This window comes from Asparagus officinalis, chromosome 4 (genome assembly GCF_001876935.1).
Source record: "Asparagus officinalis chromosome 4, Aspof.V1, whole genome shotgun sequence".
NCBI lineage: Eukaryota > Viridiplantae > Streptophyta > Magnoliopsida > Asparagales > Asparagaceae > Asparagus > Asparagus officinalis.
This window is the reverse complement of record NC_033797.1, coordinates 120469690-120580773: the sequence shown is the minus strand read 5'-3', so window position 1 is coordinate 120580773 and position 111084 is coordinate 120469690. Positions and strand designations below refer to the sequence as shown.

Here is a 111084-nt window from a genome sequence, read left to right as displayed (position 1 = left end):
GCGCCACGACATCTCCCGTTTAGCAGCCTGACGCCTAAGCTCAGTCAACGAGCGGTGTCGAGGAATCTTCGGCAAATATAGGAAACCACCGCCATTTTTATGAAGCCACTGCTCGGCGTCAATAAACACTGCATCCGGATCTTTGGCAGAGTCGCCAAATAAAAAGTCGGTCTTCCTGAGAGGCTGAATAGAACTGGCATCCTTCACGAAAGGCGCATCTGTAATCAACTGTCGAAGAGCTCGATGTCCACCTTCCTTCACCACTTGGGCAACCTCTATCGACGTGCCCGAAGCAAACTGGGGAGTAACTGGAATAGGAGAAAAATCGTCGGAAGTCGAATAATACTCGCCACAACGCCCGTACACTGCGTGCCCGTACACCGCATGAGATGAAAATGCTCCGGAAGAATACTCCACTGAAAACAAACAAGTTAAACATTTGTCAGTCTCAATTATAAAAGGAAGTTGAACTCATCCTACGAATGGGTAAGATAGAGTCACTGCCTTATAAAGGGTGAGACGATTTGGCCACATTATGCACTTATAAGGTAGGATATATCAAAAAACATATCCCTGCCTTATAAAGCACAATGCAGCGTCAAAACACCCCCTTTATTGATTTTGAGATATGGTTTTTGACCAAGCAAAACCCATCTCTAAAGCGTCGATCCCCACCAAGGAGAATCAAGGCTCTTCCCGATTGCCTCGCCAAGGAGAACAAAATGGGGATAAAAAAGACCAATTTGTAAATTTCCAAGAAAAAAATGGACTAATTTGTAAATTTCCAAAAAATAGCTCACCAGCATAAGAGGGAGGCGCGCCATCAGCCGACGCGATAGAGGATTGACCTCTCGCAATACGAGACATAGAGACCAGCAAAAAAAATTAAGGGATCAGATCCAGGAAAAAGTTCCTCTTTTTTGCAATTCTCCCCCCCTGAAAGGTGAGCTCGAGGCGCCAAATCTTAATCCTAGCCCTCGCATGCGATCCCACAAATTCATAAATTGAATTAAGGATGAAATATGCTAAAATTGCGGAGGATTTACCCGAGGGAAAGCTTGAAGATCCGACAAAAATCAAATCTTGAAAGAGGCTCAGACCACGTGCTCGAGGGGCCTGAGAGGAATTTCTATATAAAGATTTTTGAGGGATTCTTCAGTCAAAGATCCAAAGGAAGACTAGATCTAATGCAACTATGAAGTTTTGAGGGAGAACGGATGCTCGAGGGAAGAGAAATCCAAAAATAGGGGAGAGAGGGGGGCCGGCCCTAGAGGAGAAAAAAAAGAACCCCTTTTATAATGTGAACCAGCCTTGAACCAGACCGACCAGGTTGAACCAGACTAGACCAGTCCAAATCGGTTCAAAAGAGGCTGAACCAGGCCAAACCGGTCTGAACCAGGCCAAACCAGACTGAACCAGACCAGACCAGTCTGAACCAGTCTGAACCAGTCCTGAACCAGCTTTGAACCAGGTTGAACCTGTCCTGAACCAGGTTGAACCAGTTTGAACCAGATTCGAACCAGAATTCAAATTGAAGCTGAATCGAGCATCGAAACCACTTCAAATCAACCGAGGGTTCAGTCCTTGGTTTATTCTTGCCTCTCCCACATATTCGGAAGGATCAGAAGATTTTTTGAGCCTAATTACTGCCTTTTTTGGCTCATTATCAAGCCGGTTCAGCTCATTATCAGGCGAGTTCAGCTCATTCGGGCATAGGAATTACTCCAATAAGGTATATGAGTATAAATTGTTCCCTATTTTTGGTTGAGAAGTTCCTGGAGAATATTTTTCTAAATATTCTTAAGGATAACTCAACAACACTACGCCGGACAACGCGTCGCAAATAAAAACTCAACGTCAACATTCGAGAGTCAGTTCTATGTTGAACCAACAAACATGAGCTAAAGATCATAAAATCAGGAATCGACTTCAAATTCAAAATTTCGACAACGGTCAGACAATAAATGCAGCACCGAAAACCTTACAGACATTCGACAAAGCACCGAATAGCCTGAAGGATTGAAGGAATCAAGAATAGAAGCCACTCCAAATATCCCGAAGGATGGGACAATCATATCCAAAGTATTCCAGACTCTTCTATAAAAGAACGAGACTGAAATACTTGGGAGGGGGTATCTATAGGCGTATAAAACTGCCTATAGGTCCCTTAACACAGCTCGACAACGCCGATTCGACGAACCGACCATCGGGCGACGTATGCAGACACGAACCCCGAGTCTCCTTTCCGGCCGAAGATAGAATATAAAATTCTTCCTCTTCAGCACCGGCCCAGTTCTGTGCGCGGGCACAGTTCAGAGAGCCTATAAATTGGTTCATTTGTAAAAGGTTGGAACTTTAAGAGCCGAAACTCTGCCGAATTGAGAATTGAGCTTGGAGTTTTGAAGACTTGAGGACTTGAACATTCAGATCTGGTTCTTGGCGAGCATCCACGTCACAAAAGATAGGAGTTCGAGAGAGAGAGAGAGAGAGAGAGATCAGATCTGAGATCTACACGAGATCATACTCCGGATCAAAGCTTGGCCTTTGATCCCGAGAACTAAAGGCTATTATTTCCTTGGTGAAATAGTACCCCCCGGCTGCGAGACAATACCCGTCAAATCGTGTAGATCCGACCGGATCTAGATCGCGCGGTGGTCCACGGATTAACCCCGGCGTTGGCAAAGAACCCACACAAGCGAGCGACCACAAAACAGGAGCTCGTGATTCGTTTGAAAGGATAGTTGTAATCTTTTTCTTTTTCTTTGATTTCATTGTAACCGGATCTAAAAAAGACCGAATCTTTTGTAACCAAAAAGCAATTACTTGAGATAACAATGAATTTAATGAAGGCAATTTTCACCGCGAACATTCGCCTACTGGAAGTCGCAGATGGAGGACTATCTGTACCAAAAGGACTTGTATCGCCCGTTGATGGGCAAGGAAAAGGGAAAGAAGAAAGAGGAGTCAGATGGTGATTGGGAGGTACTGGATAGGAAGGCTCTAGGGCAAATCCGGTTGTCGCTCTCCAAATTAGTAGCCCACAATATTCTTAAGGAGAAGACGACGGTGGGGCTTATGGAAGCGCTCGCGAAGATGTACGAGCAACCATCGGCAGCAAACAAGGTGCATCTAGTCAAAACTCTTTTCAACCTCAAGATGGCAGAAGGACGGTCCTTCACGATGCACCTCAGCGTGTTCAACACGATTGTTGATCAACTTATCTCTGTGGACATCACGTTTCGATGACGAAGTGCATGCCCTTCTACTACAATCGCAGTTGCCGAATAGTTGGGCAGGTTGTGTGACGGCAATCAGCAATTCGGCGGGGAAAGAGAAGTTGAAGCTGAATGAGGTTGTTAGCATGATTCTATCCGAGGAGGTTAGAAGGAAATCGTCTGAATCAGAAGGTTCGGGTTCAGCCCTAAGTTTCGAGCAGAGAGGCAGAAGCCAGAAGAAAGGGAACCAAAACAGGAATCGGTGGAAATCAGTGAAGAAGAGGCCGAACTCGAAGGTTAGGTCCATCAAAGGGAAGTGTTGGAACTGCGGCCAGGAGGGCCATATGTCTTCGGTCTGTAAAGCACCAAAGAAGGATGCGAGTGAGCAGGAGGCTTATATCGTGCAGGATGCCTTGATCCTTGCTATGGATAGCGATTCTGATTCTTTGGTCATCGACTCAGGAGCTTCTTTCCACGCCACTGCTAATAGGTTTGGGAAAGTATATTTGGGGGATAATGAACCTTGTAATATTGTTGGAAAGGGCGACGTTCAGATACAGATAAAGGGCTCTAAGTGGAATTTGAAGAACGTGAGACACGTGCCGAAGCTGAAGAGGAATCTTGTTTTGATGGGACAGCTTGGAGCAGAAGGCTACGTTTCGACATTCACCAGGGATTCGTGGAGAATCTCCAATGGTACTATGGTTGTTGCCCGAGGCAATAAAACAGGAACTCTCTACCTCACTTCACATGCGAGTGACACCCTCGCAATTGTAGCTGGCAAGGAGAGTACAGATCTGTGGCACAATAGGCTGGGACACATAAGTGAGAAGGGGATGAAAATTCTACATTCACAAGGAAAGCTAGCCGGGATCGACACCGTGGAAGTCGGGGTTTGTGAAGACTGCATCTTTGGGAAGCAGAAGAGGGTTAGTTTCCAGAAGGGTGGAAGGCCACCTAAGGCTCAGAAGCTAGAGTTGATTCATACAGATGTATGGAGCCCAGCCAGTGTGTCTTCTTTTGGCGGTTCGAGATACTACGTCACCTTCATCGACGATCACTCGAGGAAGGTGTGGGTTTACTTCATGAAGCACAAGTCAGAGGTGTTCGAGATCTTCAAGAAGTGGAAGGCCATGGTCGAGAACGAGACAGATCTGAAGGTGAAGTGCTTGAGATCAGATAATGGTGGAGAATACGAGCTGGAGGAGTTCAAGAGGTTCTGTGCTACGAATGGGATTCGCTTAGAGAGGACTACTCCAGGGACGCCGCAGCAGAACGGCATTGCAGAGAGGATGAACAGGACCTTGACAGAGCGTGCGCGGAGCATGCGATTACATGCAGGTCTGCCTAAGATATTTTGGGCGGATGCGGTGCATACGGCAGCATACCTTATTAATCACGGGCCATCAGTTCCATTAGATTTTGGGATTCCAGAGGAGGTTTGGAGTGGAAAGAAGATAAATCTCTCACACTTGCGGGTATTTGGTTGCGTGGCTTATGTTCATATCAGTGACCATGTCAGGGACAAGCTAGAAGCTAAGTCACAGAAGTGCATATTCATTGGATACGGCATTGATGAGTTCGGGTATCGCCTTTGGGATGAAAAAAACAGGAAGATCATCAGGAGCCGGGATGTGATATTCAATGAGGAGGTGATGTACAAGGACAGGGACAATGCCAAGGATAGCCAAAGCAGTGGGAGCAGCACTACGGATACAGGTGGATCCGAGTACATGGATTTGGAGGAACTTCCAGATGGGGGCGACGATGTCAGTTCTGACCGTAGAACGGAGGAGACTACAGGTGCAGAAGCTACTACCCAGGGCGTGGAGCTTAGGAGGTCATCCAGGGTACCCAAACCAAATCCCAAATACCTCTCGTCACTTGATTATCTACTCTTAACAGATAGCGGAGAGCCGGAGTGTTATGAAGAGGCAGTGCAAGTGAGAGAATCTCAGCAGTGGGAGCATGCAATGCAGGAGGAGATGGATTCTCTACTCGCTAATGAGACATGGGAGTTAGCCCAGCTACCTACACAGAAGAAAGCCTTACACAATAAATGGGTCTACCAGGTCAAGCAGGAGAGTGATGGAAGCAAGAGATTCAAGGCCAGATTAGTTGTGAAGGGATTTCAACAGCGAGAAGGAGTAGACTACACGGAGATATTTTCCCCTGTTGTGAAACTCACAACCATCAGAGTGGTGTTGAGTTTGGTAGCTACAGAGGACCTCTTCCTTGAGCAGTTAGAAGAAATCTACATGAAGCAGCCTGTTGGCTTTATTGAAGAAGGAAAGGAAGAGATGGTGTGCAAGCTCAAGAAGAGCTTATATGGTTTGAAACAGGCTCCGAGACAGTGGTATAAGAAGTTTGATAACTTCATGCAGAATAATGGCTACAGAAGATGCAATTCGGATCATTACTGTTATTTCAAAAGGTTCGAGTTCAGCTTCATTATTTTGTTATTATATGTTGATGACATGTTGGTAGCAGGATCGTGTTTAGAAGAGATAAACAGTTTGAAGAGACAGATAGCAAAGGAATTTGCAATGAAGGATCTGGGTGCAGCGAAGCAGATTCTAGGGATGCGAATCAGTAGGGATGAAGCTGAAGGGACATTGAGATTGAGCCAAGCTGAATACATTGAGAAGGTATTTCAGAGGTTCAACATGCAGAATGCTAAAGTTGTTAGCACACCCCTTGAAAGTCGGTTCAAGCTATCTGAGGAGCAATCGCCTAAGACAGATGCAGATAGAGAGCATATGAGCAGGGTGCCATATTCTTCAGCCATTGGGGGTCTCATGTACGCGATGGTTTGCACGAGGCCGGACATCGCCCATGCAGTGGGAGTTGTGAGCAGATTTGCAAGCAATCCAGGGAAGCAGTATTGGGAGGCCGTGAAGTGGATAATGCGGTACTTGAGAGGGACAACAAACAAACCACTATGTTTCAGGAGGAAGGAATTGGTACTGCAAGGATACGTGGATGCGGACTTCGTCGGTGATCATGATACGAGGCGAAGCATCACGGGGTATGTTTATACCTTAGCGTCGATAGCAGTGAGCTGGGTCTCACGTCTGCAGAAGATTGTGACTTTATCAACAACCAAGGCTGAGTATGTCGCGGTGACTGAAGCAAGCAAGGAGATGATCTGGTTGAACGGGTGCTTGGAAGAGTTGGATCTGAAGCAAGGGAGAGGAGTTCTTTATTGTGATAGCCAGAGCGCTATACATCTTGCCAAGAATCCAGTATATCATGCCAGAACGAAGCACATCGATGTCAAATACCATTTTATACGCTCGCTGATCGAGGACGGAAAGTTACATTTAATGAAGATTTTAGGGAGTCAAAATCCGATGGACATGTTGACGAAGGCAGTCACCATTGAGAAACTGGAGTTGTGCACAACTTCAGTTGGCCTTCACGAGTAGAAGACGAAGGCGGAGCCACACTATGAGGATCGGTGAGATCGCCGGGATATTGTTGATTGAAAGAAGAATTTTTTCGGGGAAAAGATACATGCGAAGAAGGGGAGAGTTCGGGGAACTCATTGCAGGCACTTTGGTCTCCAAGTGGGAGATTGTTAGTCTAAGGTGTAGACCCAAAGTTCGAGACAAGAGCTGGAACAAAAAAGACAGAAAAACACGCAGACAGATCTGCGGTCGACCGGGTCGGTCGACCGCGAACGTGCACAGGAGACTGGGAGGGCCTGGATCAGGTCGCGGTCGACCAGGCCGGTCGACCGCCAAAACCCTGTAAGTATTTTGGTCTCGGGTTTTGATTGCGGTCGACCGCGCCGGTCGACCGCCAAACTCTCTGGAATCTGATCGGTCGACCGGGCCGGTCGACCGCGAGTATTTTTGGCAGTTTCCTGTTCCTTTTGGGATTCTATTTCAACCAGGATTCTATATATACCCCCAAACGATTTTAGGGTTTAAAACAACATCAAAAAGAGAGCTTTTTGACTGCAAAGAGAGAGAGAATCTCAGAGAGATTAATCCCTTGTTTGAGAGCTTGTATTTTCTTCTTCAATTAATAAAGAGATTGTGTGGTGTGGCTCCCGAGGACGTAGGCACGTTGCCGAACCTCGTTAAATCTGTGTGTTCGTCTCTTTTACTCTTTTTGCAAGTTAGATCTTTGTTTGTGGTATTTTTTTTTTCCTACTTTCCTACTTTCAACACAAGGTCCGGAAGGGCAATGGTTCGATTGATTGTTTCGAATCCCCAACAGTACATTGGTTCATGGAATTTACCTTCAATGAGTTCGTCCACTGTGATGGTGAATTGAGAGGAGAAGCGGTCGACGAGGGAGTCCAGTAAGTCAGAGATGTGGGATTGGAGTTGAGAGGGGATGAAGTCGTTTAGAATGGTTCGAAGGAAGGAGGAGGCTGCTAATTGAGATATGTATATATGAACATCAAAAGGAAGTTGCTTTGAGATTTTGCCTCGCTTTGTTTTGTTTATGTTGACGTGTGATTTACATTGACAAGTAAAGGCTATATACTAAATCTCTTATCTATTTTGCTCATCCTAGTAAAAGTGTGTTAGAAGGTTCTCTTCGAATAAATGACTCAAAGGAAACTTTTTAGTTATGATAAGAGGACATATGGAGAAGGTGAACATTAGGGTGATGTTTCATGTCATGTCCCGGGCCCGTGGGCCCGTTGGCGCGTGCAAGCCGTGAGACCCACCGAGAGTAACTCAATGTTGGCTAAAGTCCATTGTCAAAATACTAGAACTAATTGTTCTTGGGCCTTGGGTTTCTCTATTTAAGCCACTAACATTTTTTCATACTAGTCCATGTGGGACTAAAGTGGGGGTGTCGCAATCACCTCACCTTATAAAGATGACGTCCTCGTCATCACGATATGATAATTGACACATCCCAGTATCACTTCCAGACGATGTGGACTCTAGAGGTGGCTATTACGGGCTCTAGAGGTGGCTCCCATTGCATCCATATGGTGTAGTACTTAGCCTCGTATAGCACTTAGCTCTACACTTCCAGCTGGCAACTGCTTTGATACCATTTGTCACGCTCTGGGCCCGTGGGCTCGTTGGCGCGTTCAAGCCGTGGGACCCACCGAGAACAACTCGATGTTGGCTAAAGTCCACTAAGAAAATGCTAGCACTCAATGCCGAGAGCTCGCTGCAACGGAGTCTACCGTCTCAATAAACACTTCGCTTATGGACATATCAATCTAAGATTATTTTAAAATTTTTGTTTTAACATTATTTGATTTGATTTTGATTTAGGGTTTGTTGGGTATCTTGACCCTAAGATATGATTGTTTTGATGATAACAAATATTACATGTTGTGTATATTATGTGCTAATATTTATTTTGTAGTATCAGAGGTAAATCAACAATGATACTCAAAGAGATACTCAAAACATAAGATGAGTTCAAGGCAATATGAAGCAAAGAAGAAGTTATGCTTAAATGTCAAAATGTAATTTTTCACATTTTCTTTGCTTAGAAATTTGTACAAGCCTTGATCACTCACACACATACACACATAGTGTTTAGAACACACTAACACATGCTTAGTGTGTGGTTAGCTATAGAAATCCCCTAAGTTAATCATTAGAGGTTATAGATATTGAATGAGTCTTAAAACATATCAAATATCTTATATCTATACATTAGTAGTCGACTAATAGCCTTAGTAGTCGACTACTCAAGCCTTAGACAAAGTATAGACTTTCTGTCTTTACAGAGTAGTCGACTAATGACCATAGTAGTCGACTACTAAGAAAAATCCTGACTTCATAGAGTATGTTTGAACTCAGTGTAGTCGACTACTAAGAGTTATAGTCGACTACAGAGATAGTTTTTCTGACATTTCAAGTTTGAATTTGTTACTGTTTATAGCTGTTTTTATTCGTTTATTTGGGTTAAAAACTTATCTTTTCAAGGGCTATAAATAGGTTCTATGTTCAGAAATTGTCATCCATCATTTGCACTTGTAAGATTCATATATTGTGCAAATTAACTCTCAAGTTTCCAGTTTTCAGTTCTAAGTTTTAGAAAAAGAGAGTTTTAAGATATTGTCTTTGTTCCCATCATTCTTAGAGATTGTTTAAGCAATATTCATAGAGTCAAAACGATTCATAAGCCCATGTTACACATTCATATCCACATTAAGACTTATAGGATTGGATTTGTATTCTTGCTACAAGGAAGGTTTCTCTCGGTTTTCAGAGGGTTGATCTCTTGGTCTAGAGATCGGTGTGCAATTGGCATGATCTTGTCAATTATGATTGTAATTTGCATGGTCTTGCAAATTGGTCAGTTTTGCTTTTGATTTTGTAAGGTTTTAAAATTATAGTGAAAATCTCAAGCGGGATTTGCTTAGAGACTGGATGTACACCGAGGAGGTGAAACCAGTATACATGCTTGTGTTTGTGACGTTTATTTTATGAGATTGTTGTCATTATTTCTTACAATTTATAACACATCTTGCAAACTCTTTAAATAACACTAATCAACGCTCTCTAGTGTTTAGTGTATGCTTCCACAGATTCTACTCTTTAATAAGAGAGCGCAACCCCACAATTATCATAAGCGCATGATCCTACACTTGGTATCAGAGCAAGGTAAAAGATGGCATCAACAAGTTCAACAAATACATCACAATTCAAAGAGGGACATTCCACACAGCGACCACCTCTCTTTGACGGCGCAAACTATAACTATTGGAAGTGTCGGATGAAGATCTACCTCCAATCTCTTGACGGCGCAAACTATAACTATAACTATAACTATTGTAGAGACTGAATTTACAAAGCCAACGACACCATACACCGAATGGGCGGTAGTACAAAGAGCAAATTTCAATCTGGACTCAAAAGCCATGAATGCGCTATTTTGTACCTTGGACAAGGATGAGTTCAATCGAGTGTCAACCTCTACATCAACACATCATATTTGGCATACATTAGAGGTAACACACGAAGGTACAAATAAAGTTAAAGAATCTAAAATCTATGTTCTTGTGCACAGGTTTGAGTTATTCAAAATGAAAGAAACTTCAAGATAGAATTGAATTGATCATAAGATTCACCGACATCACCAACTCTCTAATCAATATTGGAAAAGAATACACACAATTGCAGATGGTGAGAAAAGTTCTTCGTGCACTTACACCGGAATGGGAGAAAAAAATGACCGCAATTGAAGAAGCCAATAATCTCTCAACACTCACTCTAGAAGACCTTGTTGGGAATTTAATGGTATATAAAAGTACAATTTCAAGATAGAAGGAAGAGAACAACCAGAGAAGAAAGTCATTGCTTTAAATGCATCTACCAACAACGAAGAATCAGATGAAGATGGTGAAGACATTGACTATCTCTCAAGAAACTTCAAAAAATTCCTTATACAAAGTAAGTATAAAAAGATTAAAGATACTAACAATAATTTTATTTATTATGAATGTAATAAATCAGGACACATAAAGAAGGATTGTGCTATTCTAAAGTCAAAATCAAAGTCTACAAACTTTAACAAGTTACAAAATAAGAAGAAAAAGGCTTTGGTAATGACTCTTCCGAAGAAGAAGAATAACAAAAAAAGGAATCTGCTCCGCTCACATGTGCTTCATGGCACAAGAAGATGATATGCAATAATCTTGATAATGAAAATTTATTAGAAGCATTCAATGAACTCTATGTTAAATTGAGGATTTAAGGTCTAATTATAAGATTTTGAAAAATGAAAATGAAAGATTAAACTTAGAATTAGTGACTTCAAATTCTTCACAAGTTGAAAAATTGAATGAACTAGATAATAATTTATTTTCTGAAAATAAATTATTGACTAATGATAATATTTATCTAAAATCTGAATGTGATAAATTGACAATTCGTATTTGAGATTTAGATAAAGAAATTGGTTCACTTAGAGTTAAATATGAAGAATTATCTTTAAATGTTAACAAATTTAACAAAGGAAAAGAAGACTTAACTAATTTATTATATTTTCAAAAATCTTCTAATCAAAAGTTTGGATTAGGATATGTTCATAAGAAAAATAAATATGTTAATAGGACACATTATATATAATGTCATAAAGTATCTTTACATAAGAAATCTATGTTCATTTGGGTACCTAAAGATATTTGCTTACATGATAGAAATGTGTATATTTCAAATTTTAAGAAAAACATATGTAATTCTGTTAATTATATTTATGTTAACAAGGGGAAACCAAATTCTAATTGGATTCCTAAGGGATAATCCTAAGGATCTAATATAAAAAGGGTATCAAAGTGCTTAATGTTTTTATTAAGGTACCCGAGAAAAAAAATTTAACTAGAATTATATTTATTTCTTTTTGCTAATAACAAAGGGGGAGTTATATAGAAAATTTTAAAATTTTTTTACTAATGCTTTGATGTAGGGGGAGTAAAAGATTTTAACTAATGATTTCATGCAGGGGGATTAAATTTTTTATATATATTAACACAATGTATTTGTCATCATCAGAAAGGGGGAGAATGTTGGGAAACTTGACCCCAAGATAGGTTTCTTTTTATGATAAAAAATATTATATGTTATGTGTATTATGTGCTAACGTTTGTTTTGCAGTATCAGAGCAAAATCAATAATGATATTCAAAGAGATACTCAAGACATACGATGAGTTCAAGGCAACATGAAGCAAAGAAGAAGATATACGTAATTGTCAAAATGTAATTTTATATTTTCTTTGCTTAGAAATTTGTACAAGCCTTGATCACTCACACACATACACACACATAGTGTTTAGAACACACTAACACATGCTTAGTATGTGGTTAACAATAGAAATCTCCTATGTTAACCACTAAAGGTTATAGATATTGAATGAGTCTTAAAACATATCAGATATCTCATATCTATACCTTATATATATATATATATATATTAACAATATATATTTGTCATCATGAAAAAGGAGAAGAATGTTAGGTATCTTGACCCTAAGTTATGATTGTTTTGATGATAACAAATATTACATGTTGTGTGTATTATGTGCTAACATTTGTTTTGCAGTATCAGAGCTGAATCAACAATGATATTCAAAGAGATACTCAAGACATAAGATGAGTTCAAGGCAATATGAAGCAAAGAAGAAGTTATGCTTAAATGTCAAAATGTAATTTTTCACATTTTCTTTGCTTAGAAATTTGTACAAGCCTTGATCACTCACACACATACACACATAGTATTTAGAACACACTAACACATATTTAGTGTGTGGTTAACTATAAAAATCCCCTAAGTTAACCATTAGAGGTTATAGATATTGAATGAGTCTTAAAACATATCCAATATCTCATATCTATACCTTAGTAGTCAACTAATAGCCTTAGTAGTCGACTACTCAAACCTTAGACAAAATATAGACTTTCTGTCTTTACAGAGTAGTCGACTAATGACCAAAGTAGTCGACTACTAAGAAAAATCCTGACTTCACAGAGTCTGTTTAAATTTAGTGTAGTCGACTACTAAGAGTTATAGTCGACTACAGAAACAGTTTTCTGACATTTCAAGTTTGAATTTGTGACTGTTTATAGCCATTTTTATCCGTTTATTTGGGTTAAAAACTTGTTTTTTCAAGGGCTATAAATAGGTTCTATGTTCAGAAATTGTCATCCATCATTTGCAGTTGTAAGATTCATATATTGTGCAAATTAACTCTCAAGTTTCCAGTTTTTAGTTCTAAGTTTCAGAAAAAGAAAGTTTCAAGATATTGCCTTTGTTCCCATCATTCTTAGAGATTGTTTAGACAATATTCAGAGTCAAAAAGATTCATAAATCACTGGTACACGTTCACATCCACATCAAGGCTTGGATTGGATTTGTATTCTTGCTACAAGGAAGGTTTCTCTTGGTTTTGAGAGGGTTGATCTCTTGGTCTAGAGATCGGTGTGCAATTGGCATGGTCTTGTCAATTGGGGTTGCAATTTGTATGGTCTTACAAATTGGTCTGGTTTGCTTTTGATTTTGTAAGGTTTCAAAATCATAGTGAAAATCTCAAGCGGGATTTGCTTGGGGACTGGATGTACACCGGGGAGGCGGAGCCAATATACATGCTTGTGTTTGTGATGTTCATTTTCTGAGATTGTTGTCATTCTTTCTTGCAATTTATAACACATCTTGCAAATTCTTTATATAACACTAATCAACACTCTCTAGTGTTTAGTGTATGCTTCCGCAGATTCTAGTCTTTAATAGGAGAGCGTAACCCTACAATTATCATAAGCGCACGATTCTACAGGGTTTTCCATTAGATCGATTTAAAGTAAAACAAGAGACATGCTAAAAATGTGTATCCCTAGTTTTCATAGTTTCAGATCCGAGAATGTCTCGTGTGGAGCTGAGAGCTTCTGCACATCCTCTCTACTGCAGTTAAGAGATAAAATTCAAGACACACCCATGGATGCTATAAATGTGATATGCAGAAGCAAGATAATGAAAGTATCATATTTGTGCGCAGATCACCAATAGTACGTATAATTCATAAAGCACACTCAATAAGATTGGGTATTGATACTAGTTTCCAACAGGATCGATTTCATATTGAAACCTAAGAGACGCATATGTACAGTATTCTCCCTGAACCCCAATCTCACACCGCTCCATTTTTTTCAGGCGAAGTTTCTGCCAGAAGCTTTCCTAAATTGAATAGATCTTCACCAGGCAGAAGCGGAGAACAAAAACTTGGAGACAAAGACAACCTCCAGCTCATATATCAGGTTCGGTATCTTAAGAACGGCTAAAAGGGCCGACCTGAAACTCCCCCATCAAAATTTTAAAGATATTTTCGCGTATTAAGAAACTCACAATGCTCAAAGTCTACTTGTTCTTATGCATGCATAACTAAATATAGGGCACTTGGCCACTTTACGACGCCTGCCCGAACATGCGCAGACTCCTACATCAATTAGAGACTCAATTCCATCAGGAAGCGGGATATGAAACAAAGACTAGCATGGTAAAGCAGTTACCACTATTGTGTTACCCACTAAATGTAAATTGGATAGAAATGATACCTTAGCCCGAATCCTGCAGCCTCTTTATCGGAATGTAGCAAACTTCCCATTACATGTCAGAATTTGTTATTGCGAGGAGATAATAAAAGTAAATTTAGCAAGTGATCCAAATGGTCTGGTGAATTGGATGAAGAAACATTGCCTCGACAATCTTCAGAACTTAAGCCGCCCAAATGGTAAAATCCACATTGATTCTATGACTTGCAGATGTGAACACATCTGACAACAGTCCAAAATCCAGACACAAGGACACGACTTATATGAACATTCCTTTTGAATGAATATGAATTTGACCCCTAAATATACGCACAATAAAGTTATCCAAAAGATGAAAGTGCCTAATAGTAGTTATATGAGCCATAAAACAGTCGGCTTTTGTTTAGAAGGGCAAATAACATACTTCATCTATATCTGTTTTACTATACATTTATACATGAAGGCCGCAGATGAACTTGTGTCTCGTGTGTTGGATGCTAATTTCTTTTAGGGTAAGTATCTTGAAAAATTCTTCAATGACCCAAAATATGGGACCAATAGAGGGGACACCTCACTTGTCCCCCCAATTGGTCCCATATTTTGGGTCCCTGTAGCAAAGCTCAAGTATGCACTAATACATTATTGACATGTCTTATGTGAGACCTTAATAATAAAGTATCTCAGCAACGCGTCTCGCTAAAAATGAAATCTCAACACCGAAAGCTACAGGCTTACCACCTGCTTCTAACTGGCGATCATGAATTTTGTACTAACAAAGTGTCCAACATGTATCGGAAACACGGATTCCCAACTTTTGTTCTACAAAGGCAACTTCGAATTTGTGATATAAGACTAAATACTTCTTACAAATTGTCGAAAGGAAACTTTCAACCTCTCACCCAAAAAAATATCAAATTCTTTCATATTTTAAGGAAGGTAGGATGTCTAAAATTCATATCATAAATCAAACCATAAAATCATGTTGAACCTTATTTGACTATTAATGCTTTACGTCGTCTACATGAAGAACAAATCAATAATTACAGCAGGAGAAACATCGACAATGGAAGCTTCAGAGCAAACTTTATTTCAGTATATACATAAGTATATAATTTATATGTATATCCTACTACAGTAGGGTAATAATCCATGTACCAGTTGTGCTCTTATGCTCATATATTACATAGAATACACTAGCAACCAAGTATAACGACAAACCGCTACATACCATGATTTCAAAAGATTTAGCAACCATTCTCAGCTCGGACGCTATTAGCTTCAGCCTTTACAGCGAGCCAGTGACAATCGTCAAATTGGCATCGAGCTCTTCCTTGAAGATATTCGGGAACATCAACAGGCTTCACAAAGAACGGAGTCCACGTAGGTGTTCCATCCTCATACGAATTGTGTGTGAGACGTCGAATATCAGAACCATCAATCTTTATAGTGAATATCTCCCCATAAGGCTGATAATGATGAGGATTGGATATCGGCTCAGCTGAAACCGCAGCATAATCCGATGTAAACACCAAACTCTTCGAGTCGGGACTAAACCAAGGATGGTTTGTCCTTCCTCCATCTCCACTATGAACTACTCTCCTCAATCCTGTTCCGTTTGGATGCACCACGTAAACTGAAAAAGAACCGCTTCCAGGGTTATCCCGATCTGATGCGAACGCGATTAACTCGCCATCAGGAGACCAGTTGCACATTGTATCAGTCCACGGGCCCTCGGTCAGACGATGAATTTCTTTGCTCTCCCCTTCGACCGCATCCATGATGTACAGATTCTTATGCCCAGATCGCCCGGATCTGAACACAACCCATTTTCCATCCGGCGAAGGAGAAGGAAAGGCATTGTTTTCCCCTCCTGAAGTAAGTTTCTTGACCACTGGCTCTGAATTCTCGCCATCCTCATCCTCGATAGTAATCGAGATAATGTCAACTTTCGTTCTCTCACTCGAAAACTCAGGACCATGGCTACTATAAATCACCCCTCTCCTCTTCCAGTCCCAAGCAGTCGGGAACGCATTTCCGTCAAACACCTTCAGGGGTTCTCCGGATCCATCAGAATTCACAACATACAATCCCGGCAACCCAACATAAGCAATTTTCTTACCGTCATGAGAGAACGAAGGGAACGACCCATCGATCCTAATCAGTGAGAAAGCTTCTGGGCTTGGGCTCCTAATATTCTCCAACAGCAACGCCGGGCTCCCATTTTCACCATCTCTACACCTATGATACCCAATCCTACTCCCATCCGGCGATATAAACGGATTATAGTGGTGTTTGTAGGGCGAAATAGGCCTAGTTACCTCAACGTAAGAAACCCCGCCGCGTAAATCCACGATTTCAATATGCGACTCCGAGCCCCCTCTTCCTCGTGTGGCCACCGCACGACGCCCAGATCCCAGCACTAGCCGGGGACAGTGATAAGCATGGAACCGCCGCGGCGTGATCCTCTCCACCGTGCAAACGCCGGAGGGAGAGCTCCCCGCCAAAATTCGAATCAAAGCCCTAATAGACACTCCACATCCGTCGTCGCCTCTGTCGGGTGAAAGTAGAGCACATTCCTCACTCACCCCAGCAAAAGCGCCAGCCTCCGTGCCCCCGACAAGTTGGCCCCTCCCCGACCGTCCGCTGTCTTAACACGTAGACGTCTGGTGTTGAGCCCTTGAACCTTTCGGCCGACCAGCCGGCTGTCGCCCAGCGATGCGACCGCGTCCAGTGCCCGAGGGGAGACGGAGGGGCTGAAGTCGGCGGCCGCCCCGGGGGGGCGTGACCGAGGTGGTGCGGGCTGCGGGGAGAGCGGGGTGGAGTAGACGGCGGCGGAGCTCTGTCGCGGGGGAGGGGGAGGGGTGTCGTGGGGTGGAGACAGTAAGGAGAGGCGTCGCCGGAGAGGGAGGGCGGTCCTGAGGGGAAAGGGGGGTGGGGTCCGCGGTCCGGAGAGGGAGAAGGTGAAGCTGGCGGGGAGGGGGAGTCGGGAGAGTATGGAGAGGTTAGAGGTTGAGACGCCGTGCGCTCGCTGGGTGAAGATGAGGGTGGAAGCTCTGAGGCGAAGTGGCGTTGTAGTTGACGGAGACGCCGTCGGTGAGCTGAGCTCCCGACTGGGGAGTTAGGGGGAGGAGAGGGGGAGCGAGGGCACGGAGAAGATGTCGAAGGGTAGCGGCTGCGGCGCGAGGGTTGTGAAGCGATGGTGCCCTGTGGGCCGCGGTGGATCAGATGACGGAGGAGAAGGAGATGGAGGGGAGGAGAGAGAGAGAGAGGAAGGAGGAGGAGGAGATGGGTGAAATTCATCATGGTGCTTATCTCAGCTCACTCTCTGTGAGCCCCAAAGTTTTTATGTTTCTAGGGGGAGGATGGCGACGGCGATGGACGCTGGCATCGCGACCAAATTTTTATTATATTTTATTTATTTATTTATTTTTGAGGATAAAGGAAGGATTAGGGATTTAAAGGGGTTTTATTGTACTGGCATATGAAGTTTTTTTTTTCTTCTTTTCTTCTTCTTTTTCTACCCCTTAAAATCAATTTTTAGTATCCGGAACCCACAGTGCTGAAGTTCAAATTAAATGCAGGGGCAGCAGCATTTCGATTGATATTTAGATTGAGCTTTGCCCCAAGGATCCAAAATATGGGAGCAACAGGAGGGACAAGTGAGGAGTCCCCCTCCTATTGCATTAATGAGCTGGTCAGCTCATTATGCAATAGGAGGGGGACACCCCACATGTCCCCCCTGTTGGTCCTAAATTTTTTGTCCCTGTAGCAAAGCTCATTTAGATTTGGGTTAAAGGACAAATTTTGAAAACAAACCCCTTTGCAAAAATATTCCCAAAAAAAGACCCGTTTTGAAAATATTTACAAAAGACGACCCAGTTTCAGCCCTGAGGCTGAAACTGGATCGTTTTTTGTGAAAAATGTTCACAAACTTCACGGGAGTTGAACTCCCGTGAAGTTTTGTTATGAAAAAAACTTCACGGGAGTTCAACTCCCGTGAAGTTTGGGAATATTTTTTACAAAAAAACGATCTAGTTTCAACAAAGTAGGTCGTTTTTTGAAAATAAAGTGAAAAACTAGGTCGTTTTTTGAAAATAAAGTGAAAACAGATCTTTTTTTGAGAATATTTTTGCAAAGGGGTCTGTTTTCAAAATTTATTCTTGGGTTAAATAACCGAACCCCTCGCCACCACTTTGGACGATTACGAAAAAGTCCCCTTAAATTTCAAAATATCAGACCCATTTAACTTTGCTATTTTACTAGTAAACTCTCTAATTAATTAAGGGGGTTTTCTAATAAAATCGTAAAGTTAAGGAAGGTTTTTCTTATAACCCCTGAGCTTAAGTGGGAGTTTCTGATGTTTTCAAAGTTTGGGGGGGTAATCTGATAATCATCCAAAGCTAAGGCGGTTTTTATGATATTTAGCCTTAGATTTGTCACATGGAATATTTGGTTTTAGAATAATGAAAGCATTTCTGTTCTGTTGACATTTTACACTTTTGTGAAGACTTAATTTTGTTGGTGTCATTTTAGGCTGTGGTGTAGATGTTCTAAGACTATCTCCAGCAGGAGTCGAAATTTTAACCTTCTCTCTCCTGTCACATCACTTTATTCCCCCTCCACATAATTCAACAATCTTTATTTTCTATCATCTCTACAGCAGGAGTTTTTTTAAAAGATTTTTACTTTATTTGGGACCCACTAACCCCATCACTCCAACATATATACCCCACCTTATTTATTCATTTCTTTTTCTTATTTCATATATATTACTACTACTACTATTATTATTACTAATATAACTCATTTATTTATAATTATAATTTTTTAATATTTACATAAATAATATATATTATTAATTGATATAAGGTGTTGAAAACTCAGATTTTTTTTGGTGTCCAAATTACACAAGACTAATCTCTATTTATAGAGGTGAAAAAATAAAAATTATAAATTAATTCCTAGTATTTATCTCCCAAAATATCATTTAAAAATTAGGAGTAAAACAAAAAACTCCAACCAATCAAGCCTTGACACATGGCTTGATACATGAGCTCAATTAATTTCACCCCCCAAAAGCCGGAGATGAAATTTTACCCATCCGAAACCGATTTTCCATTTCACCCCCCAAAAGCCCACCTGCTGGAGCAAAAAACCCCCCCAAAACCCACCTGCTGGAGATAGTCTAACTCAAAGGCCACGTTTGTTTTTTGTCCGGGGACTAGGGCTACTGTAATTCGTGGAAGTACCGTTTGGCAAAGGGTTAAGTGAGGGGTTAAGGAGACTTAACCCCTTCTTAACCTGTCAAACACAACAAATCTATATAAGGGTTAAAGTGAGTTAACCCTCCATAATTTGTCAAACATAAAAAATATAGAAGGGTTAAAGTTAACCCCTCTAGAGGGGTTAAAATGAGTTAACCCCTCAAAATGAGGGGTTTACTAATACTCCTATTTAGATGGAATAAGAGTTAACCCTTCTAATTATAAAAAAAATAGTCAAAATCATTGTTATTCCCAAACACTAAAACTGATCATAAAGGCTAAAATAAAACTTATTTAACGGGTTAATAATTTAGTCCTTCGGATTATCAAATGGGCTAAGTACATTAATCATTCTCTTTAACCCCTCTTCATTAACCCTTTGCCAAACGGGGCCGGAGAGTATAGTCTTGAGACTGTGTTAATCTGAGAATATTTTAGTTTAGTTTTTTCACATAGACCAGCATTCAGATTAACTTAAAACAGCCCAAACCGTTATTTGTTTTTAGGGGAATTATGACGTGGGGATTACTATCATGCCTACAGCTTCGGTGTTCCATAAAGATTTGTTGGAGCACCAGTGGCATATCTGTAAATAATTTCCTTAAAAATAGCTCTCACATTTTTAGGTGGATAGATTTGGCGGTTAGGAGGTGTTCCACACCTAAAATTGTAATTAACTATAGGTAAAAAGGTTATTTTAGTAGATTTGGCGGTTAGGAGGTGTTCCACACCTAAAATTGTAATTAACTATAGGTAAAAAGGTTATTTTAGAAAATACAATTTAGAAGAAAAACAGAATTTATGATTAGTTAGAATTCTCCAATTCACGTTATAACTTTTTACCGCCTTATCAAGTCACGCCGCACTTTCCTGTAGAAAATTTTTTTTTGGAGAAGATGCCGCTCACGCCGCTCCGCACTCGATCGCCGTCTCCAAAAAATCTCGTGAAGGCCATGAAAGGTAAGTCTTTTTCATTTTTAAAAAATGTTAATTATATAATATGATCTATTGTCTTTAGTGTTGGGACAAACGAATATTAGGCGCCTGACATAAAGACTTACCTAAAATAATATGATGTAAAACTTACCTTTCATGGCGTCTTTTAATGTTAATTATATAATATGATGTAGTCGCTTTAGTTACTAAATTAAAAACATAATTTCCATGTTTATAAGCTAATTAAAAGACGGCTACAATTTTTACTACAGAAGTTCTTACAGCTTGCATGCATGCACTTTCTCTATCACACATGAACATATGGCCATGGTGCAAAATTAAAGACTTTTAGTTTCAGTTCATAGTCCAAAGAGTCATAAATTCCATCATCTAATACTTAAAAATTATATGATGCTGAACTAGTAAATTGATGTGATCTACCATATGGAATTGTCTGTGATACAGCTATAAACTTTTATTGACTTCTTTGAAAGAAAAAAAAATAAAGTCACAATCACATATATTTAAGCGATTTATTTAGGAGTTATAATTTTATTTTTCTTGTACTTATTTTTTATATTTAATTGAAATGCAGAAAATGTGAGAGAGGAGTCTATTGGTATTTATTGCAATCCAACAAAAATGTTCAATATCGTAAGTGGCTTAACAAATGTACAAAAACAAGCGATAGTGGATATGGGTTTGGGAGGTATTTTACATATTCCTGATATAAGAATGCGTCGTTGCCTTTGTTATTGGTTAATGATTAAGGTAAATATAGAAACACGTATAATTAAAATAAGAGATTACGAGGTGTCACTATCAGAAAAGGATGTCGTTTACTTGATGGGATTACGTGCTGAAGGTGATATTGTTATGCTTTGCAATGAAAGTGTTGACCCGGAAATTTTGAAATATTATGTTGAACCATTCACGAAGAAAATTACAATCCGACACCTTATAAATTGTATTGGTTCATCTGATGGAGCAGACGATCATTTTAAGAGATCTTTTGTGCTTCTATTACTGGGACTTGTGCTAACTCCTATAAATGATAAGGATTATATACCCCAATATTATCTAAACATTCTGGTTGATGTCAAAAAAATCTCTTCATACAATTGGGCTAGATTCACTCTTGACTTTTTATTTTCAAGCATTACAAGTCAGAGGAAAAAAATGCGAAGTACATAAATGGGTGTATGCTTCTGTTACAGGTAAATTCTTTAATTTAAGTGAGCTAATATTTTTGTTTTTACTATTTTATCTTATAATAACTATATATGCTTGTCATTTATATTAGCTGTGGTATTATGAGCACTTCAGATTTCCGGGTAATGACTTTGATTACAATGCTAAAAGTCTTCCAATAATGGCACATTGGACTGAGAAGCGATGTGCATCAAGAGAGAACTATGAAAATTTATTTGGTCGTGCTGATAACAAAATGTATCATGAATTACAAAAAAAAGGTAGATAATTAGTTTGGTTATTGGATTATTTTATATTATTAAAACCAAATGTGCATTATTAATGTTCTTTCTTACAGCTAGTAGTAGTATTTGATTTAGCGATGCCTTACATGCAACAAGAAACAACTCAGGCTTCAGAAGGACAACATACAACAACATCCAATCAAAAGGTATGTGAGGTTTAACTATTGATTCTTTATTTAGATTTAATCTAGCTTAGTACCCACTTAATCTTCCTATTATATTTAATTTTATCTTTGTAAATATGTTTTTAGGAACATTATGCTACTTTTGAAAATAAATTCAATGGTCAAGCTGGTCAAAGATTGAGGCCAAATCATGGAGAAGAAAAAAAAGAGGCGAAGGAGGAGAAGGAAAGAGACGAAGAGGACGAGGAAAAAGATGAGGTTTCAGATGAAACATTTGATGACATTGACAAACATATGCTATCATTTCGTATGGCTTCAATTGAACGGAGTGTGCATTGCTTAGAAAATAATATAAAAAAATTATGCTTGAAATTACACAAGCTATCTTCGAGATGAGAGATGATGTTTCCACGCTCAAATCCGACATCAGAGAAAGCAAATTATATTCAAAGGTTAAAATTTTGGTTATGCATTATATTACTTGTAAACTTCTTTTTTACACATATCCTAACTTAATTTTTTATCACCTCTGTTTCTAGAATCATATGCAGAGAATTGAAGAAAAATTATGCAATATTTGCATTAGTCTTAAAGGAGAATCATTTGAAAAAGAAAGGAGAAATCCACTTAGCCATGGTAGTAACGTCGGAGCAAATATTGTTCATGTAGATTTAAATATGGAACTTCTTAATATGGATTCAGAGTGGATGAATGGTGAGACTTATGTGTCACCTCATCATGAGCAAAGGGAAAGCAGCAAGAAGCCTCAAACTACATTAGAAAATATGAAACCATTAAGAAGTGTACAGAAAAAAATGTCATTTGCACAAAAAAAATCAAAGGAAGTTGAGGATACTATCAACATGTGCCAACGTAATAAACATTCACATGAAGAGAAAATCATATCTGCTTTTCAGGGAGCAGAAAAGGAAGATCCTGACTTACTACCTCCAGGACTTACACAAGATGAAGTTATTGCTATAACTTATTACAAGGCATGTGTAAGTAAAGGAGATAAAAGTAAGTCTTTTGTTCAAATAGGTGATATCATTCTCACTGGAGAATATTTGAAGCCTTTGCTTGCAAGTGGAAACTTTGGAACTGATGCATGGTTATCAAATGAGGTACTTATTCTTTATTCTATTCAAAATCAAATGCATTTGTGGTAATCATAAAGTTATTCTTTGCATTGTGACTTTGGTTTGGTGAATGTAAATAGTAACTTGGTGAATTAAAATTATATTTTAAACCAATAAATGGTATGAAAGGCATGGCATATTTGTTTGTTCGATAAGTACTGTCAAATAATAAAACATCACCAAAAGCTTCATAGTCAACTCTTGATTGAGAATCAGCCCAAAACAAATGTGTAAGATGGCCTTCATCGTCAGTTTTATTCAAATAGAAAAAATCTACATCTTTCCTTTTTCTTTGTTCCATCATATTCAATACAGTTTGTGCATCTCCATGTTCTATTATTCTTCGTGATATTTTACCCCACTTATTATAAATATCTTTTCTAATAAAACCAACCTTCTCATAACCTCCGTCTCTATACTCCATAAAATCCATAATTTTATTTTTAGGAATGTCACATTGTGCTAGCATATGAATTTCTTCCATTTGTACATCATCAACTCTTCGTTGAGAGCGAAGAAAGGGAACTTCATCTGGGCCTACAAGCTCATGATTATGCATATCCCTTAAACTATAAACAAACCATCTCCGTGTTTCATTATCAAAAAAAAATCTCAAGACATGCATTACAATTGCATCTGGATAATGACCTTCTATCTGTTCTATCCATATGCTTAGTTTCACGAATTCCTTCTTTAAAACAAACAAATTTGCGATAATAAAGATTGCCATTTTTATCATATCTCACTTTATCCCTTCGAATGCTAAAACCCTTCAAATTGGCATATGAATTATAAAACTCATACCATTCATTTTCAGTGGTATAGGAATTCAGAATTATGTCCTCGTATTCCATTAAGGATGGGCCTCGGGGTTCACCTGACATGCATATTATTTAATAAGACATTAGTAAAAAAAATTAGTCATACAACAAAATATTAACCATATTAAATATTGTTCACTGATGGAAAACAATGTTCTAAAAACAAGGTTCTGAAATCATCTTCTAGAATTTATTAACATATATAAATAAATAAATTTCTAATCAACCAAAATTTAACAACAAATTTCATGCTAAATAACATTAACAGGTGCTTTCTTGATCTTGTATAAGTTCGGAGTTCCTCCATATCACTATGATTTCAGTTTTTATTCATCTAGCTTTTACTATTTCAATTGGTTAACTTTATTCATTAGCCTGAAATTAATGTTTGCTAGCATCTTTCTTAGGGGTAATTGCACATAGGTCCCCTGTAGTGTTATTGTTTTGAACTTACTATCCGTGTAGTTTCCTTGTTTGAGATTAGACCTTAAGTTAAATATTTTTGACACCTTTACCTTCAGATAGACCCACTAATTCAGTTAGAGGCGATATCTACCAAAAATTGTCTAAGGGTTCAAAAAAAAATTAACTCCGCAGTTTCTCTGCGACAATGAAACTACAAGGGTTCTAGGTGCAAAACAACAAGAGTCTATGCGCAGTTAATTAACTCCTAGTTTTTATCTACCTAATTTGTATCACAATTGGTCAACTATTATTCTGAAGTTAAAGTGCTTTTACTTATTAATTTGATTGATAGCAATAGACTAACTTCTTAAGAATATTTCTTAACCTTGGGATAAAAGAATTCTTGAAGTCTTGATTCTAGTTTTTGAACATGGATGATGTTTATATTTGAATAAGTCAGCAGTTTAGTTTAAGGAGGCAACTAATCGGCGTAATGAATTTACTGTAATTGCTTATTTTATATTATGTCAGCCATTGCCTTTAACATCATACTGTTGGAGTTCAAGTCTTGAATGCAAAGTACTAAACTAATTCTTCAAAGAAACTTTCAGGTTAAAGGTTCTTGCAAGCAACATTGTTAATTGTTGGATGTCAGCATGATATACGTTTTTATAGTTTTAGCAAAAAATTCCAAAGTGGCCGGTCAACCTAGCTCACACCTAGCAAGATTTACTTTACTTTCTTAATCTGTTATAATTTGGCAAAACATAGATTATTCTCTCAAGATTTACTTTACTTTCTTAATCTGTTATAATTTGGCAAAACATAGATTATTCTCTTATTTATCATTACTGTGCACAGAAATTGTCATTAAATTTTTTATTCTCTTATTTATCATTACTGTGCACAGAAATTGTCATTAAATTTTCATCATAATTCACTTAACGAACATTTTGCAAGAACACAATATCTATCTCTATCATCCTTGCTGTAATATTGTCGGCGCTTTTATATTGTGATGCAGACCAAATGGGAAATTTCCACTATGAAGTTAATAAATAACATTGACCAATTTTTATCAACAACAATTAGAAACTTGCATAAAGTTTGAATTTTACCCCAAATAAACCCTAAGTGCGCATACAAGATCAAACCAACAAAATAGACAGTTTTAGTATTGAAAAAGAATGTTCCTAATTTCAAATCAGCACCATTACGAGATTAGCAAACAACATGTTATCAATTTTCCCACAATCAGAGAAAAAGTTAGGGTTATAATGAGTGATTACATATCTTGATCCTGTTCGAACTCGTCGTGGCTAAGGAAGAGACTCCTCTCAGGGAGCGAAGAAAGAAAATAATTTCTCTATGCAAGGCAGAGTGAACACGAGTGTCAATGGCAGAAAAAAAAAATTTGAGAGGGAGAGATTGACGATGAGAAAGGGAAGAAGCAACGGAAGCTTTCAGGATATAAAGCAATTAGATAAGAATTTGAAAAGACTAAAATACCCCTTTCTTATCTTAACTGATTTTTATTTTTGTCAATTTAAAAATTTGAAAAAAGGGTTATTTTCGGAGCACCAAAGCAAACCTCTTACTATCATAACTAAAATGATCTTTTCGCTTTCTAATCTGTGAACGTGGGGGACAGGGGGTCCCACCCACGTTTCCGCTGCGCTCCTAAGCCCACGACGCACGCAGGCCGCCTATCGCTGTCTCGCCCACGTCGAGCTCGTAGGCTCGTACGTGCCGTCCCGCGCCGAACTCGAGATCGTGCACAGCTTCGTGCACGAATTTTTTCTCCCGCGTGCTAGCTTTTTCCCGCCTGCGAGAGCCCGCCTAAATTTCAGAGTTGCCCCCATGTTCTCTCCTATAAATAGAGAAGGGGTGGAGGAGTTCTTTGGTGTGGGGAAGTGTGGTAAATACAATTGAATATTGTGTGGAGTTTCTTTTGAGAGAAAAGAAAGAGTGAGTGAGAGAGAATTTGTAAGAATTTGGTATTCTCCTCATAGTGAAACCCCCCTCCCGTGGACGTAGGCTAGTTTGCCGAACCACGTAAAAATTTCGTGTTTGTATTTGTCTTATCTGTGAGTTGCCATAGCTTGTAGGTTCTCTCGAGATTTCAGTCCTTGAACTGATGAGAGGAAGAGTGTATATTTCACTTTGATGAAATATATCACTTTCGATTCTTGTTTCCTTTGAGAAATAAGAATTTCATTATCTATTCTCGTTTCCTTTGAGAAACAAGAATTTAGAGGTTGACTTGTGCTTTTGTGACAACGAAAGTCAGGGCTATCTCTCAGGTGATATCGCTTCCGCTGCGGCGGGCGGGACTCCGCCCCAACAATTAGTATCAGAGCCCTTATTCAGACTGGAGGTGGTAAAATTTCTGATCTGAGGTGGTGGTTGAATATTGTGTGGTAAAACACAAAGAAATTGTTTAAAAAAAATCCTGAGAGAAGCGGATTGACATAATACAAGCGGAAAATGGCTTCTACAAGTAAAACAAGTAAAGTTGGAAAATACGAGATTGAAAAATTTAATGGGAAAAATAATTTTTCTTATTGGAGGATGCAGATGAAAAATTCACTGATTTCGCAAAAATTGCACAAAGCTTTGACTGGAAGAGAGAAGCACAAAAATATGTCTGATGAGGATTGGGAGGAGCTGGATCTGGAAGCACGGGCGTCGATTATCCTTTGCCTTGAAAGGGATGTAGCTTTTTTGGTGGACGGGGAGGAAACGGCTGCGGGCGTGTGGTTAAAGTTGGAAAGTACCTCATGACGAAGAGTCTAACGAACCGGATCTATTTAAAATCCAAATTGTATACTTGCAAGATGGACGAGGGCTCGTCAATCCGGGAGTACATCAACAAGTTCGATAGGATCATATCGGACTTGAAAGACATTGAGGTGACAGTGGAAGGCGAGGATCAGGCGCTTCTACTACTTCTATCTCTGCCGAAGTCTTATGAGAATCTGGTGTAAACACTGATGCTTGTGGGTGACAGTTTATCGATGGATGAGACTAGAACGGCGCTTCTAGCGGATGATCTTTGAAAAATTGCAACTAGTGATATGGCTACTGATGGTAGCAAAGAACAAGCGCAGGGACTGTTTGCCAGAGGAAGAGGCAATGAGCGAGGAAAAGGCAAGGGAGGAAAGTCTAGATCGAAATCGAGACCTCTTGCGGGACGAGCGTGTTTCAAATACGGTGAAGTTGGACATTTCAAGGTCGACTGTCCAAACAAGAGAGTAGGTGGGAAGAACAACAACAACAAGACTAAAAGACGAGAAGGCAAGGAAGAGGTGAGCTACGCTTCAGAGGATGGGAGCGATAAGAAATGTTATGTCGTTACGGATGGCGAGGATACCTCCGGGAAGTGGATTCTTGATTCTGGTTGCTCTTACCACATGTGTCCAAACAGGAAGTGGTTTACTACCTACAGGAGCATTAATGGTGGAACCATATTGATGGGGAACAACCATGCTTGTAAAACGGTGGGGCTAGGTGATATTAAAATCAAGATGCATGATGGAGTGGTTCGAACCTTGACGGACGTACGACACGTTCCCGGCTTGCGGAAGAATCTTATCTCAGTCGGAGCTTTGGACTCCAGGGGTTGCAAGATTGTTACAGAGAACGGAGTGAAGAGGGTTGTTCGGGGTTCCTTAACAGTGATGAAGGGTGTTCGTCACGGTAATCTATATACTCTCTCGGGTACGACGGTGACGGGAGATGCAGCAGTTGGAGCTGAAGGAAGTGGTGGAGACCCATGTGAGCACACACGGTTATGGCATAGGCGGCTTGGGCACATGTCAGAGAAGGGTCTGGATCTGCTTGGTAAAGAGGGTTTGCTGAAGAATCTGAAGAAGCCTTGCATGGATTTTTGCGAGGACTGTGTGTATGGAAAGGCGCACAGGGTTCAATTTCTGAGGAGCAAGCACAAGAGCAGAGGGATACTAGATTATGTGCACACGGATGTTTGGGGTCCGGCTTCGACAACTTCCAAGGATGGTTCCAGATATTTTGTCTCATTCATAGATGATCATTCAAGATATGCTTGGGTTTATTTCCTGAAGCATAAGAATGAGGTATTTGAGACATTCAAAAAGTGGAAGGCGATGGTTGAGAACAGTACGGGAAAGAAATTGAAGACGCTGAGATCTGACAACGGTACAGAGTACACAGACGGTGCCTTCAAGGAGTTCTGTGATCAGGAGGGTATTGCTAGACACTGGACAGTTAGATCTACACCACAACAAAATGGGGTCGCGGAAAGACTGAACCGAACACTGTGGGAGAAAGCAGTGAGTATGCGATCATATGCTGGTTTGGGCAAAGAATGGTGGGCAGAGTCGATTGCTACAGCTTGTTATATTGTGAATCGATCTCCACATTCGACATTGGACGGTGATACACCCTATCGGGTGTGGTCAGGGGAACATGCAAATTATGAGAGACTCTGAATTTTTGGGTGTACCGCCTACTATCACGTCAACAAGGGAAAGCTTGACGCGAGGGCCAAGAAGGTAATTTTCTTGGGGTATGCAAAGGGAGGTTCTAGTCATGTTCAAGTAGGAAATCAGGTAGATGATGAGCTTGAGCAGGAGGAGGTTCAGTAGGAGAATACACAGGCACTACAACAACAGCAGCTCGAGGATAGCTTGGTTTCTACTAGGCCAAGGCGAGCATACAAGCAGGTACAGAAGCTGGGGGCTGATCAACCCCTGAAGCACTATGGGCATGTTAATTTGGTTGAGTACGCACTCTCGGTGGAGGAAGATGAGCCGGTCTCCTTCCAGGAAGCTATTCGAGACAAGCATAGTGAGAGTTGGTTGGCTGCGATGGAGGAGGAGATGGAATCTCTCCGGAAGAACCAAACATGGGAGGTGGTCCCATTGTCCGTAGGAAGAAAAGCTATTGGTTGTAAGTGGATGTATAAGAGAAAGGAAGATCCTTCAGAGCTCGGTGGAACGAGGTATAAGGCGAGGCTAGTGGCCAAGGGGTTTTCACAAAGAGAAGGTGTGGATTACAATGAGATATTTTCTCCGGTGGTGAAACACACCTCTATTCGGGTGCTATTGAGTATTGTTGCTCATGGTGATCTTGAGCTGGAACAACTCGATGTCAAGACGGCCTTCTTGCACGGAGAATTGGATGAAGAGATCTACATGCATCAACCTGAGGGTTACAAGGTTGAGGATAAGGAGAATCATGTATGTCGCTTAAGGAAATCACTTTACGGATTGAAGCAATCTTCACGACAGTGGTACAAGCGATTTGACTCCTTCATGCTGAAGCATGGGTTTTCCCGAAGCGACTATGATTGTTGTGTTTACATTCGGAAGCTTCGTGGAGGTGATTATATCTATCTCCTTTTATATGTGGATGACATGCTTATTGCATCGAAGAACAAGGTGGAGATAGATAAGCTGAAATCTCAACTCAGCAAAGAGTTCGAGATGAAGGACATGGGCGCTGCAAAGAAAATACTGGGTATGGAGATTAGAAGAGAGCGGGCGAATCGGCGATTGTTCTTGAGTCAGAAGGGCTACATAGAGCGGGTGATCGCGAGGTTCGGGATGCAAAGTGCAAAGTCGGTGGTGACTCCATTGGCTCCACACTTCAGGCTTTCAGGTAAACAATCTCCCACTACAGCGAAAGATAAGGCACACATGGAGCGTGTTCCTTATGCTAGTGCAGTTGGCAGTTTGATGTACGCCATGGTGTGTACACGCCCTGATATTTCACAAGCGGTTAGTGTGGTCAGCAGATTCATGGCAAATCCGGGAAAGGCGCACTGGGAAGCAGTGAAATGGGTCCTGAGGTACTTGAAAGGTACCACGGATACGGGTCTATGTTTTAGTGGAGATACATGTCAGGTCGACGGGTATGTGGACTCAGATTATGCGGGCGATCTAGATAGACGGCGATCTACTACTGGTTATGTATTCAGAATACATCGGCGATCTACTACTGGTTATGTATTCAAGATACATGGAGCTCCAGTTAGTTGGCGATCGATGTTGCAGGCTACAGTGGTACTTTCTACAACAGAGGCCGAGTACATGGCTATGGCGGAGGGAGTGAAGGAAGCATTGTGGCTGTGGGGTCTTCTAGACGATTTGGGGGTTGAGCAGGAGAGCGTGAACTTGTGGTGTGACAGTCAGAGTGCGATTCACTTGGCGAAAAATCAAGTTTACCATGCTCGTACTAAGCATATCGACGTCAGGTATCATTTTGTGCGGGATGTCATAGAGGAAGGCGATATTTCTCTCATGAAGGTGCATACGAATGAGAATCCCGCGGACATGTTAACCAAGGTGGTCACAGGTAGCAAGTTTAAGCATTGCTTGGACTTGCTTCATATCAGCCCGTGTTGAGTTGCCCAAGAGGGCATGGCCCTGCGGGGCGGTGATGGAGGTGAGGTGGAGACTATGTTGGAGAATAGTAGCAGAACTACGATTAGCTTGATCCCGGTGGAGGGTACGTAGGCAGTCGCGGTATAGTGACGCAGCTGGTTTGGCCTGATTTGGCCTGGATATCTCTCTGGTGAAGTTCGTAGGGGTTCTTTTGGTGTTTTCGTTCAAAATTTGAGGTTTATCAAATGATGAACGAGGTGGAGAATTGTGAACGTGGGGGACAGGGGGTCCCACCCATGTTTCCGCTGCGCTCCTAAGCCCACGACGCGCGCAGGTCGCCTATCGCTATCTCGCCCACGTCGAGCTCGTAGGCTCGTACGTGCCGTCCCGCGCCGAACTCGAGATCGTGCACAGCTTCGTGCGCGAATTTTTTCTCCCGCGTGCCAGCTTTTTCCCGCCTGCGAGAGCCCGCCTAAATTTCAGAGTTGCCCCCATGTTCTCTCCTATAAATAGAGAAGGGGTGGAGGAGTTCTTTGGTGTGGGGAAGTGTGGGAAATACAATTGAATATTGTGTGGAGTTTCTTTTGAGAGAAAAGAAAGAGTGAGTGAGAGAGAATTTGTAAGAATTTGGTATTCTCCTCATAGTGAAACCCCCCTCCCGTGGACGTAGGCTAGTTTGTCGAACCACGTAAAAATTTCGTGTTTGTATTTGTCTTATCTGTGAGTTGCCATAGCTTGTAGGTTCCCTCGAGATTTCAGTCCTTGAACTGATGAGAGGAAGAGTGTATATTTCACTTTGATGAAATATATCACTTTCGATTCTTATTTCCTTTGAGAAATAAGAATTTCATTATCTATTCTCGTTTCCTTTGAGAAACAAGAATTTAGAGGTTGACTTGTGCTTTTGTGACAACGAAAGCTAGGGCTATCTCTCAGGTGATATCGCTTCCGCGGCGGCGGGCGGGACTCCGCCCCAACATAATCAATTAACAATATTGTATTAGTCCATCTGTAAATGGTCCATCGAATTATGTTTGATAATTATAATGCTATGATAACTGTAAACGATCCATCTAATTAGACTTTGGCAGCAAGTACTTTTCTAACTTTTTAACAGCTAATATTTATTGCATTGCTCTTAAACATTGTAAAGCAATAATAAGCTTGTCTAGGTTACGTTTTAGGGAAACTATCTTCATGTGAACTTGAAGTATGAACATGCATCATGCACGTACCATAATTGCAGGATTAGTAGCAATTTAGAGGACAAATAATCCGAAATTCAAGAAGAATTGGATGCTTCTTAAGTTTCGAAACGTAAGTTTCGAAATACAACATATTGATATAATCTAAACCCCTTTTATGAACCAGGCAGGTTTTGAATAATAATCATGATTGACACAAGTCTATACAAATCAGCCTTAATGAGATAAAGCAACAGAAAAGAACACAATCTAAACAAACAAACAAACCAAAAAAAAAAAAAAAAAAAATAAAAAAAAGAATCAATATAACCACTAGTCTAGAAGTTATCAAGTGAGTAGATCTTCATACAAATTAACCTTTGAGAGTAAGAGACTAGGAGAGAAGAAATCAGTCTCGTGGAAAAAAGAGCGCTCTTTTCTTTTTCTTTTTCTTTTTCTTTTTCCTTTTTTTTTTGTGTGGTGTCTGCGGCATGAAATTCTTTCGCTGTCAGCAAAATAAAAAAAAGTATGGGGAAAAGTAAAACAAAGCCGATAGGTTTTCATATCAACAACCGTACTGTATCCGTCTCTTCAACATCCGAACCGTATCTATTTCAAGTTTCTCGGGATATGGTTATTTTCCCCTTACCAAAGAAAAACTATATTCATATCTGTATCCGTTTTTAAAAAGCGAATACGGATATATGACAAGTGTCATATCCAAACCATATGTGATCAATTTGCACCCCTATTACTAACTCAAACTCTAGGTAAGCTCGTAATTGACATAATTTTGAGTAGGATTTAATTTAAGTTAGGACATCTCTGCTAATACAATTTTACTCCAAGAAAACAGAAATTTGGACAGTTGGTAGTTAATCTTCTGGAAGCAGTTCCAAAATTAACAACTTATACCATTAAATAAGTGGAGCGTAAGTATCTACTAAAGAAATATTTTTTTAAAAAATCTGGAGGAAAAGCTATTCACAAAGAAGGTCCTGACTCCTGCATCAGCCACCTAGCTCAAGACATATCTAAGGTCTACAGCCATAGCTAAAAATAACATTTCTTCTTAATCCACAGCCAAATCAAAAATGAAACTCGTTAAAAAGTTTGCAGAAAATATTCCTTTACACGCATTTCCATTTGCAACTAATTACAAGACATGCATTTGAATGTTTCATCTGTTCATTGACATCCTGAGGAAGGGCTGAACCATTGGTACCTAATACAGGGGTATGAATTGAAAGTCTGCTGCTTGATGTGGGCATTACGCATACTGGGAACAATATACGCCCTATATGCAACATAGGTAACAACATCAGCACAAGCAGTGAAACTACCAAAAGATGAAGCATACTATAATCTCAGGTTTGATCATCGACCGACGAGACCTGAACAACAATCAAAAACCCCCTCCCGTGGACGTAGGCTAGTTTGCCGAACCACGTAAAAATCTCGTGTTTGTATTTGTCTTATCTGTGAGTTGCCATAGCTTGTAGGTTCCCTCGAGATTTCAGTCCTTGAACTGATGAGAGGAAGAGTGTATATTTCACTTTGATGAAATATATCACTTTCGATTCTTATTTCCTTTGAGAAATAAGAATTTCATTATCTATTCTCGTTTCCTTTGAGAAACAAGAATTTAGAGGTTGACTTGTGCTTTTGTGACAACGAAAGCTAGGGCTATCTCTCAGGTGATATCGCTTCCGCGGCGGCGGGCGGGACTCCGCCCCAACATAATCAATTAACAATATTGTATTAGTCCATCTGTAAATGGTCCATCGAATTATGTTTGATAATTATAATGCTATGATAACTGTAAACGATCCATCTAATTAGACTTTGGCAGCAAGTACTTTTCTAACTTTTTAACAGCTAATATTTATTGCATTGCTCTTAAACATTGTAAAGCAATAATAAGCTTGTCTAGGTTACGTTTTAGGGAAACTATCTTCATGTGAACTTGAAGTATGAACATGCATCATGCACGTACCATAATTGCAGGATTAGTAGCAATTTAGAGGACAAATAATCCGAAATTCAAGAAGAATTGGATGCTTCTTAAGTTTCGAAACGTAAGTTTCGAAATACAACATATTGATATAATCTAAACCCCTTTTATGAACCAGGCAGGTTTTGAATAATAATCATGATTGACACAAGTCTATACAAATCAGCCTTAATGAGATAAAGCAACAGAAAAGAACACAATCTAAACAAACAAACAAACCAAAAAAAAAAAAAAAAAACAAACAAACAAAAAAAAAAAAAAAAAAGAATCAATATAACCACTAGTCTAGAAGTTATCAAGTGAGTAGATCTTCATACAAATTAACCTTTGAGAGTAAGAGACTAGGAGAGAAGAAATCAGTCTCGTGGAAAAAAGAGCGCTCTTTTCTTTTTCTTTTTCTTTTTCTTTTTCCTTTTTTTTTTGTGTGGTGTCTGCGGCATGAAATTCTTTCGCTGTCAGCAAAATAAAAAAAAGTATGGGGAAAAGTAAAACAAAGCCGATAGGTTTTCATATCAACAACCGTACTGTATCCGTCTCTTCAACATCCGAACCGTATCTATTTCAAGTTTCTCGGGATATGGTTATTTTCCCCTTACCAAAGAAAAACTATATTCATATCTGTATCCGTTTTTAAAAAGCGAATACGGATATATGACAAGTGTCATATCCAAACCATATGTGATCAATTTGCACCCCTATTACTAACTCAAACTCTAGGTAAGCTCGTAATTGACATAATTTTGAGTAGGATTTAATTTAAGTTAGGACATCTCTGCTAATACAATTTTACTCCAAGAAAACAGAAATTTGGACAGTTGGTAGTTAATCTTCTGGAAGCAGTTCCAAAATTAACAACTTATACCATTAAATAAGTGGAGCGTAAGTATCTACTAAAGAAATATTTTTTTAAAAAATCTGGAGGAAAAGCTATTCACAAAGAAGGTCCTGACTCCTGCATCAGCCACCTAGCTCAAGACATATCTAAGGTCTACAGCCATAGCTAAAAATAACATTTCTTCTTAATCCACAGCCAAATCAAAAATGAAACTCGTTAAAAAGTTTGCAGAAAATATTCCTTTACACGCATTTCCATTTGCAACTAATTACAAGACATGCATTTGAATGTTTCATCTGTTCATTGACATCCTGAGGAAGGGCTGAACCATTGGTACCTAATACAGGGGTATGAATTGAAAGTCTGCTGCTTGATGTGGGCATTACGCATACTGGGAACAATATACGCCCTATATGCAACATAGGTAACAACATCAGCACAAGCAGTGAAACTACCAAAAGATGAAGCATACTATAATCTCAGGTTTGATCATCGACCGACGAGACCTGAACAACAATCAATCAGATATGGTTGATGAACTAATTAAAATCATCCTGATAGTCTGCAAATAGCTCTAGTAGCTGTTCATCTGTCCATTGATTAGCTGAAACGCTTGAAATCATCTTTTTAGGTTCCTTCATCCTCGTATCTGACTCTGTATCCATATTTGCACTTGCATCTGCTACGATGCTAGTTTTGACATTTGAGGTAGAAATCATGTTCTTGTTAGTATCTACTCTTTGATCAGGTATGAAAACCACATCCGCGACAGTGTTCGTCTCAAGATCTGGCTTCTCAACTACATTTGTGGTAGGACTTGTTTTATTGAGCTTAGCAGCAATCATTGTGGAAATATTAGTCGTGAAATTGGACTGGGAAGCTATAATGGGATTTTTTGTAGTAATATTATATGGTGAACTCTCGGTAGAACCTCTCTTTCTACGATCCAGTATCCTCTCGTTGTCTATTTCTCTGCTGAGTTCATTACCAGGAATATTCTCTTCACTATTCCTCGTTGAAATCTGCTTCTCCACTTGATTTTGTCCAAATTCCATTTGTTTGCCTGATGTGAAAAGTAAAATATATTGGTGATAATGGGGAAGTTGTTAAGTGTGTGGAGTTGCAAAAGAAAGTTGAATAAAGATGATACCAGAGGCCTCATATCTGGGTTCAGATGATGGCATCATTTGTTTATGTGGGGGACCACAATCCTTGCTGATGAGCTGTTCAAAAAAGGAGCTATGTCAATGATGAAGCTCATAAAAGTAAATTAGAAGCCAAACAAATTTCAGTACTTTATTCTGCCATATGAAATAAAAAGGCTAATATACTAGGAAGCAAGTATAAACTCACTGGCCTAAGCAAGAAGCTACTTTGCTGGCCTGCAACTTATAGGCAGTATTATCGCTAGCATGGCGAAAGCATTACACTTGCTAATAGTTGTATCCCATCTACCTTTAAAGAACCATGGAATACTCATTATATTTGATGAGCAGTGATCAATACTATATTTTAAGACTCGCTATCTATTGATAATCTTTTTTCTTTGACTATGTTGTACTTTCCTCACTGTATTTTCTGCAAATGCAGTTGTACAAATTTGATCAATTGACATAGTTTCCCTTTGTTAATTCCCAAAAAATAATTTATTATTGCTGATAACATTTTTATTATAGCCTTTCGATCAATTTGAGAATCATTAATTAGAAATCTGCTAAGAGGGAGTTAATTGTTGTTGGTAAGGCTTGTTACTTAGAACATGGAAGTCACCGTTATGCAAAGCTTCAAGATAAACTAGCACATCTAATATTAAGAAATATGAAGTTAGCATTTTTGCATGTTTCCTACAAACTGCAGTGGAAACAGAGGCGCAGGTCCACTTTTGATTGGAGATGATTTGTTTGGGTATTCGGAAGGTGGTATGCCAACCAAGACAAAGATAATTTGGAGTTGGAGAAGATATGGTTGAAAAAGTAGGCTTAGTGTTTTCTTGGAATCACTCTTTGGCATCACACCAATACCCAGTGTTATCAAAGGCATGCGCCTCAATGCACCTCATTCGCCCTGCAATGCAAGGCAGTGGCGAAGCGTCCCCGTGTCTGAGGCGATAGCGCTTTTTTGTGCCTGCAAGTGCCCTGTGCGAAAGCACTTCGCATGGGTGCACGCAAGTCACAACCTACATTTTTTGTTCTTTATTATTTCAATCATATCTTTGTACTCGACAACCCATATTCCAAAAGAAAAAAATAAACTCAATAAGACATTTTAGAAGCCCGATCGAAGCTTGTTTATTATTTCATTTTTCATTGATCTTATTCTTGATTTGACTTTTGATTTGGAAACTATAAATGTTGCTACTATGCTGGTTGTCTTAGCATTACGAAGTAAGACGTTATTTTGTGTTTGGTAGTAGATATTATTTACCTTGACATATTTTTTTCTGTGAAAATTCATCATTATGTTCTTTCATGCTTGATTACCTATCTTGAAATTTTATGTGTGCGGTGTGCACCTAGCTTCACTTTGGCGCGCACATTGCATTACACATTGCGCATGTGCATGTAAATTGACTTTGCCCTTGCATTGCATTGCGCATAGCGTATTGATAACACTGCCAATACCAATTGTAGTTTGGTATCAATCCTGAATCAATTACTTCATGCTAATGTAGGTCTCATGCTGAAAATATATAGCTCCAAACCAAAAATTGCAACAGAATCTGAAAAATCATAATTTTTTGTAGAGACATCTTCAATCTTTATTTAAGAAAAACTAATTTTTTTCAGACGTGCAAAACTTGATTACCAAAAAATAGCTTAGTAAGAAAGTGTTCTAATAATACCAAAATAAAAAGCATAAAAGGCCAATTTAGTCTCGTTCTAAGGCCTCATTCTAAAAGGGTAAATGGCTAATAACTCCATTACAAATTAAGTCCTTTTTTAACATCCGTTAGAAATTGGGTGTTAACTTTTCGTTTATGACCATTGTACTCTTAATGACATGGCAATAGAGGTCTCTATACTTTAACATAAATTTAAGATGTTGTGTAATCTCGAAAATGAAATTTATGTTGTGTACTCTCGAAAATGAAAGTAACCAAAGAGGAGTATCGGAAAATCTTACCTCTTCTGAAATATCGATTCAAAGGCCAGTTAGCGAAGGGAGGAAAGTGAAAAAAATATATTTGAACCTAGCTAGAAGGGGAAAATAAATTAAAGTTTTAAATTTTCCTCATACCTCAACGTTGGTCCTCTATATTTCTCTTGCGAAATATGCCAAGTTAGATGCAAGAAACGTTGTGGGGGTGTACAGTTAAAAAAAGTGAGTGCAGAATGAAAAAGAATTCATCTAAAGAATAAATCCCTCCTAGGTTGCTGTCAATTGATAACCAAAAAGGATGACACAAGCTAGAAGTTCAGGAAGTAGTTCCCCGCTATTGAATTTTAGAGTAATTCAAATTAGTTACTAGTCTTTTAATTCTCCTATAAATTGCTCTATAGACGATGGGCTTGATTTCAAATATGATATTAAACTGTTACAAGTATTTCAATACTGATATATACAGTAGATCATGTCATTGTAATATGTCAGATAATTGTTCATTAGTATCTAGCTCACATGTGTTTGTAAGAAGTCAATATAGTCTAACTGGATCTGCAAAACATCAACTGATTAAAACATTGAAGCTCCCAAAATAAGTTACCCTATCACAAAAATGAAAAAAAAATATCACAAAAATAAAAATAAATAAGTGTTAAAATTTAACATTGTGCCATTGTATTGTAGTTCATTGAGTTCAGAATAAGCCTTCAAGCTCTAGACTTTTATTGAAAGACAAAATTCGCATGTTCTATCCAAGTTTTTCAAACTAACCTGAACCTTGAAAATGAACCCACTAATACTATTAACCACCGACAAGAATAAGTCACAAGTACAAACACATAAATATTCTAAAAAGATGTTCTAATGTGGAAGGCTAATGGATATGCACCAGAATGCTCTTAATAAAGAACAGAATGCTCTTAATAAAGAATAGGGTTAATTACAAAAAACCCATGAAGTTTTAGGGAGTTACAATAAAAGCCATCAACTTTTTTTATTGCACTAAACCCCCATGAACTTTTGGGGAGTTGCACATAACCCCATGAACTATTTTTTCACTAAATTTCACATGAAAATCTCTCAGTTTAATCTTTAAATTAGTTCCATCAATTCTAACATCTCATGTGGCAAGCATGTACCAGATAAAAAAAGATGAAAATAATTCCTTAGTCCCAAAAAATTACCTATTTTTTCCCTTTTAATAACAGGGTGTTTTTTTGGGACTAAGAAGGAATTTTTCATCTTTTTCTTTGTCCTGTGCCTATCAGTGACATGTTCGAGTTGATGGTGCTCTGTTACCCGGGAACTTCTATCTTGAAGCTGTCCCTATATTCGACACGCACTTGTACCTGTACTCATCCCAAACTCCTTGGACACCCCTTGCGTATATGCATACATTTATTCGGACATGCGCTCAATTAAACAAAACATGTTCCAATTTAGAACACTAACATTTTCCGGATGTAGATCCTACACTAATCCAATTCTTAAAACTCATTGGTTCCAAACTATGATTTTAATGGTTGTTTGGGTGTTTAGTTCAAAAAACAAGCATTTTTACAATTTACAATCTACACAATAAAAGAAACATAAAAGCATTAGAGGAATTTTAGTTCTTATAACACATGAATAAAAAAATATTGATCTCATGTGAATTATTAATTTCAATGTATAATATGTGCATACAATATTTATATAGTCGTGTCCTCATATCCTAACTTTTGCAAATTTTCCGTGTACCATACCGGTCCCAATACCCATACCCATTCAATATAGATGAGGCTAATATGTAGATTAAAAGAAAAAAATTTCAGGTAAGATTTAGTGAAATCAAACAGTTCATGAGGGTAATGTGCAACTCCCCAAAAGTTCATGGGGCTTTATTCTGATAAAAAAACTTGATGGGGGTTTACTGCAACTCCCAAAAAGTTCATGTGGTTTTCTCTAATTAACACAAAAGAATATATAGTAGGATTTAAAGTGCTAAACTATGTAGCTTATAGTCTGGAATCTATATATACTCTCTACCTAAAGAAAGTCAAATAGTGAGAACCATAAACCATGATCAATATTTATACAAATAATCATAGACACTATTAACTTATTTTAACAAGAATTAAGGTTAACTACTATAACGCGTCTTCACTTCTAAAATGATAAGTTTAAGAATTCATAACGATCTCAATCGAGAAAAGATTTTCTGATTCGGCTACTCCTTGAATATTTCCTTGTATGCAGCAATAACTCAAGTTCACTAGAAGGAAGCATATTGATAAGCATGATAATCAATCATGGAAGGCACAAATTGAATAATAAATAAGAAATTTATGCTATAAAAGTTATATTACACTATATTAACAGTGCACAATGTAACCTAGTTGAGCTCATGTTAATAAGGATTTTATTTTCTTTATGAAGAATGCAGGAGTAGGTGTAATGAGAGGGACTACACTAGCCGAAAGCATGATTTTTCTTCCGTGAGCCCAAAATACAACCATCATGCATTAATAAAAAAACCTTCAAGTATGACAACATGTAATAAAGTTTCATATATATATGTAACTAAGTGAAAGAATAATCTAAAATAAAAGTTGTTACAATAAAGCATTTTCATTAATACTGAAATAGTTTTAACAGATGCACCTATCATTTAATCAATATGCTTCAATTTCTAAAAGTTTCAATTAGAAAATGTGACAATTGTAGCTTGTTTCATAACCACAAACTATAATTTTGAGGTCATGCCAAATTAAAAATACACTATAGATTGTACCATTAAACTTATTTCAAACAATAATAAAAGGAGATGAAACAAATCCTTTTAACTATGTATCACATTTATAAAATAATTGTATGAAACAAATCCTTTTAACTATGTATCACATTTATAAAATAATTGTAGGAGTACATGAACATAGAAAATTCATTTCACATAGCTACTTCTTAATAAAAACTTCATGAAATTGAAAGAAAATCATTTCACAATTCCATCACAAAGTGTAAAACGCATGAAAATATAAATGATCACAATTCTAATATTAAATGCAAAACTACATGGAGATTGAAATATCTTTTTTCTATTCTACTTGAAATGCAAAGAAAGTTATATGAAAATATGATGCAAGTATATGCAGGGTGTTTCCATATTAATCCCTCAAATTTTTTTAAGTAACTTGAAATTAGTACCTCTGGTAGAAGCTTGTTGAACTTGAGGGAGTATTCCGTCAACTTTAACATTTTTTAGTGCAATAATATTTATACCCATATGCATTCAAACCTAAATACAAAATAACCTTGACGAGAGCACAAATTGGGGAAGATTATGCAACGGTAGATCTAAATCCAGTAGTGTCAAACTAGATTTTGGTGGATTTTGATGCTTATTCAATTGATTTGGTAATTCAGTAATTACCCGTCCATGGTTAACCAGCCTACCACTTTTAACAATTTGGATGTCAAATGTAACAAAGGGACTAATTTCAAAACTCATCAAAGATTTAGGAGATAAATTTCAAAATATGAAGAGCTGGGGGACTACTTTCAAATATGAAAGATTTGTGAGACTAATTACAATTATGAAAGATTGGAGGAACTAAATGGAAAGAAACCTATAGTACATAATCACATAGATACTAGCATAGTTTGTAAAAAGCCAAGGGGGTCATGGCCACCCCCAGTCCCCTTGGCTCCATCACTAATGCACGAGGTTTTGTGTAATAGTTAATCTATAATTGAAGCTTTTTTGTTGGTTTCTCTCCTTTGGTTTGGGTTGTCTCATTTAAGAGTTAACTTATAATTGAAGGTTGGTGTATTGGTCATTTGAGGAGCCAAAGGTTTTATTTTAAGGAGCAGTAGGGTTTCTGCTTAAAGGAACAAAAAAAAATTGCTAAAGAAACAGAAGTTTTTTAAGGAGCGGGAGAACTAACAGTAGAAAACAATAGGTTTAGAGTAGAATTGTCCTTATAATTTGTATGAAATAGATCTTTTAACCGATAGTTAAAACAGGACTAATTTATCAACTAACAAATGGTACAAGGACTAAGTTGAGAAAAAGAAAGTGTAGGGACCAATCTGAGAATGAGGCCCCAACACTGGGTCTAAATTGGCCTTTTAGCCTTTAGAAATTTCCTAAAAATTAGATTCTAAAAAGATTTCTAAATCAATTTAAATTCATAATTGATAATTTATGCTTTATAGGTAAGGCTGTGAACGTGAGGGAGGGGCCCACCACACCACGTGAATAAAAGGACTGCATGAGAATTCGTTTCTATGAAAACGAACAACCCAAGGCCCACCCGATTACATCAAGTATATATATCTCTTCAATCCTTCCTAGGGTTGGTAGCAAGTACGAAAAGGGGAAAGGCAACGGATGTGCAGGAATTTTTTCGGCTGGATTTTTTTTCTTTGAGGAAAACCCTAGATCTGAAATCTGGGCTCTGATACCACTTGTTGCGCGCAGCGGAAATTTCGGCAGCACTTCGGCAACACAACAAGAGAGTCAGATCGAAACAAGAATTCTTATTGCGACCTGACTCTCTTGTTGTGCTGCCGAAGTGCTGCCGAAATTTCCGCTGCGCGCAACAAGTGGTATCAGAGCCCAGATTTCAGATCTAGGGTTTTTTGGTAGAGGAAGATTTTGTATGAAGTTTAGTTCTTGGAGTTCTCGGCTTCGGTGGAGATAGCATTAGGAGTTGCCGTTGGAGATTTCGCTTTCCTCGTGTGGATAGGAGATCTATTTGGAATCCGATCTAGGGTTCAGTTGGGTGGTTCCTAAATCTATCAAATTTGTTCTTTCTCTACAATTTGGAGTTAGTTCGCAATAGAAGAAGAAGGTAAAAGCAGCAAATCGATGGCGAGTACAATACAAGTTGGTTTTCAGAACACTAAGATTAGTGTTGTGAAGTATGACGGTAAAATCAACTTTGGTTTGTGGATGAGCGACGTACAGGATGCGCTCAATGCTCAGAATCTGGAAGAGACCATCATGGTCCACGAGAGACCACCTAAATATGAAAATGAATAGGAACGCTTGTGGGGTGATCAGGTCCTGTTTGGAACAGGAGCTGAAATATGATGTGATTGGGGTGACGTCTGCAATGAAGATGTGGAAAATTCTCAACAACAAGTATCTCACAAAGAGTGTTGAGAACAGGTTGCACTTGCTGCGAAGACTCTTCAGATTTCAGATGTCCAGAGGCACCTCGCTAGCGGCTCATGTGAACAACTACACTAAGTTGTTGTCGGACTTGGCGAATGTTGATGAGAAGATATCGGATAAGTACAAGGCGATTATTTTGTTGGGCTCCTTACCGGATGAGGAGTATGATACCTTCGTGCTCACTTTGTTGAACGGGAGATCTTCTATCAGCTATAGTGAAGTGACTAACGCTTTGACGAATTACGATTTGAGGAGGAAGGACAAGGAGACTTCCCGCGCTAGTACTTCAGGAGAGGCCTTGTCGACGAGAGGTAGAAGCCCATATCCGAAAGATGGTAATAGAGGAAGGTCAAAGTCTAGAGGTCGTCACCAATTAGCAAAGAACCAATGTGCATTCTGCAAGGAGCAGGGACATTGGAAGAGAGACTGCCCGAAGCTCAAGGAGAAAGAGAATGGCAAGAAAAAGGGCCCGAAGGCCAATGAGGTGAACATTGCGAAAGGCGATGATTCCGATGATTCGTGCTTTTCTCTACTGATTACTCCGGAGGTGAACCATGTGGATGCATCAGATTGGATGCTTGATTCCGGCGCTACCTTTCATGTGACCCCTAGGCGAGACTGGTTTGCATCTTTTGAGAAAGTCGACGGGGGCGTTGTTGTCATGGGAAATGATCAATCCTGTGGCGTTTGTGGGATAGGTACCGTACGGATTAGGATGCACGATGGAGTAGTCCGTGAGTTGAATGAGGTGAGATTTGTTCCTCAACTAAAAAAAATCTTATCTCAGTTGGAGCTTTGGAGGCGAATGGATTCAAGGTGACTTTCGAAAACGCTGTAGCGAAAGTTACTAAGGGATCATTGGTGGTGATGAAATGAGTCCGCAATCGGAATTTGTATTATCTGAAGGGAAGCACCGAGATTGGCCAGGTTGCTTCGGCTATTTCAGAAGCGGACATGAACAGACTTTGGCACTTTAGGTTGGGGCACACAGGTGAAAAGTCACTGCAGGCATTGTGCAAGCAGGGGCTATTGAAGGGAGCCAAGAGTGGGAAGATTGAGTTCTGTGAGCACTGTGTTCTTGACAAGAAGACGAAGGTGAAGTTCGGGACTGTCATTCATCAGACGAGGGGCATCCTAGATTACGTGCACACAGACGTTTGGGGTCCCACCAAGACTGCATCACTTGGTGGTCGACATTGGTTCGTCACTTTTGTAGATGACTATTCTAGGCGTTATTGGGTGTACACCATGACGAAGAAGAGTGAAGTCCTAGATTTATTTGTGGAGTGGAAAAAGAGATTGGAACTGCAGACTGGGAGAAAGATCAAGACGTTGCGATCCGACAACGGTGGTGAGTATACTTCTGACCCCTTTCAGCAGCTATGTCGAGACGAGGGCATAGAGAGATACTTCACAGTTAGTCATACACCGCAGCAAAATGGGGTGGCAGAGAGGTTGAATCGATCTTTACTGGAGAAGATCCGATGCTTATTGTCGCAGAGTGGTTTGGAGAATATCTTTTGGGCTGAGACACTTACATATGCGAGTCACCTCATTAATAGGCTGCATTCATCTGCGATTGAGGGGAAGACCCCTATGGAGATGTGGTCGGGAAAGCCAGCACATGATTATGACCAGCTCAAGGTATTCGGGTGCCCTGCATATTATCATGTTAGAACTGATAAATTAGAACCTCGAGCTAGGAAGGCCATATTTGTAGGATTCAAACGTGGTGTCAAGGGATACAAGCTTTGGGATCCAGTGGATAAGAAGATTGTGCTGAGTAGGGATGTCACATTCGATGAGGCTTCTATCTTGAAGCTTCCCAGCTCTCATCAGGTGGAGAGCGACCCGACGGAGGAGATATCGCAGGTAGTGGAGATCGATGCAGGTCCATATTGTCCAGATGGTATAGTATCCATGCAGGTGCCGACTGAGGTGACGCCAGGCGAGCACGACGGTGACATGGTATAGTATCCATGCAGGTGCCGACTGAGGTGACGCCAGGCGAGCACGACGGTGACACGGAGGATACAAGTACAAATATGCAGGATCAAGAACCGACGGCTCAGGTTCAGAATTCGATTGCGGCTCGGAGACAGAGGAGAAACATACAGATGCCAGCACGGTATGCCGACACAGTTGCGTATGCACTTCCGGTAGAGAGTATCGATGAGTTAGTGCCTACTACATTCAGAGAGGCTGAGCAGAGTTCGGAGGCTGATTTATGGCATGTGGCTATGCAGGAGGAGATGAAATCTCTTCATAAGAACGATACATGGGAGCTTGTTGAGCTTCCAAATGGGCGGAAGGCAATTGGTTGCAAGTGGGTATACACGAAGAAGGAGGGCATTGAGGGCACTCCATTGAGGTTCAAAGCTAGGTTGGTTGCGAAGGGCTATGCACAGGAGGAAGGTATTGACTATAATGAGGTTTTCTCTCCGGTGGTGAAGCACTCTTCGATTCGGATTCTGCTAGCTTTGGTGGCACAGTATGGTTTGGAGTTAGATCAGTTGGATGTGAAGACGTCAGTTCTTCATGGTGATCTTGATGAAGAAATATATATGACTCAGCCATTGGGATTCCGAGCTGCAGGGAAAGATAAGTTGGTTTGCAGATTAAAGAAATCGCTATACGGTTTGAAACAGTCTCCTCGACAGTGGTATAGAAGATTTGATGGTTTTATGATTGGTCATTCGTACACTTGGAGCCAGTTTGATCCTTGCGTATATTTTCGCAAGTTGAAAGAAGGTGCGTACATTTATTTGTTGCTCTATGTCGATGACATGTTAGTTGCCTCTACTTCTAGGTCGGCTATAGATGAGTTAAAAGTTCAACTTTCAAATGAGTTTGAGATGAAGGACTTGGGTGAGGCCAAACGCATTTTGGGAATGGAGATCGGCAGAGACAAGAAGAAGGACAGAATTTGTTTGACACAGGTGGCTTATTTGAAGAAGGTTCTACAGCTATTCCATGTTAACATGGATACGAAGCCAGTTAGTGTACCATTAGGAGCCCATTTAAAACTTTCAGCTGATCTTTCACCGAAGTCAGTTGAAGATCGAGAGTTGATGTCGAAGACTCCATATGCGAGTGCGGTTGGGAGCTTGATGTACGCGATGGTATGTACGAGGTCAGATTTGTCACAGGCAGTAAGCATGGTATCGAGATACATGCACGATCTAGGAGTGGGTCATTGGGACGCCGTGAAATGGATTTTGAGGTACATTCGAGGTACGCTCAATGTTGGTTTGGTTTATGAGCGGGACACTACAGGTGGGCAGCTGTGCATTGGTTATGTTGATTCGGATTATGCCGGGGATTTGGATAAGCGCCGGTCTACTACGGGGTATGTGTTTACTTTGACCCGTGCGCCGGTGTGTTGGAGATGCACCTTACAGTCGACGGTGGCTTTGTCTACGACGGAGGCAGAGTATATGGCAGTTACGGAGGCTGTGAAGGAGGCTATTTGGCTTCGAGGACTTTTGGAGGAACTTGGTATATCGCAGAGGTCCGTCACTATTCATTGTGATAGCATGAGTGCTATCTATTTGGCGAAGAATCAGGTTTTTCATGCGCGGACGAAGCACATTGACGTTCGTTATCACTTCGTTCGGGATGTTCTTGAAGATGGTGATGTGGAGATTGTGAAAGTCCACACGAAGGATAATCCGGCGGATATGCTCATTAAGGTGGTTCCGAGCAACAAGTTTGATCATTGTCGAAACTTGTTGTATATTCGTGATTGTTGAGGCCGTTGGCGGCCATTTGGGTGAACTACGTTCGGCTTGATTCCTTGGGCAAGAAGATACGTAGGCAGTCTTTGAGATGCAGCCGGTTTGGATTAGTTGATGGGGGTGAGATTGTTTGGACTCTCGTTCGGGTTCTCGACTTGTTGTGGATTGCGTTCGTACTGATCACAACAAGTGGGACATTTGGTTACTTTGGTGTCGGCTCAGTTTTGGGAAAACTTCACCGAGGTGGAGAATTATGAACGTGAGGGAGGGGCCCACCACACCACGTGAATAAAAGGACTGCATGAGAATTCGTTTCTATGAAAACGAACAACCCAAGGCCCACCCGATTACATCAAGTATATATATCTCTTCAATCCTTCCTAGGGTTGGTAGCAAGTACGAAAAGGGGAAAGGCAACGGATGTGCAGGAATTTTTTCGGCTGGATTTTTTTTCTTTGAGGCTGCGGCATAAAATCACAGCAGGAGAAAAGCAGAGATTTTTTTTTTAGGGTTTTGTGCATCCTTTGTTGAGAGAGATAATTGTGTGAGAGGTTTGAGAGTTTGTGTGAGGGTTTAGATTGAGTGATTGTAAACCCTAGTTGTGTTCTCTCCCTCTATTAGTAGATCTCCCCCCTCCTTGCCCCGTGGACGTAGGCAATTTACCGAACCACGTAAAAATTGGTTGTATCGCTTTTGTGTGATTTGTAATAGCTTTTTAGGTTCCCTCGACGCGCAGTCTTAGAGCTGACGAGAGGAAAAGCAAATATCCCACTTTGATGGGATATTAGGCTTCAGATTCTTGTTCCCTTTGAGAAACAAGAATTCTTATTGCGACCTGACTCTCTTGTTGTGCTGCCGAAGTGCTGCCGAAATTTCCGCTGCGCGCAACAAAGGCTACAAAAACATTCTACTAAAATCAAAATTTTAATACTAAACAAATTTTATCTATCGTTTTGTTTCCTTCATTTGTTCCTTTGTGATTTTTCAAGAAACGTTGACCTACATCAAATCCTCACTGGTTAGAGAAAACTCAAGCTCAGTTTTGAAATAGGATATACTGAAACACTTTGAATCACTATAATGGATTGAAGTAGACTGAAGTTTAGCATTCATTGAAAAGAAACATCACTAAAGATAAACATGCATGAAAGATATTAAAATATGGACAAATGAGAGTATCAATGTAGTGGTGGTGAATCTTTCCTACTCTGATAAATGAAGGTGAACGCGCGGTTTGGGCTTTGGGATAGTGGCGCTACAACAAATAAGAACAAGAAAATTTAGAGATAGGAAGAGAAGATAGTGAGAGACGATTAGAGAAGGTCTTTTTTGAATCAATTCTTTTCCATCATAGCAATCCCCATTAGAGTACTGCCTACAAGGACTTCACGGTAATGAAGGTCGCACGCATCAAAGGTTGAAGTTTCACACCTAAGACACAGTATAAACAATCATAATATTGTTAGGTAAATTGCATTTATCCTCAAGGTTTCTAGAAGTGGAATGTATCTCCCATAAAGATCTTATCCCACTCAATGTTTTCCAATTGCAACTATGCCCCTGGAGGCTTCGTTCTGTTAACATTTCCTTAAAAAGGCTTGTGCTAGTATTTAACAACAAAATTGTCACTGAATGCTCCATTTCTTCTATGGGGTTTTTCGATATTGGTCCCTTAAATCATAGTGAATTTGATATTAGTCCCTCAAATTTTCATATTTTGATATCAATCCCTCAATTACACTTTAGTTGTTGATATTAGCACTTCCGTTAAGATCATGGTTAAGAATGATGACATGTGGTTAGGTTAGTGCTAACCCTAGGTGAGTATTCTCTAACCAGTGAGGATTTGATGTAGGTCAACGTTTCTTGAAAAATTTGTCCAAAGCCAAATTAGACCCTACATAACTAACCCCTCTCTCTAGCCTCTCTCTCATTCTCTCTTGCTTTGTCTCTCCCAGTTTCTCCACCTCCCATCCCCCAAATCCCCTCTGCCCCTTCCCCCAATTCCTCCAAAGCCAAAATCTTCTCCAGGAATTCATAGGGTTAGAGTAGCTTGAATGCTAGATATGGACTACCTAATTTCCTCCGTCCCTTTTGGCTCCATCCGCTGCTTCATCCGTCGACCAATTAAACGCCAACGATATATGGTTATTAGGAAGCCGGATATGATCTCGGTGGATGAAAGAATGAATTATGGGAAAGGTGAGGACGAGGTGATTTGTGCTTAGAGATTGGGTTTTGAGTTGAATATTGTGAGATGTTTTAGCTACTTTTAGACTTGTGTGATTGCTATCTTGCTTGAGAAGGATGTGAAAATGGGTAATTTGGGTTTGGTTGAGAAAGATATCATCTTGATGGGGATTCCTTGATGGGTTTTTTGCTGCAACTCCAGTAGAGAAGAGCTTGAATTTGATGATAAAAGGGAATGTGAGCGTCTCCAAAGAGGAGACTATGCGAAGAGGTTGATGGATGGGGAAATGGTTGTCTCTGTTAGAGGAGTTGCCATTGATTGGATTGCCAACTTTGGTTTCTATTTTATTTTTCTATTTCTTTAATATCTATTGTTTGATTAGATAAAGACTAAGTTGGCTTCTTGCTAAAGGTTGTGCCATTAATTGGATATGGACTTGGGGTTTTATCTTTTTCTTTGATTAAAATTTGTCTTAATCTGCTTGCATATTAATTTGGATGCTTTCAATCTTTTTCTTCACCAGTACTTTCCAATTGAGCAAAATCTCCCCCTTTCCCATAATTGTTTAAAATCAAAGGGATGTGATGAGGACATTGCACAGCCTCCACTTCGCACATACTTTCGTCGCAATATTATCAGCATGAATTTTATTTAAAATGAATTTTGTTTAAAATCTTACGGCTCAATATTATAAGCATGAATTTTGAAACGACGTGCGTGTATTCAGGAGATCAATATTATCAGCATGAATTTTGTTTAAAATGAATTTTGCACATACTTTTCCATAATTGTTTAAAATGAATTTTGAAAATACGTGCACATAGTTTTCCATAATTCTTTAAAATGAATTTTGCACATACTTTTCCATAATTGTTTAAAATGAATTTTGCACATACTTTTCCATAATTGTTTAAAATGAATTTTGAAACGACGTGCGTGTATTCAGGAGATCAATGTTATCAGCATGAATTTTGAAACGACGTACGTGTATTCATTTTGTTTAAAATAAATTTTGCACATACTTTTCCATAATTGTTTAAAATCTTACGGCTCAATATTATCAACATGAATTTTGTTGTCGATATAATTATCACAAGTTAAATAATTGATGTTCTAAGTTATAACAAACCGTGGGATAGAGTATTGAACATTACAAATTGGTCTCCTTGTTGATTTCTCATTTTCTATCGTATTCCACATTATCATTTAGCATCATGTTAGGTGTTAGAATTGATTTTGCATTTTGATAGATTGCATCTAGGCGAAAATTAGTTGGCTGCATCGTTATTATTAGGACATCTAGGTTGCATTTAGAAACTAATCTGTTGCATGCGCACCCATAGTGGAACACAATATTCTCCCCCAGATTCTAATTCCAAGATGGATCCCAACCTTGCAAGCCTCACAAAAGCCATAGAAGCCTTAACTGCGCGATTCGATATTGTTGAACAAGATTTGAGAGAGACGAGGGAACGTTTAGATCGAGTGACGGATAGTCCCCATGAACGTGATGAAGAAGACGGATCTCGAAACAGACATTATCCCCATCAACCTCATGAATACATAAGTCCTCACGCCAACCGTTTTGGAAATCGCCCGCCTAGAGACAATTCACCCTTTGACCCAGATGAGATGCATCTGAAGTACGTTAAACTAGAGGCACCCACTTTCGAAGGCCAGTTGGATTCTCAGGTTTTTATCGATTGGATGTCGGACATGGACCACTATTTCGGTTGGTATAAAATGTCCGATGAGAGACGAATTCGATTTGCCAAAATAAAACTTGTGGGTCATGCAAGACAATATTGGGCTAACGTTGAGAAGCTGATGACTCTTAGGAGGCAAGAGCCCATACAGACTTGGGATGAGATGAAATTGAAACTCCAAGAGAAATATTTGCCTGTATCGTATAAGCAACGCTTGCTCGATCAATGACAGCGCTTGACGCAAGGCAATCGACCAGTATCGGAGTACATCAACAAATTTGATGAATTTCTGGTTAGGTGTGGTGAGAGTGAATCTGACATTGTAGTCTTGTCTAGATTTCGCTCAGGACTTAGGGAAGATCTTAGGCGCGAACTCTTCGTGCGAGACATCTCCACTTTAGAACAAGCCTATCAGCTTATCCAAGATTTAGATCGATCGCAAGGTTCTCCTTTCACTAAACGCACAGACTATGGGAATACCATCAATAAGGGCTCCACTGTTAAGTCCCCACTTAATCAACCACAGTCTCAATCCCGAACTGGACCTAGTACCTCCACGCAGAAGCCAGATGATAAAGGCAAGGGAGTTTACAGCGAGTCACCTAGATCAGCTCAATCTACTCGATGTTTTAGGTGTCAAGGATTTGGTCATATTGCTGCTCGGTGTCCTAGTAAGACAAGAACTTTAATTGTTGAGACCCGATCGGACAGTGACCAGGATGACTTAGAAGAGATTGTCCACGACCCTGATGAAGATGTTTGGGAGGATGAACCTGCCAATGCTATCGTAGGATGTATTTTGAGCATGCTAACACCCTCGATCAACAAAGTGGACGAAATTTCCCGCCGACTTAGTGTTGTGAGGTGCGCATTAGCTCAACCTAGGGATAGTGATGACTGGCGTAAAACTACAATTTTTCACACAACCACAAAGATCAATGATAAAAACTGTCGAGTCATAATTAACAGTGGGAGTTGTGTTAACGCCGTCGCCTCTAACATGGTGACTGTACTTGGATTGAAACTTGTTCTCCATCCTCAACCATATAAAGTATCTTGGGTGAATACTGCATCCATTGAGGTTAAAGAACGATGTCTTGTCCCGATCTAATTTGCTACTTATTTGGACAAGATTTGGTGTGACATTGTTATCATGGATGTTGGGCACATCATTTTAGGTAGACCCTGGATATATGATCTAGATGTCACTATCTATGGACGATCAAACACCTATTCATTCGTCCATGATGGGAAGAGGATCAAATTAGTTCCATCGCGACCTCCCCCCCCCCCTATCTGCTCCTAAACGTACCGATTCTTCCAACAACCAAAGAGGACTAAATTTGATCAGCTCCAAGTCTCTGGACAAGGAGGTCGCTAAAGGGTCTACCGTTGTTGCCCTTGTTGCTAGGGAGATTACCGAAAACTCCCAATAGCAAATTCCTTCTGCAGTAACTCCAATATTAAAGAAATTTGCAGATGTTTTCCCGGAAGAACTCCCAAACTCTTTACCCCCGATGCGCAACATCCAACACGCTATAGATTTTGCTCCAGGATCTAATCTTCCCAACTTGCCTCATTACAGAATGAATCCAACCGAACATGCCAAACTCAAGAGGCAAGTTGAAGAACTGTTGACTAAAGGGTTCATTAAAGAGAGCTTGAGTCCGTGCGCTGTGCCGGCATTACTAACCCCTAAGAAAGACGGTTCATGGAGAATGTGTGTTGATAGTCAAGCAATCAACAAAATCACCGTGAAATATCGGTTTACATGAATGGATTTCATATTAACATACTTACTTTTTACATGAATGGATTTCATATTAACATACTTACTTTTTACATCAATATAGCAATTGTATAATTTTTCAAACCTAAGAGCAAGCTCATCAAAAGTAATAACATCATCATTGTCAAGCTCACATACCTCACTAGGGTTATCACCTAGTGGTAGTGTACATGGAGATGAGGCTTCTTTAGAACTCAAAGCGGGATTTTCCAACGCTTGTTGAATAGCCTTCAAGTCCTCTTGATGTGCTTCAATAAATTTCCATAAGGTGTAAGCATCTGGGTTGCATAACTTTTTCTATCTACTAGTTTCCCAACATCCATATAGAAAAAACTAATTTCAATCCTTTTTGAACAAACAAACTAATGATGATGGTGTATAGTTTCTTCTTTTCTTCTTCTCCTTTTTTTCCCCTGGAACAATAGTTCCGTAAAAAAACAAAAAAGATGAACTTGATCAGATAGATAACATGGATCTAATTTATTTCTAGGAATAATGAATTGCGAACAAAGAGCTGAAACATCACTTAAGGGTGGCAGTAATGATGAATAAGGCCATGAAAACAGATAAATTAGAGAATCTGAATGGAAAACACATGACATCCAGTGCCGATGATTGAACGTCTGATCATGGAGAAAGAGGAAAGGAAACGTGGGTGGTGGACATAATTAGTGCATAATTTGCTTGGTTGAGGCGGGATAGGGGTTATGGAGAAGTACATAAGATGTAAGTACATACAAGTAATCGACGGGAACTGGCTGATGACAAAGATATAATGTAGACGACTCAAAATACTTGCAAGTTGCAACAATGCACAATTGCCAGAGTTACGGTTAAACCTATGTCGATTTCTCATTGATAAACTCTACAAGTTTTACCTTTTCCAAACCTTTCATGTAAGTTATATCACTCTACAATGTTTACGCATTGATTCCCTATCCATAATAAAGCAATAGTAACAGTTTATGATTATTAACATCGTAAGTAAAGTACAGAATCAAATGACCTGAGTACATTTAACATAGATATGTAATTGCGTTACAAAAATACCTTTATTACAAATATAACATTAACGTAAAACAGCTTGGCACTTATATTAGTTGAGAAAATTGGCACCTTAAAAGAGCTTAAGCAATGGAAAAAATAATACTATATAAGTGTACAACACCAAAAGCTGATGTAAAAGTTGTTAACAAGAACCAAGAGTTTATCTAAGCAGTACAATATAAATGTAAAAGTTTTAGGTGAGCTTACTCAAGGTCTCCACGTTGAACACCGCAAAGAACAATAAATTACAGATACCGCAACAGTTAATGCTTAGAGGCAACGATTATGCAAATTTCAAGAAGTGAACAATCCCATTACTCCAAGGCTAACAGTCATTGGATATCACAGTTGATTCACATACCTTCACCATGTTGTTTGCTGTGACATTGATATAACATGCCAAACGACCTGGACAGAAAACAGCTACCTGAAAGCATTCCAATGGGTGTTAGCTCAATGATGCATTGATGCCATGATCTCAAAAGATATATTATATATCATAAAAAAAATTAATATTAAATAGTAAAGTTCAGCATCCATTGTGATCTAAGACCTGCTTCAGAATGAGAACACATCCAACTGATATATCGCCACCAAGGTTACTCTCAAGTAAGACGTTTCGATGGATAGAAGCTCCAATGATTCCTGTAGGATCCTAAAAGCGAGCATCATATCCATAAAGTCCAATTAACAAATTTAACATAAACCCCAAGTTTCACAAGTAGAGAAACAGTACCTTCAGGGTTATGAACAGATCACCGAGCCCATTTGGGACACAAGACTTGACGATGCCAGCCACCTGAGTACCAATTCAGTGAGATGCAATCAGATTAAATCAGATCCAGGATATTTTTAGCCAAAATAACCAAAGCTTTGGACCATTTTCACGACAAAACTTGAGCCGTGATAACAACCTTTGCATTGCTAGTTGTACACTTATGTGCCTGATTCATTTGTTCTACATTTGGGTAACTATAGTAATATTCTTTATAATAGCATCAACATGATTAAGCATGACAATGATTTCCAACCTCACATGATAAATGACAAAATTGGAGTCATAATTAGGTCAATTAAGTTCTCATCTAGAGGACAACATTACATGCCATTTTGATAACATCAAATATTCAAGCTTTTGACTAGATTTTCAGTAGTATTCCCTAGCCAAATTTGAACCTAAGAGAAGATGTTAGGAACTTTCTTTAGTATTTACCAAGACCAATGTGCTAGAAATGACTATGAACTGGCTACAAAATAAACTTAACAAAGTTACCACAATAACCAGAATACTTGCAAAAACTCTTATGTATTAGTACTAACATTAGCATTAGACCATAATGAACAAATGCAACGGACAATTTCAATAATTCATAGTAGTTATTATTTACATCAGAATCAACATGTAAATTTCTCACAAATATGAAATATTGTTACCCCTTAAACAGAGAACTCTATCCTGATACCTCACCTACTTATCTCCAACCATAATTTGAATAAAGAAGTTTTCAAATTTTACTCACTATTAACCAGCATGCTCAAGATGGCGACCAAAAACTAGCTAAAATTTAGCAGAGAAAAGGTAATCGGCTACAATTTACCACCAGATATTGGGCAATCTCAGCATGCTTTGTACCTATTAACATTAGCATTCAACCATTTTGTATAATACTAAATAACCGGTTTAAATAACTAAAATTTCACCTTAAAAAAATCCTGTTCTAATATGTATAAAAAAATAAAAAACAAAAAATAAAAACCAAAAGGCCATGCCACAGATTTCAAAACATTAATGATTTACTTGACCTGCGGTATTCGAACAGCTGCACGAGCATTATTCCTATCCTTGATCAAACTGATCGGCCACATCAGCTCAAATTCCCCACCTAATCCATCAAACGAAACCTTAACCACCCCAAAGCAAACAAAAGACACCTGAAATAAAAAAGACGTAAACATATGGAATGAAATGAAATCAGACAGGGATTCACCAAGAAACGCAGCAGCAGAAAGCCAAGGACTGAGCTTAAAGTCTCCATCTTGCTCCTCTTCTTCAACCCTCAATCTCCCTCGCGAATTGAGAAGACTGCAAGCGCCGGCGACGGCGGCCGAAGCTTTCCGGTGCATCGCCGCTTGAACAGCGCCGGCGGGGCCGGGGATCGGTCTGTGGGCAGCGTTTTTAGGGTTAGGGTTAGGGTTAGGGTTTTGGGAGCAGGGTTGGAGAGGGGGGAGAGAGAGGGAGAGGGGAGGCAGGGTAGAGTTGTAACTATTGGGGTCTTTGGAGGGTATTTTGGGATTTGAGAGGAGCGAAGGGAGGTCGGAGTCGTCGATGTCGATTTCGTCTTCCCAATGGAAGTCCTCCATTTCTTCGGTTCCCCAGTTGGGGGGCGCCGTACGGCTTATTCGGGGCTTGCTAGGCGGGAAATTTTTTTGGGGTGAATTTCGCGAATCAATTTGAGCTCAGGGGGGCGTGTTTAAAACTACTGAACTTTTTAAGTTTCACAAAGACCCTCTGCATTTTTTAAGAGTTTTATGAAACTTCTTGAATATTCGGAGTTCATCCTTTAATAGAGTTTATTCTGAGGGGAGATGAAAAATTAGGAAATTGGAGAATTTTTTTTGGCGGACAAGTGAAAACTGCCGGTCTTTCGGCTGCCTGAGGAGAACATAAAATGTTGAAATTAACGGGGTCAAATATGGTAGCAAATTGGGATAAGTTTGGAATCTTTTGCAGAATTTATAGAGTTCAAAATATTTTAAAGTTAATGGAGAGTTTCCTAAAATCTACGCTTCTCTCTTTCTTGATTGTGGAAAGGTGTGTCTTTGGGTGGAGGGTGCTCGAAAAACCAATGTTATTGCAATGTCTGATATGGCTGGTTAGGTGTAGCTGGAATATTATATTGTTCCAACTACATCCAAATTTCTAAGGTCTTGTTTGGCCAGATGTTGCATCGTTAAAAGATTGCTCTTAACAACAAAATCCAACCAAATAAATATTTTTAATTTGGATGTAGTTAGAACAATATGAGCTCTATTGATGCTGAGAAGCAAGTTATAGGATTGAGTCTGTAGGATTGGACTCAATGATGAGGGCTCAGTGTTCTCCTTTGATGTCTAATGGCGAGCATTCTCTGATGTCGAACTGAGATACAAAAACAAAGTTTTCAGATTGATGATGGTTGGTTGTCTACCGACGCCCCTCTGATACCTAAGTTAGACTCTTGATAATGAAGTAGTCAAAGCAATAAGTAAATCTAGGTTCGAGCTTTAATGGAGAAAGATCATAGATTGAAGGTTAGTGTTGCTGAGCCTTGCAATTATATGAGGTATTTCCTACCTTAGGAGGGGTATCTATACTAATTTCTTAGGACATGTTAACCTCTACACGTATCACCATCCTGATGACTGAGGTTGTTATGGTAGTTACTTGGCATGGCGGTACCTCGTTATCATAGAATGGTATAGCTGATGTATGTGAAGATCTAGTAAATTATTGAAGTTGGCAACTAAAGAGATCTAGTATTTGATCAATATTCTCCTCACATGATATGTAGGGGATATGACATGATCCAATTCAATTATCTTCAATTAGATAGACCGTTATAAAACTAGGCCAGCTTGGGGTGTAGGAATAGTAACAAACTGATGAGTCCGGCCAATAGGGGGTAGCAAGAGCTTTGCTACAGGGACCCAAAATATGGGACCAATAGGGGGGACAAGTGAGGTGTCCCCATCCTATTGGATAATGAGTTAGCCATCATTAATGATGGCCAACTCATTATCCAATAGGAGGAGGACACCTCACTTGTCCCCCCTATTGGTCCCATATTTTGGGTCATTGAGGAATTTTTCTTTCCTAAAATCTACGCTTCTCTCTTTCTTGATTGTGGAAAGGTGTGACTTTGGGTGGAGGGTGCTCGAAAAACCAATGTTATTGCAATGTCCGGGCATGAATATGTGCAATCTTCTCGAGAAATCACTGAGCACATTGTCTTTCACTCCCATCCTTGCCGTCCACTGTGGCTTCACACGAAAACACAAGATCAAATGGGCTCGGCGGTAAAAATCCATAACAAGTCTCAAACGGTGACTTTCCGGAAGATCCATGAATTGCCCGATTAAAAGCAAACTGCAAATATGGTAAACTCTCATCCCAAGTCTTTGGATGCCTGGAATTATACCCCCGCAATATATGCACCATAGTCCGGTTGACTACCTCCGTTTGTCCGTCTGTTTGTGGATGAAAGGCCGTGCTCTTCTTCAATTTAGTGTCCATCAAATTCCACAAAGAATCCTAAAAATGCACGAGAAACCGGCTATCCCGATCCGAAATAATCGAGCTCGGCAACCCAAAGTGCTTCCACACATGCTCAAAGAATAATTGTGCTGCACCCGCTCCCGTCACGGTCTTCTTACAAGGAATCAATATCACCATCTTGTTGAACCGGTCCACCACAACGTACAAATAGTCATGCCCGCGCTTCGTAGTCGGCAACCCTCCTAGAAAATCCATAGAAATGCTCTCCCACGGCCTAGAAGGAACCGGTAATGGTAGGTACAATCCCCTCTTTCTGTTAGAAGGCTTCGAAATACAGCATAACTTACACCCTCCAACATACTTGGTCACATCATCAAGCATCCGTGGCCAAAACACATGTCGCCGTAGATTGAGAAGCGTTTTCTGAATGCCAAAATGCCCTTGCACACGCGAGGTATGCGCTTCCCGAATCCACTGCAACCTATCACCATCTTCCGGAATGCATAGTGATATCCCACGATACAACAAGCCATCTTCTCCAAGTGCATACTCCCCCCTTCGACCAGCCTTCACCTGCTCAAACACACTACTGAAGTCCCTACTAGATGCATACAGCTGTACATACTCCAAAGGAACCAAGGGCTGAATACGCGTCGCCACCAATAAAGACCTTATCGGCGGACGAGATAACATATCGGCCAACTTGTTCGTCGCCCCCTTCTTGTACCTAATAATGATGTTGAAAGCCATCAAATAGGACATCCACTTCATGTGTCGTGCCTGCTGTAGCTTTGTCTGGGCATGTAAGAACTCCAACGGCTTATGATCCGAATGCACGACCACCTCCTTCCCTAACAAGTACACCCTCCAATGCTTAATTGCTTGATATAGTGCATAGAACTCCTTGTCGTAGGTTGGGTAGTTCGCAATAGCACCCAAAAACTTCTCAGAATGGTATTCCATCGGTTTCCCATCCTGAATCAACACCGCGCCCATCGCATAATTAGACGCGTCGGTCTCTACCTCGAAAGTCCGCTGCAAATTTGGCAACGCCAACACCGGTGCCTCCGAGATCTTCTTTTTTAGCAACTGAAAAGCCTCCTCATGCGTCCTTCCCCACTCAAACTGAACTTTAGCCTTTGTGAGGCCATGTAACGGTGCCGCATAAGTCGAAAAATGTCGAATGAACTTGCGCAAATACTGGCAAGCCCCCATGAAGCTCCTCACCTCAGTCACTGTCTTCGGCGTCGGCCACTTTGTGATCACCTCCACCTTGCCTGGATCTATCCTCCGCTGGCCCTTCCCTACGATGAAGCCGAGATACACCAACTCGTCCTTCCCGAACTCGCACTTTTTCCCGTTGAGCTTCAGCTGTCCATCGTGCAACACTTCAAATACCTTCTCAACATGAACGAGATGCTCCTCCCAAGTCCTGCTGTACACCAAGATATCATCAAGGTAAACTATCACAAAATCCTCTATAAAGGGTCGCAACAAATCATTCATAAGCCTCATAAAGGTAGCCGGAGCATTGCACAATCCAAACGGCATCACCAACCACTCGAACAGGCCTTGCTTGGTCTTGAACGCAGTCTTCCAAATTTCTTCCTCCCGAATCCTCACCTGATGGTAACCAGACTTCAAATCCAGCTTCGTGAAAAACCTCGCTCCCTCCAACTGGTCCATAAGATCATCGATCCGCGGTAATGGGTAGCGATTCTTGATGGTAATCTTGTTGAGTGCCCGATAATCTACGCACATGCGCCAGCCTCCATCCTTTTTGGGCACCAACAACACTGGTGATCCACAAGGCGAACAACTCGGCACAATCACTCCCGTCTCCAAGAGCTCCTGAACTTGCTTCTTGATCTCCTCGGACTCTAGTACTGATGTGCGGTATAGGCCTATGTTAGGTAAGGAACTCTCCCCGGTCAACATAATCTCATGCTCTATACCTCGACGTGGTGGTAGTCCTGTGATTTCCAAAAACAAGTCCGTATACTTGACCTTCAACCTGTCAAGATCTCCCTCCTGGAGCTTGCTCAAGGTGGACAAGCACATCCTACTCAGCTGCTCTTCATACGGCCGAATGAACAATAAAACGAACTTCTTGCCCGCGTTCACCAACCTCTTAGCCTGAGTTACTGTCACCAAGCTCGTCTCCTGTGGAAGAGATGCCGAACGAAAAATGAATTGCTCGCCATTCTTGGTGAACGTATACTTTTGGGCTCACCGATCATATACGGCGTATCTATCCCAAAATTAGGGTTGCCCAAAATAACTTGGCAAACATCCAACGGAACCACGTCGCATGTGACCTCGTCAATATACAACTCGTGGAGTGCAAATCTGAATGAACACTGGTTCACCACACTCAATCCCGCCTCCTTCTGAATTCACCCTAATGGATAGGGCTTCGGATGCTTCACCGTCTTCAATCCCAGCTTCTGTACTAATGCCTCAGATATCAGATTTTTCTGACTCCCTAGATCTACAATAGCATCCACTAAGCTGGTCTTGACCTGCAATTTCAGAACAAAGAGCTGCTCCATCGGGTCGTCATCTTCTTTGGTGGCCTGTTTTCCCGCCATAAGGTTGAGACTGCCATTGGGTTCGGTCATCCCGGGAACCTCCTTCGGACCCTGTGCTATTACGTACGCCTTCTTCTCCTCCTTCTTCTTCAACCCTTTTGGCTTCAGATGAGGATACTTATCCCAGCAACGATCAGCCACATGTCCTGTCTGCTTGCAGTGATTGCATGTCAATCCTGTTTTCCCCGAGTCAACCTTCTTCTTCTCATCCTTAGACTGAGAGCCACCCATCTTGCTCCCCGATGGTTTGGAATCCCCCTTTGTCTCATTGCCCTTCTTCTGCCGGCCCTCAATGGCAATGGCCTTTACACTCGCCTCTACGATGGTTTCTACTGAAAACAGCTTCATCTCCTTCCGGATGTAATCATTCAGACCCGCCATGTACTTCATGAAGATGGGGTACTCGGACGTTGCGATGTTTAGGACCATCGCCTGTTGCTGGAACTCCGTCGTGTACTCTTGAACGGTCTGATTAAACTTCTGGCGTAAGCCGTACCACTTGTACCAACGCTCCTCAAGGAACCCCACTGGATAGAACTGTTTCCGTAATAGAACTTGTTCCACGACGCCGCTTTCCTCTCCTGTTTGCAATAGGATTTCCACCACGTCAACGCGTGCCCGGAAAGCTTCAATGTCGCGAACACTATCTTCTCCTTGGACGAATATCCGTAGAGAGTGAAGTACATCTCCATACGTTCGATCCAATCATCAAGCTTCTCCACGTTGATACTCCCATCATAAACAGGAATCTCAACCTTGAAGTCAATCTTCAGATTTTGGTAGTTGTTCTTACCCCCTTGATGTCCAACGGTCTTGACAATCTCAGTCTCCCCCTCTGAATCAGATTCCTCGTGCTCTTCGTCGAATTCGACGAGTTTCTTCTTACCCTTCGAAAAAGATTCCTTCTTTTTGTCACCTCTGTTGATTAGACCCACGAGTTGAGTAAGAGTCGTCCCGATCGTCTCAATCTGCTTTCTCCATGGCATCAAGTCTCGCTGAATTATCTGCTTCAGTCATCTTCTCCCTCCTTAATTTCTGGACTCCTTCCAAAGAAATAAGGATCTCGCCAAGCTTCTTGTACTGTGAGCGAGTAAGGACCATACACAGGTTCCCCCTTCACAGGATCTAGGTGCTCTGATACCAACTTGATACGAGTTGCCGTGCGAGCACTCTTGATCGCGGAATTTATCAAGAGTGGGTAAAGAAAAAAACGACAGAAGAACACAAGAGTTGAATTAGGGCGAAGGAAAATACCTTCTCTAGATTATGAGAATCAATTGGATTTTTACAAATCTCTCTCACAATCTCTCTAGATCAAAGAACAACCTCACTGATCTCTTTTCTGATTACAAACTGAGTTCTAAACCCTAGAAAAGTCGTGTTTCTATTTATATTAAACAGAAATCCCAACTGGAGCAGGAAACAGACCCAGGCCCGTAAGAAATCGATTACAGGGTTTTCCGGTCGACCGCAGCGCCACCTTCGGTCGACCGCTCTCAGTCCCGAGACATAGTCTGGGTCTGTGCACTAAGCGGTCGACCGCCGCGACCAAGCCGGTCGACCGGCCAGAGCCCAACTGTAATTCCTGCAGTTTTGACGAATCCTTCGACTTTGTCGCTTCCAATGGCCTCTTCCACGACTCCTCTACTCTATTCTCAAGATACCATGAGAATCATCTATCCTCAAGCTCCCATGAGGATCGCTAAGCTCCCGAAGAGAAGATACACCCGTATCAGTAGGATTGGACTCAATGATGAGGGCTCAGTGTTCTCCTTTGATGTCTAATGGCGAGCATTCTCTGATGTCGGACTGAGATACAAAAACAAAGTTTTCTGATTGATGATGGTTGGTTGTCTACCGACGCCCCTCTGATACCTAAGTTAGACTCTTGATAATGAAGTAGTCAAAGCAATAAGTAAATCTAGGTTCGAGCTTTAATGGAGAAAGTTCATAGATTGAAGGTTAGTGTTGCTGAGCCTTGCAATTATATGAGGTATTTCCTACCTTAGGAGGGGTATCTATACTAATTGCTTAGGACATGTTAACCTCTACACGTATCACCATCCTGATGACTGAGGTTGTTATGGTAGTTACTTGGCATGGCGGTACCTCATTATCATAGAATGGTATAGCTGATGTATGTGTAGATCTAGTAAATTATTGAAGTTGGCAACTAAAGAGATCTAGTATTTGATCAATATTCTCCTCACATGATATGTAGGGGATATGACATGATCCAAATCAATTATCTTCAATTAGATAGACCGTTATAAAACTAGGCCAGCTTGGGGTGTAGGAATAGTAACAAACTGATGAGTCCGGCCATTATAGACCTTGACCGCTTTATCCAGGCTTTCAATTTAGATCCATGAGCCATGACTGGGTTATATGCTAAGTACAAATGTCCTACACACTTTAGTTAGTTAAAGTGCATACCTGGTTGACTGAGTCAACTTGTTAAGGTCAGGTATCCTCGATGCATCATAGTGTCCGAACCTGCAGCGTTGTTGGGATTTGGAAATCTCTTTTCCTTCCATATGAGCATAATAGTCCATGTTAATCGTGAAAACTATGCAAAGAAGATGTCGGTATATAAGAAGCTTATGGGTAGTACTTCTTCAGAAATTTTTCGTTGATAGGTATCATGATCTTGTCGCTATCTTGATTGATTAGGCGATATGCTCTATTTGAATAGACCGTTTCTACTACAAATGGTCATTCTCATTTTTGCTCAAACTTGGCTTTCTTTTTGGAGTTCAGAATCACTGGGCGTCGGACGGCGAGAACCAGGCCACCTTCCTTGAAAATACGGTGTCTAACTTTCTTGTCAAACGCTTTGGAGATTCGAGCCTGATAAAGCTTGATATGCTGTTGAGCTTGTAGTCACTTTTCATCTAGCGCTTCAAGTTCTTCAAGGCGTCGGTGATGACTTTCTTCCATTGTCATACCGGCCACAAGTGCTATCCAAAGGGATGGAATTTGAACTTCCAATGGGAATACAGCTTCACATTTGTACACCAAGGAATATGGCGTAGCACCTGTTGGCGTACGAACCGTCGTGCGATACGCCCATAAGCTTTGACTCAACTTCTCATTCTGGTCTTGTTTGCTTGTGGAGACCAACTTGGTGAGAATTTTGATGATGGTCTTACTGAAAGCTTCTGTTTGTCCATTCTCAATAGGGTTATAAGCTGTTGATGCTAAATTTATGATTCTGAACTTGTCGCAGAATCGTGTGAAGGCCTGGCTGACAAACTAGGGTCTGTTGTCATGGATGATGCGTCTTGGGACACTATACATGTATATGATGTGATGTTTGATGAACTTGACCACGTCACTTGTTTTGACTTCTCTCAATAGAATTGCTTCGGCCCATTTGAAAAAGTAGTCAGTTATTATCGGGGTGAAGCGATGTCCTTTCGTAGAAGGTGGGAAAAATCGGGCTGATGATGTCCATGCCCCATGTTTCAAATGGCCAGGAAGTGGCCGAAGGATGTAGATGCTCATTTTGCATGCACGTCATCATTTGGCATAGGCAATAGTGTCATTGATCACCTTCGGCTATAGTAGCCAAGTCTACGCAGTCAGTCCCACACTTTAGGTCCTAGCTGGTGAGCTCTATAAATGCCATCATGTGCTTCTTTAAGGGCTTCTTCTGCTTCTTTATTCGACAAGCAGCGAAGCAATAATCCATCATATGACCTCCTATTTAGGGTTTGCGACAGGAAATCATAATAGAATCTTGGCGCCTATTTGTGGATGGATTCTCTTTATTTAATGTCTTCAGGAAGTAAGTCGTATAAGACATAATCGATGATCGGGAATTGTCAATCCCTAGGTTTAAATGCCTTGGGCTCTTCATCGACCGTGTTGACTTGCAATGCATACTTCGGTTGGAACAGTTGTCTAGTGGCTACAGTGATTCACTGAGTAGTTCATTCAGGCAGAGCTAGTTTAGCTGCGAGTGATGCCAGAGCATCAGCATATGTATTCTTGAGGCGAGGCACATAATCAATGTAAAAGTCTTCAAAAGAATTAGCCAATATGATGGCCGCTTTATGGTAAGAGACCAAATCTTCATGTTTGACTTCGAACTCCCCTTTAGTTGGTTGATGACGAGCTTCAAGTCGCTATATACTTCCAGGTGCTTTACCCCCAATTTCTTGGCTAAGTCGAGACCAATGAGCAAAGCGTTGTACTCGGCTACGTTGTTAGAACATGGCTCTGCTAGAGAGAAAGCTCGAGGTAGTACATGGTTTGTGGAGAAACCAAGACTACTCTCACTCCAGCGACAATTGTAGCTTTAGGGCATGTTTTTGATGTGCCATCGAAGAATAGCTTCCATACATGTTCTTTCAAGACCACATTGGATTCGCAGGTCTCATCCAGCATGTCTTGGTACAAATCAACTCTTCTCTCCAAGGGGTGGTTGGCAAGGAGATCGCAGATAGCTTGACCTTTTACCACCTTTTGTGGTGTGAAATATATGTCATACTGGGACAACAGTAGTGCCCATCTCACAAGTCCCCAGTTCAATGCCCCGGGTTGCGTCATGAATACCCGTATCAGATCAACTTTGGAGATGACATAGATGGTCTGCCCGACCAAATAGTATCGTATCTTTTGGATCACGAAGACCAATACCAAGCATTCCTTCTTGACGGGTGGATAGCAGTGCTCAGCTCCTGTTAAAGTCCTGCTGAGATAGTAAATAGCTTGCTCATGGTCATTATTATCTTTTTTTGCTAGAAGTCCTCCCAAGGCATGCTCTGTAGCTTGGACGTACACCAAGAATGGTTTCCCTAATTTTGGTGCAACCAATACGGGAGGACTGGAGAGATATAGTTACAAATGCCTTCTGGCAGGATTCATTCCAAACGAATGATACGCTTTTCTTCATGAGTTTTGAGAATGGCTGACACCCGCCTGATAAGTTAGCAATGAACCTGTAGGGTCCTCTTGCTTATATACACCAAGTGTAGGATCGTGACCCTTAAGAAAAGAGATTGCTCTTATAAAGAGTAAATATGCGGAAGCTTTCACTTGAACACTAGAGAGTAAGTTTGCAAAGTAGATTTTAAATTATAAAGAAAGAATGGCAACAATCTCAGAAAATAAACATCACAAACACAAGCATGTATACTAGTTCCATCTCCCCGGTGTACATCCAGTCCCCAAACAAATCCCGCTTGAGATTTCCATTATGATTTTGAAACCTTACAAAAGCAAAAGCAAACCTGACCAATTTGCAAAACCATGCAAATTATAAACCTAATTGACAACACCATGCCAATTGTAAACTGACCTCTAGACCAAGAGATCAACCCCTCTCACAAACTGAGAGAACCTTCCTTTGAAGCAAGTACAAATTCAATCCTATAAGCCTTGAATGTGTTGTGAACGTGATTCTCACTATGGCTATAGGTTTCACTCTCTGAAATTTGCCTAAACACTTCATAGGAAATGATCAAGAACATAGGCTTTTTCAGAAAACGGTTTTTCTCAATATTTAGGCTGAAAAACAGAATGTTTGGCCTCTTTAATGTGCACAAAGTTTAATCTTTTTAGTGTAAATCTTGTTATTATGTTTACTGACGTTTACTCTATTTATAGCCTCTAAAAGGTCATATTTTTAAACCCAAATAACACCTCAAAACAGTTATAAACGGTCATATATTCAAAACATGTAACAGTCAGAAAACTACCTTTGTAGTCGACTTTGTAGTCGACTACAACTCTTAGTAGTCGACTACTCTGAGTTCAAACAGACTCTGTGTAGTCATAAAATTCCTTAGTAGTTGACTACTTAGTCTATTAGTTGACTACTTAGTCTATTAGTCGACTACACTGTAATCGACAGAAAATCTAGAATTCTAATTCAACTCTTATTAGTCGACTATAACGTCTAGTAGTCAACTAGTCTGTAATAACACAAAAACTGATATTCTGTCTGTGTCTTTTATACTCGACTATTCATGCTATTAGTCGACTATTAAGGGGTAGATATGAGCTATATGATATGTTTTAAGTCTCACAAGAGATCAACCCCTCTCACAAACTGAGAGAACCTTCCTTTGAAGCAAGTACAAATTCAATCCTATAAGCCTTGAATGTGTTGTGAACGTGATTCTCACTATGGCTATAGGTTTCACTCTCTGAAATTTGCCTAAACACTTCATAGGAAATGATCAAGAACATAGGCTTTTTCAGAAAACGGTTTTTCTCAATATTTAGGCTGAAAAACAGAATGTTTGGCCTCTTTAATGTGCACAAAGTTTAATCTTTTTAGTGTAAATCTTGTTATTATGTTTACTGACGTTTACTCTATTTATAGCCTCTAAAAGGTCATATTTTTAAACCCAAATAACACCTCAAAACAGTTATAAACGGTCATATATTCAAAACATGTAACAGTCAGAAAACTACCTTTGTAGTCGACTTTGTAGTCGACTACAACTCTTAGTAGTCGACTACTCTGAGTTCAAACAGACTCTGTGTAGTCATAAAATTCCTTAGTAGTTGACTACTTAGTCTATTAGTTGACTACTTAGTCTATTAGTCGACTACACTGTAATCGACAGAAAATCTAGAATTCTAATTCAACTCTTATTAGTCGACTATAACGTCTAGTAGTCAACTAGTCTGTAATAACACAAAAACTGATATTCTGTCTGTGTCTTTTATACTCGACTATTCATGCTATTAGTCGACTATTAAGGGGTAGATATGAGCTATATGATATGTTTTAAGTCTCACTCAATATCTATTAAATCTAATGGTTAACATAGGGGATTTCTATAGTTAACCAACACACTAAACATGTGTTAGTGTGTTGTAACACTATGTGTGTACATGTGTGTGAGTGATCAAGGCTTGTACACATTTCTAAGTAAAGAAAATATAAAATTATATTTTGACAATAAAATATATCTTCTTCTTTGCTTCATTTTACCTTGAACTCATCTTATGTATTGAGTATCTCTTTGAATATCATTGTTGATTTAGCTCTGATACTGCAAAACAAATGTTAGCACATAATACACACAACATATAATATTTGTTATCATCAAAATAAACTAATCTTAGGGTCAAGATTCCTAACATTCTCCTCTTTTTTGATGATGACAAATATATGTTATTAAGATATAAAAATTTTAATCCCCCTGCATGAAATCATTAGATAAAATCTTTTACTCCCCCTACATCAAAGAATTAGTAAAAATTTTAAAAATTTCTATATAACTCCCCTTTGTCATTAGTAAAAAGAAATAAACATAATTTTAGTTAAATTTTTCTTTTCCTATGTACCTTAATAAAAACATTAAGCACTTTGGTACCCTTTTATATTATATCATTAGGATTAACCCTTAGGAATCCAAATCCACTTGGAATTTGGTTTTCATTTATTAACATAAGTATAATTCTTTGAATTGCAAACTTCATGCATATAAGATAAAATATAAGCATTCCTATCATGAATATTCAAATTCTTAGGAATCTATATATACTTATATTGTTTAGCATGAACATTCTTATTATTGTTTAGCATGAACATTCTTATATTGTTTAGCATGAACATTCTTATTATTATTCTTCAAAACATAATCATTCTTTATAAAATACTTAGGAATAAATCAAATTCCAAAATGATTGTTTGAAGATTTTTGAAAAGAGTGCAATTTATTCAAATTCTCTTTTCCTTTATTAAATTTGTTCACATTTTAAGATAACTCTTCATAATTTAATTCTAAGTGAACTTATTTCTTTATCTAAATCTGAAATTTAAGTTTTTAATTTTTCACATTCAGATTTTAGATAAATATTATCATTAGTCAATAATTTATTTTTAGAGAATAAATTATTATTTAGTTAGTTCATTCAATTTTTCAATTTGTGAAGAATTTGAAGTCACTAATTCTAAGTTTAATCTTTTATTTTTATTTTTCAATAACTTATAATTAGACTTCAAATCCTTAAATCTAGCATAAAGTTCATTGGATGCTTCTAATAATTCATCATTATTAAGATTATTGTATACCTCATCTTCTTGTACCATGAAACACAAGTGAGCAGATTCCTCTTTTTGTTCTTCTTCATATTCAGAAGAGGATGAGTCGCTATCATCCTATGTCATTGCCAAAGCCTTCTTTTTCTTAATCTTTTAACTTTTTGAAGTTTGTAGACTTTGACTTTTATTTTTGAAAAGGACAATCATTCTTCAAGTGTCTTGGCTTATCACATCCAAAACAAATAAAATTATTGTTAGTATCTTTAATCTTTTTATACTTACTTTGGATATGGGACTTTTTGAATTTTCTTGAAAGATAATCAATGTCTTCATCATCTTCATCCGATTCTTCGCTGCCGAAAGATGCATTTAAAGCAATGATTTTCTTTTCGGGTTGTTCTCTTTTCCTTCTATCTTGAAGTTATACTTCATATACCATTAAATTCCCAACAAGATCTTCTAAGGTGAGTGTTGAGAGGTCATTGGCTTCTTCAATTACGGTTATCTTTTTCTCCCATTCCGGTGTAAGTGCACGAAGAATTTTTCTTACCATCTCCAATTGTGTGTACTCTTTTCCAAGACCAATTAGAGAGTTGGTAATGTCGGTGAATCTTGTGATCATTTCAGTGATCGTCTCATGTTCTTTCATTTTGAATAACTCAAACCTATGCACAAAAACAGAGATTTTAGATTCTTTAACTTTGTTAGTTCCTTCATGTGTTACCTCTAATAAATGCCAAATTTGATGGGCTGAATTGCAAGTAGACACGTGATTGAACTCGTTCTTGTCCAAGGCACAAAAATAGTGCATTCATCGCCTTAGAGTCCAGATTTATATTTGTCCTTTGAACAACCATCCATTCGGTGTAAGGAATGGTAGGTTTTGTAAATTCCGTCTTTACAATATTCCAAAGTTCATATCCAAGAGATTGACAGTAGATCTTCATTCGGCATTTCCAATAGTTGTAGTTTGTGCCATCAAAGAGAGGTGGTCGCTATGTGGAATGTCCCTCTTTGAATTGTAAAGTAGTTGATGTACTTGATGATGTCATCTTTCACCTTGCTCTGATTCCAATTGTAGGGTCCTCTTGCTTATATATACCAAGTGTAGGATCGTGACCCTTAAGAAAAGAGTGCGCTCTTATAAAGAGTAAATCTACGGAAGCTTTTGCTTGAACACTAGAGAGTGAGTTTGCAAAGTAGATTTTAAATTACAAAGAAAGAATGACAACAATCTCAGAAAATGAACATCACAAACACAAGCATGTATACTGGTTCCACCTCCCAGGTGTACATCAAGTCCCCAAGCAAATCCCGCTTGAGATTTTCACTATAATTTTGAAATATTATAAAATCAAAAGCAAACCTGACCAATTTATAAGATCATGTAAATTGCAAACCCAATTAACAACACCATGCCAATTGTAAACTGACCTCTAGACCAAGAGATCAACCCCTCTCACAAACTGAGAGAACCTTCCTTTGAAGCAAGTACAAATCTAATCCTATAAGCCTTGAATATATTGTGAACGTGATTCTCACTATGGCTATAGGTTTCACTCTCTGAAATTTGCCTAAAAACTTCATAGGAAATGATCAAGAACATAGGCTTTTTCAGAAAATAGTTTTTCTTAATATTTAGGTTGAAAACAGAATGTTTGGCCTCTTGAATGTGCACAAAATTTAATCTTTTTAGTGCAAATCTTGTTATTATGTTTACTAACATTTACCCTATTTATAGACTCTAAAAAGTCATATTTTTAAACCCAAAAAATACCTCAAAACGGCTATAAACGGTCATATATTCAAAACCTGTAACAGTCAGAAAACTACCTTTGTAGTCGACTACAACTCTTAGTAGTCGACTACTCTGAGTTCAAACAGAATCTGTGTAGTCATAAAATTCCTTAGTAGTCGACTACTTAGTCTATTAGTCAACTACACTATAATCGACATAAAGTCTGGAATTCTGATTCAACTCTTATTAGTCGACTATAATATCTAGTAGTCGACTAGTCTGTAATATCACAGAAACTGATATTCTGTCTGTGTCTTTTATAGTCGACTATTCATGCTATTAGTCGACTATTAAGGGGTAGATATGAGCTATATGATAAGTTTAAAGTCTCACTCAATATCAATTAAATCTAATGGTTAACATAGGGGATTTTTATAGTTAACCAACACACTAAGCATGTGTTAGTGTGTTCTAACACTATGTGTGTGCATGTGTATGAGTGATCAAGGCTTGTACACATTTCTAAGCAAAGAAAATATAAAATTATATTTTGACAATAAAGTATATCTTTCTGTTTGCTTCATTTTACCTTGAACTCATCCTATGTCTTGAGTATCTCTTTGAATATCATTGTTGATTTAGCTCTGATACTGCAAAATAAATGTTAGTACATAATACACATAACATATAATATTTGTTATCATCAAAACAAACTAATCTTGAAGTCAAGATACCAAACAGAACCTGTGAATGTAAGCCAAATACCCTTATAGACCGTGCAACTCTTTAAGATTTCGGGGAGGCGAAAGTTCTTGAATGGCTTTGATTTTGTTCAGATCAAGGTGGATTCCGTTAGCTGTGACCACAAACCCAAAAAATTTGCTACTGGATATTCCCATGAAGGACTTGGTTGGGTTCATCCTTAGCTGGCATGATCGCATTAGGTTGAACATTATCTTCAAGTCATGAAGGTGATCACCCTTGCTACGGCTTTTAACAACCAAATCATTGACGTAGCACTCAACTATCTTCCGTAAGTGTTCCCAGAATATAGTGGTCATAGCATGCTGATATGTGGCGCTGACGTTCTTCTATCCGAATGGCATTATCGTATAACAGTATATCACTGAAGGCGTTCAGAATGAAGTATGCTTCTCATCCTCGGGATACATCTTGATTTGGTTGTACCCTAAGAATCCATCCATGAATGACATCCTTTTAAACCCGCACATGTTGTCAATGATGACGTCTATAATGGTTAAGGGGAAATCATCCTTTGGACAAGCCAAGTTCAAGTCACGAAAATCGATGCAAACTCAAATCTTCCCGTTCTTTTCAGAACCGGGATGATATTGGCCACTCAATCTAGGTGTTGTTCTTCTTGGATAAACCTCGAATCAATGAGCTTCTTAACTTCGACTTCGATTGTCTCCATGATCTATGGATGGGATCGTGTTGTTGTTGCTTGACAGGCTTAACACCTGGTTTAATGTTAAGACGGTGCATGGCTACCTGAGGATCAAGGCCAGATATGTCCTCGTAGTTCCAGGTGAAGATATTAATATACTCACGTACAAGAGAAATGAGATCTTCCTTTTCTTCGGATGACAGGCTGTCACTTATGAATATGGGCTTTGGATTAGATTCATCCCCTATGTTCAATTGAATTACTTTGTCGTCGTTAGGAGGTTCACGTAGTTCAAAGCGGTTTTCCCACTGCATGTCGAGTTGTCAACTCAAGGGATCCTTAAATAGGGGTAATTGATCATCCTCCCAAGTTTCACTTGGCTGAGCTGAGGTCATGTTAGACATAAGTCTTTTGAACATGGCTCCTGTATTGGTGTCCGAATTCCAGCGAATCGATTCGGAAGAAGAGCTAATGGAGAAGCTGCCCAACTCCTCACTAGCTTCGAAACACTGCGTTGGCGGTGGAGATACATATCACAATCACTTGCGAGTCTTGTCGTAATAGTTATCAGGTTTCCCTTTTGGTACGAAGGGGGTAAGCGGAGTGTGCTGACCTTTTCCGAAATTTAAACCTCTTGCATGAGAAAAGTCATATCATATTTTCTCTATTATGCAACGCGTTGTTGGCCTGAAATGTGAGAATTGGGGAGTTTCTTCTTTTTCTTCGGCTTCATCCCAAAGAGTTTGCAGTGGACCCTCAGTTTGCCCAAAGATTATGTCTTCTTGGTTGCTTATTCTAGCAAGCACCATGAAGGTGGCCTGCGAGGATTCAATGCGTCGCCTGCTTGTCATGAAGGATGATTGTATCGACATGTGCAATGTTGATTTAGCATATAGCCATGACAAAGGGTTTGGCAATATGTTAGCGCTTGTACCTGATATGCCAAAGTCAGATTCAAAGCATGACAAGTAAGCTAAACCCTCATTATTATTGAAGATAACTTCACCGTCATTATCAGCGGTGTTATTTACATCGAGGCTTTCAAAGCCAATCACGACGGGATCAATGTCATTAAAGACAAGCCCGTGTTCATATTTAGGCTTGGTATCAGCGTCATTACCACTATCAAGGTCCTCAACTGGTGATGCATCGGTCGGCTCACCATCTATATAGTGAATAGAACCAGAAAAATAATTCTCCACCCCCTTGAATGATTGCTTTTTCGTGACCACTATTTTAACCTTGTCATTTTCATCCACGTACTTCATGCACTGAAGCGGAGTGGATGGAACGATCAAGTTATTATGGATCCATGGTTGACCCAATAATAAGTTATAAGATGTCTCTGCATCGATAACGTAACAGGTGATATCTATCTTCAAGTCCTCCATCTAGCATTTGAGTTTGATTTTGCCAAGAGGAAGGGTGTTAGAGGCATTGAAGCCATAAATGATAGTCCCTGTTGCTGACAGATGATGAAGAGGGACCTCGAGATGATTAATGAGCCTTAATGGTATGATGCTCAGGGTAGAACCAGGGTCAACCTGGATCCGGTCGACCCGAACTGAACCGATGTATCCTGTGAAATACAAAGGTCTATCATGCTTCGGGTTCTTCAAGAACATGTCTTCTAGGGAGAACATGATATGGGGCATCCATCCTATAAAGACTTGATGGCACTAAGGGCACGTTTCTGGTATTTCCTCTTTTGGACTCAGTAGATTATGAGCAAGAAACACATCGTTGTCTACCAGTGCTTCACGCAGAGCTTTCCTGATTGATTTGGATAAACGTAGGAGCTCGAACAATGTGATTCTTGCCGGGATGTTGGCTAGCTAGGCCAACACATCAAATTGAAAAGGACCCTTTGAGGTTTCAGGAGTTTCCTTCATAAGCGCCTTATTGTAACGAAGCTCCTTTGCCTTAGGATCACTAGCGGGTAATTGCGTCTTCTTTGCCTCCTCTGTTGTCTTTGGCGAGGTGTCTCCCGCTTTAAGGTATTTCTTTAAATACTCCTTTCCACCACGGGTTCCTGATGTCTGTACAGGTTGTGCGATGAATGTCGGTTGTTCATCACTGGAACTGCTGAGGAAACCAGTTTCAACCCCCTTATTTGGGATAGCAGAAACAACATTGCAGGACTTCTATTTTGCCTTGGACTTCTTCGAACTTGTCGATGCACATTTCTCGTCTGCAGGTAGGTCAGGATGGACCCATATGACTTCACCTTCTGGAGTAGTATAGGGAACTATACCCTTCTCCTTTTGTTGATGAGGATCAAGATTCATAACCTTAGTCTCTGCTTGTGGGATCGATTTCACACTGTTTTGGACAAGAAGCTCCAAGAAACCTATGAACTGCAAGGAGACCATGTTTGCAGACACCTTCTTTTGTTCAGATTGAAGGTCATGATGCATGTGTCTAATAAAGCTTGGATTTTGTCCTTCAAGATGTAGCACGCCTTTGTCGAGTGATGAACCATCCTGTGGTACATGCAGTAGTTGGGATCATCCGTCCTTGAAGCCTCCTGAGGTCACTTCAATTCTAGAAGCATGAACTTCTTCATCTTGATTAAAGACTTGAGAATTGGGATGACTTGTTCATCTTTGAAGTCGTACTTCTTCTAGAAGCGGTTATCCGAAGAATTACCCTTCTATTTCAACAAGGGTTTGGACGAGGAAGTGGTCTCCATTGCTAGAGTATCTTTCCCCTTTGAATGGGTTTGAGGGGTAAAATTGCCATGGTTACCACGCCCTCACTTAGGACGAGATTCACACGACTCTTCAGCATCTAGCCTTTTGAGCATGTTTTCAACTTGTTCTCCCTGCCAGATCAAGTCTTTGCATCAACACGCTTCAACAACACCCATTTTAGACAATATGTTGATGGAGAGATTGTTCCAGCACATCTCGATGAGAGTTGTCTCTAAGACCTGATCACGAGAATGCATCGATCGGTTCTTGAATCTCTTAACAAAGTCACTGATGGACTCTATCTTCTTCTGCTTCTCAGCTAGCAGAGTGGCCATAGATACCTCGGTGTCGTCATCGAGGAACCTAGCCATGAAGAGCCTTTCCATATCCTTCCAGCAATTGATGGACCCATGCTCCAATCTACAGAACCATTCAAAAGTAACCCCCTTGAGGGTACCGATAAATAGTCGAACCATAATGGGATCATTCCTGACTATGCGTCCAGTTTGTGCCTGGAAGTAGTAGATATGCTGGGTAGAAAAGCCCGTGCCATCGAACTATAGGAGGTTGAGTAGCTTGAACTTCAGAACAACATTCCATTAGGTAGGGTATGGTCTAGTCACCCCTATTTCTTTTAAATTTTGCTGAAGCTTTAAAAAAGCGTCAAGTTGCTTCTAAAAGTTGTCCAGCTTCTGCTCTCGTTCTTTCTTGCGAGGATTGGATTCAGCTTCTGATGACTCGGAATAGGCTTTTGGAGTCTCCACATCATCACCCCTTGTATCAGAGTGCTCTTGTTTTGGACGGCTAGATCCCCCGGCTTCAGGCGAAGGCCACCGATATCCTGATCCCGAGGCTTCACTGAGACCTTTCTTCTTCTTCTTCTTCTTCTTCTTTTTCTTAAGGAGTTTGTCCAACATTTCTCTCATGAGCTTGATAGTCTCCTTTGTTGGAGAAGAGTAGCTTGCTGCTCTTCTAATCTTTTCGCCATGTCCTTTGCATTTCCAGCCATATGAGCATTCGCGTGTTCACTTCGATCAGTGCTAGATGCTTGGGATATGTCAAGGGCTGAGTTGTCAAGCTCATCATTAGTATCATTAGAAAAATCTACCAAACATCTATAATCTAATGGAGTTACCGGGCTTGTACGTGCGCGGGTGTGTTGAAAGATACCCTATTGCTCAATAAATAACCCCCTTAGACCCAGAGAAAATTCGGGATTAGAGGAATCAGAAGGGCTAGCTGGTCCTTTGCCTTTACCCCTGTTGGTCATGTTGACTGTAACTTTAGTGGGTTCATTCCTGGGAATTTGCTTTCTAGGACGAAAGCGTTTTCTCCTGGACGATGGGACTCTCGATGGTTCAGACAGTCGCTCAAAAAGAAAGGGCTTGGATGATGGTCCCCCCCACTGGAATTTGGCAAGTACTGTGGAAATGAGCCTTTCACAGTTGCAATGAGATTTTATCTGGCTTAGACTATGTTTATGAACCAGGTAATCACGAAGATCAGCAACAGGACCACCCCCTGTTAACTCGGGTAGTTTGGATGTGCATGCACAAGAATCTCTAAGTTTTAGAGATTAGTGAGCCTGGGATGGATGAACCTCGTCATTCTCATGTTTGAGACGAGGTTGGTTGGTTGGGCGAGGTTTGTCATTTATACGAGCATCAACATTTGGGCGAACCTGGCTTGAGAGATTCACTTGTTGTTTTAGTCGAACCTCTACTTGACAATTTGAAGGTGACCCACTAGTGGGACTAGCTTCATGGTTGATACAAGGTTCGTCAGTTGGGCGAGCCTCGTCATTCTTGCGGGCATCGACATTTGGGCGAGCCTGGTTTAGAGGACGGGCTTGATGTCTTAGTCGAACCTCGACTTGGCAATCTGAAGGTGACCCAGTAGTGGGGTGAGCTATGTATTGGAAGTGAGGTTCATCATTTTGACGCACCTTAGTTTGGATAGCCTCGATAGTGAGACGAGCCAGGATAAGGAGATGCACTTGTCGCCTTGGATGATCCTTGTGTTGAAAGTGAGGTTCGTCATCTGAGCGCACTTGGACGCTTAGGTAGTGATGGCGAGCTTCGCGTTATGGGCGAGGTTCCTCATTTTGATGCACCTCAGCTGAGTGAGCCTCCACTCACTTATGAGCTTTGGCAATGTCCTCTTTGGGCCTATAGTGGAAACTATCCAGAGAAGCTAAGGCATGAGCTTCACGACGAGCCTGATTCTGATGTCGACGACGCCTTGCTCTCTTTGATAACAGATTAACAATGGACTCAGCAACAATTAGAATTTGTTTGGATTGCTTGGTGACCCATTTCTTAGCCTGATGGCTAATTCTTGGAGCCTCAATAATGAGAGGCAGAGATTTCTCCTTGAGGCAAACTCGAGTTGATTTGTCAAAAGTCGAATTGGCTAGAGTCTCGTAAGAGACTTTGCGGCACTTGTGTGCCTTGGTGGGACTCAGAGTTTGGAAGGAGAGGAATTCCTCGTACTTGGATTGATCGAATTCGATGATGAGAGTTTCGACATCAGTTCCCATGACGATCTTATTTGACTGCACCATAATCATTTCTTCCGAGAAAATGATATCTCCCACTATGGTCGCCATCTTCTGTTGGCTCTCAAAAAAGATAAAACAACTGATTCTCTTAACTATTTTAGTTGTGAGAAGAGATTCTATCACCTGGTAAGAATCTTTTTTTATAATTGTCCTTTTTCAAGTACAGAAGAGGAGAATGTTGATTTGACTTCTCCTTTGTTTAACATGGGTTCCGTGTGGCGATAAGATGCCTTTCTCGATACTCGTGTCCAACTTACTTCTCGTTGATGATTGGAGCAAGATTGCTTCGATTCGAGGAGAAAATATCCTCTTTCGAGTGCTTGAGCCACTTGCGACTGCTGTTGGTCCTTGACGCTCACACGTCTAACTTTTTGATCTTAAGAACCGAGGTTCAAATCTCCCAAAAGAGCATAGATAGGTGCCAGTAGCTCTATCTCGGTGTGCCTCTCCAAGTTTTAGTGCTAGCTCGCCAAAAATTAGCTTCTTCATAGCTGCTCACGACTATTTATAGGCCTTTAGTACGTAACTGACGAGTTGATCATGGGATTAAGGTGCGTAAATGACTCCTTAAACTTAGCCCACGTGAGCTGACTAGGTCTTCATATCCGTTAGCCTTCTAGCATCGAGCCTTGCTTGATGAGTCGAGCCTCATTGCATGGTAAGGTTTGTCTAATGAGACGAGCCTCAATGAGTAGCGAGGTTCGTTTGACGATGTGAGCTTTGCTATATGGCGAGCTTCGTCTTTTGATGGCCGAGTCCAGCTACATAGCGAGCCTCATGAACTTCTTTTGACGAACTTCATCTTCTGAAAAAGCTTTATCTTCACTGACGAGCTTCATTTTTTGAAGGCACTTAAGGCATTGAGAGCCTCGTTTCTGGGCAAACTTCATCTCAAATGATGAAGTTCGACTTCTGAGGGGTGAGGTGCTACTTGGTGAGGTTCGTCTGTGTATGAACGAGCTTCGAACCTCGACTGCAATGACGAGCCTCGAACCTTGACTGTAATGACGAGCCTCGTCTCCAATGACGAGCTTCATCTTCTAGGGGAGCTTTGTCCCCAGTGAGGAGCTTCAAACCTCTTCTCCAATGATGAGTTTCGTCGCTATCTTGTTTCTTGGTATTTTTTTAGTGCCTACAAAGTTCTCTAAATATTCTTAAGCTTTAGCAATATCTTTTTTTCATGAAATCCTCTTGACACATAGTTTCTAAGGACATCTTCGAAGAATAATCCAATCATTGATAATTTGGTATAAACGTTACTTTTGTAAATCATGATGAGAACGTTAGAGAGAAGATCCTTAAACCTATTGAAATACTTTTAGAATGACTCCCTAGAGATTATCTTACAAGTCTAAGTGTTGTCCTAAGCTTTGCCATTTAATACATTAAGATGAATTTCAACAAATTCATCCTAAGTGGAGATAGAATTTAATGGCAAGCTATGCAACCATTTCTTAGCCTTATCCATCGGACCAAAGGAGACAAATCTGAGCTTAGTTGCATCTTTAAATAATTCTCTAATTTTTATCTTAAGATGGACTTCCTCATGCTCAAATATAAAAACATAAGTATCTTTGGATTTATTTCCTAAAAATTTGGGAAACATACACTTTGTATTTCTTTTAATACCATCAATATCTGAAAGTTAAATACAAGATGAGATTGTATTCCTAGTAGGTAATACATATCCTAAAGAATGTGTAGATTAAGATTAGGCATTTCTTTTATTTCAAATTCAACACGAACTAAACACTTTGTATTATCCCTAATCCAAATTTATATACACTAATGAAAACTCTTTCTGTACTTTTTTATTATAAAATATAAGAAATATATCTAAAAAGAATTTTTTGGAATAATCTAAAAAGATCTAAATTTTTTTGAAAAATAAAAAGAAAGAGAAAAGAACAACCTCTAAACAAAGAAAAAGACAAATCACTCAATCAATCATTCCTAATTTTCATGGTTAAACCTAAACTCCACTAGACCAGCTCCTAAGTAAAGATTCCTTTAAGCTATACTGAATCTCATTTCACTTAATCATTTGGCTAGGTAAGAGTAAGTCCATAGGGGGCTCTTCATGAGCATGACTGTGATGCCAATTAAGTAACATCTTTTCTTGCTAGCACTTTCGCCACTCTAATTTATTTCCATAGACACCAATTAAATCAAATAAAACCATAATAGATTCACCTTCCTCAAAATCATTGTTTCCCATTTAGCTTGAATCCTTAGGGGCCAAAGACTAATAAATTTTAAAGGCTAAAGTTTGTGTAATGAGAAATTAAGTAAATTTTTTGGCTAAGAAAAGGGTGATGAAATCCCTCACATTATCTTGATTTATGTATTTTCCCTTAAAAATAATTTCAAGTTTGTGCACAAATCAAAATGCTCAATATCACTTTGATAACTCCTACTAACTATATTGCAAATGCAACCCTAAGAAAATAAAAGCAATCTACAAGTAGATGCTTTAAGAAATTGTTTCTATTTTTTTTAAATTTAGGATAACGAAAACAAAGGTGAAATTTTTTTGTTTGATTTTTATCTTATTTAATATTGTTATAAGTTGATTGTGGACTTTATTGGGTTCAACAAGAAACAATTTTTTTGTTTTTCTTTTTTTATTAACCTAAATTGCTGATTTACGGGAAAATTAACTTATAAAGCAAAATGAAAGTGAAGAAAACTAATCTCTTCTATGAAAAGCAAGCTTAGACTCCTCTTTAAAATGTTCTTCAATCCAAGTTGAGAATCGCTACTACCGACCTCCGACAACTATAAATAAAAAAACCTCCAAAAGAAAACCTCTAAAATAGATAACAAAAATAACTCCCTACCCAGCAATGGCGCCAAAACTTATTGTGTGGGAAATGTGTGCATTGCAAGTGTACAACCAAGTTGTAGTAGAGAAAATGTCGAACTACATGGAGTGGGTTTTCAAAAATTTTAAATAAAAATTTCCCTTTTGAAGATTATTTGAAAAGAGGGTTTTTATGAAAAGGCGTTGAAAAAGTCGTGGGAAAATTGAAGAAGAAATAAGAATAAAATTCTGTATTAATCTTCCTAACTAACTTAGGAAAAGAATAAATACAATCTCTCACTGTAATCTCTCTCTAACTGATTTAGAAAAAAAATTACAATCTTCTCTATCGGTATCCCGATTTACCAAAGAAGGAAGGAATCAACGGAGATCCTCCCCTTTGTTTAAAACTGGGTTCCTTATAGTATCGATGAGAGCTTGATTATTGTATCCCGTTGACGATCTGAACGCTTCACCTAGTAGAACTTGGTTGATTCCTCTTGATGGGAAGAGCTTGCAATGCAAGTTTAAAACTCTCATGAGTTTAGGAACTCTGAACGAGTTAAGGAACCCAGAACGAGTTTAGAACTCTGTAAAAGAGTTGATTTGATCTAACCGAAATTGGTTCACAGCTAAGGAGAAGAAAGCTCCACGAACAGCTCTTGATGAGGCCCTGAACTCTCCTCTTTTCTGATCTTAAAAATCTAGCTGAATATCTGCCAAAAAGATCCAAAGATCTCTAAGCTTTCTGTTGCTGATCCCCGTATGCTCAAAAAGAAAATCTCATTTAAGCTGATTTTTAACTATTTATAGGGAATTAAGGGTTTAACTAACCCCTAAAATCGATCCTAAGTAGGGTGTAATCCCCCTCAAATCATGGAAAATGGTTTCTGGAACCGTTCAACTCGTGTTGAACGAGTCAAACACAAAATTTACGTTCTAGGCACGAACTCTGTGTCCCGGACTTGGGACATGGAGTTGGGCTTTGCATTTCAGGCCGGAAACGCAGTGGTGAGCCCTGCTTTTTGTTAATTGGAACGTAGAAATGAGCTCTGTATTTTGTTCTTGGAACATAGAGGTGAGCTCTGTGTTTTGTTCTTGCAACACAGAGGTGAGCTCTACATTTTGAGTTGAAGAGACCATTGATTTGTAGTCTCTTTAGTTAGAGCGTTGCAAAGATTGTGATCTTCATCTCGATTCCATGGAATGTGAGAGTCATCAGTTATAACTCATGTTGATGATTGTGAAGGCCATCGAATCAAAACTTCCATCAGTTATTGTGAAGGTCATTGAATTGTAACTTTCGTTGATTGTCACGAAAGTCTCCAAATTGTAGCCTTCTGGAAGTCGTCAAATTGTAACTTTCATTATTAGTGCTTGTTAGGGATCAACCATTTGTAGTAGTTTTTAGACAACCTACAGAACCTCCTCCAAAGTTTTCGAAAGTTTACGGTTGACTGGAACGAATTTTGGAAATACTTTGGATCCTAATTTTGATTTTGGATTAGTTGGGTGATTGTTCATTACATCCACTTTGAAGGCATCGCGGACTTGATTGCAAACACTAATCACGCAAGATCAGTAAGAAGGTGCCTATTGTGGCCCTATTTTTGAAGTGTGGAAACGTGCCTTGTTGTTTTGAAACACGGGGATGAATCTCACATTTAGAATATGAGAGACGACGACATCAGTGAGATCTACAAGCCCAATACTAACAGGTTCTCCAACCTTGTATTTAGCGACTTTCTCGCTAATTTCCTTTAGATCTCCCTTGGTAAAGATCAACCCAACATTTCTGAAGGGGGTGTTCTTCCTCGTGAGGGTCGCTGAATATCTACGGAATCTCCTCCTGATCGGCATCGACGATTAGAACTTATCTGTACTCATCCAAGAGACTACATAACTTCTTATCGTAGGTCAGTTTCTTCTTGGCTTTCATCACCTTGATGGCCATTGCTAGTTTTTTTAGTACTGAAGCCTAGTCTCTCATAGGTAATGCATAAATCATCGTCAGGCTCATCAGTGGGCTCGTCTTTCTCCTCTTCCTTGGCAACAGGAGTAGCAACAAACTTGCTTGGATCCTTGAGATGCTCCTTTACTCTCTCAGCCTATGGGAAGGTGTATTCAATGTCAAAAGCAATAGCAAGAATATTCTTATAGACCTTGATGAACATGTGAAGTGCAGCTACAAGAGTTGGGTAAGAGAGAGCCAATGGTTGCGAAGCCACCATAGAAACACCAGCTGCAGAGCTTGCATTTAGAAATTAGAACGCAGAGGTGGACCTCACGTTAAAAAGTCTAACCAACTCAGCGTGAATGCGAAAATCATGTTTTAGGCAGGATTTTGGTCTTAAATCCCATGCTAATTTGACAGCTCCAGCTGTCTATAAATATATCGCTAAGATCTAATCAAGAGTCTTTTCGACACTTTTGTTCTTCTCCGAGCTGGTTAACGAGACTTCTCATTCAAAAAACTCCGGCAAACCTTCTGTTTATTTCCCTTAACGAGTATTCATGGCTCCTAAGAAGGTCGCTTCCAAGCATCGTATTAAGAAACTCGTAGCGACGAGTTCTGGCGCACCGGTGGCTTCGATCATTAGTGGCGCTACAGCTCAGACTGCCATGCCAACATCGCAGACCCCTTTTGTCGGTGGTAAGTACTAAACTTCAAGACTGTAAACCTTTTTTTGACAAGTTCTAAATTTTGAACGATGAGCAAGCCTCACATTTTGTTATTGGAACGCGGAGGTAGGCCTCTGTGTTTTGAACTTGAAACGCAGGGTTGTAGGCGTCAAAAATTGCCTATAGGTTCCTACACGTAGTTCAAAATAGAAAGAAGGAAATAAACACTATTATCCGAGTCAAAGAAGATTATTCAAGTTAAAGAGGATCATCTGATGCTACAAAAAGAAGTGAAGGAATGCACGTGAAACGTCGAAATGTGTGAAACGACGAAGCAAATGTAATCAGGAGGGCTCTAGAGCAACCCACATGAAGAAGTGAAATTTTGACCATGATAAGATTTGAATCCAAAAATTCTCAAAAGATAAAAGTTTTAGCCTTCTTCGCCAGCTTTCGAACACATCTTGAATCACTTCATTCTGAGGTTAGATGAGAGAAATAAAGTTAAAATACCGAAGATAGTACAAACTATCTCGGAAAATCTGAGTCACCTCAAAGTGACTCGGAAAATCTGAGTCACCTCAAAGTGACTCGGAAATTCCGAGTCACTTCAAAGTGACTCACGCCCTGGTTAGTTCCCAATATGTTTTTTGATAAGATTGGCTTCTAGAACTTCTTGGGGTCATCCATAAACATATGGGGTTATCCTTAAACAAGTGGAAGCTGTTACACAACCGAAAACCTACCTAAATGGATAATAACGGTTGTTCTTTGATCTTATCCATAAACACGACATTTAAATCTATAAATACACCCCTAGCTCCCTCATAAAGGCAGATCTAAAGGGAGCCACGAATTTTAGAGGAGCTAGGGAGAGATTCTGACGAATTTCAGAGAGGCTAGCAGATCTTGGCGAAGTTCTTCAGCATAAAGAGGGAGAGTTCAATTGATCTGAGGCTTATTCCTCTTTCCTCCGGATTAAACTTGGTTTTGATCTCGAGAAGAGTAGTAATCTCACTTGGTCAAGATTATTTACTTCTACGATTGTTTCCTTTGTAAAGCAAGAGCATTGATCTTTTATTCCGATCAACCAGATCTGATCCATGGTGGTCCACGGATAAACTCTGGTACAAGCAAAGATCTCACGCAAGCAGCGGGTGATAAACATCCTTACATGTATTTGAAGAGAGTTGTATTTTTTATTTTCATTGTGTAAGAAAGTCTTATAAAAAGACTAATTTTACTTTGAATCTGTAATTGACAAACGTGTAATGGATTCAGAAATGAAAACAACTTTCGACGCGAACAAGGGTTAACCTTAGCGTTTTGAGATTTAAAATGCGGGTTTGACCTTAATGTTTTGAACTTGAAATGCAGGGTTGGCCTTAGCATTTTGATTTTGAAACACGGGTTTGACCTCCGTATTTTGGAGATAAAACACGGGGCTGAGCCTTGTGTTTAAAATTAAGTCTTTTTGGAGACTTATTTTAGCTTCATACTAACTTGTTTGTTCCTTTATTTGCAGTGCACTACCCTAATGAGCCTCTTTCCTTCTATCATTATTTTGGATATGAAGGTGGTGTGGACCGCAACATGCAGTTTAATCTTTCCCATCTTCCAAGATACCGATAAGGAGCGTGCGGAGACTATCATCTAAGCCACTTCAACAACACTCAGGACTCTGGTTACAAATGCCAGATTTGAGATAGTGGACTGCAAAAAACTCAACAATCCTGTATTTATATTTGGGGACTACATCGAAATTAAGACGTATATCATGTACAACAGGAATTATAAATGGCTGAGGAAGGTTGGGGATCGCCACCTCTTTTTGCGTAATATATAGAGGATGTTCCCTCTATTGTATTTTCAATGTGCCTCTATCCCAAGGCACATGGATTGGGACCTCGTCAAATAATAGAATGGGGTTTGCGGTTGGTACCTTAACTTTTTATGGTTTTCATACAGTGGGCTATAACCAATAGGTGACAGTTTTAGGACTAGGCCTATTTGCCAAGGAATATATAGTTGGTGAAGTGGCTAGCCCAACGAATACCTTTATCAGAAGATTTAATGCGGTAAAAGGTGAACTTCCTGCACAAGAATTCAGATCACCCAGATGGGTGCACTCTTCGATAACGGGGTGGTCGACTCGGATGATAAATTTTGTCTTGAAGGATTTGGACACCCTATTGACTAATTTTGGCCTTGGCTACACTGTGATGGCCACCCGATACGATATCGCTCAGAGCCACTACAGCTTCTTTGCCATATTGGAGCGGTACAACCCGGAGACCTACACTTTTTCACTCCCGTAAGGGATTTGGGGTTTTCCATTCATGAGATGTTTGACATCTCTAGCCTTCTATTCGGGGATCTACCGTACGAAGAATTTATTTTGGGAGCGGCAGAACTTAAGATCTTGAGAACCACTAGCTCCAAAATCTATGCAACTTTCTGGGAAGTAATGTGTAACTTCCATATCTGCACTCAGCTGATAGGGGCACGAGGAAGTGGTGTTAAACAAGTATCATGGGCAGAATACTTGTTTCAGAATTTCAATTACAAGGGAGCTTCTATCTCCCGGTTAGCTGCAAGTACTCTCGCTGATATTCAGACCCGTATCGATGCTGCAACAGCTCATTACATTAACGAGGCTAGAGAGGACATCTTCCCAGCTTATTTTGGGTTTGAGAGTTTTCACTATCAAGCGGAGACTCCCATATCAGATATGTCCCTATTAGCTAGGTTTCTGATGTTGTGGCTAAAAAGGTGTGTGGTTCCCACCAGGCCGGTAGATGCTCTTACAGCAGAAATAGTATACCCGGCTATCCTTTTGGCTCATGGGAGACCTTTGAATCTTCTTTGACAATGACATGCTGCCTACAAAGTGGTTTGAGGGAATTATCCCTTGACTTTGTTTATCTTACGAAGACGGGCTCTGGAGGAAGGAAGAGTTCTAAAACTCCTAACCCTCGCATACCGATGCCATACACTTATCTGATGGTGTGGTATGTCTCGAATTGCCCTTCCTTGATTAGTATAGCCTCTGCTCAGGGCGACTCATTTATTCCACTCATGCAACGACTTGAAACAGCTAAGTGGGAAGGGACGTATATGGTGAAGGTCTGTCAAATTCTGTCAAGGGATTTCAACTACTATGTTTTTCGTTATTTCCCTGACTTTGAAGGTGGAGGGTATGGCGAGGTGTTTCAGGATGCACAAGGTCCCCATGGGTTCACCCAATTGAGTGGGGGTGTTTTCGTTGGCTGCTCAACATCAAGCCATGTTATCTTCTCTTTTGATAAGGTGGGAGATGTTTTATCGAGCCCTACTGGTCCTATAGATTTGCCCGATAATTTGGGTATGACCAACTGTATGTTGAGAATCCTACGCCTCAGTTCATAGCCATTGGCAATTTATATGAAGGAGCTAGAGCCTGGTATTACTCAGTAGCTGGTTGCACTGGAGCCAAGTTTAGATTGCCTCACAAAACGCCCAATTCCTTTACTTCCATGGGCTTCTGTGGTTGGTATCACACCGCTTCCTAAATCCCCGAATACAAATTAAATGTATTTTTTCTAAAGGAGATCAGATGAGTGTATGCATCCAAGAGGGGGCCCAAGATGTCTCGTTTGAAGGGAATCGACGAGTACTTATCTTGTGAGGAGGCGACTGACGAAGAAGAAGGAGACTAGAGAGAATAAGAACCCGAAGTAGCTGAGCCTCCTGAGATGGAACCTCCAATGGTTGAAACTCGAGGGAAGAAGGTAGTTGGGAAATGAGCCCTTACAACAAAAGAAACTGGCTAGTATGAGAAGCAGACTCACTGTAAGTTATCAGTTAGATCTCCTACCTCTAAAAGTCCACAAGGAACAAAGCTCATGCAAGATGCTTTTAAGTCAGCGCGTGATGTACATATAGAAGGGGATGAGGTACAAGAATCATCTTATATGGGCCTTCCTCATCAACCTGGCCTTCGTTCAGTTAGCCCAGCTTTGTCGGGTACTGCCACTTCCTATCACCCACCAGATGAAGAAGAAGGTGAGGATGAATCAATGGCTAAAGACGTGGAGTCTCCTTTGATGATTGACCCTGCTATTACAACAACTCCGGGTTAGGCTTCAAGTGTTAATTCTCCAATCACAGAGGAGATACAAGAAGGAGTTGAGCCTGCAACAGCTCAAGCCAAAGAAATTAGGCCTCCTGTAGATGATTCTACAGTGGCCAAACATGGAAAGCTTAGTGGGAGCTAATCCCCATCTGCTTCAGCACTAATGCCACCCATAGGAGGCACAAGACCTAGCCCAACAACGGGACTAGTTCGTAAGTAGACTACTATTGTGAGTTCGTCGGAACCTTTCGATACAGATGATGAAGAGCAAGTAAACTATGAGAACTATCCGCATGATGACGACGATGAGAGAGATGACAATGGTGATGATGACGGTGATGATTACAGTGATTGGGATAACCTACCACCGTTCACTTCCGATAAAGCGTCAGCCTATATCCCTATTCCTCCCCCAGGTAAGCGTCATTCATTTTGGACTTCTCCAAAAGTTCTCTTGTGCATTCTAACAATTTTTTGTATGTAGGGTTGCTGACTCTAGTGACTAAAGAGGCCGTAATCGTAACTCCGCCACCAGAATAGCTACCACTTACACTAACAACTACTCCTCCTCCGGTGCGGCTATCTCTCGCACCAGCGATGATGACTCCTCCACTGGAAAAGTCACTTCCTTTGATAATTTCTCTTACAAAGACTGGGAGTGCTTCAAGTTCAGCTCAAACGGGAGTGCTTGTGGCTCTCCCTTCAAGTTCTGTGCACTTGGACATTTTAGTGCCTTCTTCAGTTGCTTCACCAAAATTGTCCATTACCTTATTGTCCAGCTCTGTGACTTTAGGGGCCTTGGTGTCATCTCCTGCTACTTCACCAAAATCACCAAGCACTTTGGTTCCAAGCTTTGCAACTTCGTGGACCTTGGTGTCATCTCCTGCTGCCCCTCTAAGCCCGGTGGACGTCCCCAACGTACTCTAAGTTCTTATGGGGGCAATTAGAGAGTATGATGGAGATGACAATTAAAGTTGTAAGTGCTGGACAAGCCACGTTCGAGACTTTCAAGCCTATTTTGATGAACTCTTTGAGTAGCATCAAGTGCGTGAATAATGCTAAATGGCTTCACCATTGCACAGAAAAGGTCTCTCGCTTGGAGGAAAACATGAGAGCCCTGGAAGACTTAGGGCGTGTGGATATCGATGCTCAGATTGCATCAACTTTTGCTGATATCCAAACTGAAGAGGCAAATCGGTGTGAAGTAGTTCAGCGGGGGGTTAGATGAGAAAGAGCTCCAGGTTGTACATTTGCAGGAGCAGTGTACTCAACGACAACACGACCTGACCATTTCATTGATCGCTTTGGAGGTTGCTCGAGCAACAATCATTCAAACCGAAAAGACCATCGCTCAACTGCAAGTGGAATTGGCTCAACAAAAGGCTCAATTTGCTCAAGATAAAGCCATCGTGATCAGGCTCAGTCTTAGGAATGCAGAAGCTCTTGTAAATTACCACAAAGAGGTTCAGCTTCTTGAGGAGGCTAAGAAAGAAGTTGCACCTGTGTTGCCTAACGAAGATGAACTCCGGAGAAGAGCTAAAGTGAGGATGCGAGCTCCTCATGAGGAGAAGTTTTCAGATATCAAGTCCCGGCTCGCATCTTTCTGATTGATGGGCCCTCAAACTTAATTTCGTATCATTCTTTTGATAAGAAGAACACTATCTTGTATCACTTTTTAATATTTAGAATAAAAAGTGACAATGTTTTAGTGTTTCACTGTTTCTTTTATGCGTCATGCACTATCTTGAAACAATGAAAATGATTGAAGTATCAGAGGTGTAGTATTAGCTTAGTACAAATTCCCATGCAAAGCAGTATTTAAACAAATTTTTATTATCATTTAAGAAAATTTTAGAAAATTTTAATCTGCTAGGCATTTTCATGAATACATGTCATCCTATTAGAGGGGAATTAACAAGTTCATGAGGGTTCGACTGTTATAATAACAGTAACTTATGGACTTATCATCGTGTTTGAATAAGATTGATAAGTTAAACTTGTCAGAGGTATGATATTAACTTGACAGGGTTGAATACTTGTGGTTTGAACAAGATTTTGTGGACTCATTGCTCTATTGACGAGAGTCGATCAGTTGATTTTGTTAGAGGAACGATATGAGCTGGGGAAAATTAGGTACTTATGATTTGGACAAGTTTTTGAGGAACTATCGCTCTATTGAAGAGAGTCGATAAGTTGATTTTGTCTGAGGAGTGATATGAGTTGGGCAAAATCAGGTACTTATGATTTGAATAAGTTTTTGAGGACCTATCGCTCTATTGATGAGAGACGATAAGTTAATTTTGTTTGAGGAGTGATATGAGCTGGGCAAAAATCAGGTATTTGTGGTTTGAACAAGTTTTTGAGGACCTATCACTCTATTAAAGAGAGTCGATAAGTTGATTTTATCTGAGAAACAATGTGAGCAAGGCGGTACTTGTGATCTGAACAAGTTTTTGAGGACCTATCGCTCTATTAAAGAAAGTCGATAAGTTGATTTTGTTTGAGGAGCGATATGAGCTGGGCAAAATCGTGTACTTGTGGTTTGAACAAGTTTGTAAGGACCTATCACTCTATTGAAGAGAGTCAATAAGTTGATTTTGTCTGAGGAGCGATATGAGCTAGGCAAAATCAGGTACTTATGATTTGGACAAGTTTTTTAGAACCTATCGCTCTATTGAAGAGATTCGATAAGTGGATTTTATCAGAAGTGCGATATTAGCTGGACATAACAAGGTATTTGTGGTTTGAACAAGTTTTTGAGGACTTGACGTCTCACTGAGGAAGATTGATGATTGATTTGGTCAGAGGTATAGTATTAACTTGATGGGAATTTGAAGACATATCACCCTATTGATGAGGATTGATAAGTTAACTATACTTTGAGCATTTTTAAGGACTTATCATCCTATTGATGAGGATTGATAAATTAATTTTATCACCAGAAGAAGCTTGTCATATTAAGAAAATAAGCTGAATTCATACTCTGTGGGGATAATAGTCATCAAAGGTATAATGTTAACTTGACAGGAACTGATGAGTACTTATCGCTCTACTGATGAGAGTTGATAAGTCGATTTTGTCACCAGAAAAGCTTTTCATATTAAGAATGAAATAAGCTAAAATCATGATCCATAGGGATGATGATTATCTTGATTATATACATAATTCTATCATCTTATCGAATAAGGTTGATAAGATGATTTTGTTTGGACCCCTTTTGGGGAGATACAAAGATTTTAACAAAATTCTATCGAAAGAGTTCATGATGCAGGACTAATATGAGAGTGTCATGTTTGAAGTACGTGGGTGAGCCCTATGTTCTGAAGTGGTGAAACGCCAAAGTGACCTTAGTGTTCAAATACTAAAATGCAGAGCTGTATGCGGGCTTGAAGTTTGAAACGCGGGTCTAAACTCTATGCTTTAAGTCTGAAACGTAGTGTTGGGCCTGGCGTTCAAAATGCAGCAGTGGTTAAAATTTAGGCATTTTAACTGCCTTATATTGTAATCTGAAGATCGTGTTTATAGCGGGATTCTATTCTAGAATCCCGTGCTAAATTAACAGCTTGGCTATTGTATAAATAGACCTCTTGGGTCAAACTAAGAGTCAATCGACTCTCTCGTATTCTTCTCGATTTCTGAACGAGTGCTCTTGTTGCTTCAAGAATCTCCGGTGATCTCATCAATTCTCTAACAAAAACTATCAATGGGGTTTAAGAAAACTATTTTCAGGTCTAGGAGGGTCGTTAAGACGGCTCCAGATGATCCGTCGGTCGAGGTCGCCGGCGGTGCCATTGTTCATGTGGCTGCATTGCTGCCGCCGGAGGTTCCAGTCCACCATTGTAAGTGAGGACCTTTATAACTTGTTTTGACAAGTTTCAAACCCTAGACGACAAGTTCTGGGTTGTCAACAACGAGCAAGACTCGTTCTTTTCTGATGGAAACACGGAGGTAGGCCTCTGGGTTAATTGTAAAACACTGGGTTGACTCTTGTATTTTGTAACCAGAATGCGGGTCTTGATCTCAGCATTTTAAAATTAGAACGCAAAGTTAGCCCTTGCATTTTGATTTTAGAACGTAGGACTGACCCTTGCGCTTTGAATTTGGAACACAGGGCTGGCCCTTGCGTTTTGAATTGGAACATAGGACTGGCCCTTGCATTTTGAATTTGGAACACAGGGCTAGCCCTTGCATTTTGAATTTGGAACGTAGGGCTGGCCTTTGTGTTTTGATTTAGTCTTTTGGACTTTTACTAGTCGTTTGCTTCTCAACTACTAACTTTTAGCTTTTTGTTTTGCAGTGCATTATTCTAACACCCCGCTCTCTTTTCACCATCACTTCGGCCATGATGGTGGTGCAGATCACGATGTGAGCTTTAGTTTCTGCTAGGAATTACCAAGATTCCAAGGCGAAAATGAGGAGCAAAAAGAACTCCTCACGCGAGCATCTTTGATGACCCACAAAGGCATCACCAAAAGCCTTGAATTACCTCGAATTTAGGACTGATGATGGAAGGAAATTTAAGAAACTAATATTCATGTTTGGGGATTCCGTCGACGTTGATACTAAGATCATGAGCGACGGGAACTACAAGATGCTCTGAAAAGTTGATGACCGCAACCTCTTCCTGCCAGATATGAAGCAGATGTATCTACTATCATATTTTCAATGCGCCTCAGTCCTAAGGCACATGGGTTGGAAACTTATCAAAGAAGGAGATGGCGTATCTATTAGTGAGTTTGCCAATCAGGACTCTCACCCAGTAGGGTACGACCAACAGGTGATAGACTTATGACCTGGCTTTATCCAAAGAAAACACCCATGTATGGAGGCGGGCACTTTGTCAAATGTCTTTATCAGACAATTCATCACTGCAAAAGGTGAATTCCCCGCCTAGGAATTTAGATCACCTTAGTGGATATATTCTACAGAAGGAGGATGGTGGACCCGTATGATTAACTTTGTCTTGGAAGATCTGAGAGAGCCCCTTATTCACTCTGGTTTGAGGAGTCCTGTATCGGCTACCTGACACGGGATTTTAAAGAGCAATTACAATCTCTTCACCGTGCTTGTGAGATATAACCCAAACAATTGCACATTCTTCACACCTATTGGAGAGTTGGGGTTTGATCTTCATGAAATGTATGAAGTTTCTAGCTTACCGCTTGGGAGTTACCTTATGAGGAGTTCATCCCCGGGACTGAGGAACTCGCAATTCTAAAAGCAACTCATCCTACCATTTATGAGACTTTTTGGGAAGTAATGTGCCACTTTTATATTTGTGTTCAACTGAAGGGACTGTGGGGCGGCGGTGTCACACAGGCATCTTGGGCTGAATACTTGTTTCCAAATCTGAATCAGAAGGACGCCAAGTTAACCCGTCTTCCAGTGAGCTCTCCCAAGGCCATCAAGTCTCATATTAAGGCTAGCAGCGCTTGCTACATCAACGAGGCTCAAGAGGATATCTTTCCACCTACTACCAAATTCGACAGCTTCCACGACCAAACTCAGGCCCCTATTTTTGACATGGCCCTGTTTGCTGGCTTCTTGATGCTGTAGTTGAAATGATGCGTGATACCTACCAAGCCTATTGAATTTATCCTGGCTGAAGTAGTGTACTCCGTAGTTCTTCTAGCTCATGGGAGACCAATAAATCTCCTTTCTGGCATGGTATGCTACTTACAGAGCGGCCTTCGGGAGTTAGTATTGTTAGATATAGGTGCCCTGCAGACAATTATTATATATTGTAACAGGACCTATATGTATATAACATCCTTGTTCAAAATAATAGTATGCTATTTTTGTCAGATTTATCTGATGTTCTAAAAATACAGATAATGTCCTTAGAATAAATACTTCAGCGAGAGGGATCATCTTCCTCCAGATCTAGGGCTTCGTTTTCGTCGTAGGCGAGTAACATCTCGCCCAACTTCATCCCTTTTCGTTTTTATGCTTAGATTTGAGTTTTCATCCGGTTTTTATTGAGCCCAAATCGTATTTTGTGTAGATAAAGTAGATCTTATGGCTTGAGGTGCAAGAATCATATTTTTTTTCAGTAATAAAAATTTCACTAATGATGTTTAAATAAATGAGATTTTGATCTGAAACACTTTTATGAGAGTTAAACTCATTTTTATTGTTTAAGAACTTTTAAAATCATGTTGATTAAGGAACTGTCAAATAGAAGTTCTCAAGTGATATAGTACATAGTAGTCTCTTGACCTAAGGCATGAGTGTAATATCTTATATGTCAGTAAAGATGTATTTAGACTTTTACCTAATCATAGTTCTTATTGAATTGTACATAACAGTTTTTCTTGGGTACATCCCGAGACATAAGTAGATATTAAGATGTCAAGAAGGGATTCGTCTCTCCCAATATAGGGGTTGATGTCATAAGATTGTTTGATATAACTATAGCCTGAAAATACTTGGCCAAGGTGAATAAGATAAACTGAGTGTCAGTTTGATCTTATAGGTTATGAGTTTAATATCAATAAACACTAATCAAGCTATTAGGGTTTGACAGTTTGACATACCCTAGGCTCAATAGTTTGACATGGTTTGACGAAGAGACCAGACTGTACGGTATTATCATTGAGTGGTCCTAATAAAATTGGATAAGCATCTTGCAGACCTTTATCACAAGGTATTATCATTGAGTGGTCCTAATAAAATTGGATAAGCATCTTGCAGACCTTTATCACAACTTATACCTGGGTGATCTTCATGTGTAGCTTGCACCTCTATTGTACTTATGGATATGATCCACTACCGAGTTTTTTAAGTTGGGCCCTAGAGTCACACCAAGCACGTACTTGAATTCTATAAAACACAATTTATGGAGTGATGCGTATGATTGATACGCATATATGATTTTTTCGGATACACATAAACGGTTATGTATATCGGTAAAATCGGAATGCTATGTGCTTAGGAAATGAATTCCAGTATTTTTTCCATAAAGTTAACTTTTTGGTCAACAGTTGACTTTTGGTCAACTCTTGATTTATTTGGTCATATAGTGACTAATTAGTTAAAGATTGGAATAATACTATATACCGTATTTATGAAATGCTGTATTAGTAATATTGATTTGGTATTTTCATTTATGAAATACACATACCATGTATAATGAGTCATGAGATGAGTTATTTAGTGGTATGGTTTGAGCACATGGTTTATTAGCACATGGTTTTGAAATATAATGATTCATAAGATGATTCATTGATGACTCACTAGATTAATCATTGATATTTGATGATTCATTGCATGACTCATAGGATGAGTCATTTATGTCATGAACACATTTCACTCTATAAATATGAGCTCTCTCTCTTCATGAAAGGCTAATGAAAATTAAATTTCCAAAAGAGAAAGAAAGAGAGCTATACCTCTTACTAAACTTTAGCAATCTTTGAATAAGAGGAAGTAGTAGGATTTTAAGAACCCTGGGGTGGATATCTTGCATCGCATCTTAAGCAGCATCCAATAGCTTTCGGGTTTACTTGAAGAGTCGGAGATCCACTACGAGGAGCTTTCTGCATCAAAGAGAGCAAGCTAAAAGTTGTTCGATTCACTATCGAATCACGCTACAAAAGTATGCCTTTCAAACCTTGTATGCTCACTTAATAATAAGGATCATGTTAGATTTAGTTAGACGGTCTATATGAATATTTTATGCTCTCTATATGCTTAGTATTTTTTTTACATGCATGTCTTCCGCTGTGTATTATGCATCTAGACATAGCACGATTTCCTTCAAGTATCTGAGTTCATCCAAGTGCGGAAGATTGGAGTAGGAGGGAAGACAATGTTAAAGACTCCTCAACCTCGCGTACCAGTGTTGTACACTTATTTGGTGGCCTAGTTCATTTCACATTGTCCTTAGCTAATGATGCCGGTCTCTTCGTACAACGAATCTTTCATTCCATTCGTTTAGTGATTTGAGACAGCCAAATGAGAGAATTAGTACATAGTCTCGGTCTGAAAGATTTTGTCGATGGACGCTAGCTACCATATTCTCTGCTGCTTCCTAGAATTTGAAGGTAGCGGAGATGGCAAGACTCATCAAGATACGAAGGGTCCTTCCCACTTCACCACTCTAAATGGAGGCGCCTTCCGATGGCTGATAAATATTCAACCAAGTTATCTGATCTTCCGACAAGGTGATAAGTGTATCCTCGAAACCTATATGCCTTGTAGGTTCGCCCCATAATTTGGATATGACCAGTTGTTTATTGGAAATCCCCATCCTAAGCTTGCGCTTACCGACAACTTATATAAAGGAGCTAGGGCTTGGTACTACTATATAGCTGGTTGTACCGAAGCCATATTCAAGCTACCCTGCCAAAATTATAACCCTCACATTATTCTTAGTTTTTGCAACTGGTACTATGAAGCTTTTTTGGTTTTGAACTACAACATATACACTTCTTGCTTGAAGGAGATCCGATAAATGTACGAGTCTAAGAAGGATTCTAAGAAGACTCGTCTGAAGGGGATGGACGAATATCTCTCTTGCGAGGAAGCAACAATTGAAGCAGGAGAAGTTTAGGAAGAGGCAAGAGCAATTGAGCCTCAAAAAGGAAGGGCAGTAGGAAAACAAACTCTCCCTGCGAAGGAAGCGGGCCAGTATGAGAAAAGGCCTCATCAAAAGCTGTTGGTTGGATCAAGAGCTCAACGAAGGGCAAAGCTAATGCAAGACACCATCAAGTCTACACCTGTTGTGCTAGAGGCGATAAAGAGGAGGAATTGACCACCTCGTTAACTTCTCAGTAGTAGGGACTGCCATCGCCTAGTCCAGTTCCTGAATCCACTCACTTAAACCCCGTAGCTCCTGGTCATTGGTGCCTTCCTCAACTGCTCCTTCGGGTTCATAGTTTTTAAGAGGACTTGTTGAATAGCTGGAGGGTGGGAAAAAATAGATGATTAACCTTGTTAGCATTGAGCGAGGTACTTTTGAGGATTTTAAACCCTTTTTAACAAGTTGTCTGAACAACATCAAGTGTTCAGGTGACACCCAATGTATCGAGCGCTGCACAGAGAGCTTCACTCACCTGGAGGCAGAGTTAAAGACTTTAGAAGACTTGAAGCATGTTGATTTGGAGTCCGAAATAGAGCAAGTTTTTTCTATCATCTGGATCACAAACATACATCAACAGGAGGCCCTCCACAAGAATTTATCTAAGAAAGATGCATATATATTGCAAGCTTGTAGGAATAGCGTGATCGAGTACGAGCTGTACTAGCCGCCTTTACTGCTACTATTGCTCAATTAAAGACTCAACTTGCCGAGGAGGAGGTGACTGTGAAAAGACTCCATCTCAAGAGTGCAGAGATCGATAATACTTATGGCAAGGAGATGTAAGCTCTTGAGGAGATCCAGAAAGAAACTACTACTGTTGCACCCGTTGAAGTAGAGCTCAGGAAGAAAGCCGCTGAACGAGTTCGTGCAACCCATGAAAAGAAGCTCTCAGATGTTAAGTGTAGGCTAACATCTATTAAACCGATGGGCCCCGACACTTAACTCTGTAGTATGCTTTTGATAAAAGGTTTAATAACAATTTTGTATCATTTACATGCCAAGTATTGTCACTTTGTAACAAATTAACAACGTGGAATGAGAATGATATTATTTTGCTTTTCATTGTTTGTTCTTGTGTTTTGCTTTAATCTTAAGACAATGAAAAGACCGAGAATCCCATAGGTATGATGTTAACTTAGCTTAAATCAAAATTCTCTTTATTATCAAAATAATTCCAGAAAATTTTAATCATTAGAGGTATAATGTTAACTTGACAATATACAAGCTGGGGAATGTTTGAAAGATTTGTTACTCTCAACTCAATGAATTTTGAGTAACCAACCCCCAGTCTAAGTGAGTTTGATTTCTCCTCTTAGACTTGGCTGGGGATTAGAAAAAAGGGTCTTATGATCTACGGATAGTATTTCTTGAGAAATTTCCCATTGATTGGCATCATGAGTCTATCACCTTTTTGATTGATGAGATGGTAAGCTCTGTTCGAATAGACTGATTCTATTATGAATGGTCCTTCCCACTTAAGATTGAATTTGCCTTTGGTCTTATACGTCATCACCATAGGTCATCTGATAGCTAATACTAGATCGCCTTTCTTAAAGATCTTTTCCTTAACCTTCTTGTTGTAGGCTTTGGAAATTTGAGCTTAATACAGCTCGATTCGTTGCTTGGCTTAAAGTCGTTTATTGTCTAACACTTCCAATTCTTGAAGTCGTAGTTAATGTTGCTCTTCATCCATCATCTCTGTCGCAATGGCAACCCTAAGGGATGAGATCTAAATTTCTAATGGTAGTACGACTTCACATCTATATACCAAAGAGAATGGGGTGGCTTTTGTAGGGGTTCTCATCGTCGTGCGGTAAGCCCATAGACATTCGCCCAGCTTTTCATCCTAGTCACGTCGACTTTTAGAGATAAACTTTTTGAGAAGCTTCATGATAGTTTTGTTGAAAGCTTCTGTGAGGCCATTGGCTGGTGGGTAGTATGCCGTTGATACGACACTTTAGATCCTAAACTTGTCGCAGAATCTCTAAGAACCGTGACTGACGAACTGAGTTTCGTTGTCATGTACAATTCATCTCGGTACGCCAAAGTGGTAGATGACATGATGTTTGATGAACTTGATCATATTCAAAGCCTTGACTTCTTTCAAAGGAATTGCTTCTGCCCACTTGGAGGAGTAATAAGTTACTACCAATATGAACCGATGTCCTTTGGAGGTCGGTGGGGAGATAGGTCCGACGATGTCCATTCCCCACATCTCGAATGGCCAAGATAAAGATGATGCAGAGTTCTCGGTGCTTGATGAATGAAATCACCATGAATCTGACACACATGACACCGTTTAGCATAATCGATAGCGTATGCAAACATTTTAGGCTAATAATATTTAATTCTTCAGAGACGATCTCCTAATTTAGCTCCCGGTTAGTGAGCTCCACCCATTCTATTATGAGCTTCTTTAAGAACCTCCTACGCTTCTTTTTTGGAAAGGTAGCGAAGCAAGACTCCATCATGCGATTTTTGGTACAAGATTTAAGAAACTACATCATAAAAGAATCGAAGGGCCTTCCCTTTTACGGTGGCCACTTCCTTAAAATCATCGGGCAGTATCCCATACAAGACATAGTTAATATATGGGAACCACCAATCCCTTGGTTCAAGCTCAATTAAAGTTGCACAAGCGATCTCCACTGTTGTCTCATTTGAGCAATCTTCTAAAGGAAACTTGGGGTGATACAAGTCATAGCCCATAGCGAATATTGTTGTTTCAATCTTTGGCGGCAATGCCAATGAAGTTGTCAGCGAGGCTTAAGTGTCCGCATATGCATTCTGGACTCGTGGGATGTATCTAATAAAGAAACCTTCAAACTTCTGGGCTAGCTCTAGTACGGCAAAGTGGTATGGGACTAAGTCCTTATTACGTACTTCATATTCTCCTCGGACTTGATTCACAATGAGCTGAGAATCACCATAAGCCTCAAGGTATTGAATATTGAGCTCCTCAGCCAACTGCATCCCTAATAGCAAAGCATGGTACTCCGCTACATTGTTGGTGCATGGCTCGATTAGAGAGAATCCTCTTGGGATTACATGACCACTTAAGGATACAAGTATCACCCCTACACCAATGGTGATTCCTCCGTTAGGGTTTTCTCTAGACGTACCGTCGAAGAACAATTTTCATACTTGCATGACCTCTTGGGTTACACAAGCTTTAGCAACTTCATCTGGTAAGTCTTCATATAATTTGGACGAATCAGATACTGGATGATCAACTAAGAAATCTACCAGAGCTTGGCCTTTAACAGCCTTTTGAGGCATGAATTGCATGGAGTATTGCGATAGGAGTATTGCCCATTTTGCTAGACAACAATTCAGTGAAGAGGGTTTCATCATGAGCACCCTCAAAGGATTTACCTTAGAGATGACATGAATTGATTGTGCGACCAAGTAGTGTTGTATCTTCTGATCAACAAATACTAAGGTAAGGGACTCCTTTTCTACCAAATTGTACCAGTGTTCGGCTCCAATCATGGTCCTGCTGAGGTAGTAGATTGCATGTTCATATCCTTGGTCATTTCTCTGAGCTAACAGAGCTCCAAGAGAATAATTCATGGCTCCCACATATAACAAGAATGGTTTCCTTGATATTGGGGCCACAAGAACAGGTGGTTGGGTGAGGTATCAATTGATCTCCTCAAATGCCTTTTGGCAGTCTTCATCCCAAACGAATGAGACTCATTTCTTCATCAGCATGGTGAAGAGCTAGCAATGTCTCGAGAGGTTTGAATGATTCTTCGGATATAAGCCAATCTGCCTTGCAAGCCCTGAGCCCTTTGATGTTTCTCAGAGGTGGCATTTCTTGGATAGCACGAACCTTTTCTAGATCGAGAAAAATCCCCTTTGATGTAACTATAAACCCAATGAATTTGCCATTGGCAACCCCCAGGAAAGATTTAGTCGGGTTCATCTTTAGTTGATGTGTCCACATGATATTGAATATCTTCTTCAGATTGGCAAGATGATCGCCTTTGTTTTGGCTTTTCACTATGACATCATCTACATAGCACTCAATCTTCTTACGTAGATGTTCATGAAAGATTGTATTCATTACACGCTGATAGGTTGCGCTAGCGTTCTTCAATCTAAAGGGCATCACTGTGTAGCAATACACTCCCAATGGTATTCTGAATGCAGTGTGCTTTTCATCTTTAGGGTACATTTTGATCTGGTTATACCCTGAAAACCCATCCGTAAAAGACATCCTCTCATACTCACAAGTATTGTTAATCATGACATCTATGATGTGGAGTGGAAATTTTCATCTTTCGGACATACAGTGTTTAGGTCATGAAAATCAATGCAAATTCGGATTTCCATTCTTCTTAGGCACGAGAAAAATGTTAGCCATCCAGTTAGGGTGTTGTTCCTCTCTGATAAAGCTCGAGTCGATAAGCTTTTTGACTTCTGACTCAATCGCCTCCATGATCTCTTGACAGAACCGACGTTATTGTTTCTTAATGGGCTTCACATCCGAATCAATGTTAAGACGATGCATGGCTACTTTAGGATCAAGACCCGGCATATCCTCATAATTCCAAGCGAAGAAATCTATATATTCTCTAATGAGAGATATGAGGTCTTCTTTCTCAGGTGGTGATAAGCTCTCGCTTATGAAGATTGGCTTGGGATTGATTTCATCCCCTTATGTTGACTTGGATTACCTTATCTTCTATAGGTGGCTCACGTTGTTCGAAGTGCATATCCCATAAAATGTTAAGGAATTTGATCCAAAGATCATTGGTTGACTCAATCAACTTTTCATTATCCTCGTCCGCATCTTCATCTAGATGACTAGCAGAAATCATGTTCACAGACACGTTTCTAAAGAATGCTCCGATGCTCACATCGGATTCCCATGATGATGTTCCAGATGAATGGCCTTGTCATAGACAATCATTGGCTTCATTTTTTGAAAGGGGAGGGGTTGAAACATAACCTAACCCTCTTCTAGTTTTATGATAATAATCAAGAGGCTTTCCTTCTGGAGTGAAAGATCGGATTGGTGCTCGTCTTCCTTTCCGAAGTTTAAACCTTTATGTTTATCAAAGTCATAACCCATTCTTCTCATCAGATGGATGGAATTAGGTTCATGATAATAAAATTGTGGGATTCCTAGGTCTTCATTTGAACTTTCCCGTTTAGGTAACTCAGAGTTGACTTTACCGAAATAGATTGGCTTTTGTCATTTCTTTTTAGAGGGGATCATGAAGAAGGCTTTCTGCACATCTTCCCTCTCTTCGACTGTGGAGAAGGATGATTTGAATGGCAAATTAAATGATTCCATAACATGCAATGTGTGCCATAGATCCATACCTGCACCTGTACCTATCTCTATTTTCTCACATTCAGAGGATATATCAGACAAGTAAGCCAAATTAAAATCTTTATTAATGTACCACTTGCCCTCACTCGGTACATCATTATTGTTGAGCTCATTCTGGCTCATTACATTTAGATCTAACTCCCACAGACACTCTTCCTCGGGCTCGGGCTCGACGTCCACTTTGTTGCCACTGTAGTTGGCTTCCTTCAGCTGCTCTGGCTCTTGGGAGTCTAAATAGAAGACTGAGTTAGTATAAAAATTTTCCACGCCTCTGAAAGGTTGCTTTTCTACGATCAGGGTTTTGACTTCTCCCTCATCATCAGCATATTTTATTACCAGATAAAGGGTAGATGGGACGATGCGATTCGCATGAATCCAGGGCCGTCCTAACAGTAGATTGTAGGATGTGTCTGCATCTATGATTTAACAAGTCACCTCTGACTTGAGATCTCCAATTTGACACCTGAGTTTGATCTTGCCCAAGGGTTGGGTGCTGTTGGCGTTGAAGCCAAAGATCGTAGTTTAGGTAGAGCTCAGCCGATGCAGAGGAATCCTTAGGATATGCATGACCCAGTACGACATGATGCTGAGGGCAGAGCCTGGATCAACCTGGACACAGCTGATCTCGGAAGATCCGATATACCCTGTGTAGTATAGTGGCCTATCATGCTTGTGCTTGATTTGCATATCTTCTTGTGTGAATAATATGCATGATAAAATTTTTACAGCTTGTAAGCATTGTGCACAGGAGCGCCCTTCAGTAACTTCTGGGACTATAGAAACTAGTGTAATAAAGCTCTCTGTGTCCGTTAAAGCTTCAATCAGAGCCCCCCTCATGGTCTTGGATAGTCGTAAGAACTCATATAGGGTGATCCTGGCCGGAATATTGGCCAACTGTGCCAGAACATTGAAACAGAAGGGAGTGTTTGGTCCTCTAGCTTCTTGAAGAAGATTTTTGTCATAGCGAAGCTCCTTCTGTTTCCCTTTGTCTATAGGCTTCTTAGAATTAGAACCCCCAGCCTCTTTAGCATGTTCTTCTGCTCCTTGACCAACATGATCATACTTTTTCAAGTATGTCTTCCCTGATTTAGTGCTCGTTCTAGGGTTTGCTTCTTGGTTGGCGGCAAAGATGATCCTCTCCTCTTCTGAGTCAATGAGGGGGACCAGATGTGTATCATCTTTATTCAGAGAGGGGCTAATCAAGTTGCATGTTCTAGCCTTGCCTCTCTTTTTCTTTGCTGATGTACTTGTCCACTGTTGATCTTCAAGCAAAGCAGGATGTACCCACATTACCTCTCCTTTCGGAGTAGTAAGGGGTACCAACCCTTTCTCTTTCTGATCATGAAGGTCAGTATTTTTCAAGTGTAGCTCTCCTTTAGGGATAGGAATGACCCCATTAGGAGTTGTAATGGGTAGAAAGTCTCTGAACTGGACCGATATCATATTGATAGAAGTGGTCTTCTGTTCTGGCTTCAACTTGAGCACATCGGCGTCGACCAGGGCTTGCAAAATATCCTTAAAGATGTAACATTTCTTTGTTAGATGTGCAAGCATTCTATGATAGTGACAGTAGTTAGGATCGTCCACTTTTCCTACCACTTCCGGTCTCTTTACTTCAAGGAGCTTCAACTTATTGTTCTTTCGAAGTATCTGGAATAGAGTGTCCACATGGTCCTCTTTGAAAAAGAACTGTTTGGGTGCTCTTGGTTGACTCGATGCCTTACCCTTCTTGGCAGGTGGTGCTCGAGTATTGGTATCAGTGGCTAACATATCCTTTTTCTTTGATCAGGGAGCGCTGCCTTGATTGCGTTGCACCAATTGCTTCTGTTTATTGGTCTCTTTAGCTTTGACCTGGGCGATAACCTCTTCTGCCTGCTCTCCTTAGGATACTAGCTATTTCCAAGATCGACATTACGTGACCCTTATTTGAGCCAAGAGATGAGTTTGCAACTTATGCCAATAGGTTTTCACTAGAGTGGATTGTGTCATGCCCGCCAGACATCACAAAGCCATGCTTCTGAATCTCTCGACAAAGGCTTTGATAGACTCTTCCTTCCTTTATTTGGTAGCAAGAAGAGTAGGGATGGAGACTTCGGTGTCGTCTTTGAAGAACCTGGCTAATAACAGCCTTTCTAGAGCCACCCACTTCTGAAAAGATCCAGTCGGTAGTTTCATGAACCATTCGAAGGCAACTCCCTTGAGTGTGCCAATAAACAAACGAGTTAATATGACGTTGTTTGATATCATATCTCTAGTCTGTGACTTGAAGTAGTAGATATGTTGGTTCGGTGACCCTGTACCGTTAAAGGCTTGTAGAGTCGGGGCCTTAAATCTCGATGAATAAGGAGCTGCATCCCAATCAGCTAGATAAGGCCTCACAAATTCTTCCTCTTGGAGCTCACTTCTATTGGAAATGCCATTGAGGCGGGCTTCAAATTCTTCCATCTTGGCCGACTGAGGATTCTACTCATTCTCGGCGTCTTTCTCTTCTTCAGAGGATGATTCTACATGATGAGTTTCTTGCTCAGTAGTCTCATTCACTCTTTGTTTCCCCTTTGACGTGGACGATCCTCCTTTCTGGAGGATTCCTTTTGAGGTTGTAACTCAGCTTTCTAAGAATTGGCCCTATTCGTAACGATCTGAGCCATCATATCTCGAAGTTGATTGATGGTTTCCTGCTATGCTTGGAGCATGGCTTGCTGCTCATCAAGCCTCTTTATGAGATCTTTAGAATTTTTTACCATGTAGGTGAAGCTCTCATGTCCAATGAAAGAGCTTGATGATTGAAACTCCGTGATGGCTGAATGTTTATCATTGGAATTGGTTCCTCTAGCTAACCTCTGATAGTTAACATGGAATGGCTCATGTTCACATCTGAGTGTGTTGGTAGATTCCTTTAAACTCATTCACAATTTCTCTGATGCTCGGAGAACGATCCATCTCTGATTCATCAGAACTAGGGACTGACGACTTTCCTCTACCGATCACATTGATAGTGACTTCAGGATATTCAACCTTTGAAGATTTCTTCTTGTAATAACGTCGTCACTTGTTTGGTTAAGCAACGTTCGTCAATCGATCAAACACTGACCGCCTAGACATAGAAGCACAACATTGGCATTCTGAGAGGATCGCAGAAATAAGTTGCTCATATTGACATGAATGAGTGGCTTATTGCACCAGTCTTTCTCTCGATAAAAGCTCTCTTAAATTAGAAACTTGGGCAAAATCTCTCACTGAATGTGAGGTCGAAGCCGGAACCCCATGTCCATTAGTAGACAGGTCTGGTCCTTGGTGAACATGAATCTTAAACCCATGTTGATCTTTTTGTATACAATCCTATAAAAACCTCGTCAAAGTATACACCACCACATAAGAATGTCAAGTGTTGGACTACATCCACAAATAGTACTCATCTGAGTTCTAGGCTTCCTAAAGATGTAGAGTGTAGTCATCCGCATTATCATGCGGTTCACTGACTAACACACTCAGAATGCGGTCGCCCGCTATATCATGCGGTAGACGGACATGCACACTCAACCATCGAAACAATGATGCATTACGAAGTGTAGTCGACCGCGTTCTCATTGTAGTGTATGGACTAACACACTCAGAGTATAGTCGACCAGGTTCTCATTGTGATGCACTGACTAACGCACTCAAGCATCCACAACTACCATAAACCAAAACAATTGTCACTCCCTATCGTGACAACACAAAAATAATAGACCACACACTACCAAAATCTCGCGCGTGCTCAAACCCAATACATGCACTCTCATGATCACACACGTGTATCGACGTGTGACTCGTACTTCGTGTTTGTGATCAAACACACATGGAAAATTAACATTTACAACTACATCACTAGGTCAGCCGACCGATATCTTATCGATCGAGCGGGCGACGACATGCACAAAACATGCACAAACATCCAACCTTGATCGGTCGACTGATACATGTGTAGGTCGACCAACCAGAGAAAAATCCCCAATTCCTACTGACCAATCGGTTGACTGATTATTTTGATCAGTCAACAGAACAAAGAAAAATTGCTAGCTCCTGAGAAAAATTAGTTTCGGTCGGCTGATCCTTCTGATTAGTCAACCGACCACGTAACAGATCAAAAACGTTAGATTTTATCTAAAATTCATAAAAGACAAAAATTTTCAAAGAAACTCATATATACAATCATGATTTAATGTAATTAGGGTTTACTCTAATACATGAAACCAAAAATATAAATTTGAGGGGATCTAATAACCCTAACATGATTATATTTGTAAATTCATCATGAAAACAATTAAATTAGCAAAAATCTCATGTTAGATTTATTTTAAATCTTCAACCCTAATTAAAGAATTTGTTTCAAAACATTTAAATTAGAAAAATTAAACTTTTATGTTATAAAATTTAAGGGGGTGATCTCTACACATATAATATGTTTTAAAATCCAATAAAAACCAAGAAAAATGGGGATACGTTAGGAGGAGATGAAATTCGCCTTTTAAAAACATTTTGATCTGTCACACGTGGAAGAAAAGCTTGATGCTTTTTCACAAAAGTCGTAGATTTCGCCCTTCTTTCGAATCCTGCTTCACGAATCTTCTTCCAAAGTAAGATAAAATTTTGTAGGTTTTTGAGAGGGGGTGGCTATTGTTCAGAACGTGAGGGATGAAAAAGAAAAGAGGAGAAAGTCGAGTACACACACACACACACACACACACACACACACATACAAAATAGTCTCGACCCGAAACTAAACAAAAACCATCAGATGTCGATCAGTCGACCGATCTTTAGTGTCAGTCAACCTGACCAGCACACTAAAACAGACTCGATAGGTTTTATATATATAGTGTCAGTCGACTAACCAATTCATAAAATAGTAATGCTTAGGAATAGCATTCAGATTCAAGATAATTCTCGGGAAACCATCCTGGAAGCATTTTGATAGGTTTAAGGATCTTCTTATCTAATATCCTCATCATATTTTAGAAAAGTGGTGATTATATCAAATCATCTATAAAGGACTAGATTATTCTTCAAAAACATCCTTAGAATCTGTGTTAAGGAGATTTCATGAAGACAACTACCGATGAAACTTCAAAATTTTTAGAAAATGTGTCTAAAAAACCATATAGTGGGAATATTGTGATGAAAGAGTTATATAAGTTTCCCAATTAAACCCAGTGGTCTTTTCCCAAAGTCAAACATAGTATCTGAAGTGAAGATGGCTATAATCCTTTATTGGTTAGAAGCCCTAGAAAAAAAAGAATAAGCTCCAGCTCAAATTAATTAAGTTTATGCTGAAGAATGTCATAATTGCCCATCTCAAGCCCATGTTTCAGACGAATGTCCTCTTTTAGGAAATAATCCACTAGGAGGTTGGGTGAGCATTTCATTTTAGCATTTAGAGAATGATCAATTTTCTCCAACTTACAAACGGGGTTGGAGAAATCATTTGAATTTTGCATGGATTTAGGAAAATTTCTCTGAAATTTAAAATTTTACTTTCACTTCAACTCAACAATTCCTAGAGGAATCATAGTTCCTTTCAACACATTGAACAATTTTTTCACTACTTAATCCTGTATACTAGAATCGGCTTGTAAATTCTATTCCATAAAGTTCTGATCATGAGAGACGTTTTAGTGTTTTAGAAAAGTGTTTAGAAGCCATGATGAAAGCTTCTACACATACCACCAATATGTTAACTCAATCAACCAATACTCTGAATTCCTTCATGTAAATAACCAGTCAATTACTCAATTCCAATACTCAAGCTATAACTAGGTTAGAAATCCAACTTGGTCAACTAGCTAGTACCACGAGTGAAAAAGAGAAGAGAATTATTTTGAATTAACCTATTGCAAACCCTAGAGACACTAGATCGGGTCCAACCTACCTGACTTAAGGGAATGCAATACATACACTACAGTTAGGAATATATGTCAATAATCTAGGTAGAATACCTCCGGATCAACTCCATCTTCTTCTTCTCCTATTCAAAACGCTAAACTTGGATACACTCTCTTTTCTTTTGATTACTCTATTAAAAAATAACCCCTTTTTGATGACTAAGAAATCGATATCGAAGCCCAGCTTAATATTGATAGGTTTAAGCCCATTGCTTCCTTTCCAGATAGACTCAGATATTTGAAAAGCTCTCCCCATGTAGAGAAAATCCTAACAACTTTTAAACAGATCAAAGCTAACATTCCTCTCTTAGAAGTAATCCAACAGTTACCATTATATGCAAAATTTTTAAAGGATTTATGCACTAAGAAAAGAACCATTAATGTTCCTAAGAAAGTCCTTCTAGCTGCTAATATCAGTGACATGCTCTCAAAACCTATGCCTTTGGAAGGTAAGGATCTTGATTGTCCTAATATCTCGTATATTATAGGAACTACATTTATTGATAAAGTATTTCTAAACTTAGAAGCTAATATCAATCTTGTTTCCTATTATATCTATCAACAACTAAGTATAGGTGAATTGAAACCAACAAGATGTACCCTCTAATTAGCTGATAGATCCGTGAAAATACCCTAGGAAGAACTAGAGGATGTTCTCATTAAGGTTGGAGAGTTTACTTTCCTATTGATCCATAGTCTTGGAAATGTGGTCAATTTTTAATCCTAAAAGTTAAATACTTGTCATTCTAGGAAGACCGTTCTTAGCGACTTTCAATGCTCTAATCAATTGTAGAGTTGATCAAATAAATCTATCTTTTAGGAACATGACTGTTGATCTTAACATTTTTTATCTAGAAAATCAGCCGAATAATCCAATAAATCAATAGAAAGAAGTGAACTACATCCAGAAAATATCGTGTGAACAATTAGAAGGAGAACGTGAGTAAGATGTTACTAACTTGATGAGATCATTAATGAATAAATCAAGTTTATTGATGAAGAAATTGAATTTTTAGGAAAGATGGACCAAGTAGCTCATCAAGCCTCAATCATGAGACCTAGTACAGAGAAGATTTTTAGTATTGAAATTGAATTCCTTTAGGAGTTAGGATAATATTCTGATCTTTGGTCTAATTCTAAACCAACATTTCCTTAGTAGAATTTCCAAAACTTATAAACATCTTATTTGTAATAAATAATAACATTTCCTTGTTTTCAATTTCTTTTCTTCTTCTGTAATGATGAAGATGGATATTTTCCTTCAAGGGGCCAACCCCTTGCAATGTAAGTTTATAGTTTCCCTTTTACTTTTTTATTTTAGAATTGTATATTTTAGGATTTTATTTTCTTATTTTTATTATATGTTTGGTAAATTAGAGTTATTGCATTCTAATATAGATTTATGATTTGTAGTACATATTTATTTCCGTGCTCTTTTAGCTTTGAACTTTAGTTTTTTTTTTTTTGCTTTGTAGAATTTCTTTTCTAAAGTAATTAGTTTTTATTATGCTTTTAATTCATGCTTGTAGTATAGATTTTTATTTTCTTATTTCTTTTCTTCCTTTATAGTTAGTTTCTATTTTCTGCTTATAGTATAGATTTACTTCTTTTATGCCTATCAGTATAGATTTTTTTCCTTATTTTTATTTTGCAAAATGAGTAACTAGTTCTTATAGGAAATCTAGGATTGTATGAAATTAGTTTAATTTCTTTTATAGTTTATGAATTTCCCTCTTTATACTTAAAATGATCATGTTTAGAATAATCAAATAGGAAACTAATTAGTAGGAAAATAGTTTGATTATCTATACTTATCTTGAGTGATTTGATAGGTTATGCTTATACAATTCTAGGATTATTATCTAGTTGCTTATTCTTTTCATGAATAAGAATTTTGCTTGGATTATAATTTAATAGATTATGCATTCTTTAAACGGTTTGATAATCTATGGTCAGTAAATTTCTAGTAAAATATGATAAAAAGAGAGTAGTTCATAAATCCTAACTGAAATTAGCTAGTAAAATTAATTCTAGATTTTTAACTTTTCTACTTGTTTTTCCTAATTCTTTCTTGATTTGATTTTCCTCTTCCTCTCTTGATTTTCCTTCTTGATTTTATTTTGTTGCTTTTCCCTTCTTCCTACTTCCTTCTTTTTTCTTATTTTAATTTCTTACTTTACTTCTTTTTAGTTTTCCCTTTCCTTTCTTTTTATTTGTTTCCTCCTCTCTTTCTTCCTTCTTGTTTTAGTTTTTTTATTTTTGTGAGAAATCTCTCTCTACATCTCTACACTTTTACTCTTACTCCTTTCTGACCATCCTTTTCTAGGATCAAATTTAGAATTTTTAAATACACACCTTCTCCATGGGTTCAATAGCTATACTATATTATATCCTGCTTGTGCACTTGTAATGTCGCATTATTTGCCCCCAATCATTATTTGAAATACTTTTAAATCGTAAAATTTTTATTTATAATTAATAATTTTTTTCTCTTTTTTAATTTTTCTTTTTTTTTTCTCTTTTGATGATGAAGATGAAGACTTGCTTCTTAGAGGGCCAACCCCTTACGAAGTAAGTTTTTATTTTTTCTTTTACTTTTTATTTTAAAATTACATATTTTAGGATTTTATTTCTTATCTTTAATTCCATGTTTGATAGATCGAATTTATTGCTTTGTAGATTAGATTTATTTCATGCTTTGTAGTTTTTTCTTATTCTTTTATGCTTTGATTTTCTATTTCTTTTCCATTATTGCTTTGTAGTTTAGATTTACTTTCTTACTCTTTTATGTTTTCTAGTATAGATTTTATTTCTTTATTTTTATTTTACAGTATAAGAAACTAATTTTTGTAAGAAATCGAGAATTCCATGAAACTAGTTTAAGTTCCTTTTATTTTTTTTATTTTCTCCTTGTACTTAAAATAATTATGTTGGGATAATCAACTAGAGAATTAATTGGTAGAAAATAAGTTTGATAGTCTATGCTTTCTTTGAATAGTTTGATAGGTTATGCTTATTCAATTTTTGGATTATTACCTAGTTGTTTATTTCTTTTCATAAGTATTCATATTGTTTAGATATACTTTTGATAGGTTATGCTTGTTTTAAATAACTTGATAATCTATGCTCACGCAATCAATATGTGATTAAAAAGAGAGAAATTCTTAAATACAAATTAAATTTAATCCTAGATTCCTATTCTCCTCTTTTGGTTTCCTCCATCTTTTTGTTTCTTTCTTTTTTTGATTTGATTATGTTTTTATTTTCTTTCTATTTTGTTATTCTCTTTCTTATATTATTCTCTTTCTCTTGTTCTTCCCTGTTACTTTAGTCTTTTATTTTTATGCAAACCTCTACCCAAATCACTCTACACTGTCTTTTACACTCTCATTATTAATTTTCTATATATTTCAAGAAATCACTTAAAATCTATCTTTATAATACTCTCCATTCCCGTGGATCGATATCTTAAATGCTATAATGTGATTGTCGTACACTTGTAACTTTTGCATAATTTTATTCCTATCAGTTACAACCAATGTACGTGTAGACCTAATAGGTTATGAAAGTTTTCAACTAGAGAGATTGAGTATCTGATCAATATCTCCTCACATGATATGTTGATGATATGATATGATTTGAATCAATTATCTCTAATTAGACAGACTGCCATAAAAAACCGGGCCAGATTAGAGTGTAGGCATAGTAACTTAACTAATGAGTCCGACTGCTATGAACCTTTACCACTCTATCCGGGCTTTTAGGTCAGATCCATAGGCTATGACCAGATTGTATGCTTAGTGTAGATGTCGTGCACTTTAGCAAGTTAAACTACGTACTTGGTTGATCGAGTTAACTTGTTCGTTGTGATGTGGTCTGGTTATCCCAAATATAAAATATTAGCTATATGTATAACAGGTTCCAATTACTCCTAACTAAACAAAAGTATGAAATTTGTGCGTGAACCATGTCAACTTAACAAAAATAAGATACAATTTTGATTTATTCCTTCTGGAGGTTAGTAATTGTCAGAATGACCATGGTCCAAGCCTTACAAAGCCCCTAGTTATTAATTGCGCGGGAGCTCCACGCTTGGAGGTGTTCAGTTTCTCCAGTATAAAGCTATCTTAAACGAATAACAAGCTAACGTTTTGATGCACATCACCCTCAGCTAGCCAAGCTAATTCCACCGAGAAAGAATAAACCCAATGCGACTATCATACTCAAATTCTTTGTCACGCAGCCAAGAATATTAAAAGGAAGTGAAAATGCACATCACATTATCGTATATTATTTCTTTAAGGAGAAAAAAACTTGTCTTAATTATGTTTACCTCTTCTTTACTCTGATGTTTATTGAAGAGTCGATCAGATTCACAACCATAATTTAAAGTTGGTCCAGGATTCACGGCAATCAAAGCACGCAACTAATTCTATGATGACAAATCTTAAATACTTATATTCTCTATATATCTTCATCTTGTTTCTTGTTTTTTTGTCATTTCCTTAGCGTATATACCGGGCTCAAGTATTATAGATATTATTCCAAATTGTACGTTCTATATTCAATGTACTCATTGATGCACATATGAACTCTAGAAGCAAGAAAACATTACACCATCGTCTTATCTTGATTTCATGTCTTTTATTTCTAGCTAATATGCATGGTGTCGTCGAACAGAATAGGATGCACGCCTTTTCTTGTTGATGTTTACAGGGGAAAAAACGAACCCTAAAATGCCGTGCACGTGCACGATTGCACCATTATATGGTGACAACCATGATTTAATCTAATTCTAGAGCTGAACGTGTAAAAGCCGCATCTTATCTTGATCTCAAACTCACAAGCTTTATCCTAGCTGTAGGATAGCGAAACTCTCTGGGACTATACTTTGGTGG

General features: G+C 39.4%; 3 protein-coding genes across 4 annotated transcripts; 1 reads left to right on the top strand and 2 right to left on the bottom strand.

The window, feature by feature from the left end:
• Positions 15247–20586, bottom strand: LOC109839225 (protein TolB). Its single transcript, XM_020407654.1, has 2 exons — positions 20580–20586; positions 15247–16875 (listed from the first exon to the last, which is right to left on the bottom strand). Exons 1-2 carry the CDS (start codon positions 20584–20586, stop codon positions 15473–15475), a joined length of 1410 nt encoding a protein of 469 aa, XP_020263243.1. The 3' UTR covers positions 15247–15472.
• LOC109836111 lies at positions 21057–22514 on the top strand. Its single transcript, XM_020404012.1, has 3 exons — positions 21057–21900; positions 21978–22070; positions 22176–22514. The coding sequence occupies exons 1-3, from the start codon at positions 21844–21846 to the stop codon at positions 22443–22445; spliced, it is 420 nt and encodes a 139-aa protein (XP_020259601.1). The 5' UTR covers positions 21057–21843; the 3' UTR covers positions 22446–22514.
• Positions 33014–56069, bottom strand: LOC109838031 (uncharacterized protein C17orf53). 2 transcript variants are annotated; one of them, XR_002246547.1, is made up of 8 exons: positions 55534–56069; positions 55349–55428; positions 54282–54344; positions 54099–54200; positions 53907–53972; positions 35963–36035; positions 35291–35875; positions 33014–33329 (listed from the first exon to the last, which is right to left on the bottom strand). XR_002246547.1 is itself a non-coding variant. In XM_020406454.1 (8 exons), the coding sequence occupies exons 1-7, from the start codon at positions 55904–55906 to the stop codon at positions 35352–35354; spliced, it is 1281 nt and encodes a 426-aa protein (XP_020262043.1). In that variant the 5' UTR covers positions 55907–56069; the 3' UTR covers positions 33014–33357; positions 35319–35351. The 2 variants fall into 2 exon arrangements, 1 of the variants encoding a protein (XP_020262043.1); XM_020406454.1 differs by having other exon boundaries at positions 33014–33357; positions 35319–35875.

Bases quoted from the DNA above. Each gene is read 5' to 3' on its own strand.
- LOC109836111 (XM_020404012.1), top strand. From the start codon at position 21,844: ATGAAAATTTATTTGGTCGTGCTGATAACAAAATGTATCATGAATTAC. The intron at 21,901-21,977 runs GTAGATAATTAG...TCTTTCTTACAG, and splicing joins TCATGAATTACAAAAAAAAG to CTAGTAGTAGTATTTGATTT. The intron at 22,071-22,175 runs GTATGTGAGGTT...ATATGTTTTTAG, and splicing joins CAACAACATCCAATCAAAAG to GAACATTATGCTACTTTTGA.
- LOC109838031 (XM_020406454.1), bottom strand. From the start codon at position 55,906: ATGGAGGACTTCCATTGGGAAGACGAAATCGACATCGACGACTCCGAC. The intron at 53,973-54,098 runs GTCTTAGATCAC...GAATGCTTTCAG, and splicing joins GTGTTCTCATTCTGAAGCAG to GTAGCTGTTTTCTGTCCAGG. The intron at 35,876-35,962 runs GTATCATCTTTA...TTTTCACATCAG, and splicing joins ACCCAGATATGAGGCCTCTG to GCAAACAAATGGAATTTGGA.